Source organism: Diuraphis noxia, unplaced genomic scaffold (genome assembly GCF_037042655.1).
Source record: "Diuraphis noxia isolate RWA-SAM2 unplaced genomic scaffold, SU_Dnox_SAM2 contig0001, whole genome shotgun sequence".
NCBI lineage: Eukaryota > Metazoa > Arthropoda > Insecta > Hemiptera > Aphididae > Diuraphis > Diuraphis noxia.
The window spans coordinates 90,033,977-90,178,155 of NW_028301711.1; the positions used below are offsets into that span (position 1 = coordinate 90,033,977).

General features: G+C 27.1%; 4 protein-coding genes across 4 annotated transcripts in view; 2 read left to right on the top strand and 2 right to left on the bottom strand.

Annotated features, from left to right (window-relative positions):
- Nucleotides 1-16,712: 16,712 nt before the first annotated feature.
- LOC107161922 (uncharacterized) lies at nucleotides 16,713-18,963 on the bottom strand. The gene is made up of 5 exons (XM_015508542.2): nucleotides 18,386-18,963; nucleotides 17,978-18,316; nucleotides 17,690-17,901; nucleotides 17,334-17,616; nucleotides 16,713-17,267 (listed from the first exon to the last, which is right to left on the bottom strand). The coding sequence occupies exons 1-5, from the start codon at nucleotides 18,440-18,442 to the stop codon at nucleotides 17,013-17,015; spliced, it is 1,146 nt and encodes a 381-aa protein (XP_015364028.2). The 5' UTR covers nucleotides 18,443-18,963; the 3' UTR covers nucleotides 16,713-17,012.
- A 13,272-nt stretch (nucleotides 18,964-32,235) lies between these two features.
- LOC149062386 (death-associated inhibitor of apoptosis 2-like) lies at nucleotides 32,236-33,018 on the top strand. The gene is made up of 2 exons (XM_089221797.1): nucleotides 32,236-32,669; nucleotides 32,827-33,018. The coding sequence occupies exons 1-2, from the start codon at nucleotides 32,280-32,282 to the stop codon at nucleotides 33,016-33,018; spliced, it is 582 nt and encodes a 193-aa protein (XP_089077923.1). The 5' UTR covers nucleotides 32,236-32,279.
- A 7,821-nt stretch (nucleotides 33,019-40,839) lies between these two features.
- On the top strand, nucleotides 40,840-80,364 carry LOC107161923 (lysosome-associated membrane glycoprotein 5). The gene is made up of 8 exons (XM_015508544.2): nucleotides 40,840-41,490; nucleotides 47,803-47,906; nucleotides 50,811-50,922; nucleotides 51,270-51,397; nucleotides 51,474-51,590; nucleotides 53,924-54,011; nucleotides 63,347-63,544; nucleotides 76,836-80,364. Exons 1-8 carry the CDS (start codon nucleotides 41,439-41,441, stop codon nucleotides 76,994-76,996), a joined length of 960 nt encoding a protein of 319 aa, XP_015364030.1. The 5' UTR covers nucleotides 40,840-41,438; the 3' UTR covers nucleotides 76,997-80,364.
- Nucleotides 80,365-140,031: 59,667 nt separating this feature from the next.
- The window catches only part of LOC107171350 (uncharacterized), a 5,193-nt gene continuing 1,045 nt past the window's right edge, over nucleotides 140,032-144,179 (bottom strand). Inside the window, exon 1 of the mRNA XM_015521590.2 lies at nucleotides 140,032-144,179. This exon is cut by the window's right edge and continues 1,045 nt beyond it. Within this exon, the coding sequence (XP_015377076.2) occupies nucleotides 140,032-144,179 (4,148 nt within the window).

Sequence of the window (144,179 nt, forward strand, 5' to 3'; positions counted from 1 at the left end):
AAAATCAAATATAAATAAAATTCAAACCTTTCAATCCAAAATGTGCATGATTTTAAAAAATAGGTACTCTATTTTATGTTTCAAATCACACTCTTCGTATCAACTTACGGATGAACACAGTAGCTGAAACTGCAAAAATACTGTACAAACGATTCCATTTACGATTTACTAACCACTCAAATCCTCTAATATCAGCGATAAACTCTAACTTCGTTCTTAGTAATCCTCTTCGAACGTTAAATAGTAAATGGTGCATTACCTAACTACAATTCAAAATAAAAATTCTATTAATTAAACAATTTTTATTAGAAAGTGTCGCTTTATTTGGCTTTTTTTTTCTTGCGCCTCATTTCAAAATGTATACATATACGTACCTATATAAATACATATATATTAGAATATATGCTTAGTTACCTATTGTAAATTAAAATTAAAATTTTTTTGTTTTTAAATGGTTAATAAAAAAATAATATTCTAATAAATTATTTAATCTTTACTTAAAATTATAATAATAATCACTGCTTTCTCTATACTTTTTTTCTAATTTATATATTATCAAATTATTATATTTTGACACGACGTGATGGTGATAGTATTTAACCACATAGTCAAAGTGTGACTAGACGTTTTAGTTTGTAGATTTCTCATTCATTTGGCGCTCTCTATTGGTACTTTTTATAAGCTCTAAACGCTATTCATTGACCAAAAGCAATGTAGTATTTTTTGTTAGTTTTTTCTTAACACAATCACACTATGTAGATTATTTCCATTAAAAAATATTTTTTTATTTGTATTAGACATTATTTAAATCTACAAAACTATGTAGGTACATTATAAAAAAGTATATTTTTAGGATAAAATAATTTAATAATATATTACTTATTTTAAAATATAAAATTACTGTGTTATAAAGTTCTTTAGATATTTTTTTTTATCCGATTTTATAAAATTTGATCTGTATTATTAAAGAGAGGTGGTGGTTTAGTAAATATTGATTACAAATTATATTATTATTATATTATGCAGAATCTAACATGTGATTTGTTCAATTATACTAATATTTCTTATTTCTTATTAAAGAGTAGGCAAATCAAGTAATAAATATGCATATAATATTTACCAAATAGAATTGAATATATGCAGTTAATTTTTATAATAATAATTATGTTCAAAAGCAAAGTTCTACAATTACAGTATACTAATATAGGCAATATTTTAAATATACATCCATGTCCTTTCTAAAAATGAAACAAAGCAATTTTATTCCACTTTTGATATTTTGTAATTAATTAGAAAAATGTATCAACAATAATTTTAATATAAGTAAATAAGAGCTTACATTCAAAGAATAATACTACTAAACAATTCATCATACAAAATAGTATACATTATATGTATTTACTTATATATATATACATAATTATATTTATCATTTATTTTGTTAAAATAGATACAATTAGTTAACAATTTTAAAAATATTTAACTACCTATTTTTGTAGATGAAATACTTAATTATGAAATATAAATAAAAGTTTAGAATAGAGGATGCCAAAGCATATATAAAAAGATTGTATTTTTTCCATTTTTTTTGTTAACAGTTTTTAAAAGGTTTATTCAGGTTTTTATCTTGTATATAATATATTAGTATATTATTTTTATATTTTATGAATCATCATAATCTAATTAATTATAGTTTTTGTACATGGTTTATGATTTTGGTAAGAAGTAACTAATTTAATGCACCAGCATTAAATGCAAGTGGATCAGTGATTATATTGCAACAAATCTATAATAATTGCACTGCTACAAACTATAATATCTAAAATGAAATTCATTTTTATGTATGTTTTCATTCTCGTTGGAAATTTATTTTAAAATAATGCCTTAATTCATTATACGTTATAAAGAGCATTGTATACATCAGATCCTATTTTATTTTAAGCTAAATTTAGCAACGAATAGAAAATCTTACGGATAATTAATTAATTAATATTCAAAGGTAATTGAAATAATTGTGTAGCAGGAATTAATTATACTATCAGAAGCCTAAAAAATAATATTTAATATGACGGACCAATCTAAAATAGGATGAGTTATAAATAGGGGGATCAATTCTCTCAACTCCACACTCCAAATATTATGTCCTTGAATAAATCATCCCTATGAACACCTTCATGTAGTGTTTATGAACTTTAGCAAAAAAAACCCTAACCATAGATATATAGGTTATTTATATCCATTCATAAAAATAAAACGTATGAACATATTGTTAAAATATTATATTTCTATAAAACTAAAAAAAATTATAGTTTTAAAAATAACAGTTAAGAAATATAGAAAATCTTAAAAACGTTAAACTGAATATATAAATCAAAAATAAAATTACCGTATAACACTTATTTTGTTGAATACATAATTTAATTTTTGTGTTTATAGCTGACTCTGGTACTTGTCGTCAATGTCGATATAATTGCGATCATATACATCAGTGGTGGTCAAACTTTTTTTAACTCGGGCCATAAAATTTTTTTTTGCTTTTAAGTCATCAGAATTTTAGGTATAGGTATATAATTTTATATTTAACGACGTTTTTATTGTACTTAATAATTTTAATGATTTTATTTAATACTTAACTTAATAATTACTACAAATGAAAGAAAATTAAATCGGCTTACTTTTCAAAAAATATTTTTAAATAAATTATTAACACATATAAAAATAAATATAAACTATACAAAATATCGTTTTACACTTACAAAACATATTTTAAAATGTATTAATTTGTTAATGACAACTGTGAGCTTGTTTCTGTTGACAGAGTATCTTTCGCGGGCCAGATATTAAATGATGGCGGGCCGGAGTTGGCCCGCTGGTCGTAGTTTGGCCACCACTGATATACATGATATATGAAGAGTTCAACTAAAATATTTAATACAAAAATATGATAATTGTATTTTGTCATCAGCCAAATGCTTAAACTCAAGGTAGGATATAATGAACTTCAAGTGAAGTGGCTAATATGGTATGTGAGTTAAATTATAAAAAGTGGTGACATAAATCGTATTTACCCATGACCTTTTTTTTTAAGACTGATTTACTTTATAGAAATAATACAAAAAAAAAAAAAAACAAATCCTTTATGCTAGTTGTACATAAATACTTCGTACCTAGTTCGTTTTAAATGCAGCCACGCAAGTTTATAAGTATCACTATTGCAATATGTTTTTTGTTTGTTTTGAGTTTGTTTATGCATTGTGTAGTGGTACCTACAAAAATAAACCCCGGGCAGTAAAGTATTATTTTTTATCGTGGATCGACGACGCTCGACGGTTATCAGATTATTTTATCTAGATTAAAGACTATTATCATATCTATTCTATCTTATCCTATCCTACTATTTTTCCGTAGTCCTATTGAATTAAAAATAACTTATCGATTTGTACAATTAATCGAAAGGTGCTTATAAGTTATAATTAAGGCTAGGATTTATATGCAATAAAAAATTGTAAAATATGCATTTTATTTACCAAAATATGCAAAAACAAATTTTTATTATTATTTATTATAATTCATAATTTATTATTAGCTCATATTATTACATTAAATATTAGTTTTATTAGATGTAACTTGGCACTTTCATTTTGAACTTTCGGCATATTGGACACTGTTATTAAAACCATTCAAATAAACGTCCGCACATTTACGCAACACACGACGTACTAATACAATTTTTCTGAGCTATCTCACTGTATAACAATGTGTAAGTAATTCTACCGGTCGTCCGACCAACGATAAGGTAAAAAACGGATATTATCTGACCTAAGATAAAATAGGTAGTATTTATGCTATATATTTACAAAAATTCAACGGATAAACCAAAAACTGTCGGTTTCGTGAAGTACCATTTAAAATTAACAATAACTTATAAAATTAAAAAATGTTAGTTAAAAAATATTGAATTCTAAAAAAAATTACGAATATTCAATTATATGCATTACGTCCAAAATATGCAAAAAAAAATTGGTCCTGTTTAAACGAGAATAAGTCAAATCGTGGACAAATCTGACAACCAATCAATTTGGACTAAAGGAAAAAAACATGCAAATGCATATAAATCCTAGTCCTACTTATAATAAATACTATTGTTTTTTTTATGGGGAGGGGGGTATAAGTAAAATGTTAAAACATTTTATCCCCCCCCCCCCCCCCACAAACATAGCCAAATTACGCCACTGAAATAGTCTACATTATAAACTAAATACAGTGCGATACTGAACCAATATAAATTGAAACAATCATTTCTCCCAACATGTTATAATTGTAGACTGTAGTACAACAATCAAATCGTTTTATTATTCTTATCTTGTTAGTTGTTGTTGACTGCAAGCATTCCCATAGTCGTATTAAATTTTATTAAAAATGATAATAAATTTTAAAAAATTGAAAAAAGTCAAAAATTGCATTAAGTTGCAAATAAAAAAAATGTTCAGATATTAATTTTTACTCGTTTGTAACAATTTTATAACCTACATAGCGACGAATCCAAACAATAGAAAAAAAGTTGCAAATGCAACAACATCCAAGCTCTAATTATAAACATACAAGCGTCTCAGTGAATCTTCAAATAATTACATTTTTAAACGTTTCTGCCCAAATGATCTTGATAATAATATATATTATATTAGATATTATCAGAGCTGCACATTTAATGAGTTTGCATACTATTGGTGAGTTGTATTTTGAATTTAAAATAAGTGAGATAGCTGATACTCATTTGATATAAAACATTATCATTAGACATTTTGTCACTACTTATTCAAAATAATACAATTTACTTAGCATATTTTTGCATATTTTAGACGTTAGGTAGTACTTACATATAACAGTTAAAGTTTTATTTCACGGTTCTAAATATTATAAAATAACTTTTAATTCATTTTCGAGCTTTTTTCTGAATACTTAGAATTGTTTTATGAACATTATTTTGTTTCAATCATGTAAAATGATATTATATAAATCACCTATATATTATACTAGGGTGACCATATTTAAAAAAAAAATACAGGAAAACATTAATAATAATTTTTTTTTTTTTTATTAATACTTAATATATATATATATATCTTTGGCATTATGTATCTAAATAAATAAATCTTTTGAGATAAATAACATTCCCATTTTTTTTCTCTTACTATATTTTTATGATGAAATGGCGCATTGGAAAATTAAAAATATTTATTTTAAAAATGTTTGAGTTTGTGGTATTTATATTACAAATTCAAATATATTTTTCTTTAGTTTTTGGTGTGAATTAATATTTTTTTTTCGTTTTCCTACAGTTAGATTTAGTAAATGAATATTAGATGTTTATGTTTGAGATTTATCTATTTGTGTCTTAATACGTTATGGTTGAGTGTTTTATTTTCGTTCTATTCTAGTGATTTGTTGATTTTGCAACAATGTTTTGATTAGGTATTTTTCTTGCATTCGCTGTTATTTTCTATGCTATCTTCACTCCAAGTAATGATTTTAAAAATATTTAACTGTTACTCAAATTGATTTGATTATAAATTTGGTAACAGTACATTTATTTGTGTATTTGACCTGTCTCTATTGATGTTAGGATTGGACTCCTCTTGGATTGAAATAATATTTGCCATAATGTGGCACATTTTGTACCTATTGAATATAAAATTATTATATTTCCACATAAAGCCAAAGCACTAAGTAGCAAGTACCTAGTACCTATTTATGAAATTATGAGAAGTAAAAAGTGGTAACATAGGTATTTATTTTTATTTTGCTTATTCTTTTGTATATTTGTTAAATTGATTTTTTATCTATTTATTTTGCATAGCTATTAAATTTTCATTCCAATTTAGAAATTGTTATAAAACTGTACTATTAAAATCCAAAGTTCTTACTAGGTATGTTACTTAAATACCGTATTGTTATCTGATATACCAAAATGTCAAAAATATGTAATAATTGATAAATATGTTGACAATCGTATTTTTCATGAAATTAGAAAAATCAAAGACAATATTAAAGAAAAACGTACCCGGCCTAAGTTAGCAAAACTTATCCATTTTAATCATGAGTAATAAACTAATAATAATTGATAAATTAAACAAAATATTATGTATCAAATATTATATTATACAGGGTGATTGATTTATCAAAGAACACTCATTATTTAAAAAAGTATTTACTTTTTTCAAAATATTTTTTTACATAGTTTCAAGTTGTTAAAAAACCAATGTTTTTATTTAAAAAATTATATTTTTAAATATTTTTTGTCCTTATCATTTTCTAAGTTTTTTACTTTTTTGAATAACAACATAGATTTTTAATTTTATATTCCAAAGCAGAATACTTTTCTAATTATTTTGATTTATAAAAATCGAATTTAGGACGAGTAGCTTATGAGTTATAAGTATTTAAAGTATAGACAAGCGGAGTAGTGGACAAACATTTTGCGGGGTAACCAGTATTACCATATACCAGTAAATGTAAAAACATATTCAGTGATACATAATAAACTTTAACGCAGATAATTATTTAAATTTAGCGAAGCGAGAACAATTTTTTTAGTGTAGGTGGGTGGTTCAAATTTATATGCTCCGATAAAATGTGATAGTTAAAATCGCATCTGTGAACAAAGATTAAAGAGAACATAATTACAGAATACGAAAAAACTTAAGACTAACACAAATGCTATAAATTGTTGATTAATGATTATCATTATCTATGACTTTAATTTATAGCAATTTTGATATTTTGATAATTAATAAAACCTCTTGTAACCTCAAAGTAAGATAATGTTCATGTTCACGTAAGGCCTGATGGCTTATCCATTCATTTATTATCTATACGACTGACGAAAATATATTATAGACGATTATTAATAAGTTTTGTAGTATAATAACGAGACTTGTAACATATTACAATTTATAATTGTTATAACAAAAAAAATATAGTATAAAATAAATTATTACCAACCAATCAAGTACAAGTAAGTAAACCTTTTATTTATCTCGTGGTTGTATGAGCTACATCTCGTTCTAAAAGAAAAACTGTCTATATTTTATGAATATAGATATATATTTATATTTATACAGAAAACAATATGTTCTATCATAGACCCCGTAAAAAAAAATATACCAAACATCAATTTCGGTTTTCACATTTTTACCAAATTATAGTCACACCTGATTTTTCAGTAATCTTATTGTAACTTGGTTTTGTGTTCTCTGATTTGGCTTACGATGATTACATTTTTTTCCCATCTTTTTCATAAAAACATTACACGCATACTTAGCAGAACTTCAATAAAATAAAGTTAAGGAAATAAAGTCACCGATACTCGATCGAGAGACTACGCCAAACAATAAAATTATTATTTCCTAAATAACTGAAACAAAATAATTTGAATAATTCAATCAAAATGCCAAAACCAAATTAAATAAATATTATCAATCGTAAGCTATAATTTTATTATAGATGGTAAAGTAAATAATTATAATGAGTGTTAGTAAATGTTATATATTAATACAATACAACTAATTTAAGTTTTTAAGTGTAAGTATACATATTTTTTTTTGTATTTAATAAAATTCAAAATTATTGTCAATAAAAAATCATATTTTTATGTTAGTTTTGAAAAAATTGATTTATTTTGCTATTAGTTAAACAATTTAATTTGTAATAATAATAATTGAGATCATACGAATTTATGAATGTTCTTTTTATAGATCGCATATCATTTGAATTGAATTCCATTCTAAAATATTTCTATTCAACTCAGATAAGTTAAAGGTTTTTTGACTTATTAACCCTATATGTTATATAGAAGAGAAGTTTTTTAATTTTATAGTAACTTTGCAAACAATGCGAGGCACAAAGTACCATTTATAGGGGTTTTAAATCGATAGCCACGCCTTGTCAAACTTTTGGATCTTTGTGAGTGCTTAAAATCGTGTTTTCCTTAAAATTATTATGTTTATAATAAGTACCTTTATTTTTTGTAAAATGTTTTTTTGATAAAACTATAAGTTACTCTAGTTATACAAAATCTTTTCACTGCTCGTCTCCTCAGCACTTTTATATGTACATTCACGGCCCAAACTTTTCTTTTTTTATTTGATACGGAAACAACATGACAACACTTTAAATAGTAGAATATATTAAAATGTATGAAAAGACATTGATAATAAAATTAAAATTAAATAAATGATAAAATAAATGCTTTAAATAATTATTTATAAATATAAATTTCTTTTTGGACATGGTCAAACGTCAACGGTCAACTGACAGCGCGTGGTGTTGATTGATTGTGCGCATAGACGAACGATTTCTGGACAACGTAGCAATAAGGGCTGTTGAGTCTTGATTAAGATTGCGTTTATATCAGATAAAATGCAAAAATCGAACTTTAATACACGTGTTTGAAGACAAAACTGTGGCCCGAGAAGAACCAAAGTTTTTTAGTTATTCCTAAACGTTTGAATCATGTATACACAAATAAAGTTTATGGTGGAGTACTACAGCTTATAGTTTTAATTTGGAAACTGTAATGTCAAGTTTACGTCTCGTAAAAACAGTTTTTCGTTTAATATGTATTTCGCCATCAAAACATATGAATGATTTTTAGAATGTTTATTTGAATATAATTTTGTAAGTATGATATTTCTATTGATTTATTGAATCAGCTTATGAGAAAAATTGAAGAAAACGTTAGTGACTAGAATATATTCACTGAAAAGTTCCTCATTATTCCCTCCAACAGGAAAAAATTATAGTTTGCATTTTTTAGTATTTTTACTTAAAAATAGCCCTAAATTGAGGTGAGCCTATGTTTTTTTACATTTTTAGTATTTGTGCACATTACATTCACCATCAAAAACTATACACTTTCGCTTCTAACAAATAACAATTATAAAATATCATGTTTTTAAATTTATTTCTACCAAGCATTAAGCGAATTAGAGTAGTTTAAATGTTATTCTCGTTTGTATTTATTCTAATGACCAAAATATTCAAGAAATAAAACAAAGCCAAAGAACATATTACTATTTTTTTTCAGGTTCACTCTAATAATTGGTTCCACATAAATTTTCTGCAAATATCGTGAAAATTTAAATTTAACACACTGTCATTTTTTTTAAAGAAATATTCATAAAATTCTTATATTAAGGGTGGGTGAATTGCATAGAATTATTTGTTATGGATTATTGTTTCACATAATCGTGGATACTAAATACCATTTATCTCAAAGCAAATCTCAAAATACCTGAAGAATGATGTCGGTGACCCTGCGTGTATTTTACGTTCGGCGGTTATAATTAAAAATGATTACAAAAAATATTCTCACACGAATGTTTTGACGAAAAAAAAATACATATACAGAACTTTGTTGTAAACATTATCAGTATTGTATATTATTTTATATATTATACACTGGAGTATGCAAATTTGTATGATGACATAGATACCAGGTAAATAAATTCTTGGTACATTTTACTATCGTTCGACTGACGTAACAATATAATTGCGTATATTTAAAAGCTATATATTTTATTTACAGCCAGAACTTTAACCCTATCTTGTCATACTGTCACGATCTATAGAAATAGGCAAATGGCCAAACATTCCATGTATTATAGCCACAGTGACGCAGTCATATGATATTTCAAGCATGCGATTTTAATTATAATAAAATAATATAATTTAACCATGTGATTTATATAAGTATACCAAATACCAATATTATTATGATGGTTAATTATGACTATAGTTATCAATTTTCACACCTACGAGCTACGTTGATATATTATACTTCAACGTTCAACAAAACAAATTGGTTGTACTTTTGTTACACGTTCAAAATTATATTTATAACTTTCCTGTTTTTACTATTATATTACTATATATATATATAACCTATAATAGGCTTATTTATATCAATTTATCATGGCTTATGTTACACAAATATAAATTGACAATTTATTTAATCAAGACTTCCAAGTTATAGAATCCACTTCTGTAGATGGTCGTATTGCTAATTTCCTAAATAGTTTGATTGCCACAATATTGAGTTAATTGATTCTTGAAACAGTAATTTAAATCTTATACACAAAGAATAATACGTGAGAAGTGTCTATAAGAAAAAAATGTTGTAATTTAATATTAATTAAATTTCATCTAAAATTAATACGTCGTTAACACTGCTTTGATTGCCAATATTTGTGTTTAGAATTCTCCTCAGTGATCACATAAAATGTATGATATTTTTATAATATAGTCATTATTATCAATTTATTTGATCTTCGAATTTGATAGAATGTGGCTACCATACTCGTTGTTCGTATTTTTTTTTTTTTTTTTTGAATTTCAAACCATTATAATATAGGTACTACTTCATTAATAATAATTATACTGTTAATTAGTCATAATACTATTATATTATAGTGTATATGTATAACTAAAATGAGAAACAAATATTGTATATGTAATTATTTCTATATTATACCATTCAAATGAAAAGCAATTATTTGCCCAAACATTAACACATTTGATTACCTACTGATTAACACTTAATTTCATTTAAAATCGGTACCTATGTATTAATTTTGCTTGTATGTTCAATTATAAGAATTATAAATGTCAACTCATATTATTTTAAATTTTAATTACCTAAGCTTTAGTATAATAATATGTTCTCATATTATGAAATGTATTGATTTAAATTTCATTTGGTATCACAATTTAATATTAGAAAATTAATTTTTCAGATAGTCAAATACTAATATAGCTACAGATTCGTGTTTTTAAATTGAGCACTAATATAAATTATAAGGGATTAAAGACCCCAAAAAAAGAAGAAACCCAAAAAAATAACTCTGCGTAAAAATAACCCCAATTTGTAAACTAATCTAAATATTTGTAATATGTATTTGCGTAAAATAAATCACAAAATGTATAACATACCTTCGTACAAATATTAAATATTATAAAAGAGACAACGACGCCATGTCTCCTAATTAAGGGCTCGAGTATAGAGCGAATTGTATTGTGAGTGAGGTTTACTATTTATGCTATAAGACGCGTCTCACCATTCGTATATTACCTCATTCATCGATATTAATAACATTGCTGTCGCATCTATTGTTACCCCATCGACCACTGAAAATCTTAATAGGTACGTTTTCCTTAATAATTTTTTTTCAATATCTCCCCAACCTAGAACTCACACCTCGACACTGCCAAACTGGTAATCACTAGTGTAATAAAAGCTTTAATAAAACGTCTGTCTTGTTGTCAATTGTATGAGTATATACTTGCCAACAAAACATTGCTTCAACAAGTAAATGGGTAGTTTAGCCAAGTATCGAACAACTCAGACTTTTGGCTGATGGAAAATAAAAACACATCAAATACAGATTAAACATTTTGTATTTTATTATGTACTCATTAATTTTTTAAGTTTTAAATATTATTGAGTTATCATACGAGAGTAAAATATTATAGGCATTTTATCGTCAAAACATCAATTAAAAAAAAAAAAAAAATATTAAAAAGTTTTACACGGATTTTGCTAAAAAAATATGGTAATCCCAATTATAATTGATAATATTTAAAGGTTAAATAATATATTAATGAATCGTTAACATGAAAATATAATTATTTTAAAAATGCGATTCAAACTTTTATAATTTTTTCTTTAATAATTTCGGTCTTAAAATGTAAATACTTATAGACACATTAAAAATTAAAATTAAGCGTAATGTACCTGTTCGGTAACATAATAGAATTATATTACTTAATTTAAAATAACTATAATTGAAAATAACTTATAATTTACATTAACGCCATGAATATTGCAACTTAACGATGTTAGGTATCAAAAATATATTATTGGTATAGAGTTGAACAACAGTCATATATTTTTTTTTTTACAACAACTAAACAATACGTACCTATTAATAAATGGTCCCTATATAATGATTTATCAATAAATTACTAGCTACTTTATGTAAAAAAGCTTCACAATACTAAAAGTTACAAAAGTTTCATTCTTATTTTCAATAAACAGTTTTTACTTGAATACATTTGTTCTATATATAATATATACTATAATCCATAATCCTGGCCTAATATATGATATATTTAGTTTCTATTCAGATAAATTATATTAAATACATTTAGTTTTGATCATATTTGGAAAATATTTTATTTTTAAAATGAATCTTGACTATTTCTAGAATTATATTCAAATTATTCTTTTCAGATACATCAAACATAAATCAAAATCAGAACACGTGGATAATTTAGAATTTAATGATGGCCATAAATAATATTATAATTGATTAAAATTATTCCAAAAAACACATTCCAATAAGAACTTTTATGTAGAAAATATGAATATTAAAATAAATCTATCAATCATAAAAATTATAATATAAAAGGAATAAACTGAGTACACGCATACATTATATGGGTATTAATAATGTTTTGCTTACTTTGACAGAAAAATATGAAAAATATAATATTTAGTAATATACATTTGGATGAATAATTATGAATATTTTTTGCACTACAAGTTTGAAATACTCGAACATTTGAACTTTTAAAATACACACTATTAAAAACAAATAATTCTAGGCAATGCGTTTAGATAAAGTTATTAAATATTTAATATTTTTAATATCATTTAAATTTTTTTCTTTATCTTGTAACGAGATACCTATCACTCTCTCTTTAACCACTTATCGCCATACACTCATGCGGAGTGTATCACATGTACGACACTGTCCACTCACCGCCCGACAAATACCGTCAACAGATCGCGTTATTCAGAAACAAGTACATCAATAACACTGTGGCCGAGTATAATCAACACCAGTCAAAGGATTAAATGATAATAATCATTAATAAAACTCGTCCATTAACATAGTAATACTATGTTAATCGCCAACGCGTGTGAGAAAAATAACTTTTGAAGCTTGAAACCTACCAAAATGTGTAATCGATTTGTATTAGTCTACACCACCCGTAATACGCCGCAAGTTGGTAAATACAACCAACCGATCGACCATAAGGCATCTACCGTCCGATTACTGAGCTCAAACACTAAATCGTACGAGTTTATCCCTATACAGGTATATTTAACCTCATATATGCAACCGTCGAACAAGTAATTACAGCCAGTACTCGGATTTCCAGTGCCGACTTGTGCATCGCCGTCGCCGCCTGATTGTTCACTGCCACCGTTGGCGACCGACATCTACCAGCACCGTCGATACCATAGACCTATAAACTAATGGACTGCGCTTAGACAGAGAAACGTGGCGTCGATATAGTATGAGAGAGAAGAGAGACTGTAGGGGAAGTACAGTGTGACCATTATTTGAAAAAAAACTATTGTGCCAGATTCTAATTTTTTTAAATATTAAAAAAATGTTGTTGTTTAAACAAATCCCCAACAAATCAGGTTTTGTAGTAAAACAATTTAAAAAAACTATTACTTGTCATATTTGTTGTGATGCTCTTATAGATCAGACAAAAAAACGTGCACTTATTGACATAAAAAATAGAGGAGGACTAATAAAACCACCAACTGACGTCATAACACTTTGTAAGGCAAGTGAACAAGTATTTATTTCCAGAATTAACGAAGTTTCTAAACATTTGGGAAATCCAATAGATTTTTTAATAATAAAAACCATGTCTCAAATTAACATAAAAAATATATTTCCTTCTTTAAATAGTCACATTTTATCATAATCGCCACTTAACAATCATTTATTACAAATTATTTAATTTATCATTAAAAAATACATGAAAATTAGATTACACTTTTATAATAATCAGTTATGTCAACCAAAAAAGAGAGTAAGATCCAAATTAACAAAAATAATTTTGTTTCAACATCAATAAAGAATTAATTACCTCAATGTATTTGTTGTTTTCATTTAAAAATATGTACCTATAAAAATCTTATTTTGAAATATATAAAATATTTATATTATATTATAGAGTAAAGAATATTGACTATTCAATAATACCTGGCTTCTAGGTGAGTACTAATATGCACTTGAAATTGAAACAATATAACTATTTAAGTCAACTTAAAATAGTTAAATAAAGCAGAAAGTAGAAAACTAAAATGTGGAAACAAAGCTATGGGTTTTTTTTAAATTTTATATTGTGGTGATAACTAAATATTTTCATGGAATAAATAACTTTAATGACTAACTCTCCTCCATGATTCCCCCAAGATAGCTCTCTCTCACTCACTCTATATCCACATCTTGTAGGCCGGGTGGTGAGGAACACGCAGTCCATTAGTTGATAGGTCTATGGTCGATACCGTTGCCGAGTGCCGCCGCCGCCGTCTGCTAGTGTCACCACCGCTAACAACGATCCACATTGCTGCTGCCATCAACCAGTATGCCAAATAATCACCAATCACTGTCGTCGTGAGTCACTTGTTTTTTCGATCACAATTTCCCGCAGTGTGCTAGGAATATTACCCGTGGATATTAACGCCAACACACTCGAGAAATACATCGCAATTTTACTGTCCCTGTCATTGACTATAATATAGCGTGCTAGGAATATCACACGTGGATATTAACACCAACACGCTACGTGGTTACACGGGACATTAAATACATACTATTATATGTTCATTTGTATTGTTCAATTGTCACGGACGAGGAACACCGTCAACATTAACATCATAAAATACATGTTAATTTTTAACTATAGATCGAAGATCATGATAATTATACGTTTAAAAGAATATATTGTTAACTTATTTAAATAACGATATTATACAAAATATATCAAATGGTTTTATAACTAAAAAGTAAACAGCGTTATAAATTCAATTACAATCTTGGATTCAAATATTCAATATTTAAACCAAAAGGTACTTGTTAAAAAAAAAATCCGAAATAAAAAACAAATATACATAATACGTTCCCATTTATTTGGTCTTTATAAACATTAGATAGTAAAAATGGCTATAAAAACTGTATTCGTAAAACTACATTTGTAACTTTTAATATATCTAATATATAAAAAAAAGCGGGTAAGTCATGGATGTCACTCTGCTGTACAGTAGGTTACAAGTGGGTTGCTGTAATGGATAGAATTGAATTTGAATCCAATGATATTATACCATTGTATACGAAAAACAATTCTGAGCGGAAACGGTTTATCTGTCTAGGATATATTATAAATTATTAAACATTTTCAAATATTAGATTTAAAAAGGATTGCGTGGATCTCAATCACAAGAGGCACTAGCTGAACAATGTTTGTTTGTGGCTTAGATTTTTGCATACCGTTATTTTCACACGAACAATTTATTGTACGTGGCATGTACTCGTGCAGTGGATAAACCATCCAGTTTGTTTGTGTTGGCTAAAGATGGACATATAATGAGTTGAAATTTGAAAATTATTAGTTAAGATATAAAAATTTAATAAATTCAAAAGAATGAATATTTGATGTTTTGTTATTGTTCCCAGACAAGTGATCCATTCCTCTCAGTCATATACCAGTAAAACACACAATTATAATAATTTAGTTATTTTTTGTTTGACCACCAATATATTCATTAGAAATAATTAATATGGCAAAACAACGTTTGTCAGGTCAGGTAGTATATGTATATATTTCTGGTACAGATACATATTAGACCTATGGACAGAAGATAGGCTAAGTTAAAAATGTGTAGGCACATCCCCTGTAAGTTTTTACATTTTTGTTTATATATGGCTGCTATTATAGTGATGGCTATATTATTTTGTATCATTGTTATTTATTATAATATAACATATATCCCTGAATATACTCGTATGTTATTTATTCTTAACTTTGCACTTTATAGCCCGACAAGAATCCTACCTCTTATGTGTTTTTTTGTATTTTTATTAAAATAACGCCATTTCTAAGTAGTTTTGCGTCCCCCCCCCCAAAAAAAAAAATTGATTGGTAGTTGTACGCCTCAAGTATGAAAGAAAATGTCAACACGAGCTTTAGAGACATTCCAGCAAATATATGCAAGATTGGAAATCATCAGAGAAGGTCACGCTCGAGCGCGTTCATCTGAAACAACTAATCAACCAATATGTAAGATCGGAAATTACCAGAAAAGGTTACGCTCATACAGGAATTTAACACACAGTTAGAGATATATAAGAGGTGCGATTTTTGACGGGCTAAGAATTGCACGGATTCAGAAAGTGGGTTAAAAATATAAAACCACCAATTTTCTCAAGTTGATTCAAAGTATTAGATACTGCGCAATCTGTCAATATTTAAAACTTTCTGTGTTTTAATATAAACAATAGATATGTTAATCATAGGTAAATTAAGCTTATACATTTTTTGAATTTTAATTAAGTAAGCATTTAATTTTTTTTTAGCTTTAAATTATTGGTAATCGAGAGATTTTTATTCAATTGAAAATTTTATTGTATAAAATAATTGTGTCGACTACGCACTAATCTTTAACTGATATATTTTAATGTAAAAAAAAAAAATGCCAATATTATGATGATAAAACTTAACTAAATCAGCAAATTTGTTTTAATCATATCAGAAAAAAACTTTTTGTAAACAATTTCATGACAAATATCTCAAATGAATTGATTAATCATCCAATTTTTAAAATGGCTGGGATAATAATTTTTAAATTATGTACCATATAACCATATTAAATTATTCATAAGTAAATTTAAATATTTTAGCATTTTAATAATTTCAATATACCTACCTAATATTGTTAGGAAATTAAAATCGAATCGAACCGAATCAAAATTTGTTTTCATGCCTAACTAGTTAAATAAATAAAATTTTTAATCAATGTATGAGATCAGATGACATTTTTGAACCATTTTTTCTAACTTAATATAACTAAAATATAACATCGTAAAACTATTACAATACATTACTCTTTTTGCTCAACTTTAATGAACCGAGATTAAATGTAGATATAGCTAATAATCAGCGTCACTAACAGATGATGTACTGCTCGTCATATCACCTTCATCTGGGAAGGAATTGTCTTTCTGCAAGTCATCTTCTCTGGCATTTATTAAATCTTCATAATTGTTTTTTAAGTTGGTCACCGATTGATGCTTCCTTCTTGATTTCATTCCATAAATATTGGACACTGAAAAAGGATTTTCAGCCTCATCGGGTTCAATCTGCCGCATAATGTTTTCATCGAATTCGTCCAATAAATCTTTTTCCTAAAGTAAATATTATGTTGACTATAATATAAAAAATACTTAACAGCTTATTTAAAATAGTATGACCTTCATCAGTTCAGTAATCCCAGAATACAAATCTCTTGATTTACCGCATGAGTTGAATGATTCCGTTTTATCGTTTACCAACATGTTTGGTTTATTAATCACATCCTCATGTACCTGAATAATCAGATTCTTTTGGAGGTCTTTGGTGTGATCACTGATTTCGGACTCGCCGTGAACTAGTTCAGGTCTTGCTGTCTTCCTGGGAATTTTCGGGGAAGCCACTCGATCAACGACAGAGCCAACGACGTCAACTAATAATGAGTTCTTAGACATTACCGTTGACCTATTTAGGCGCATCATAAAGTTCAAATATAATACGATTATAAAATAAATATCAGTTTTTAAAATTATCTGACCTGGATTTTGGTGCAATACTTTGGCTTAGACCATTGTAGCTCCGTCTTCCACCATAACTTTGGTATTTAAGCTTTTCAATTGTCGATAATAGTTGATCATTCGTTTCCTTTAAATGGTTTAGTTCTAATTGCAGAACCTTATTTTTGTTCATCTCTACGTTCATTTGGTTTTTGTGATTTTTATTTAGAGCTTCAATTTGTTTTTTTAAGTTCTAGGATGACATTTAAAAAAAACAAAACTAATACTGAAATACTTACGATTTGTATTATAATTAAAGGTTTATGTACCTGCATTTTTGTCTCCTGCTGTTTAATAATGTTTTCAGCTTCTTCGAGCTGATTGGACAATTTTTCTCTCTTACCAAGCTGCTTGTTCTTGTCTAAGTCCAACAAGTGTTTGTTTTGTTTTTGAACATCCAACAACTTAGTACTAATCAATTGATTTCTGTTATCCAAATGTCTGTATGAGTTTTTCATGTATTTTATACGAGCCTGAAGTGAGCGAATGTCCTCTCTATACGACATCATCACCTGGGGTAGTTTAGCATGCTGACCCTCGTATTTAGATAGTGCGACCCCTTGACGTTTCTCCATCATTTTCAAAATTCGATTTTGTCTCATTAAACTCTATACCAAAATTTCAATTTATTTATAGAGATTTTATTTACAAGGCATTAATGAATCTCTTGGACTTACTTTTACTTGTTCTTGAGTATTAGTCAATTCATTCTGTAATTCTTTTAAGCGTAACATTTTTTAACTGTTTTTCATATACAACTGTAATGGAATTACTAAAACGAAATTACTACGACTGAACAAACAATTGTAGTATACAACCATACTGGTCGTATTTATTATATTATTGGTTACGTTGCTATGGATGGATAAAATCAATGAAAACTGTTTTTCTAGACCATTTTTGTATACATGAACAAAGTAAAACAATGATTTATAATATAATTTAAGGTTCTACGTTTATATGATTCGTAATAATTGAATCATTTAATTTATCTAATAGTTTGGTCCATTTAATTGTATAAAATCAGGCATATAGTGGAGATTTTAGTTTAATAAACTGACATGTCAGGTGATTATTACAATCATAATATAATATATATTAATAAAATACATTTATCTAATATTATGATTGATGTCATTAATATTTATTCACATATTTTTTTTTTCAAATCACTGACTTGTATTAAAATGTCAAACTCAGCGAATTTGTTGAGTTTAATAAAACAAAGGAACTTTTATTACGGGTGAATATAATATTATTCTTTGCACTAGCCGGTTGCCGGATTTCAATCATAAAGCAAATATGTACAAACAACTGTCAAATAGACATTTTAAAATCAATTTATTATATGAAATAACCTACCTTAAATATAAATTAATTTAATCATAAATATTTTTATATAATTTATAAATTCATTTAATTGTTTAACTCGTACTCCACTACTCATCAATATCACCTTCAAAAACAGAGTTAACTACTCAGATAATAGTGTAGATATTGTATTACTATTTCAGATACATAAAATCTGTGTGTAAATTGATAAAATTCTATATCGTATTCAATTACGTTACAATAGGATTGTCCTTTATTTCATCGTTGTGTCCTGTTGTCCTGACAAACTTCATTCAGGACGCTTTTTTTCCTGCTTTTTTGATCAAACAAAATTAATGAATTTGAAAACGAAAATTACGAAAGTAATGAATAATTATTATAATTGTAATCTTGTGATTGTTTGAATTTATCAGTATGGGGTATGCCTACGAGTTATAGGAGCTTATCGGAGTTATCAGATTGACCGTTATCGGACTATATGGTTTCGATTCTATCTATTTATATCACTGAAAATACGTTTTGTGAATACGGTTATCGTTATTATAGCGAATAGCTATTGCTATTAGTTTGGTACCTACAATCGTTGAGTGTTGTCGACTTGTTGATAATCGTAATATATATATATATATATTAAGTATTAATAAAAAAAATTTAAATTATTATTAATTTTGTCCTGTATTTTTTTTTTTTTTAACTATGGTCGCGCTACGTTACAATAATGCAGGTCACATGTTTCCTTCTTTCTAATAATCTGTAAAATATAACTTACTGACCACTTTATTTACATCAGTCCGATAACACGGTTCGTTAGACCAGTTCGGGTAACAAACCAAGCTTTTCTTAACTGGCTTAACTACACAGGATTCGGTAGAAATATGTTATAAATGTAAATAATGTAACATTTTTGTTTCGGGAGAATGAAGAAGATGTGTTGGAACACAAATGTACTCTTTAATTAAATCTATTTAACCAAAAATATCCATAAAATATTTTTTTTTAAATCGTTTATTATGTAGTATAAAATATTGTCATAGTAAAATTAATTATAAAACACAGAGTAATCGAATATATCAATATATCAGATGTATGACGTGAAATGATTCAATATACATATATACTTACGAATTAGCTATGTATATATATATACAGTATACACCCCACACAACACATGGAACACATAAATAATACCAACGACTCTTCATACTCACTAAGTTCGATAGGACGCTCTATATAATGACACAAATTCTCAACTAGTGATGTTCACATTTCACTGAAAATATAAAATCGTAAACACATCGTGATTCGTGACATCTAAAAGTTACGTTTAACCGATACCTATAAACCAAAAGGAATCAATTACACAAACATTATTCTGCGTAAGGAAAAGACAAAATCAAAATGAATCCAGCTCTCAGTAAAAGTCTCAAGACATATCGTCCACAGTATGTACTTTGACAATATTTCCCTCGTTATAACGAATCCATTCACACTAATAATTGTCATTTACATGTATATTGATTTATTCAAGCATCCTATATGTACGTACAATACATTTTCCTGCATTATTAACTGAATTAATACGTTAGTTATTTATTTCTACGTATCTACTTAAATTTTATCCACATATCTCCTTATTTACTTAATCATATACCATATAGAATGTATAGTTAATTGATTATTATAGAAAGATAGTATATAGTCATAGTATTATTATATTAAGTATTATATTGTTATAGTATGATTTAAGCCTTTATAAATAATATGTTATTAATTAACAAAATGAAAAAATAACTATAAGAATAATAGTTATCGTACATGTAATTATCCAAAAAATAAAAAGATAAAAATATAGCCGAATCATATAACTTCAATCACTCATATTATACAAATTTATTGGCATAATCTAAACTTTTCGTTATATACTACGAAAACATCTTATGAGAAAGATTCACCTACTGATAAATGTTTAAAATATACTATGCAAAAGACGACCCACCTATATGCCAAGTATGTGGCACCTCACTGTCCATCAAACACATATTCGAAGAATGTAGAAAATACCAAAAAACCAGAGAAGAATTAAACATAAGCCACGACATTGGAAAAAGTCTTGGTCCAAATCCTGAAAACAAAACAAAAACAATAAATTTCTTCAAACAATCACAAATATTAAAGTTATTATAAGTTAACAACAACAATTTTGACATGTACATAATTATAAGACACAAAATGTCTAAAAATTTACATATTTATTTTGTATATTAAAATTAACAATTTTTTTTTCTCTTTCTTTCTAATTATATAAATTAATCCAACGTTAATGGCCCATAGTTGTCGAAGCGAAAATTCTTTGTAAATTTCAAGACCAATAAAAAAAAAATATACGATGTTAAAATTAAAATTTATGACGAGATACATTTAATACTTGCTGAAAAATAGTTTGGTTTGCTTATCCACTTGATATTTCTCTTATATATATTTATATATTAACAAAATAATTGTCCTTAACTTGAGTTATTAATACGAAATGAAGTAAAGTTATTGAAGGAAACGTGTTATTTGAAAATAATTTTCGTTAAAATTTTGTAACAAACTACATACATATACTGCATAGATAGTACATTTTGTAACACCATAATATTTTTATCAAAATATTATGAAACAATCTAGAACTCTTGGCAATAATAAAATACCTCTTTAAAATATATATACTATTTAATATAATTTATTCAATTTAAGAATTTCATACATGATATTTATAATACGTTTCAGTTCCCAAACATGTATATATGTTTATAACCAAATTATTTTAAATTTATGTAATTATCTCTACCAATTTTAATACGTAGTAGTTACATTTAATCTAAAATTAAACCAAAACCTATAATCCTAAAAAAATGCACATAAATATTTAAAAATAAATTGGTTTATAAATCTCACGTGACTTCGAAATATTTCTAACAAAATTACAAAATCTACATAACATATAATATACATAAATATATATATATATAAAAAAACCATTGATATTCAAAAGACGAAATAAACTTTAAATAATAAACTCAAAAATAAATTGTTCCCATTTCATCATTGCGGAAAGCAATTTTCTACAAAATATTAAATCGACAATATAAGAAAAAAGCTTTTTATATTGATATCTATCTTAAGTAATTCTCTAAAAAAGTTTAAAAAACTATTTAACTAAACTGCTAAGCACAAATGAACACGTACATGAGAAATAAACAGTTTTCATGTGATGTCTGATTAAATCATTTTCTAGAAATGGCATTTGACAAAACATAAAAATATTCAACTTTTTCAATATATTACGACTAATATCATAAGATTTACAAAATATTGAATTTCATTATGTATGTTGTATATTTGACATAATCTAAATACAGTTGAGTAGCGATAACTCGAAGTTGAAGGGGAATAAAAATTCTTTTCAAGATACGTATTATTTGATATACCTAATACAAATTTATCGAAATTAAGTTTTTTGGGAACAAAACGAAAATTTGTACCGTAAAATTTCTTGATATATCAATTTTCAAATTATTGTGGCTATACTGTATAAAATACCTTTAAAATTATAAAATGTATTATATTTTTTAACCATAATTATAATACTAAACCTCCAAACTCATTTAAAATATATATAATATTTACTTGAAACTTAATGAGTCATGGGTACAAAGTTTTATATTACTTATTTACAAGCATATTTTTGTAATTTTTTGGTATAATTTAACAGACCTTTTATAAATAATTTGATTAAATAAATACAAATTATTTTTAATTTATTATAATTAAATGTAAAGTTATTATTTATATTATGTGTCTATACATATAATACAGATTGGTAGTTAACCCAGTTAACGACTTCTGATCAGGTGATTAATACAGGCTATGATCCCAAGAGCCTAAACCTATAATTTAAAATTATGTGAATGTAGTGTTTTGGTTATATAATTGTGTGCTGGGATTGTTTTTTGTTCCGTAGTCGCTTAAACTTGCAGTAATGGTGGACAACGTAGATCTATAAGATGATCAGATATTTCGGATGGGTCGTAGTATGGTGATTCTATAAAAAAACGCGTCTTCAAAGTCCATTGGCCATTGGTTCTGGCATATGTGAGTTGAAGTGAATCAGTCTTTGTTGTAGATCGTGAATTGGTCGTATTCTATAGACGACGATACCCAATACCTTAAGTTGGAGTCTATGCGCCATACACTGACCTAGCTGTTCTCAACGTATCATTATATACTTATGGATATGACGCAATTAGTTAGCAGTCACCAAAGTGTGTTCTGGCACGTTGAGTAGGCAACCATCGTGACACATTCCTTCGGTGTGTGCGTCGATTCTAACGTTAGTCATTGGAAGTGATACTTTGCACCGTACCGTGACTTATAGTTTGACATATTATGACATATATAACTAACGCGATAACACTGTATTTCATCGAGCACTCGAGTAACCGACACTATTTGCTACATAGCATTCTATGTTAATCGTTTAAATGAGTATTATGATTTAAAGTATAAATCTATATTTTTATAATATAAGTTTTATACAGTTAGGTAATATAGTACCTAGTATTTGGCTAGGTATTATTAATATATTATTAATAAGATACATTTTTAGATTCTGAACGAAGTGATGAATGTATTGATTTTACAATGATGTGTGTTTTTTTTTTGTTTTTGTGTCTGTGTACAGCATAACTAGTCGGACGAAATAATGCTTCAATTTCAAACTTTGGGGGTGGTTTCCGATGTAAAAGTGAATATCCTTGTTGCATTATAGAAGTCAAAAGTAAACATTTTCCAACAGTTTCCAAAAAAATCGAAAAATGACAGAAAAACGGGAATTTTTACGCAAAACCAGTTTTTGACCAAATCGATTTTTTTATATGGTTGTAATTCAAAAACTAATCACTGCAAATTCCTGAAATTTTCACCAAATTTTTATGTTAGTGTTCTCTATATACAGTTTAATTTTCACAAAATTTTAGACTTTTTTGAGTTATTTATAGACCACTGAAATTTTCGATATTTTTGAGAATTTTTTTTTTGAAGTGTCGGTAAAAAAATTTTGGATGACCAAAAAAACTTGAAAATTTAATACAAGGTTCCTTATAAGATGTTTTTATTGTAACTAAAAAAATTAAAAAACGTTAGTCACAATTTTTTTATAAGCGTTTATATAATACAACTTTTTACAAAATCTGTCGAAAACGCGAAAATTTGCAAGTAATTTTTAAGTTGAAAAATCATAAAAATTTTTGGGTTTATAACTAAGGATTAAAAATACAACTAAGTTTTCCATAAGTTTTCCTTCAAGTAGCTATAGAGAAAACTCGAAACATCATTATAGAAGTGCTTTTGAATTTTAAATTTTTACGAAATAGCGTAACGATAACGATTTATCCTCAAACGATTTTAAATATTTGTAATTATTCAAAAATTATAAAACGTAGATACTTGAAAGTTTTACCAGTTATTTAGATTGGCATTTTCTTTGCATGATTTAATTTTCGAAATATTTTGACTTTTGAGATATTTATAGACAACAAATTTTCAATTTTTCTGAAAAATTTTTTTTGAAGTGCCGATAAAATTTTTTTGGTCCTATCAAAATACTTGATTAATTTAATACAAAGTTTCACATAAGTGATTCTTATAGTGATTAAAAAATTATAAAAATACATTGGCACAATTTTTTTTTATTAGCATTTGAAGTTAAAATATTGACTTAATACGTAAAAACTACGGTGATTTTCAAATTATCTTAGATAGAAATTCATAAAAGTTTTTCTTATTAGATCTAAGATTTGAAAATTTAATACAAGGCTCTTAACATATTTTTACATTAGCAGTTGAAAAATAAAAGAAATATATATATGAATAATTTTTTTTTTTTAAGTATTCAAAGTTTGAATTTTGACAAAATATCTAAAAATCACGAAAATCCGCAAATTATTTTAAGCTAGAAATTCATAAAAAAATTGTCTTTTTAAATCTATGATTTGAAAATTTTTAATCATCTATAATATATCCTAGACTGATAAATCATCTCCGTTCAGAATCGTTTTTCGTATACAATGATACCTATCATTGCATTCAAATTTAACCTAACCAACAGCGAAGACACTCGAGGGACGAGGCAGCGGTCGATGCAGGCAACGTCATTAGGTACATATTAATTCACTATGCACACACCTGCCAGCGAATCACACGCGGTTGTACGTAAAGTCAACCTACCATCGTGACTGACAAAAAAAGGTTCTTTTCAGAACCATCGGTTCAATTTTCGATTCCACCCCAGTGAGTCTGCTTAGGTTTTCACTGCGAGTGCACAGAACTTTACACGACTTTTACAAGACTGTGGCAGAGTGTGTGTAACTCGCGTTCCATTAACATTGTGTGATTGTCAATATCCTAAATTGTATACTTTTTTGGTCGCGCCTCTACAGGCCTGACACCGTCCGTTGCAATCTGCTTGTTCGAGCCAATTGCACGGTTCGGAAATAATTTATTCCACATTTAATTTACTGTCATAACGTTAGATTTGAACTAATTAACGGATATGGTTATAAGATAACGAAATGAATTTTAATTATTCACGATCCCAGGCCGTCGAAAAATGACGGACCGTATCCGTAACGGTTAAAATATACTAAGGAATAATCTTACAATGATATTCAATTTGTATAAACAGGGTGATTCAAAAGTTTATTGATTTAGAAACATCTGTTAAGCTTTCATAATTTTGTAATAATTTACAATATTTAATGGGGGGTTTAGGGGGTTAACTCTAGAAATTAAAATGGAAACCTATACTTTTTTACAATCATAATAATATAAAGAATTTTTTTAAATACATTTTGTGCATGAATAATATTCATTAATGCGAAACTCTATACTTGCGAGCCATTTAATAATGTTATAAATTGCATTTGACCTCATGCCGACAAGTAGCTAATGATGTCACTTCAGTAGTTCAGTTATCACGTCATAATGTACCGCTTCTTGGCACCCATACAAAATTATAATATGATCGTCGTATGTTATCTACAATGCTAATAATAAATTTTAATATGTGTACCTAGTACCTACATAATTATATTATAATCATAATATCATAGTCTATACCTCTTTCTCATATAATCACTATCAAATTCAAGTCCCAAACCCATGGATAATAAAATAATCACTAATTTTTAATCAGTATTAAGTATTAATTATCAAGCACAAGTGCACAATATTGTCAACTGATGAACTGCTCAAGCTCAAAAGTCAAGACACAAGTGCAGAAAAACTTACTTTGGTAAAACTTTCTGTGCGACGTGTTAAACAGGCAAACAGAAAATTTAAAAACGGAAATTAAATTTGGATTGGGTTGTTGAAAGATTTGAATGTATGTCGAATCGTTTTTATTAATCTAAAATTATTATTGCACATTTAGATTTATATCATACTTATATTATTAATGTAAAAACTAGGTCTTGGATTTGTATGTAAATAGAGATTAAGGTAGAATTAAAATTTGACAGGTGTTGAAAACATTTCAAAAGGTTCTAAACTGTATAAATTACTGAATATTAGTCAAGGTTTATACAAACATTTGTTACAACTTTTTTTATACCAAACTATAAATAGGTACCTACCTGATTGATTTTCATGTAAATACAATCATTTAAACATGGCTGTTTAATTTTTAGTGATTATTCGTCATAGGTACATAATTCACTTCAATCTAAATATGTACATAATAAACATATTAGCCCATTGCAATATTATGGTAAATATAGCATCATAATTATTATCATGATACTTTTTTTTTTTTTTTTTTTTTTTTTATTGGTTAAGCATCAACTACATAGGTTATTAGCTTACATGTGTTAATTTCTACATTAAATGATTATATGCTATTGTACAATTCTATTTTTTTAAAGTATAAAATTATGCTATGAAAGTTTGAAAATGGACCAATTGCTTCGTACAGGTTGTCTGGGATGTTGAAATCTTTTCTAGCTTCGTTGAAGTTTGGGCAGTGGATGATGATATGTTTGATGGAGTAGTTTTTATTGCATGTTGGGCAAAGGGGTGGATCTGTCTTTGCCATAAGATGTCCGTGTGTCAGTTTCGTGTGACCGATTCTATCATGATACTTATTATTGATAATATTAGTGTTTTAAAAACTTCAAATTTTGTACTTTTGAATTTTTGAATTTTTAAAAGTATCAATTATTCAGAAACTTGTAATACTTCTACATATATTTCTATATTTAGGGATATTAAATACCTAAGTAGGTATACACATACAGTCATAGTAATGATAATTTATTGATAACAAATGGAAATATATTTTATTTTTTTGTTTCTTAAGATTTTATTACTTACTATGTTTATAAGTAAGTATATTAAATCCATAGCACATCAATTATTTAAACATAATTTTCATGTTATTGTACGTATTATTTGCAATAAACTAAGATACACATTTGCATTATCAATCCAAAAATATTTGTATTTTATTCATATATTTTAATTATTTACTTAATGAACCTATTGTAATTCTCAACCCCCCTTTGCCGATATGGTTGAATCATCACTTGAAGATCATCTGCTCGACTGCTCAGTTTCACTATTCATATCTTATTCATATCTACAGCTTCGTTGAAATGCTTCACTTAACTAGTGTGGTTCTACTGCTTTAAATCTGACCAATCTACTGCTCTAGTTTGGTTATTTGATGTTTAAGTTCTTTGTCTTCCGTCAACTATTTGTCATGCTTATTTACCATCTGCTAAAATAGTTCAATAATTCTTCATCAAATAAAACCTGAATTTTTTATCGCAGGAGCAATGGTTTACATTAATATTTTCATACCTATTTATTTATGCATTTGAACTACTCTAATGACTATTTAATAACATAGAAGTGATAGAAGTTAATTATTGTATTTTAAAAACTGTATATCGATTAGGCAAGTATATATCAAAACATAAAAAAATGTAATGATAAAAATAAACATTATCCATTACCAATACCTAGTATAAGTATCTAATCAAAAAAAAATAAGATATTAAACATTGAATTATCACTGTTATATATTTTATTATATTTAATATTATAATTATTTTTAATAAAATGAATATTATTGAAATTAGTTACAGAATACAATAAACATAATATAATAATAAATACAATGACCATAGAATTTAAATCCATCAATCAAATAGGAAACCTATCATATTGAAAAAAATAGTGATTTATGATTCACAAAAGGACAATGAACTATCCTGAAGTTTTGAACATTGAGTTCAGAGTGCAAATGTAGTAATATATTAGTATATTACCAACACTAACTTTGCGTTTCTGTATTGTGAATGTTCAATAGCTACAATAATAATATTCAAAACTTCTATTTTTTTACATTTTTATTTAATTAAATTTCATGCGCGACAAGTCTTAGATGTTATCATAAATTTACTAAGCTCAAGTAAATATTCCAAAATTCTTTACTATTATTATAGATCTATTTCATATTTAATAACTTCAGCGTTAAAGAGTTTAATTAACTTAAATGAATGTGTACATATATACCTTTTTTCAGTGGACGCATTTTTGTTATTCCCACATGCAATGTTGTATTAGTTTAATCATAATGGTGACTTGTATATCTTGTATAAATTGTTAATTAAATTAAATGTTTGACTAAAACCTAATTTATCCAGTTTACATTATTCATATTACATCTATTATCAAATCTTTCAAAATACAGTAACAGGCCCATACTGGTAACCTTTAAGGGGCGCGGGAAAAATATATTTATAGAGCGCCAACTATATTTTCATACATCCACTTAATTTACCGAAAGGTTAAAATACATTATATACATAGCACATGTGCTTGTCCACTACAGTTAATTGATAATATTTTTAAATCATTTTTCATTTATTTCGAATTAATACACGGCAAATATAACAAATTTTAATAAAGTGCATTACACATTACTCACTACGTTATTGTGTATGATTTGAATGTCAAATCACCACATTTTAAAAATGTGTTGATCTTAAAAGTAAATTAATTAATTAATAAGGCTTTTAAAATCCAAAGGTGAATAATAATATAGGAAATACCCGGTTTAATTTAAGAGCGTTCTTCCTAAATTAAACTATTGCGATTCAATGAGATAAAACTCCCTCGTACGCAATTGCTGGAAAATAAATAAAAAATTAAATAAAAACATTAAAAAAAAGTATTACAATTTTTAATTTAGTTCACTGACAAGTATTGGACTGAGCTCTAATAAAATCAACTAAATATGTTATTTATGTAAGCCGTGAGGAGTATGGTCAATTAAATATAATAAGTATAAAATAAAATGTACATCCTATCGAGTGAAAATAATTATTTTGGGTTTTGTGATATCCAAAACTGGAGTTTTATTAGTATAAATGCACAAATAGGTAGGTAGTTAGTTTCTTTTATCTTTAACAATATTATGATATTATTATAAAGTTAAAATAGCATAATAATTACAAAATATATATAATTTGTATAATATAATTATACACACCCAAAAAATAGTGAATAATAAATATACATTAAAATTATTTAAAAAAATTGGGAGAGGGGTGCTAATTTCTAAATTGATCATGCGGTGGTGTCCGGGTGGACCTATGTGGAACTGGACAGTAAGTTCAAACATTATTCTCTCGTGATCAGCTAATATATTATAACTGCTAAAACCACACAACTATTATCAGCAAAATAACACTACTCGAGGTTTTTTTTAACAGCAGATGAATTATTTGTAAGCAAATATTCAAGGTTACATGTACTTAAGTCAATTTATACTAATATTATAAAGAGAAAAGATTTGATTGTTCGTATTTAATAGGCTCCGAAGCTACTGAAAATCGTCTTGCAAATCAGAGAAAATCGCGTATAGTACAAGATAGTCAAGTACGAAGTGTTCAAATACATTTGTAAATATATCAATAAAGGATCTGACCAAGCTACTTTTACCGTCAAAAACCCAAACGATGAGGTGGAAAACTATGTAAATGGCCGATACATAAGTACATCTGAAGCTTTTCGGTGAATTTTCCATTCATGAGCAACATCATGAATGGAAAATTCTAAAATCTACAGTCTTAAAGTTAGCCGTCCACTTAGAAAACGGCCATAGGTTGTATTTTACTGCAGAAACGGCTGAACAAGTGGCTCAAAACCCACGTAAAACCACTTTGCTGGCTTTCATTGAGGTTTGATACAAAGATGAATTTGCAAAAACAATTCTATACCACGAAGTACCGCATTACTACACATGGGCCAATAATAAATTCTCGAGAAAGAAGTGTGGTGAGGACAATCCTGGCCATCCAAATATAAAAAAAAATATGACGCTTTAGGTAGAGTCTATGATGTACATCTTTCTCAGTCAGAGTGTTGTTATCTTAGGATGTTGCTACATCACGTACGCGGTCCAACCTCATTCGAGTACTTAAAAACCGTTAGCAGAGTTCTCAAAGAGGCCCATCAAGCAGCTTGCCATGCAATAGGTTTGTTAGAAAACAATGACCATTGGGAAAATACTTTGAGAGAAGCATCACTTTCGCATTGTCCATTTACAACTGAAAGAGCTGTTTGTTGTCGTACTTTTATTTTGTCAGCCATCGGAACCATTAAAATCATGGAACAATTTCAAAGACGATCTTTGTGAAAATTTCAGACATAGAATCAGACAACAAAAAATCAAGACTTCACCTTACCATAGGGTGACCATATTTTAAAAAAAAATGCAGGACAAAATTAATAATAATTTAATTTTTTTTTATTAATACTTAATATATATATATTAACGATTATCAACAAGTCGACAACACTCAACGATTGTTGGTACCAAACTAATAGTAATAGCTATTCGCTATAATAACGATAACCGTATTCATAAAACGTATTTTCAGTGATATAAATAGATAGAATCGAAACCATATAGTCCGATAACGGTCAATCTGATAACTCCGATAAGCTCCTATAACTCGTAGATATACCCCATACTGATAAATTCAAACAATCGCAAGATTACAAATATAATCATTATTCATTACTTTCGTAAGTTTCGTTTTCAAATTCATTAATTTTGTTTGATCAAAAAAACGGGACAAAAATCGTCCTGAATGAAGTTTGTCAGTAAAACAGGACACAACGATGAAATAAAGGACAATCTTGTAAAAAACAGTACATATGGTCACCCTACCTTACCATATAATGTGGACATTTATAACGAAGTTTCAAATCGAAAATAAATAAATTATTGCAATTAAATAATAAAAGCCTAGGTCGTTTTGGATTAACTTCCCCAGTTTTTACAGAAAACAATATGACATAATATACAACGGTACATCATTATTATACAAATGATTTGACCTTTTTTGTCAATGAAAACCTGACAAAATTATTCTCAGATCAAAAACATGCTTTTGAGACTATATTCGATAGCGTGGATACTAACTAGGGAAAAATTTTCTTTTTGAATGCCCTAGGTGGCACTAGAATGACGTTCCTTGCAAATTTAATACTTGCGAAGATTAGACAATCAGGGAAGATATCAATAGCATTTGTTTCGTCAGGAACTGCTGCAACACTCTTAAATGATGGGAAAACTGCGAATTCTACTTTTAAACTTGCATTATCTGTAAATCTTGAGCAACAATATACATGTTTTATCCGCGAAAATGGACCTCTTGGTAAATTACTACAAGACGCCTCATTGATTATGTGGGATAAATATACCATGAGCCATGGAGCACAGTAGTATATATTTGTATGTTCACAGCCAGCTTTTCCACGGTAAAATTTTTTCAAGGGGAAAATTCCCGCTTGGAGCACACTGATTTACCGCGTAACACAATACGGTGATTACACAAGATTGTCCACCTATTTGCCGCTTACACAAAAATATTTACCGTATCAACTATTTTTTCCGTTTTTTTTTAATTTTTTCAATCAAATATCGCTAATTTTTATAAAAATTACAGGGAGATTGTTTTTATGTTTTTAATCATGTTGGTTACACTGTTCTAGTTTTTAAAAATTTATATATTTAATTTCTACTATTTAGTTGCAAGTTAATAATTTTACATTTAGTTACTGCTGATCCGTCGTGTATTCGAGTTGTGTTTTTTCAAGTTATTATTTAAATTAATTAAAGAAATGAATTTACCAAAACTTACAAGCGATTTTCAATCATTAGTTCATCGTATACGAAATAATTCAGTTCCAACCCATCCAGGATATACTTCAATTTATTCAAGATTAAGATCTTTCGAACATTTTCCTTTAAATTGTTTTCAAAATAAATATGCTCTAGCTGAATGTGGGTTAAAATATACAGGAGTAGAAGATATCGTCGAATGCTTTTGCTGTGGACTTATTCTTCATAATTGGAAACGAGAAGATGACGTTTGGATTGAACATTTCAGATATAATCCAAAGTGTATATATGTATTATTAATGAAGGGAAATCAGTTTGTTCAAAAAGTGTTAAGTAAATATTGTAACAATGAATATATTTGTAATTGTGAAACTAGGTCCTACGACACCGTTTGCTAAATCATGTTCTTTCATTATATGTTGTAATAAATAAAAAAAATATTAGAAACAACTTATATGTGTTAGTTTTTAATCTAATATCTCGTGGACGTATAGTTCAGTGGATTAGTGCGTTAAGTTAATTTAATAAGTTAATTTCATGTTTCAGGTAAGTAAGTATAAAGTATTAAGTCCTACGAGTATGTGCAATGGAACAAGACTGCTTATTAAAGAATTAAAGGACAATTTAATTGTAGCAACCATTATCACCGGCCCAGTAGCTGGTCAGCTAGCTCATATTTCGAGGATACCGATAATCCCAACTAATTTTCCAATCCCGTTTAAACGGCTACAATTATGAAATAAATGATAATAAATAATAACAATAAATGAAAATATCTTTCACGTCGACTATTAACAAGTCCCAAGGTCAAAGTTTCGAATTAGTAGGGATCGACCTACGAAAGAAATGTTTTACTTATAGCTAAAGGTCGGATTTATATTCTCTTAAAATCCTTAAAATATTATGATGTTTTTATGTCGCATAAATTAGTCAATATATTCTCTTAATATTCTTTTAAAATACCAGATATATGATGTTTTATGTCCTTAAATATGCAAAATATTATTTTAATATTAAAAAAAATTCAGTTTAAATTTATTTTAGTTAACGAAATGACCTACATACTATCGCATAAACAGAATTATTTAGTGAACATTATACCTATCAAAGTGCTGATATACGTGAAATATATTCATTATATGCCGATATTACAAAAATATTCTCAAATATTCTCTATCCCATAAAATATGCTTTTTTATGCAAAATTAATTTTTTCCTATGAATTCTGTGTTTCATGAATCGTAAAGATTTCTCACTCCCATTTAACTGCATAGACTAGAAACAAATATATAAAATCATAAAAATCCGACCTCTACTTATGGCCAACAGTATGTGGACCTATCACGAATTGGATCTGTAGATAAGCAATTTATTTTGCTGCCACAAAATAAAAACAACATTAAACATCGTTTACAGAGAAGCTCTAACCCAATAAATTTAATGTTTACTTATTTTGAATATGATTTAATGATATATATAATATATAATTCTACGCAAACGAAGTTACTGGTGCATACTATAATGAATATGACAAACAACGTTTGCTGGGTCAGCTATATAGTATACAAAGAAGTTTTGAACGATTGAAATAAGTATAATATCTAGAAAGCCGATCAAACTTTTGAAGTTTTGAACATAATATATACCACATAACTGTTACATAACTGTCAACAGAAAACATCAAAGTGCCTAACGTACAAAAATATAGAAAGTGGTCTTGATATTGTAATATATTAATTGGTAAAATTTAACAATACATTAACTATATAGAAACAGAAAATAAGTACAATAATTAATCACTAACCCCAAATTGTAACTATATACTGCATAGACCATATTGACCATATTATACAATATAGATAAATATTACAGTGTTTTGAACTCATTCATATTATATATTCAAACATATATTGTACTTCAGTAAAACCTAGAAAAAAAAGACGTTATTGTCTATATATATATGTTACGGTTAATGTTAAAATTTGGATAAAGTCGGCATTAGCCATTCGTTTTGGCTAATATGTAATTTTTCGTTTATAAACATTAAATATCAACGTTATCCGGATAATGTTAACTTTAACCAGTCAATATTAGATAATGTTAAAAGTTATATATTAAATAGAGTTGTTACCATTATATACAATAATAAAGCGTTGGACTGCCTGAGTATATAATATAACCTATAACCTAGTAAGTCAATTATCTTACCGATAATGTAAACAATATACAGTGTGATCACAATTTAAGGTAAAACAGATGAGCTTGTTTTGGTTTTAGAGAGGTGATAGGAGTTACCTAAATACATATTTTCAGATAAATTTCTAATTTTAAACACTTTTGGTGTGCGCATGCGCAAAAGAACTTATATTTTTTTTAAATGGAAACACTATTTTTTCTCTCTTAATATTCGGATAAATTATTTTTTTTTTTAAACATTTTTCGTATCAAAAGTTTTTTTTTTCTATTCACAAAGCTAACTAAATTAGACTAAGCCAAAATTTGGATTTATACATAATTCGTGTTTAATGAAACTTTCATTTATAACCACTGGAAATAATAAAATAAGAGTGAAATATGATTAAATATCATTCTTAATGTATGATAATTCGTTAATTGCATCTATTAAATGTATAACAAAATATTGATACTGATAATATTAATATTGATATTACAATAAAAAATAAAATGTATTTACTACATTTATCTTATGAATTGTCATTTTTTACATTTTGTTCTAAACATGATTCAAGTCTCTTCAAAAACTCAGTCAAAGTTTCCGCCTTGCTTTATTCCTCACTTAAAATATCACAAACTACCTGTATTTTGGTTTTAAATCTAAAAGATTAACAGATGGATCTGTATTAACTACAGAATTCAAATATCCAGAAATATTAAGATATCTTAATATATGTTAATTTAGTTAATACATTTTATTTTGTATTATAATATTAATAATGTATACATTTTATGGTAATTTCTAATTGTATTTTAAATATATTCAATATTGTTAATAATTTAAAATGATTTTATACATTTTTATGGTTAGGAAATTATCCAAAAATTCTTGGATGATATCATATTATCTGGTTAATGTTAACATTAACCAATATTTAACAATATTCATGACAGGTAATGTTAACAGTTGGCTAATGTTGCATTATCCAGCTAATTTTGAATTTATCCAAATATTAACTTTACCCTAACATAATAATATATATTATATATATATATATATATATATATATATATATATATATATATATTATACAATAATAATTATACATACCCATTCCATATGTACCTACCTAATGTTCATCTACAGACAATAAATAATATAACAAATAATAATAGAAGAATAAAGGAAACAAGTGTATCACTCACGTGGTATAATAGATGCCATTATAAAATAAAATTGCTCACATTTAAACACCTTAGTTATATTTAAATTACCCATACTATAAAATTGGTTATCCTCGTCCGATATTTTTTTTTGTGGTCGTATCTCAAATTATATTATACATTTATACAGTGCCTAGATAAACTTGTGAACTGGTAAACAATATTATTTTTTATCGTCAGTCTTATAATTATCATTGATTCATGATGGCTGTTAATATTTTTATATGCGTTCATTACATTATCTAATTTTAAATACAATTCTTGATCAAATATTTTCACATCTTCTCATCGTCTCGTCTCGTCCGAAAATGCGTATTATTAATAGTTTTTAATAAACATAATATAGAATTTATAGTCAATATGGTATTATATTTGCGAGCAGTGTCATTTCCGGTCCAATGGGATGCATCCGTTTTCCAAGAATGCAAAATATTACGAGCCAAGGCTGCAGCTGTCAAGGTATATTACTATATTAATCACACATCATACAACTTACCTATAGTTTTCCGTATGCCATGATCGTTATAATATAGGCACAAGGTAAAATAATGAATAAAATATCCAAATTCTTATAATACTTCAAACACTTAAATTGTGTATAGATTATTTAACCATCTCCTGTAAACATTGAGTTTTTGAAAATTAGAACCATCCTTATTTTTTTTTAAATTATTATTTATAGCATATTATAGTGTTTGAGAAGTTTTATGTGTCTAAATTGACGTTCAAATTGGATAATAGTTTTTAGGTATTTAGCTTTGTGTTCTTAGGATGATGTCTTAAATAATAAAAGGTTTGAAAGATATGGACCAGTTTACAATAATTTAAAAATCAAGCAATTTATACTAATCTATTCTAATCGTGTAATTTATAAAAAAAAAAGCGAAAATGTGAATGTCGCTCTGCTGTACATGTACAGTAGTTTACAAGTGAGTTACTGCAATAGATGGAATTAAATTTTGATATTATATCATTGTATACGAAGAACGAAAAACGATGCTGATCAGAGATGGTTTATCTGTCAAGTGTATAGCAAATTAATATATAGTCATTCAGTGAAAATTTCAAGTATCCGTGGTCGTTTGTTTTAGAGTTACACCAAAATAAAAAAAATCACTAAATGAGAAATTCAGTGAATATCCAATGTTTGTAAATTTCAAACGCTCATAAAAATGTAATTTGATTTTCCAGTGAAATTTTTTTGATAAAGGTAGACGAACTTATAAGAAATCTTGAATTAAATTTTAAAATCTTAGATTTAAAAAGAAATTTTTTTATGAATTTCTAGCTCGAAATAATTTGCAAATTTTTGTGATTTGTGCGTATTTTGTCAAAATTCAAATTTTTAATACTTATATAAAAAAATTGTGACTATGAATTTATTTATTTTTCAATTTCTATTGAAAAAATATGTTTAGAACATTCTATTAAATTTTCAAGCTTTTCTACCCCAACAAATAATTTTTTATCGATGATAAATTTAAAAAAATAACTAATAATGATCGAAAATTGCATATGCCTATAAATAGTTCAACTTAAGTCAAAATTTTTTGAAAATTACATGGTTGTTAGATAATACTTTATTAACATTCGGTGAAAATTTAATGTATTTATGATCATTTGTTTTAAGGTTACATCAAAAACCAAAATCAATTTTGTTGGAAATTGATTGTGCGTAAAAATTCTCGTTTTTTCCTTAATTTTTTATTTGTTTATCCCGATTATTAAGAAAAATATTGGGAATTTTTTGCTCTTGACCTTTAAAGTACTGCCTAGATTTACTTTCTAATCAGAGGTACTAAATTCGAAATTTGAAGCATTTTTACCGCTCCAAAACGTGATGACAGGCACAAAAAAAAACACACACACATTGTAAGCCCCGTTCAGAATCTAAAATTGTCTAAATTTAATAAGTATTAAATTAAATACTACTATTATATTTTTGTAAATTATTATAGAACAATAAGTTATCCTCCATCCAACTATGTTGATATTATGTGAAGAATTATAAGTTTTATCAAAAAAGAAATATTTACCAGCTTTTTGATCTTCTAAACTTTAGGTTATGTTAACTGCAGTTTTATTTAGCATTTATCAGGGTGAAAGGTTACTATGAAATATGAAAGATGTCAAACCACTTGTAAATAAAAATAATAATTAGGTTTCATATAATTTATATACTTCTTAATAAGTTTAACAATTGTTAAGCGTATATAATCTACAAAGGATAAGTAGAAAATAATATATTTAATTGAAATCAATATATTACAATTATTACGAAATTTTGAATTTATTTGTATATATTTTTAGTATAATTTGTATTAATTGTATTTGTAGTTTTTTTTTTTTTTTTTTTTTTTTTGAAGCTGTAAAAACACATTAATCTTAACTCACAATTGTCATTTTAATGAGATAAAATCTAAGTATTGATCAAAATAATGTTATTAAAACCAAGTAGATATACATATCACCATTTTTTATTCAAAATCGATTTTGTTATTTTTGTTTAATTCTAAAACAAATAAAAGTTTACATCATTTGACATTTGTATCAAATATTTAAACTAGCATTTATATACCGGGTATGATTTTCATAATATTTCAGCTCTTAATTGATCAATTTAATAGTTATACCATTTCGTTTTTTTTTTTTTAAATTTTTTTTTATTATTGTTTACGCAATTTAGAATTGAATACAAATTTTTTAATTCCCTGTTATTACAGAAATAAAATAAGTAAACTATAGGTACAAAATATGTTGTTAACTGGTTGACTCCTGTAAATGGTTTACAAATAAACAGTAGCTGTGATGAACATTGTACAATGGTTGTACAAACCTCTCAAATTACTTGGCTTGTGGCCGATAGAAATAATTAATAATTAATTAATAAGAATAATATAATACCTATCAAAGGTTAGATTAGGTTTATGTTTGGCATCAGTTTTAAATAAACTCCCATAAATATATTATATGTAAAAAAAAGATGTTATAATATTGTTTTTTGATTATTTTAATATCACAAGTGAAATTTGAAATTATCGTAGTTGAGTAGGTAGTCCACTATATTTTCGATATGTGATATATATATATATATATATATATATATGGGCGCTGTGTGATGTCTTCGTCGAATCGTCGTAATGTAGAATGTAGATATGTGTAGCTTATCTCATGTTAAAAACTTATGTAAATACTTTATAATAAATTTTATGTCCCTACTATAAATGACTGAGTGAGTTGGGTACATAAAAATCTGATTTGATTAATTTGAAATTCATTTTATAGGTATCTACATTTTATTATATTTTTTTGAAATAATTCATTAATAAAAATATAATTAATATAATGTAACATATCATAGACAGACAAACCTAATCATCTCCACTCAGAATCATTTTTCGTATACAATGATATTATATCATTGAATTCAAATTTAATACTACCCATTAAACTAACCCACTTGTAACCTACTGTACAACAGAGCTACATCTCCTTACCCGCTATTTATTGTTTAAATATATATAAACATAATCTTCATTTGCTTTTACAAAATTGAAAAATATATAACTCTAAACCCAAGTTCAAAGTAGCTAAATTGATATCTAGTTTATACATCATGATCACGTTTCAGTTATATGTATATTTTAATAAATTAATTTTCTTATATAGCCTATCACCCTACACCCATACTGGATAATGGTCATTTAAAAATGTAATGTTTATTATACATCGATTATGAAATTTATTTTTATGTTAACGTATACTGTGAGTGACTTTGAATAGTTAAAACTATCATGGACAGATCTCAAAGTTTTAAATTTTTAGAATACATTGTTAACTAAACATAATATATACTTATTATTATAATATAGTTAGATAATAAAAGTTTATAGATTTATAACAAAATCTGATTAACTATCCTAACCCAACCCAAAACGAACTAACCCTACAGCCGGCTCTGGTGTTTTGGGCAAACGTGATCACGTGCAAACCCGTTTGTTTTCTCTAAGTGGAAAAGCAAAATGAATTAAGTGTCGGAAACGGATGAATGGAGGAGGGTAAGATGAAAAAATAAAAATGAAAAAGTTTGCCGACACGAGCGCCTCCAGCATTGTCGTCATCGTCATTGTACACCCACGAAGTGCACACACATATACACACACGCAGTCATGCACATAAACCGCATGCAAATAAATACACGTTATTTGTCCAAATATTATAATAATATGATTTATATGTATAAGTCATGTGGGTGCTTGTGACTTACCCGGTGCGTCATCGCCACCGCCTGTGACAGCGTGGGTGGATGTTGGCGTCGAATGGTGCGGTGGTGCGAAGCGGCGACCGTGGAAGTGGGGTGATGGTTAGCAGTGGGTGGATGGGGTTAAGGGACTTGATCGTATACTGAGGCAAACTACTACACAGTAGTCGTTTGTGATACGCGCGCGCCGTGGCCACCGTTGCCGCCCTCGCCGCCCTAGCCACCCTCGCCGCACTTACTACCCTCGCTGCCATCGCCTTGGTTCGAAGCTTTCGGTGAAGGCGAGGTCGGGTCGGCACACGTTATAATATTGATTTGGCGCCGCGCGCGAGTGTACACATTATAATAACGTGCAATTTACGGGGACTGCGTACAACTGCATTCACGTTGTGACGCATTACCGCCGGAGTGCCGCTCGCACTAGGTTTAGGGCGATATGTTATGCACTTATATATTTTTATATTATAAATAACTGTTATTTGAACATGGTTGTGACTATATACAAATAATCGCCATCTTTGGATTGAAGGAGAGAAAGAGAGAGCGTGTGAGAGAGAGTGGGAGGGAGGGGTGAGAAAGAAGTGAGAGAAATATAGAAAACATAACAAACGCATTTTAATAAAAAGTAAAGAAGAAATGTGCTTTCAACTATGAATTTCAAAATAGACGGATGTTTTAAAATATAGGGTCACTCATGGGTGTTACCCGCATCGAAACACAAAGAGTTGGAATTTTTTCCTCCTAATTTTTCGCCCATCCCTACTCGGTGCGCCGTACGCATTGCACACGCCGCTGCCGCCGCCACCGCCATCGGTTAGGTCGGTCAGGCGGTCTTCTACTCGTTGTTGTACCACCGCACGCGCAGTTTCATCCACGCGCACAGACACCATCGTCTGTCGTTGTCCCCCCCGCGCAATTTGGATAACGATTCTAATTTAGCTCATTTCCACCACAATCCTCCCCCAAAACCGTTTGCTCAACAATAATAATTTTAAAGATAACAATATTATTACTATAATAATAATAATAATATAATCATAAAACATCGTAAATCACATCGTTATATTTTATAACCGTAATAACAGCATTTATACTGCCATCATCGTCACCACTGCCGAGGTCGTCTCCGTCAACGAAAACGACGGTGACGCGGACCAACTCCAGCACCGCCGTTGCCGCAATCGTCGTTCGATCGACGACAGATTCGTGCGGACGGTACATGAACTTACACACGTACATCCGTGCGCGCGCATAAACGCGCATAAACGCGCATACACAAACACACGCACACGCACAAGCACACGCATACACCCACACACGCACCTGACGCCGAGCACCACACGCCACTCGCACACGCACGTTACACATAAGCGGTCGACGGCCGTCGCGCGATATCCGACTCAGTCGACCGACGCAGTTTGCACCGGTACCATCACCGCCGCCGCGACCGTCTATCATCGTCGAAAGTTAACCCCGCCGGAAGACACGCGGCCGCACAATGTCCGTCGTCCACTGGTCTGCCACGTTTAGATGCATTTTGTTTACAGCAGGTAAAAAAATCATTCCGCGTGTCTTGCTGCCCTCTTTCGGGTTCATGTCTATTACAATAATATTAATTATGTTAATACCTAATATTATTATCATTATCTTACGTATTGCCACGAACAACCGTAAATAGTATTATATTTTGTAGTTATTTTTACAACCAATGGTACATATTGTTAATATATACATAGTATTATGTAGATACCGCGATAGCAGTAATACCACTGCATAGTTGTATTGATGGTCGTTTTTACTCGCACGTCTCGTGGAATTTTAATTTTTTATAAAATTGTCCACGATTTCCCATCTCCCTCCTGAAGTACGCTACTTGGTACCATATTATCACACTCAACTTTGACACGACCGACGAACATTTTTATAACTGAAAATGTTGAACTTCTTGGCTGATTCGTTTCATCTTATGATGGCAATCTTCTTATTTATTTCTATCCTTAATGCCATAAACTGAATACTCAAGTACCTCCCAAATTTATACAACACGTTACGATGAATTTTGGATCTAGACGGTTCAAAGCTTCGTTAACATTTTCACTGCATAATAGTTGATGTAGATACATAATTTTAATTAGTATTTTTACGGTGATCAATAATTATAATAATATTGTCTTTTTTTTATCCATTTTACAAGAACTGTCAACTCAATTTTCCGTGAGTATATAATGGTGTATTTTGTTATTACATATTATGTATGTTGTCTACGTATGTCCGTAGATCATGTTATGAAATACATGAACAGAAAAATCCTCTTCATATTGTTTTTAAGTATAGTACTTGACCAACGTACTCAAGTAAAATATCTGTCAGCAACTTATTTTATTTAATTTTAAATTTTAAATTGTACATAGATTATTATTTTGTTCTGTAGAATTTACTTTTTCCGCGGAATAATAATTTTACAATATTATCTTAGTTAATATTACCTGTATATTGATTAAGGTGGAAAATGAATACATTAACATTAAACGTGTAGATTACTTGTTTACTTTGTTATTAACAATTACTATTGGTTACCTATATGGACATTTATAAAACTAAATTATAACATATAATGTAATAAACTTACCTAATTAGTTTGTAATTTGTAATAATCTAATATTTAAACAGGATATGATGTAGTCCATGGGCGTAACTCCCATAATTATTTTTATAGGAGCAAAACACGTATGGATTTATTAAATCTGGGGAATAGCATAATATTCGAGTTAAATATTCAAATACTATAAACTTGTATTAGGTATATTATACAACTAAATAATGTAACTTCATAAAGAATTATCTACATAAATATTATATCTACTAAAATATAAGATGTATGTAACTTAGAATTTAGTATATAAGTAGGTACTAAAAGTACTTGTAATTTATTAAAATAAGATTAGTTTTACTTATTACTTTTTTATTTTATAAATTAAAATTAAAATATTTTCTAAAACAACAACTAAATACCAACATAACCACAAAAAAGTATATGTTATACGATAAATATAATGCATACAGTTTTTTTTTAATTGCACTCAAAATTCATATAGTTGACTTCTGATAAACATAACCACCATTGTAGAGTAGAATCATAGCTAACTCGCTTCGATTAAAATCAAAACTTAGCAAAATATTAAACGCTATCATGTTTATACTACGAGTATAAACATACAAAAGTATCAGTTAGATATTTTTATTTCTTTTTTTGATTTTTTTGAAAAGGCAGTGAGTTTATTAAACTATTATTCTGTATCTACATTGAAATCATATTAATATAAAAATATGTTTGAGTTAAGTGGAGGAGAAGTTAATTATGTGTTTGAATTTGTAAATTGTACTATATGGATGTATTTTTATAAATACATACTTTGACATACTTAAAATGAATAATCGTGTTTTAATATATTTCGATATGTTACACGTTTTTTTAGTAAAATACCACTCGTATCAAAATTTAACATTAAGACGGGGTTAATTATGAGTGGATGAGTAGATCAGTAATTTCTATTATTGACAAATTATTATATTTAAACTTTTAAGACAAAGCAAATAATATGCTTACAACATTTGGACACGCATTTTGTTCATTTAATTTACAATTAATATTATTAAAATGCATAATCAATCGAAAAAAACTAAAAATACTCATAGTGGTTATATTTGTTTTATTTTAATATTTAAAAATTGTTAACTGAGACGTGCTTTGCTGAAAATCGATTTTTAAATTCAAAGTTTTATTATTGGATACAACGTTTAATAATAAAAATATATTGAACCAACTGAAAACCCAATATTAAACGGGTCGACCACGGTCTCAGTACTTTATGTATTTATGTTTTAAAATTATATATAATTCAAAAAATAAACTTGAAAACGTGACGTATACTTAATCGTTTTTATAATAAAATTGTAGGAGGTTTATTTTCAGAACGTTATTTTTTTTTTTTACAGCATCCATTTCTATTCAAAGTGTATTATTTTCTATTAAAAAGTAGATGGATACATAATGTGTTATATTTTAGTAAAAGATAATATTACAGAGTACAAAAATGTTTGTTTAAAATGTTTGAAACTAAGATTTTATAATTAAGAATAACCATATTTTATTGGTGTTCATACAAATTTAACAATATTACGTTTAAATGGCAGACACAGAAATCAAATATTACAGGGTAATTTTAAATCAACTAAATTATGGTTCCTTTCTACCTATATTATTTTAAATGGATTTTTACAATTTATTATAATAATATGTTATGTAAAAATAAAGTGTTATTTCAAAATAGGATGTTTATTGATATGCGATTTCATAAACTATAGTCTATAATATGAATATCATTAATTTACATACACAGACGTACATTTTAATAAAATTTTGTTTTCCTTGAGTTATACAAACATTTTTTTATAACAAAAAAAATGCTGTAACGTATTTCAAATTCCGATCTTCAAAATTTATGATTCTTTTATAGTATTTATTATTGGATGATATGTTATAAAATTGATTTTATATTTGAAATTCCGTAAACAAATCTAACATATCAGACTTATAAATTATTGTTTTAACCATAATAATATACAATTTTATGTAGTTCAAACCCTCTTATTGATTCTAAATATATACTGTTTTTTTTTTTTTTTTTTTGTGAATGAAAGAAAATCTGTATAATAATTTAGAGAAGATGAAACAATTAAAGTTAACTATTTGCACAAATTTTCTAGTTTCAAATATTAAAAACATTTTTTATTCATATTATAATTAAATTGTTCTCATTTGCATACTGTTGATCAATTGAAGTATATTCATTAAAAAAATGCAGTTAATTTTCTGTCAAAAGCAGGCTCTTTAAAACTACACTAATCAATAGTTATTATTTTATTTGTATATGTTTTATAAATATCTAGTGAGCAATGTGCAATGATCATACTTCATTAAACTACTTCAAACAGAATTTCATATTACGTATATTGATACTTAGTCAATATTTTTTTAAATACACTTTTTATATTTTATAATTTTATATTTTAGGTATATTATAGGTTAGTTAAAATAATTCAAACTAAAACAAGGTTATATTATGTTCAATATATTATATTCTTTAGTAGTTTTAATAATAAATAAAAAATAGACGGTTCGGTCATTTTATCTTACACATGCATGCAATTGATGAAACAACCAATTTAAACCGAAATTATACATTTTGATTTTCTAGTCATGAGTTTCACAACTGATTTATTATTTCATTGACGAAACAGGTGAAATAATCCAAACAATATAAGGACTAAATCATAAATTAGCTTTAATTTATTGATACATTATTAACGTCCATGAATAAATAATGTTAACCATGCAAATCCCTTTACAATGTCTGTGTCTAAAATTCTCTAATTAGACTAAAATCTATATCATACATCGTATTATACTAGCAATTTTGCTTAATTTTAGTGTATCATGTTGTAATCGCATGATAAATTCCTTTTTCATAACTTAAAAATATTTGGTAAGTACTCGATTTAATTTACTTCCTGAATACACATCCCATAATTGGATTTTTATTTTATTATTTACAATTATATAAAGCAATAGACACATTTTCATTATGCATTCGTTCAATTAAGTTTATTAATTTGAATGTGTTTCCATTTACTTGTACTCGAGTTCATATAAACAATATAATTATCTTTGGCTATTTATTGTATCATAACGTCAATTTTCATTGATTATCTATGATTTTTACAATAAAATATAGTCGGCTTAAAATGAATGATCTACTTTATTTTAAGGTATTTGAATGACCTCATTCAATAAATATTTTAAAAAAAAATCTTTACTTGTTCTTCAAATGAACAATTTTTATGAATTAAAATGTTTAATATTTTTCCCAAAAACGAAATACAAAATATACCACTAAACACCAGCTTTAATGCATCTATTCATATGTCTTAATAGTTTATTCTCAATATTTTAGAACATTCTTTGTTATTTGATTGAATCTTTTCCTATATTTTTCTAGTCAATGTAAGATATTTTTATTTGTTTTTTTACAATTTTGAACTTTTATCAACAAAAAACAATTCTAAATTGCAATGAATTATTTTTACGATAGACAAAAAATGTAAGAAAACAGTGATGTGTTAAGAATAAAAAAAACATTTTATTAACTCTGTAAATGGTTTGAACATAATTCAAAAATCTAAACCAGAATATATAAAGAACTTTTTTTTAATATTATATGCACTAATTCACACACATAATATTAAAATTTAAATTCAAATTTAAAGTAGGTAGGCAATTATATTTTATTAGATAGGAAAACATTATATAAAATAGTTTAAAGCTTTTAATGTACTCTTTACATCACAAATGAACATTTAGCATTTATAATATTTATGTTCAATAATAAATTTGTCAAATAAAAAAAAAAAAAAAAAATGGTTATGTTTAAAATAATAAAAACATTCGATTTTTATATATAGTTAAATGTATTTATTTTTCATGTTTTTTTATTTTATTTACACTCTAACAGAATTTTTAATAATATGAATAGCACTCAAAACCTTTTTGGAAATTAAATGTCATCAGTGTGATTATCAGAAGTTAACACAAAAAAAAAAAATTCAACATATACCCAATATATTATTAAATCTATTACAGATATAATTGGATTTAGTTAGGTTCTTGTGCATTTAATACATTTTTAAACTAATATACTTAGTTAGATTTGGTTTTGTATTGTTGTGTTATCTACCTATTGCATTTCTTATAAGCTATGAATGATTGAATCAATTACAATTGTATTATCAGACACAGTTTGATTTGTAAATCTCATGAGAACTAAGGTTAAATTATTTTATTGTTAATTTATTTCATACTTTTTTTATTTTTGAAACATTTGAATTGTATTCTTTACCTAGATTTAAATTTAAAAAACTAAAGCTATAAATGTGTCTTGAATACTTCATTGATATGTCATTTCATCTAAAAGTTTCGATGTATAAATACATTAATACAAATACTATGCTATAACTGTTTTTAGAAAGATAATAAAGCATGTATTAACCATACATTACTGGGAAACACTTTTAATACTTATAAATTATTTATATTTTTAATTAGATATAATTAGAAGTGTGAGGTCAATATTAGTTTTGAAAAAATATTTGCTTCACATAAGTATATTCTTTACATTATGGGCTACCTCAAATTTATTTATTCACTAATCTAAATCTTAAGCATAAGATTATTATTTTTTTTTTTTTTGTCGAAACAGTTTAGTATTCAACGCAAAATTAAATGAGGTTTTATAAAGTATACCCAAAAATAGTATTTGTAAGTTATCTAAAATGAAATTGTAATACTAATCGATATTTAGCGTTCTAAAAGGAATTATGTGGGTCTATGTAAAATGTTTTATATTAGTTTATGTTATATTCTAAGGTATTATATATTTTAAAAATGTAGGTCATGTTTATCTAAACATCTGCTGCATAATTTACTTTTAAAAATCTTTTTTATTGCATAATATATTTGAAGAGTACCTAAATGATATTTTTGTCTTCAAATTATTAAATTATTCATAGTTAAATTACTACGATGCATTCATTGTTTAAGGTTTTTAACCTAAAATTTAATTACCTAATATGTCACAAATCTACCCAAGTTACCTAAAAAACATTTTAAAAAATGTATTTTAATATAAATTTATGTAAAAATTTCGTATTTTTATTGCTAGTAATAAAAGATTTAATAATTGAGCATTTATGAAAAAGTATAATATTATAAAAATGATTGAAAATGTTTATTTATTTTGTTTTAGCAATCATGGTATTTGATCATATTCTTGTCTCTCCGATAGATGCCCTACAAATTAATGAACAAAATTACACAAAACGCTCCCCTATTACAACATTTCAAAAAGTGGTAAGTAATTAGTTTTTCTTATAAATGTATGTGTTTTATTGTGGTGCGTCGTAACATAGAAATTGGATCTCTGATGATTTTTATGGTTTTGGTTCTAGCTCAGTTCATAAAAAAAAAACGAAAACTTTGTTTCCTATTATGGTTATATATTTAGGTGTACAAGAAAAAATTGATTTGGTTTCGATTCTTAAAAAATTATCATATTAAATTAATATTGTCAATAGGCCTTAATAAATTGTGGCTGGTCTATCTCATATCATACCATATCATACCATAGCATACCAATATTGCTTAAAACTACCTAACGAAAAACTTAATAATTAAACAATGTACTTAATGCTGTCACTTAATACACGACCTCGTTTCAAATAAGAAACTGCAATATTAATCTTATAAAAAAAATTTTACATGAGAGTAGAAGTATTGGTAAAAGTAAAATTCCGTTTTTAAATTAATTAAATGAAGGGTTTGGTTTTCAATATAATACGATTTTGGCGAGGTTATTAACCTAACCTTGATTTATTAAAATATTAAAGTGTGTTTAAAATTATCACATTAGTAAAAAATTTTTTTCGTTAAAGTATAATAAAAGCTTACAGTTGTATATAATTTATAATTTATATTCTTTGATTAGAAATGAGTTAACTCATTTATCAAGTAAACAAGTAAAGATAAAAATGCTCAGTGTGCAAAAAATTACATAAATATTACATTTCTCATAATTGATTTATTTATTTTACAACACGAAATCACGTTTCATAATCCACATAAGAAAACACCCTAACAATTTTTGGATTTATCATTTACGATTTTAAAGAAAATAAAGTAATTCTCACCTCTGGATGAAAATAAAAAAAAAAGTTAAAGAGTTAAAAAAGTATCAATAAAACGTTAACAAAAATTTATAAGTTTTCCGATTTCTTATTGCATTACTATTTTTATTTTTTTAGTTTGATGCACAGAAACTATTATATACTAATTTATTGAAAAATATTATTAATCAAATACAGATTAGTGACACGTATCTCTGCTATATTTTTTACATTACAGCCACACATCACATCATACTAATGATCACTTCCTATGCACACAAAAAGCAAACAAGTACATTTAACAAATGTTTTTATATGAAATATGTATATTATACAATAAAAAAAAAGGATGAAAAGCATTGATAATAAATAACAAAAAATAACAACCTTAGTGTTTTAATCCACAGGACTTATAAGTGTCAGGCATTTTTGTTGTTTTATATTCATTGTTTACTAGACACAAAAATTTTAATTAATGAAATGTCAAAAATAAAGTTGATCCATAGAAGTTTTTGTATTAAACTTTGATGTACTTTTCAATTTCCTACACTTTGTAAAACCTTAAATATAAAATAAATACCTACAGCCATTATTTTTTTAATACACACTTTTATTAGAGTTGGTATCATTCAACTAAATAAAAAAAATAATTAAATTAGCGAACCTATTAGTGCTATGAAATGTATTGAACATTATTTTTGCCTGTACATTTGTACATTTAACTTGATAAGCTTTTTAAATATTTTTTCACATTCACTGTTGTAAAAATGTAAAATAAATTGATTTATTAACTGATTTGCATTTTTCTATTTCGAGGCAGTTGTATTGGGATTTATTAAATATTGTGATGTATGATATTATAACATGCCTGCCATGTTTTCCGAATTCTAATGTCCATTTGTAATTATACGCACCAAAATCGCGATATTCTCCACATTTATCTAACTATAGCTAATTAGATGTACTTATTAACATTTATAGATCTAAAATTGTCGAATCTAATTTAAAATTCAAATGTTTATAATTTAATTTATAATACAAAAGATTTTTTTAATAATAATAATAATAATAATAATGGAGTTTCTGCTGTGATTGATAAATATTAAAAATTGTCTAATCATTGTTCTATATTTATTATAGTATCTCTCTATAATAAAAGCGTAATGGCTATATTAGTATGCTATGACCACTTTTGAAAATTCTATGTGTATATTAAAGAAATTTGAACCATGTACCTGTAACAGCTCTTTAAAGCTTAATAATGTTATGATTTGTATCTTAAACAAACATGTATATTTTTTTACATTGAGTTTACCAACTTTGAAAAGTTTAAATCTATATTCAAAGCATCCAAAGGAAAAAGTCTTTGGTTTAATGGTATAACAGTATTACATCTTAAAAAAAAAATTAATAATTTTTTATATATTTCAATATTTTGTTCATTTTTAAATTATATTATATAGTATTATACATTATATTACAAATACCACTAGTTTTCAAAATATTTTCAAATATTTTATATTAATTTAAGTAGTGTGTTTACCAAATTTCAATTGAGATTTGTCCGAGTGTCTTATACATGAAAATATATGTTAATGTTAATCGTACTTTAAAACTGACACATAGTCATTCCAAGTGTAATTCAAAATAAAAAGTAAATTACAAAATTAGGCAAGTATATTCTGTAATCGAAATGTATTCATTTTTTTTTTAATAAATTAAAAAATATATGTATGAAAGTAAATATAATTAAAACGTATTAAATATCAAATTGATATGTATATTTTTAGTTATAATTAAAACGAAAAATTACCTATCCTTGAATTTATTTAAAACACCCTAAAGGAAGCAACCTATAAAAAAAGTGACTTCATAAATCCCTTGGGATTAAAAATTTCTAAAGTGTTGGAATGTACATAATGAGAGTACGGTCTAGAACAGGGATCATAAATTTTGAGCCTAAACCTCTTTGTGGCGATGGTAGAGAGATCTCAAATTGTTTGATAGGCTTGTCAGGATTATGTTTGCCAAATGTTGAATTATAACAAACCATGTTAAAAGCATTAATCAATTTATTATTATGTATATTTAGAAACGTTTACCGGACGAAAGCTCACTAGATCCCATGTCGAATGCAAACGATGAAACTCAGAGGTCGGTCCGAAAAAGCGCTGTTTTGTACAATAAAGTTGACACAAAAACAAGTAAAGCTAAAGCTATTTAAATTATTGGATACCTTATTATCATAGTTTACACTAATTATTTATTTATCCTCAAATTAATGTTTTTATTATATTTTATAATATTGTATAAGTAAAAAAATAATAATAATTATTGAAAATTGATAACAATTGTTGTTTTAACGTTATGGATGAAAATCATTATATATAGAACAAATATTTAAAATACAAAGTCAATTTAGTAGTATAGGTACCGAACAACTGTACAAATTAAGTGTAATATTTTTTAATTTTATATTAAGGTTTATTTTTAACAGTAGGTTTTAATGTCTAATATAAAAATATATGACTATATGATTTTTTTTCCTCAGCGACTCAACCCAGTAATATTGTTGCTTCACTTTTCCGATTAAACGAGGAAGAAGGTAACACGTGTATTTTGTTGAGAGTAGATGCTGTTATAGAAGTTAAGTTCAAAACTAAACTTGGTTCTGAAGACGTAAGTGCCAGAAATAATAAATATAAATTTGTGTTAATTTCAATATTATTCTATGGATATCATTTGAACTATATAGCAAACTGATCTATATGTTCCTGACGATGCAGAAGTAACTGGTGATTGCAGTAATGAAGATGATGCGACATTAATACTCAAATGGAAAAATTTTGTTTTTACTTGGTACTTCACAAAGGTAAAAATAAAAATAATAATTTTTTTTTTAATTCATGGTGAAAATAGCGTTTTAATTGAAAAGTACGGATAGAGGGTTAACATATGATGACACTTAAAAATATTTTCAACATCTAACAAATTTTTTTTTTAGTACAAATTCCTAAAACATTTACTATTTTCTATAAAATTTAATCAATTATTTCGTTTAAGCAAATATATTCAAATATAATACAAAAATAATCTGATAACAATTTACATTCGTCAATAATTACATTACACTAGTTGTATTTTTGAATTTAAGACGTATTAAAAAATTAGTTATTATTCTATAAAGTATTTATAGTTAAATAAAAATAATTAAAAAACTGTATCATTGTACATTATATTATAATACATATACATTATACATATTTCGGGAAGAAATACTATCTAACTAAATAATCAGGGCTAGCTACCACTGATAATAAATTGATTCTATTTGCACCACTGTTTACACTTCATCTAGTGATGACTTAACTGTGATTTAACTTGGTTTTTTTACAACGACTAGGTATTATATTGTATTGTTATACATATTTTCAAATTTTTGAAAATTTAAATGTTATAAAAACTATTGTGAAAGCATAGATAATGTTCTTAAATTTATGTCTGATAATAGGTTCATCCACTCTATTATTAAAGATTACTATAAACAATTTAAACGGTTGAACATAAACTTCCTCGTTACTTATATAAAATATTGTAATAGACATTTTTTTAATAACTTAATCTATAATTAACCAAAGTGTGGAACATTAACAGTAGTGTATTAAAATAATATTTATGAAAACATAATAATTGTAATTGACTTCGTTTATGTATGGATTAACGTTATATAGGTAGGCTATAATGGCATTATTAATAAACCATGAGCTATAATCAAAGAACATATTGTATTATTATTTATTATGAATCCATCATTATTACACAAGTTAAGACATTTCATACTTAAACAAAACAAATAACAATCAGCAAAATTAAAATTAAATAAATAATATTATATTTACTTATATTTCTATTATTGTAATGATTCTTTAACTCTACTTTGTGGTGGATGTACTATTATATTTTCATTTTATAGATCCTTTGTTTTATAGAAGTTTTAGTGTGGCATATTATAAAATTTGAATTATATTTTGTTGGAAAAATACTCAGAAATATTCGATTGGTACTTAGTAATTTCACAAATTTTCTGATTCAAAAACAATATTAGTGTATAGTATATCATTTTATTCCGACTCAAGATAAACATGTTTATATTACACGCTTCAAAACTTTTTTATCACGTCTGTCGAGTAATGTTCATATACACGTCCAAAACCACTTATTAAAATTAGGTACTCAAATTGTAATATAGTAAACTAATTACTTTGTACACATAAACTGAAGGGTTTTTTATACAAATAAATGTCAACAATTTGCTGATTGTTTCTATTTTAAGTCAAAACTGAGTTGAAGAAATTTATTAAATTTTTTAGTTATGATTTTTGGCCAATATTTAGCTTAAAGTAAAGCATAATTTAAATATTTTATGCGCTTTGTTGAAAAAACTTTAAACCCTTAAATAAGATGCAATATATTTCACTTTAAACGAACAATTAGTTATTACTATTGAACCTAAAATGATTATCAATAATTGCTTGTGTTTTATTTCGGTATTAAAAATTAATATTTTATAACGTAATGTTAATACAATTAAAAAAGTGCTTGTAAATATATATACATACTAGTAAATATATATAGTAGTGATTGATTGAAATTATTTGTTTAATATTATATCATTAGCAACCAATGCATATTGTATTGTAAATATGAACTTACATATTGAATTAAATTAAAAATCTTTGATAAGATATTCTTAGTAATTAATGTCTATCATAAATAGAAACCAAATTAAATTATTTCACAGAAAAATGTATAAAATTAAAAATATCCAACCTTCATCGGTGGCTATCCCTTTTTCATATTTATTTTATTAATACAGCAATATAATATTTAAAAATATTATGTTTCTTGAAAAGCATATAATTAATTTTTTTTTAAACAGAATTTCCATTTCTTTAATGTTTAAAATTAAATATAGATTTTATGAACAATTTTAAAGTTAAATAATTCCAATAATCCGAAAATCCGAAAATCCTTGAAATTTGTCTCAACATAAAAATATATATTACGATCTTTCAAAATATATTTTTTTATTTTTGAAATAGGTTTTTAATATATGCATTTAGTGTATGTTAAAATTAAAATGTTTGTTTAAGAAAATTTGAATTACAAATTAAAAATAAAAAAATAATTTGTTTGGTGTTTAAGACTCTTGGAGGAGAAAGATGGTTTGTCAAGGCATTGGAACTTGAGATAAACACAGCTGATAAACATTTCGACCATATTAAAACCAAAGGTAAGAATTCAATTAAACAAATACTTTTATTAAGGCGTTTTGATTTAAATACAAAATGCTTGAATGCAATAAATATTATTATACACAGCTATATTTTTAGGAATCCTTCAATTTTAGTATTTATTTTATTTTTCTAGCTTATTTTAGAAGTTTTTTCTTTAATAAATTTATTATTATAAGTACTTCATTTATCAATAAATAATTTAAAATAATATACTTATTTCTGAAAATATTATTGTCATCGAAGTATAATTATTGTCAATTTAGTATATTAATACGTTTTGCTAATAATGGTAATAACAGTAAAATAATAATAATATTTAAAATAAAATAAAAATTGGTATTTCAAAAATCAATAATTACTTAACCATTAGCCATAATATCAAAGTTTATAATTGTATTACAGTATTGTGTAATCCTAGTTATAATATTTTAATTACACGGCGTGTTGTATAGGCAATTTAACGGCATGCATGCATTGAAACTGGAAAACAGCATAACAATTTTTATTATTCAATTGTTTAAAAATATTTATAAAAAAGCGGGTAAGTGGATGTCGATCTGCTGTACATTAGATGGTGGGGGTGGACCTCTGACTAGGGAAGGTTAGATTTGAATGTAATTATAAGTATCATTGTATACGAAAAACGGGGCGTAGCACGTTTGGGTACATAACATTATTTTTACCTGTAAATGTAGAACACGTTTGGGTACACAAACACATAGCACGTTTAGGTACATACGCTAATTGCCAATATAGGTTATCGTGAAAAAAAAGTTTAAAAATCTTTATAAGATATGGTTTATGAAAATAACTAAATGTTTCAATAATTTTTGTCAATATTTGAACTTCAAATACTAATTAAAAAAAAATTGTGTCTATGTATTATAATTTTTTAATCACTATAAGAATAACTTACGAGAAACTTTGTATTCAATTTTCAAGTATTTTTATATGGCCAAAAAACTTGTATCGACACTTCAAAAACAATTTTCAGAAAAATTTCAGTTGTCTGAAAATATCTCAAAAAAAGTCAAAATATTTTGAAAATTAAATAATGTAAAGAAAATGCCAATCTAAATAACTCGTAAAATTTTCAAGTATCTACAACTTGTACTTTTTGAATAATAACAAATATTTAAAATCGTTTCAGGATAAATCGTTATCGTTACGCTATTTCGTAAAAATTTAAAATTCAAGCGCACTTAAAATTTTTCCTATGATGATGCTTCGAGTTTTCTCTATAGCTACTTGAAAGAAAACTAATAGAAAACTTAGTTGTATTTTTAATCCTTAGTTATAAACACAAAAAATTTTATGATTTTTCAACTTCAATATTACTTGCAAATTTTCGCGTTTTCGACAGATTTCGTAAAATTTTGAACTGTAAACGCTTATTAAAAAAAATTGTGACTTACGATTTTTAATTTTTTTTAGCTACAATAAGAACAATTCATAAGGAACCTTGTATTAAATTTTCAAGTTTTTTTGGTCGTCCAACATTTTTTTACCGACACTTCAAAAAAAATTCTCAAAAAAATCGAAAATTTCAGTGGTCTATAAATAACTCAAAAAAGTCCAAAATTTTTTGAAAATTAAACTGTATATAGATATCACTAACATAAACATTTGGTGAAAATTTCAAGTATTTACAGTGATTAGTTTTTGAATTACAACCATATAAAAAAATAGATGTTAACTCCTACACAAACAACCTTTCTAACTGAAAATAAAAGACGGTATAAACTCCCAAACTGACTATTTTAAATTAATTAATTTAAAAAGATAGCAAGTTTTTAGGGGATGACATTTTTGTTCGACGTCACAAGTTTGGAATGTCTCAAAATACTTGACATAATGTGGAAGAAAAATTAATTTTTTTTAAATTTTTACTTTAGAAGAAATGGTAAAACATTTATTTGAAAATTTTTAAATAATATTAAATAGAGTAAACATATTAATAATTTAAATTGTTGTTTAAATTAATATACTGTAAACTCGTATGAAACATTTTGTGATTATTTGATTTGTTAAATATTGAGATCTATTCAAAAATACAACAACTCTTCTAGTTTATATTCCTGATTTATTGAGTTATCACATAACTCAGATAAGGTATATCATTGAGAAAACAATAAAACAAATTGTCATCTATATAATGATACAATACATTTTATAAGTATTTTAAAATACGTTTTTTAGCAAGACTTTTAAACATTAATATTTAATTTAAGTTTTAGGCCTAGAATTATTATTAGTTGATTTCCAAGAATTATATACGGGTAGTGATACTACTGATACTCTTATAAATATATTTTCATATTTAGTTAAATATAATAACTGAAATTCAGATGTTGGATGATTGTAAAACAAGTAAATTTTCATTTTTAAATCATAGTTTAAAAAAAAAATTATATTCAAAAAGGTTGATATTTTTAGACATATAATATAGGTTTCTATTTCTTATTCTCAATGATAATTGGATTTCTCGGAGTTATCCAATGTTATTGAATACGTAATTTATGTAGTTATTGTAATTTTGTTTAGATATTTTTAATATCACTGTTCAACAATATTATATTTCCTATTATTTCAGTATTAATTTTTTTCAGTGTTAGGTTATAAGAGATTTTAGAATATTGAATATCGGAATAATTTGGATTTCAAAAAAAAAAAAAAATAATGATGAAATAAAATATTACTAAAATAATGAAACATAAAAATATAGTTTTATCGTTACATTTATAACAACAATGAATTATCTGGTTTCACATTAATAAATAAGTTTAATATAATTTGGTGTTTATGGTATAATAGTTATATACATAAAAATAAAAAAACATATCTTATATTTTAACCTTACCTTGAGTTAGAGTTTTGTTTAAATTAGAAGATCTGAATCACAATACAATTATTGGTATTTTTTTTATTAAAGAAGTGCTTAAAACTTGCTTTAACATGGCTGTAAACTTAGGTAAATTTTCTCTAAGCCCACATAAAATTGCAACAATTATATTTAAACCTAACTATTTATGAGACTATTTGTTAATTAACGCTAAAAAACGTTTTTTGAAATTCATAATATATTTGTTTCTAATTTGTGAAAGTAAAATTAACCTGGAAATGATATAGTAGGCTCGTATAACTCATATGTTCAAATACACTAAAAAATAATCAAATTATAAAAATTAATTATTTATGGAATTTTAATTAAGCCGAGACTTGAAATATGAATTAAATCTTAGGTATTTAACTATTACAATTCAGAAATACTCGAAATCAAAATGAGATTCCAAGCAAGTGATAAAATTGATTTAATGAAAAAAAAAGTAATTGTTAAATCAATTAATTCTTCTACTCTTCATCTATTTAACTTTAATTTAAAAACAATTATATTTTAAGTGGTGATTTTCTGTTTTAATCTAACTCATATAGAACATAGGAATTTAAGCGCGTTTTCATTCTAATATTACCGATTGATCAATAGAGTGAATCAATAGAAATCCTGAAAATAAATTAGAATTTGTTGTTTAGCCTCCTTGAGATCTATTTCTTCTCATTGATTGATTATTTTCTATAAAAATAAAAATAAAAATAAAATTTTTTTTATTTAATTATTTTAACTTCTGAGCGGAGCGATGAATGTATTGATTTTACAATGATGGGTGTTTTGTGTGTGTCTGTATGTGTACAGTGTACACGATAAGATGTCAAAATAATGTTTCGATTTTCAACTGCAGTAGTTTTTCTGGTTGAAAAGTGAATCTAATTGTGGCATCGGAAAGATCAAAATTTAAAATTTCCAATAGTTTTCAAAAGCACCGAGAAAAAAAAAAGAAAAAAAAATTTTAAGAAATTTGATTTTAAATATTGGTGTAACACTAAAACGAATTGACGTATATTATACATGAAATTTTCATTGAATTTTTATATTAGTATTTTCTATATTTGATAAAATTATAAAAATATTTCAATTGTTTTTAAGTTATTAATAAACATTTCATTTTCAATTTTTTTGTTTTTTGTTTTTTGTTTTTTTTTTTTAATAAATGTTAATCACATAATTTTATTTTTTGGGTATAAATAGCTTCAAAATTAATAAAAGGCTACTAATTTATTGTTACAATGGTAGTTAAAAAATATTTAAAAAACATAGTCACAATTTTTTTTAATAAACAATTTAAGTTTGAATTTTGACAAAATACGTAAAAATCACGAAAATTTGCTAATTATTTTGAATTAAAAATTCATAGAATTTTATCTTTTTGAATCTAAGATTTAAAAATTCAATACAAGATTATTCATGAGTTTGTCTACTTTTATCAAATAAAAATTGTCTACCGGAATTTCAAATTAAATTTTAATGAATATTTGAATTAAAACGTTGGATATTCACTCAATTTCTCTTTAACTGATATTCTTATTTTGGTATTATTTAAAAACGAATAACTGTAAGCACCTTTATATAGTAAATAACTAAATATATTTGTGTCATTCTATATTCTGTCCTTTCTTCTTTAGTATTTTGCTTTCTACATAAATTTCCAAGATTACAAAACCATAAAGTTTTATTTACCTTCATATTTGTTTTCAATTAGTACCACTAAAACATACTAATGATAAATTTGCTATATTTTTTGATTCTCACATATCATCACTCCATACAATCATTGTAATCTCATCTCAGTTACTTTCGCCTTCTGACTTCTGTTCTGATTTTTTTTCACTGTCCACAGTTTTGATATATTATGGATGGATTATAAAATCTAGCTATTAACTTATGTAGTATTCATTTCACTTAAAAAAAAGACATTTTATAAATATTAAGGGGATTTTATACCATTATTTTCTATTTGTCTAACACATTCACGACATAAGATTTTAGACGTGTGCAATACCAAACTTACCGATTGATCTAATAAAGAGATAAGAATTCTGAAAACAGATTTGGATTTTTCATCAAATCTACTTGAAATCGACTTTTCACATGATTGATAATAATATCCACAAATTCCTAAGAAGTATTATATTAAAAAGAATGATTAAAAAATGGTCATATTTCAATCTTTCGAAAATTCAAAATATGAGAAATTCAATCTCAAGTATACTAGACGACAAATTTAAATTTATTTTTTCAGAATTTCTATCACTACATCATATTAATTGGTTTTAGACATATTCAGAAAATCATAGTTTTGGATCCTCTTATACATATAAAATAGTTTACCAGTATGGCGCCATCTCTCAGTACTTGTATTTTTATATATTATACAATTTATCTGTTTTTTAAATCTATAGGTAGTTTGAAATATTATTCGAAATATTGCTATTCAAATTCATCTCTATTAACATTTTATTTGATTAATTCATTGATATTATGTCTAATTATATAAAATAGTCATGGTAATAATATATATAATAATATATCAGATGATATTTAAACATAATTTATAATATCAGTTATATTTTCAAATATTATTAATTATTTTTTCCCCCAAGCTTAGGATTATTTCACGTGCTCACTTACATTTAGCTACATACTAATTAGATACTTATAAGCGTGGTAATTTAGATTTATGATTCCCATTGCTACCAAAAAAGAATTATATATATGCCTGTAAAAAATAAAATAAATCTATTAATTTCTCTAAACCTAATAAAATTGATTCCTAACACTTTATCCCGATGTTAGCTTATAGTTAAGGATTGTTAACTGTTCTAAATTTAAGATAAAGTATTTTCCTAAAAGGAAATATTTTTAATTCAAATCCCTTTTTGTTTTATTTGTATGAATATTCTTCTTAACAGTTAGCTGTCACTACCTTCCTTCGTTCCATAATTTATATCTTTTTTTTTCCTTTTCACTCTGTATAAGGAAATTCAATTACGGTGTATCGTTTTCCTTTTGATATAACCATTAGTGCTTCATTCACCTGATCATTTCAAATAGATAGTTTATTTATATTTTATTTTTATAATATTAGGAAAGCTGTCAGAAAATGTATATCGAACTAAACCGTTTATATTTTTTTTTCTAACAGCTAATTTTTTTATGATTTTTTGTTATTCATTCAACTGACTTTTATAATCCATATGATTCAAAGGTTTGACACGGATGACGTTAAATTAATTTGGGTTCAGAATAACCATGGAACGAAACCACGACTGTGGTTATTTCATGAATGTGTTTAATGAAGAATAGTGAGACGTATATTTTTTTGAAATTGTCGAGCTCACGTCAGCTTACAATGTTTTTCCAAAGCCTTTTAGCGTGTTGATTAATTTTCACAGTAATTTTTTATTTTTTACTTTTGTATTGTTCCCTAACCTACAAATATTTACGCAACAGTTTCTTTGCTCTTAGCACTTAACGGCAATGTTTAGTATCTATCTAACAATCAACAAACCTTTTTTTTATATTGTTTTTTTCCCTCTTGATTAAGTTTATTCCATCAAAAATTACTTTATTCATGAATTTAAAACAAAATTGTATAAAGTACTAAATATTTTATGTCAGTGTTATTATTTACAACTATTATTTTTTGAATACAATATTGTTCACTTACATTTTAAATTGTAAATAAATATAAAACATGATGCATTTTAAGAAAATGAGTAATTTTTATAACATTTTAATGAAAGAGATTATAGCTCAGTATACGTATATACCGTATCAACTATTATTAATATATTTTGTTGTAATTGTTTGATTTATAATTGTTTTGGATGAATAAATAAATAAAAGTACATTTTTATATTAATTATTAGACATTTAATTATTTTTTATTTATATATTTATAAAACTTAAAATACAAATAGTTATTGAAATTAAAATATAACCATGTGATAACTAACTTTCTGAAATTTGATTTGTATTCTTAAATTAATGTAAAGCTAAAAAAAAAATATTTAATGCTGCCAAAATTATTACTGTGCTTAGTGCTATTTAATTAAATATATATAAAAGAAAATTGGAAATATAATTTTTATTTCATCAATGCATTTGTATATACGCTATGTACGTATATTAACATAAATTTAAAAATTGCTATTGAAATTTTTAGACGTCTGAACCAAATTACATTTAATATACAACTATTGCTTATTTTCTATAGTATCTATAAAATAAAAAGGAAAATAAATTTAAAAAAAAAATATTTTTATTGTATTAATTTATTGAATCTTATTTGATTTTCATCATGTTCATGATTCTTTTTAATATTGTATTAAAAGTTCATATTTTATAAAATTATAATAATAAATATTGGTAACATTGCCACACCTTTACTAATATTATTTAATAAATCTCTCCAGCAAGGTATTTTTCCAGATATTTGGAAAATAAACATTGTCACTACAAATTTTAAATCAGGAGACACAAATGATATTACTAATTATCGTCTAATTTCAGGGTTACCTCTCTTATTGGTAAAGTACTTGGATTCTTAGTTCTAAAGACATTCAAAAAACAATTTAATGAAGTACTGTCCAATTATCAGCACAGTTTTATAATAGGTCGATCTATGGTCACTAATACATATGGTTGATTTTTATACATATATCTTAAATGCGTTTGAACTCCACCAATAAGTTGATGTTATATATATATATGGATTTTTGAAAGCATTTGACACAGTTGATCATAACACATTAATATTTATGTTGGATAAGTTGAGTACGGGAAATCCATTATTATCATAGATTCAATCATACACTGCAGCGATAGATTTAAATTTGTTGATTTACATTATAATAAATTGGAGAACGTTAAGACAACTTCTAGTTTATCCCAAAATGAACACTCTCACCACTATTATTCAATATTTTTATCAATACTATATTAAAGATTATATCACCTTATAGGATACTTTTATTTACAGATGATGCAAAAATATTTTATAAAATAAAAACTTCAGAAGACTGTATTGCATCGTAAAATTCTATATTCAAACTGGTTGATATGTGTAATTTGATTGGAATTTCCTTAAAATTCAATAAATGCAAAGTAATGACATTTTTCATAACACACAGTTGTAATATTTTTTATTGCTTAATGTATATTAAATTCTTGCCCCGAGTAGAACAAGTAGAAGAATTTATTAGGATTCACATTTGTACCATATTTATCATTTAGTATTCCTGTTGAGCGCATCACATGCAAATCACTACGTAGGTACACTGTGTTTTATTCGACGAAATACGTCGAAGTTTGATCAAGAAAATTACCTATCAATCATTAGTACGGTCAATTTTGGAATATGGCTCTGTTTTATAGTCTCCCTATATTCAAAAAGACATCCAAAGAATTTAAAGGGTCAAAATTGTTTTCTTGCTTTCACTGGGTATGTTTTAAAAATTACTCACTCTCCTCATAACTATTCATCGGTATCGAACTTCTTAAAATTACCTTTCATTGAATTTAGAAGAAATATGTTAGATATAAGATTCTTAAATTTTAGGGAAGACATATGCTAGCCATTTACTCAAAAGAATTAAATCTCGTATACCTAGATATGAGTCTTGCAGTAAATACATTTTTGAAATCAGCACTCGTAGAACAAATTATCTATACAATTGTCCTATCCAAAGAACTATGCTTAAAATTAACTAAGACCCGAAACTTTTGAATTTCGAGTCAAAAGTGAAGAGTAGAATAAATCTTAGACACGGACCACACAATGTTTTGTTGTAACTTAATAATAATAATAATAATATGTATATTAATTATATTTTATTAATTTTTTATCTTTAATACTTATCAATATTTATGTATTTATCTTTGTTAATTGTCGTTTGGCGTAGAAATATATAAATAAATAAATATAAAACGCTTATTAGTTATAATTAGCTATATTATACTGTTAATATTTGAGACATATTTTAAGTCAAGTGCTTAAGGTATAATTAAAAAAAAAAATATATATATATATCTTAATAAAATAAGTAAATTATACAGATGGAAAATATTTTAAATTTAGCAATATTTATTTTTAATTTATTTTAAGTGAATACCTTAGTCCATAATACAAAAGTAAACATAAAAAGTACATTTTAACTTAATTGAAAATATTTATTTTCCTACATTTTAATAATAATTTATGAGTATAAAATATAAAAATACACTTTTAGTTAAAAAAAACTTTTATTTGCTCAAGTAGGTATTATTTTTTTAATAACATTACAAGTTATAAAAACTACAAGTTATCAATTAATATAGGTTTGATACTAAGACAGCTTTAAAAAAAAAAAAAAAATGATTCTTTGTAAAATGATTTTAGTATTTTATTAAGATTTAGTTAGTTTTTAAGATACAATAATTTATTTTTATTTTCAGATAAAATAGTGCGTTTGTCAACAGTATCCAGTTATGGTACACTGCTATTTATGACACCAGTGGGACAGTCATATTCTTGTCAAAAAGAAATTAGTGTGGTATTGAGTGACCAAAACGTACCTACGATGAAAGGATACGTATTGCTCCGAGCATTTACTGTGCAGCCGTTCATATTTAAAAATAATGAATTTGGACCAGGTAAGACTCATTAAAAAAATTCTCATTGAAATTAATATTCCCTTCAAATATGATAAATTGACTTTAACTATAGTATAAATGTTCCATATTTTTTTAAAAAGATATTCGTTATTCACTTTTTATAATTTAAAATAATAGTATTCACTAAATTATTATTGAAATGAAACTCGTAGGTATAATGATGCTAAATAAAATATAAATCACATCAAACAAGTTTATTTTTTGTATTACTGTTATTATTTTGATTAATCAAAAACTCTTGTATATTTCAAATGATATTATAAAAGTCTTTCAATAATTCCAAAATTATCACTTCTTGTATGCAATGTTAAATAATCATGTTCATGATGAAAAAAACTATTAGAAATCTAAGATAATTTTTCACTAGATAAGTCACGTAGGTTAGTGGAACGCTGGAAATCTATTATAGGTACATCTATAATCGTTGTATGATCATTATGTATCACTAAGATAATATTATAGTATCAAATTTTAATGAATAATATAAAATTAATGATATATGTTAATTAAGTTATATATGATAATATATATTATTTAAATTTTACATAAATAGGAAAAAAAAATTGATACTTATTAGTTAGTAAAGTTAGTTATTAGTATACTCAATTACTGCAATATCGTTAATATAAGATTAAAAATCAATGTTACAATAACGTAAATAACAGTATAATAATTTTATTTTAAATTTTAACCTTATAATTTTTAGATTCTGAGCGGAGTGAGGAATATATTGATTTTACCATGATGTGTGTTTTTTTTTTTTTTTGTGTATGTCTGTCATCAGGTTTTGGGGCAGTAAAAGTGCTTCGATTTTCAGCTTCAGAAACACTTCGTTCGATCAGAAAGAGAATCTAGTTGGTACTTTGCGGGTGGGGGGAGTCAAAAGTAATAAACTCTCAATATTTTTCTAAATAATCGTAATAAACAAACTAAAATTAAGGGAAAAATGGGAAATTTTACGTACAATCAGTCAAAATCGATTTTGGTTTTTGATGTAACTTTAAAACAAATGACCATACATGAAATTTTCACTGAATGTTTATATAACTATAATCTATTTACCATACACTTTTCAAAAAATGTCAACTTAGGTTAAACTATTTATAGGCATATGCAATTTTCGATCAGTATTAGTTTTTTTAAATTGATATCGATAAAAATGTATTTGTTTGGTAGAAAAGCTTCAAAATTTAATACAATGTTTCTAGAATATTATTATAATAGCAGTTTAAAAATAAAAGAAATTAATTGTCACATTTTTTTTTTATAAGCATTCTAAATTCGAGTTTTGACAAAATACGTAAAAATCACAAAAATTCGCAAATGATTTTAAGCTAGAAATGCATAAAAAATGTTCTTTTTAAATCTAAAATTTAAAAATTTAATACAAGATTCCTTACAAGTTTGTCAATCTTTATCAAAAAAAATCAAATCAAATTCTTATGAGCGTTTGAAATTTAAAGTTTTACAACATTGGATTTTCACTAGATTTCTCATATACCGATTTTCTAATTTTTGTGTACCGAACTCTAAAACAAATGACCCCAGATACTTGAAATTTTCACTGAAATGTTTATATAGGCATTTTCTATATTTTATAAATATTTTGATTAGTTTTGAGCTGTTTACTGGCATTTTAATTTTTCAAATTTTTTAGTTTTTTTTTTCCTATAAATATCGATAAAAATATCGAATAACCAATACGTTGCGTAGAAAAGCTTGAAAATTTAATTCAAGACACACATTGTTATAAAAGCAGTTGAAAATATTAAAAATGCATAGTCACAATTTTTTTTTAGCAAGGTTAAGGTTTACAAGGTTCACAAGCATTCAAATTTTGAATTTTGACAACATACGTAAAAATCACGAAAATATGCAAATTATTGCATATTTTGCAATATTGTATATGCAAAATTTCTTTTTATATTTAAGATTTGAAAATTTTTAATAATCTATAATTTATCCTAGATAGATAAACTGTCTCTGTTTGGAATCGTTTTTCGTATACAATGATATAAGAGCGACACGCGACATTCATGACTTATCAGCTTTTTTATTGTTGGTTTGTATTTATTATATTATGATTTACTCTATCTGGCTAATGTTCTGATATTTATTTTAGACCGCAATTTCTGTTATATTTTAACACTTTGGATGGAGTCTACAATTATTACGGTACATTTTATAAAATGATGCAGATAATAAATGAAATATATATATAGGCTTATTCTGGGCCTTGTAGGTCCATCGTCGCTTCCACTACTCATCATGTATCTCTGTTTTTAGCAAGTTGTTCTCTATATCTATTCCCCAGGTGCTTGAGATTTCCCCTAATTAGGTCAATCTACCATCGTCTTGGGCATCATTTTAGTCGATTTTTGTCTGGTTCCAAATCGTGGTCTCATACACTATTTGTTCATCCATTATCTATACTTGGCCAGCCCAGCTTATCTATCTGCTTTTAAGAATTTCAACTATTTTTAGCTCACTGAATATTTCTTTTAGTTCTGAGTTTGTTCTTAGTTCATATATCTTATTCTCTTTCTTGTTTATTTTAGGTCCGTAGATTGTACTTATAATTTTTCATTTAGGTACTAACAGTCTTTTTTATTCGACTCTGTTGATGCCCACGCTACACACATATATAAAACTGTATGTCTAATCACTATATAAATTGTAAGTTTCGTATTTTTGTTTAATAACTTTAACTTAAATAATGGTACAAGTACAAAATATCACTAATTTCCTGTCATTATTCTCCTATCAATTTCTCGGTGGCTATTTGCTTTTTGGTTGATATCTACTCCTAAATATTTAAAATTTGATACCCTTACAAATGTTAAGCATCCAACTACTACCGAATCTTGACTATGTTTTCTTCAAGATATTATTAAGCAACTCAATTTTTGATCATTAACTTGTAGTCCAATGGCTTTCTGACGTCCATGCCTTCTTCAGTTCCTCCTATAATTATTATATAATCTGCGTATGATGGTAATGTTATTTGACGGTCTTCTGCTATGTTTAGACCCTTGACATTATCAAGTACCTCTCTCGCTACTGACTACCACTACTATAGATAACCCTCCAATTTCCAGTTTCTGAGATTCCTTCCTTCAGCCACCTTCCTTCTTGAATCGCTATAATGAGAAATCGATATCGCTATTATCGAATATTTGGACCTATATAACATTCCCACATTCCGAGTTACAGTAGTAAAATCTTCAAGCTCCACATATTTCATCCTAAGTGTATTATTTGGTTGCTTCGTAATCATATTTTTTTTATACGCCGTAGAGTGTTCAGTACTACGGAACTCTCATTAATGGAGAGCCCAACGGTAACTTGGGAGGATCTATGGGTTTGTTAAGCCTGTTACTTTATTCAGAATACACCTGTAGGGTTATACTATATTAAAATAATCAATAATTATTAAAGTAATCTCTAAATCAAAATCACATTCATAATAATAAAGATATACTTAAATGGTATATTAAAGTTGATATTAATAAAACTTTTGGTTTTTTCGACGTTCATTTTGAGTATGTATTGCTTGGAATCAAAATTTTGGAATTTATAACATAATATATGTATAAAAAAAAAACATTTAATATACACATAAAGTTTTAATTATTATATTTTTTAGTTAACCCACGACAACATAGGCTAGGGATGGCGTCGGGGCTAAGCAATGTGAAAACAGTACGGCCTCCATGTAGTGATTTAACATTTAAAAAAAAAAATGGCTAGGGATGGCGAACCTTTTGATAACTGCATTTCAAATCAAAGTGTTATTATTTCCAATTTCTGATACTTTTTTTTTAAAAACCAAGTGATATATTATAAATTCTCTTTTGTTTTTTTTAAACTTAATTCCGCTTGTTTACATCACGTAAATATATTATATAAATGTATAAACATGTGCTAGATATCGAGAATAAAATACGTTTTAGAAATAAACATATATTAAACCACTACCTCAATATCATACAGTTAACTAAACATTGGACTGTATTTTAATCGTGTTATATAATATAATATTCATTATAATGCATGAATACATTGAATACATCTTATGCATGACAGCCACTAATTTTGATTTTTTCCCACACAGTTTACCGTCTGTACAACTTAGTAAAAATTACGTGAAAAATTGAAATACACTATATAGTGGTATATTACCAATAATCAATGTAATTAATTGCATGTGGACAATTTATTATGAATATTATTATTTTATTTAATAAATTAGGATGCATATGAATAATATTTTCCTCAAATCGATCACGTTACGTATTTAATCTTAAATGTGATATAAGTCGTTCATCTATAATATTACTTATACAAATTTAATTCTTTGTGTATAGGAAATGTATTTAATTATTTCCATTTTTTGTATAATTATTTTGATCCAAATATTTTATTCAGTGGAAGCAAACAAGTACTTCATGTTATTCAATTGGACTGCATTGAAGATTGGATAGGTAGATATGCTTAGTGGGTAAAATAATAGAGTATACTTTTTAGACTTTCTGCTTTAATTTTATTTAACTCAGAAATTTCATTAAAATATATTTTATATATAAGTAGTTAAGCCTGTTTGACAGTATTTCGAAAGGGAGATGTAGATGTTTAATCAAACTGAATTGTCAGTTTTAATTTTATTCGCCACTGTTATGTGTAAGCGTTTCATACATTTATATTAGACCATATTTTTTTCAAATAAGATATGTAGATTAGCGTACTTGACAACGAGACCGAATCCTCGGACGGAAATTTGTTGATCCAGAAATTCTCACTTTGGCCGTTGAACAAAGAATCCTCTTAGCCACGGATGTAGAGCAGTTGCTTATATTGATGCATTCAGGCAGAAACTTTTTTTTTTTTTACAAAAAATCTATGTAATAACATAATAACAGTATTTGATAAATTATAGTAATCTGTAGTTAGGTTAGCCTAGTAAATCCACGTATCGTTTAACCATATAAAAAGCTTTTTTGCATATAATACTTAAAAGCATGTCCTGATTCTATTAACCAAGGATAACAATACGCTTGTACACATCACCTCCACTAATTTAATTTAAGCTCACATGGTGGTTTATAAAACATAATAAATAAAAGTTTAATGATGAACCTACATATATTCTGATTAAAACAAATTCAAAATCATATTTTAAAAACTCAAATATATAAGAAATACGTATAAACGTATGTATAAAAATCTTAGGAATTAAATTTAAAAATATTTGTTTTCCGAATTTATTGTACATAGTACCTAAAACATTTTCAAGAAATAATATGGTATAATTTTCAAATATCCACGTATACATTTGAATATAAAGTATATATTACGATAGTTTAACTTTATTTAACTAGCCCATTATCCAAAACCGAGTACACTGCATGCTCTACTTTAATGGGAATTTTTTTATTTTTCGATTTGCTAGATCATTAAAATGTCATTAAAAATTGTTTTTACAAACATGAATTTCATAAATGGATTATTTTTAAGCATTTGAGTGATATACAGTGTAAGAAAGTGACTTTTTCCTGATGTGTACATTTTTGTGTAGCAATATATATGTGCAGAATTTTTTTAAATTTTAAATAATACAATAATAGGTATTATTAGTATGTATATTATCTTCTTTCAAAAAAAAAAATTGTATTTTTATTTGTTATATTTTAATTTTTTTATCATCATAAACTCAATATGTTTTGATTAAATCTAATGAGAATTTTATAAAACAAATATAACATCAAGTCAATTTTAATTTGGCAAACGTTTTAATTTCAAGAATATAAGTAAAATTATTTAAAAAAATAAATGGATATTAACTGTTGTAGTTAACTCCATAATGCACAATTTATTATTTTTTTACTAAACAATTCTAATTACTTAAGTAATAATTAGTAAAATATTGTTAATTTGTGTTATACTTATCTTATATTTTATCCATAAGTACGTATAATTATAATACCTTGATTTTGGTTCTAATTTAATCACTGAAGAGCTTTACTTTTCAGAAATGGAAAGCAATAATATATGTATTTTCATGTATTAAAACAATATAAAGGAATGTGAATTAAAAATATACTGTTTGTCGTTGATGCCATCGCCACGGGTATTAATAGAATACCTGGAAAAAAAGGCATGATCAATATTTGAACTTTCTTATAATTAATGCATTCCAATTTTAAAAATAGATATAATTCACCATAATATTAAAATTGTAATGAAATATCAAAACAACATGAGTAATTTCCGACTTGTATATTAATGAACAATAATATTTTTCTTGGTATTAATACATCATATTTTTTTTCAAAATGTTAATTATTTACAAATTATGATACATGACGAATAATATTAATTTTGTAATAAAAATTTAAATAGTAAATTATGGATTTTCACATCTCAGCAACGAAATTCCAAGTTGGGATAATGCTCAAATTTAAATGGGTCGCCAAGTACATACCTATATAACATGTGTGGTGTGTCTCAAGAAACAGGATACACTTGATTACTTACTACTACCCTGTAAATATCTTTAAATTCTGTTTACGGGACATTACACTAGACTAATCAATTATAAATTCCGATGACCAACATTTTTTTTACTCGTGAATTTGACGCATGTGCAACACCACTTCAATTTTTAAATGGCGACACATTGGTATGTCCATTTAGAATGGGATACGTGGATTTCATTTGGTTAAAAGGAAGTGAGATAATTATTCACAAATAAACTTAGAGTTAGGAATTTATTTGTACCAACATTACTATGGTAGAGGAGGAAAACTTTGATAGACTCAAAACATACAACCGAAATGAAGAATAGATAATTTAAAAAAAAAAATTAATTTTGATAATTTTGGCACATCGACTTATGCATAGTATTATCATAGTCTTCATAGAGGCATTTTTTGTTCATTTTTTCCACGAGTACTTTTTTTATTATTTGACCATTCACATTTCAAATGTGTTTAAACCACTCTATTCTTTTATTCCTGATAAATTCTATAATGTTTGGTCTGCATATTTCTGTAGTTCTTCATTTTTTCTTCTATTATATGTATTTGTTACTTGGTTTAATCGTGACTCGTGTTTGAAATATATTCCTTGGATAAAATGTGTCCAACACTTTTCCCGCCTTACACATATACAGCGCGGCGTCCGTTAAAAGTAAAAGTACATTATTGCGTATTATACCTTTCGGCCACAAAACACCCATTGCATTATTAAATAATTTACATATAGTTTTGTGGTTACATTGATCTAATTTTTCACAATATAACAAGTAACAACAATGGTTCAGATGGTTCAGTGCTCAATTTTCCTACAACAACATTTGCGATATATCGACCTTCGGCGTCTGTGGTTTCATCTATTCCAACCCAATAGGCTCATCTCCAATGATATTTTAAATTTTCGAGATTTTCTTCATAAACCACACTAACATAATTTTTTCGAAGTGTACTCTCGTTGGGAATTTTATGACCAGTATATTTTTTCATAAAATTTTTAAATGCAACATTTTTCAATTTAAAAAGAGGAATTTCTGAACGTATTAGTACACGACACAAATCATCATTAAACACTGACTTACTATTAGTAGATGCGGATGATGTAGAAATAACATTTTGTTGAAATATAAGCTTTCTGTCTCTATTGCCTCTATGTTTACTGGTATTGACGTGCTGAATAACTTGACCACGTTGGTCGATAGATACTGATTTATCACAAGACTGACAGTATAAAACTTGCCCATCACTTCTAAAAGTTTCATTCGGAAATTCTTCCAAATAAATACTAACTTTTGTCTTTTTTGTGCGAGTGACTTTGGGAATATTTAAAATTTAAATAGTTAACACTATTATATCATACAAACTGACACAATACGAAAATAACGTGATCGAATAACGCTCATATGAATACTGATCAAAAAGTGAACGCATATACTCGTATACTGAAATTACTACCTACCTACTACTTAGATAAGATATCGAATCGTTGTCATTTGATTCCAAAGGCGTGTAGTACAGAGACCTAATCGTATCGCATATCGTATTGTAAATACTAAAATAAAAACGGTTAAATATTCTTCAATAATACATTTAAATACAGAATTCGTATATTTATTTGTAAAATAGTTAAAATATACATGAAAATTCTACTATATTACATAATATATTTATTTATTTCTAAAAATATTTAATTATTCTAAAATATTTAAAATAAAATTAGCATCAGATTACTTGAAATTAAATGAAACGTATACATATATCGAAAACTTTCCGATGCTATTACTACATAAAAATATTTATTTAAATTAAAATCCGTTCCCTATTAATGACCATGTCTCACTCGAGTTCGCCACTAATGGTAGCAAATAGGTATGGTATAAGCGTATCTTTGATGTCCATGATATTAATTTTAATTTAAGAGCTTCATTATACTATAGTAACATCTTTTACCACTCATGATTCTTTCATTTATCTCTTGGTGTATCGTTGAAGTTGTACCACTACTCCGAATTTTCAACTATCTACCGATAGATCATTTATCTTTAAATTGGTTATTTAAATCACCATGTACTTAGTTTTATTTTCATTTAAATTTAAGCCCATTAACAGGCTTGCCTTAAACAGTCTCTTAGATTTCTGGACAACTCCCGCTCTAGTCTCTCCCATCACTACAATATCATCAGCGTAAGCCAACATCGCTGATTCTCCAATTATCTCCATTTTTCGTTGTTCATGAATATATCTTACTATTTTTCCAAGAGCTAGGTTGAATAATGTAGGAGACAGTGTGTCCCCCTGGAACAAGCCGGATTTTAACTCAAATAGCTCAGAATCATTCTCCAAATTATCTTCTCACCGCACATTTTTGTTAAATACACATTCATTCCCGATACTTCAAGTGTTTTTAATCCTTTACATAACTCGCCCCTATAAATATTACCATATGCCTGTTTGTAATCTATAAATTCTAAAAGCAGATCTACACCAAATTCATGATACTTTCCATGGCTTAAGAGAACGCCACATTCGCATGTTTTGTCTTCGTCTTACTATTATGTAGTTGTTAATATTAATACCCAACGTCCGGTAGGAAATACCTCTATATTTTTATTCTTTTACTGGACTTCATTTTGAAATATAAGACAAATAATAGCAGTGGTTCATTCGTCTAGTATCATTTTTTTTTTCACATTTCTCTAATTAATTCTGTTAATTTTCTCTTTAACGTTGTCCTTCCTTTCTCAAACAGTTCTGCTACTATACTATCTTTACCTAGCACCTTATTATTTTTAAGGCCTTTCACTGCTAAATCAATTTCTTCATGAGAGAATTCCTTAATTTATAGTTATACTATGTAGAATTATATTTCTTAATTTACCGTGTTGTGAAATGGTCTGTTTAGTAGCTTTTCGAAAAAATCGTGGTTTGTAGCTCGCTTTGATGTTACCAGCTATTTTGAAGAATGTTTTTGTATCGCAACTATTGATCTCTAATTTTATGATCACTTCCTTTTAAAATATCAACATTTATCTTCTTAAAATCTTGTTAGTAGTCTTTATTTGTTCCATGTATTTATCTGTAGCATCAATTGATAGATTCTGAAGAGCTGTCTTTCTAAGATCATTTATTTTATATATTGCTTCTTTATTGAACCAGCTTTTCTGCCCCATTTTTTTTACTATACCAAAATTTATGGTTCGTGCTTCATTTTCTCTTCCTGGTTCCTTGATCACCTTGAATATTTCCATGAACTTTTTCAACAATTCTCTCTAGAACTTTGGGGTAGGCTAAACTCTGTAAGTTGGGTTTTTCTCTAGGTATTTTTTACATGTTATGTACTCTACCATTTGGCGATACCCATGTGGATTTATATATATATAATATATATTATATATCCTTTTTCGGGAGGAACGTACTACTTATTGTAAATTTTTTTGACGTAGCAAAGCGTATAAGCCTAGTAAATTATTATTACTTGTCTCATGTAGACAGTCTGGCCCAATTATGGGTTTGTAAATAGCATCTCTGCCCACTTTAGCATTCATATAACCTACAACAGTTTTTATAGAGTGTGTTGGTAGGCTGTTCACCACTCTATCTAGGTCATCATAGAATTTTTCCTTAGTTTCGTCATCTTTGTTCTCCGTAGAAACCTAACAATTGATTATAACCAGATAAAATAACCTCTCGGCGATCTTAATGTATAATATCCAATCATCCACAGATATGAAAGTCTGTATGTTATGAATCACTTTATCATTAAGCAAAAATTCCACCCCATTATTGTGTTTTCTACCGTCAGTTTCACTGTAAAATAGTTCCGTATTTTTTTTCTTCATGTTTTCAGTGTTAGGTCATCATGTCTCCTGCAGTGCTAGAACGTCCAGTTTATACGAATTTTTCTAGTCCATTAAATATTTAAAAGCTCTTGGTTTTTTCAGTGTTTCTAATTTCCCAAGTTCCTAAACTAAATTCAGTTTCAAATTCAGTTGTTTGACGTTATTAATCCAGTTAGTTCCAAGGCCAATTTGAAGGTTTCTTAACAAGTGTTTTTCCCAAGGTTGGGTCATTGGCCCAACGCTCAACCCCAATTCTAGAGGGCCAATCCACTCCAACTAATTAAAGTAAGTGTAGAACTATTGCAATATACCTTGCAGTATATTTAACGGTGGGATCGCCACGTTACCGACGCTATGACTGGGGTCCACAGGTTTGTCACACATGTTACCAATTAAGGCACCCTACGCGGGGCTACCTACTATAATGACAAATAATAATAATAATAATAATAATAAAGAAAACCTAAGGTTCCTGGTGTAAACACCCACTAAGAAAGAATTTGTTTAGATTGTTTGTTTTATCGATTTTATCTCTGGAGCTATTTAACTGATTTTAAAATGTTTACCATCAGAAAGCTAGACAATCCCATGAATCTATAGGTTATCTTGATAAGTTACCCTTAATTTTTTTACTGCAAATTTGATATTTTCTATAGATATAATATTTTTGTGTATTTTATGGTTACAATTGTTTATACAATTTAGTATGGAACAATAAAAAATTAGCAATTTGTTATTAGATACCAATTTTAAAAACTGTTTCACTTTTAAAAAGCTAAAAATGCGATAAAATATTATGATTGTATAATATACTTTTAGTCCTGTATTTTAAATGACTGTGTTAAAAAATCTATTATGGAGATTAAGATAGCAGGTTAAATCCATGGAAATATGTCATAGAAAGTTTTGATCATAACTAGGAGGGTATAGTATAAACGATGAATTAACCAAACATTTTGAATCACTTAAAATGGGTATTTTTAACGGGTAACGAAGTGCACGGGGATCAGCTGGGAACTAATGAATTAAGAAGTACATTTTTACACTTTTTTTTTTTCCATAGAGAAGTGTTTCATTTAAATTATTCAACTGAATAAACGTTCTTGTATGAACTTAACATTGATAATTTCAGCCAATAATTGGAGCACTAGGGTATAGGCGAAGTGAAGATTTGAGCGAGGTGGAGACTACGTATCAAAAAACTGTGATGATACCTATCTAATTTGTCACAGTTGTATTTTATTTCTGTTCAGGTGAATAATCCAATTTAAACCTAAACAATTTTAATGACGAAGATAAAAGAATTGGTATCTTTAAGTAATAATACGTAATTAAGTATAAGGTCAACGGTTGATCTAAATTTGACCACTATTACATTGGCTCTCAATTTTGGGTAAATTTGAAGTCGACCCTTGAATTGGCTCCCGAAACTGTAAAATACTATTATATAAGCAGGAGTTCTCATATTATACGCGATTATTTTTAAAACTTCAACCTAGTCTAGCCTGGCAGTTTGCACTTAAATATAATCTAAATCTAGATCTATACTATTATTTATATAAATAATTATTGAATTTAATCTATAATATGATCTATGTATATATTAGCCAATAAGTATAAACCTAAAAAAATAGTTGAATATAATATTTTTATTTAAATTATCAATGAAAAATAAAAACGAAGCATAAAGTTTATATAGTCTGTGTTTTAATGTTTTTTTATCTAATTTTAATTCATATGATATACATGTTTTTTTTATAAAAACGTGCTCAGATATTATAATAAATGTTGTGATTAAATTTTTTAATTATTGTTAAGATTTTATAATTTCTCTTTTCTTGTGAAATCTTTATATTATATTTACTAAATAATCTAAAATAATTAACTAAAATATACGAATGTGATATCATAAACCATGCATTAAAATTAAAAATCGTTTTATTTGGTTATCTTGAGTGTAGATGTTTAATACACGTTTAATCGACGTCTACTATTCCAAACAATAACGTCTAACTGCAAATTATTAACAACATTTTGGTAACCGATATATTTTTGAAAAAAAAAAAAAAAACTTTAGAGCCAATTCAAAGATAATAATTGAGAGTAAAATATTGACTAACTGTATTCGGCAGCCAACTCAATTGCGCCACAAAATGTAATCATCTTTGTCGTCATAGTTATTATTTGAATATTTATAAAATATACATAATATATAATATGTACGTAAATACGCATAAGCGCATATTACATAATTGATAAAACGAATATTTAATTCTGTCATATTATCTGAATAAACGATTCCTTGGTATCGAATTTTAAATTTTAATATGAGAGTAAATTTAGTCTTAATAGTATTATTAAATTATTTATTTTATGAATAAACGCCTAATGGCTTTTACAAAGGTAGAAACAAATGATAATATAAATGTGTATGGTAATTAATAATTAAAACGGTAAATAACATAAATAAATAGTTTTTAAATATAAACAAGAGGAACTTAAGTACTGTATTAAGGCCAAAGATCAATATCATTATTACTTAAAGAGCGCATGGCTCTGACATAAGGATCATTCATTAAAAAATTGGATCTTAAAGTTGGAAGGAAGAATAGCTCTTGAGATCTAGTGTGAATACTTGGTATACGTATACTTATGCGTTCAAGAAGATGGGATGGTCAACCTTTCTCTGAAGTAGGTTAAACACAAAAAGTTGGTCCGTCTTTTCCCGCTTACTTTCTATAGTTTTCTAGTAAGCGGAGATTTAGTATTCACATGACTGGTGTGTAATTATGTTGATTATAAATAGTATGCCATATACATGTTTACATTTAGTGTAACTACAAAATGTGTTATATCTGTTGAAAAAAAAAAAATATTTCTATGTATGATTTGATGTTACAGCTTACCAGTGTTCGTCGATCGGTGCTGGTGCCATGCGAAACGAAACAGTACCGTTCATATTCGGAATCACTTTAGCCGCCGTCGCCGTACTAACGGTTGGAGGGTATGCGGTTTTCAGACACTTTAAAATCAAGAAAGTTCAGTACGATACGATGGAATAAATAATTGAAATCATGAGAATATTATATTATGTGCTAACCAACTGGGGTTTTTGTTTAAATTATAAATCATATCGTTTTTTAATATTTTGATCGACACAGCAATAATCGCATAGACGACATTTTTATTTTATGATATAGTTTATATAATATAATTAGGCTATTACTCGATCGATACTTCAACAACACATTTTGTGTATATTTTTTTCTTTGTAGAATTTCTGATACGGCTGATTTTTAAAAGAATATCTAACTTACATCTTTATTTTATGGGTAAATTATAGACACATATTTGATAGCTGTAAGTATGTATCGGTATTACAAACTTGAATAATTTGCATAAATTACTATTGTTATTTTTTTTTTTCATTTTATTGGTACCTAATCAATTTATAATAGAAATTTACCAGATTTAGATTTTTTTTTGAAAATCTTTAATTTTGTCTTATAACATCAGGACAAAAATTTAACCTGAGTCTAGATGATTCAATATCTGGTCAAGTTCAAACATTAATCTATACATATAAAACTAAAAATAATACACTTAAGAAGTAGTTCATGACTGAATTATTGTTTCATATTTATTAAAAAATTGTATTTCTATCATTGTGTTTTACACATAATATATTTAATCTTAATATTAAATAGTTAGCTATACTCGTACACAATAATTATTTAATGTTTAAACACATACAAATGTCTCATAAGTATCATATAATCTTATTACAGAGTTAATTTTTTACTATTCTACTTTGAACTTAATTTAAATTGATATTAAACATTTTTTTTTAAATTTATATATTACAATACCTACTGTATTATGTTCAATAATATGTCTTATTACAGTTGATGAAGTATATCCATGCTATATAAATAACTACCAATAGTGTAAAATGTGAATTAATAAGCAATTTTTAATTATTATAAATATGATTTAGTTTTTATTTTGTTTGTCGTGTTAATTTTACTTTGGGCTTACATTTTTAATGACTTTGTGCATAACTTGCAACTGAAACTACTGTTATTCGGAATGTCAATTATCTTCATAATATGCTTTTGTTTCAATGATTTATATTGCATTGATTTCATAAAATATCTTAAGATTCACATAATGTTGCTGTAAAAGAAAAAATTATTCATAATTTAACACCTAATATTACTTTACCCTTAATTGGCTGTTCATTACAATATTAATTACATTAGATTAGAAATATTATCATAGGTAGTTTCCAAAATGCATTTTATGTATACTACATTTATACTAATTTAATTCTAGTTTACCAGATTTCATTGTTGTAAGCAATATTGATAAATTTCTATAAATTGTCTATTTTTGATAGTTATCAAGTTAAATGCTTAATTTTGCATTTCAAGTTCTATTTCATATTAGATTTATCGTCCCTTTTGCTTATTATACCTTAGTTTTGCCTTATTCGAATGTCACAATTAATTGTCTTTTAGTATTTAACATTTATTTATTGGTATGAAAATGTAAACTTATTTGTAGAATTCCATTACTACCTAGTACTCATTGAATATTATTTGGATATTTTCAAATTTAGAACTATCGTTAAAACATACTGTCATTGTATTGAAAACAATATTGGAAATGCAATATTTTAATTAGTCTATTTGATACAATTATCATTAATTTTATTATTAAGTATTGTGTACAGTCTAAGGATAACGCCCATTATTAACTTGTTTAACTATTAAAATTGCGTACCTAAATCATAGTGTATTTAGTAAAATCCGTAGTCATATAGTGAACTCTAAGGGGCTATAAGTAAATAAAAAATTACTCAACTCACGATTCTTTTGAAAAAAAAAAAAAAAAAAACATAAGATTTGCGTTTGTTATAAGGACCATCATTAGCATATTATTAGTTCAATGTAAGGAATACGTTACTGTGTTCATAATAATCAAATCAAATTAGAAATTTCTTATCTGTTTTGAATCTTCATGTTACATATTTTACTTCATATCATCGTTTCATTATCCTTGTTATTAATTTATAAAATGCATACACATCACTTTATGACTTTATAACTTTATTACTTTATCAACTTTATAACTTTATAACTTTATTTATTACTTTACATAACTTTTATATTTTTTTTTATTTTTTAATGTACTTTTTTGACGGTTAATACGAGAATTAAATTCAACATGAGAAAACTATCAAATAAATAAGGTAGGTAGCATATTAATATAATATTATGAAGCCGATATGTATACTATTTTTTAATATCACAATATTAAAAAATTAAAAAATATAAAACTTTAGAATACTTACCTTTCTATCTGATATTATTGGTTAGGTTAGGTTAGGTTATATTAGGTATTATACGTTTTTTTTCTTTAGTTATAATCTATTCAATTTTTTTAATGATTATCATAATATTTAATTACCTAATATGTCGTAATTATTACATTTTTGCTAACATATTATAATTAAATCCATAAAATTGCGTAAATTGTTCGTTTGTGTGATCCAACGCTTACTATTTCAACATAATATATATTATTATAATCTTTATTGTAACATTATTCCTATATTAAACTGTGCAACAGGCACATAATAATTGTAATTGACACTATTTTTGATCATTTATAGAATACATATAAGATATAATTGTTTCGGTTTGGCCACCGTTTACATAAATATTAACTAACAATAAAAATAAAAAGTCAATACAATAATGGTTTTATATTGTCAACGAAATGCATATCGACGTCCTCGTCTTCCAACACAAATTTTAAGCATTTTAATATTTTACGTTTTTTATATACATATATATATGTATATATATATATATATTATATAATGTGATTTATTATATTCGAGTGTCTTTTTCTCTCATATTTACGGCGATGATTACCGTTTAATATAATATTTATTATACTATTAGTTTTAAAGATTGTTATCGTAGTAGTTAAATAGTTATAATGTATGTGTGTAGTCTATTTATTTAGCTGAGTCATAATATAGAGTTATGAATTATTATAATTAATAATTATTATTATTAAAACTATCACTATCATTATTGTTATTACTAATATTATTATTATTATTATTATTTCAATTATTATTATTATTATTATTATTATTATTATTATTATTATTTCTATTATTATTATTATTTTTATTATTATTATTATTATCATTATTATTTCTAATATTATTATTACTGTTATTATTATTATTATTACTGTTAGTGTTAGTATAATCTATTATATATTTATTATGAATTATTATTTTTATTATTATTATTATTATTATAATTCTAAATTACTATTTTTACTAATATTACTATTATTATTGTTCACACAAATTAAAACTGCAATAATAAATTGCACATCATTTAAATGCGTTTTTATCATTGTAAATTTTTAAAATTTTATGATAAATTAATATTAAGAGTCATAGAAGTTTAAATTTAAAAAAAATATCTTTATAAATACAACAAGTAGAAATCACATTAATTTTATAATATTGAACTTAAGGTGTAACTACACTAATTTTATTGAAATGTCACATCCAAGGTGTTCATTTTTATTTTCAATGCATGGCAATAAATATTAATGTATAAAAAATGGGACATGTACCAGTTGCCCTCAAAATTACTTTTTATACCAATCCCCCAAAACTACCTTGAACAAAATCCCCTCCACTAAATAAACTAGTTGCCCCCAACCGAATGTACCACAATCCCTCATATGTTAATATATACACAATTACAATATTATAAACCATGTAAAATATCGGGGTTAATAATAAATAAATAATAAATAAAATATGCATAAGCAGTGTAAGCAGTGTAAACGGAATCAAATATATAACTAATCACACACATTTTTAATTAAAAGAGCCAGAATCGAAATTTTATAGATAAATAGAAGAACAAGAATACCAGTAGATTAGATTTTGTAAAATCTGTTTGAAATTATTATCATAACTTATATCAAAGTTTTTACTATTTTTTTTTTTTTTTTTACAAGTTCCATAAAATCCCACATAATTGTAACGCTTATTATTTTATTGACTATTGTTTAATTTACCATTTTAAATGCAATATCTTCTATACATATATATATATAAATGGAATTCTGTCCGCCTGTTCTTTATGCATTCCTAAGCGGCTGGAACAATTGCGACGAAATTTGGTATACAGAGAAATATTAGACCTGTGAGCAGAAGATAGAGCAAGTTAAAAAGTGATAGGCCCAATCCCGAGAGGTGCTCAAACAGACATTTTGAGATTTACGATGGACATTTCTGTTTATAAATGGTTGCTATTAATGATAGTTGCTTATTTTTGTATTACTATTTATTATTTTATACCAAACCGAAAGCAGTGAACGGTAAAGTTTGTGTCACATATCGTGAAGCTTGCCAAGAATTAAATCTTCTGGAATACGATGCACATTAAGACACCTCACTCGCTAATTTATCAAATCTGCTAGACCACAGAAAGTAGGCATTTTATTTGCGATTATATTGACAACATGATTCCCATAAAATCCAAACGATCTTTGGGAAAAATACAAAGACAATGCGTACTGCGTTATGATAGATGTTAAAAGGTATATTTACAATAACGGTATTCTTGATATAAACATGAGGGTTTGTTGAGAATATACTGCGCTCAAGGTAGATGCTCTGAATAGTTCTGGAAGTGTTAATTGGAGTTATTGAAACAATATTTTGAATATTGATTTTTAAATTTATGAACTCTTTATGTACTTCATCCAAAATATCACGAGCAGTTGTATTAATAGAAATTGTTATTCATTTTATTAATTCTTCTTTCATAATAATATTAAAACTAATAAACTAAACAAAAATACTAAACGAGCCTGAGAAGTTACATCAGTATTTTCATCAAGACAAATTGAAAATAAATCTGCTGAAGCTAAATCAGTTTGAAGCTGATTTGATATATCACCACTCGTATATAAAATTCGTTCTTTAACAGTATTTCTATTAATAGGGAAATCTTGAATACGTTTTATTATTTCATTTTTATTCAAAAAATCATGAAATAAAGTATATTTTGATGTCATTAAATAAACTTGTTTTATGTATTATCTATCGGAAACTGGTTTACCATGCTGCGCAACGAACGTTTCCCCAGTCCATCACATCCAGATTTTTTGAAATTTTTTTTCATTACTATTTAGTATGGAATTTGTATGAATTTGTACGACAAAAATCAGAATTTGTACAAGTTTATTTATTTATTATTTTAAAAAGAGAAATACACGCCTTGAAATAAAATAAAAATTACCTAACACTATTACGATCCATCTTGAACATTAAACGGCAGTGATGGGTTACATAACCATTAGCGGTCATTTTATTTACCTGGTTATCTAAATTTGTTCATACATCATGGTTTATCATTTATACTATTAATTTTATAGGACGCCTTATAAAAATGTTATTTTTAGTTTCTGGGAGAGCTGGGAAACGTCTGATGTGGAAAAGCCGTTTTTTTCGGTTGGAGGTAATTTTGGGAAAAAATCGCGAATGGTCGTACGAATGCATACAAATTCCATACTAAATAGCAATAAAAAAAATTTTCAAAAAATCTGAATGTGATAGGCTGGGGAAACGTTCGTTGCTGCGTAATATATTGGGGTACCGAAAAACTGGCAGCTGTTAAATTATTATTTGGTTTAAACACAGCTTTAAAATTATTTGGTCGAGTTTTAAAACGTTTCAATTTTTGAGAAATTAATTTCAACTTTTCTTCAGTTGATAAAGAAAATATGTCCGTATGGAATTGTTTCAAAAAGTCTTTTTACATTATAACAGCGACTAACTACTGTTTCATTACATAAACAGCATAACACTTTATAATTTTTTTGAACTACGCCATAATTATATAAATTGCCGTGCTAGTTCCCACGAGTAGGTACTTGTATGCATATAATATATATAATAATAATAAGAAGAAGAAATGCTTATTCACTACTTCTAAGTTAAATGGTTCAGAACAATACATAAAACTATTGGACCCAAATAAGTTTACCTTTACTAATAGAAAAAAAATCAGACCATCGTAAGAATACTATGGTCTATATCATACAAAACTTAAGTAGTATTTATGATTAATTAGTAAATTAAGGACTCATAAATGTCAATATATAACACCAGATGTCTGTCCAGAAAACATTTTCAGTATAATTATCCCTTTTTTAACTTTTAAAATATACGTATCTTTTTAAAAATATTTAAAACTGGTTGATACGTTATATCAAAATATGTAATTTTATTTTTAAAATATAATATTTTTCTGAGCACTGTTTAAGTTGAAAAATGTATCCACATTTCCTGCATATCTTTTTGATTTTATAGGACAAAACTACTGCGGCCCATTGGATAAAGAAACTAGAACAAAAATATATTTTAATTTTGAACTAGATGGCGCTCTTAGTACCTATCGTGCGTATTTTATAATAATATTTAAAAAATATTATATTGTTTTAAATAGTTTTAATTAATAATTGTTAAACTGAATTACTTATTCTGTTGTAATATTTCATTAAAAGTTCATTGAAGTATGCATAATGACTAACTAACTGAAAGAAATATTGTGTGTATAAAAATCGTATTTACGCAAAATATAAAGTTGGTTTAAATACTTTTCTATTTTTTAACTATTTTCCGATGCATATTATACATTAAAATTTTAAAGATTAATAATCCATTCCATATAATATTCAAAAAATTTATAGAGCGTCTCCTTTACTAGATAGACAACTCCAAGAAAAGTGGTGGAGATCGTGTCAAAATCCAAAAAATATTTTTATGACTTTTTGATAGATATTAAAATACTTTTCATAACAACATGACACTCGAATATTGAACCATAAATAAACGTGTAACCATGTAGGTAAAATATTAGACCGTTACACAAATAGTTAACACATATGAGGAATTAACAAAATATTCCACAAAACATACGACTATACGAGTCTGGCATGCCACACACACAGCAGCACGACTTAATAAAGATCAAACTATGAAATAAACCAAATTATCAAAATCTCAAGTGACAACAACATTTATAAATCTAAAACTCAATTAAAATTGTAAGATTTTATATTTTATTATATTTTTTTTTTAATGATAATACCTAATAATTAATAAATACGTTTACAACCATTTCAATATCAGACCTAAATAATACATAACAAACTAAATAATATCATTCTGTTACTAAATATTATCAAAATAGCTTACAATAAATTAAAATAAATTAAAATTATAATTAATGTATTGTTAAAAAAATGAATTGTTATTCTCGTTTCAGTTTTTGTCCACGTTTGAACTTCAAACGTATATAAAAGAAACTGTGTTAAGGACCTAAAGTAGGTACCTACCTACTTGTATATTTCTAGAATTTTTGGTTACAATATGAACGAAAACCCTAGTTCTAAATATTTACAATCCTATAAGCTATAAAAATTTATCATTTTATACATTTTGACACAAAAATTATTTTCAAATTTTCGAGATTTTGATGAATTTTTCAAAATTTAAAATTTAAATTCTTATTAAAAAAATCCATACTTATGAGTCTTGAATAATTTTTAACATATATTATTATAAAAACTAACGAGAAAATCATGTTAAATATTCAAGTTTTTTGACCAAATTAAAAATTTGTTATCAATATTTATGGGAAAAAGACACTAATTATAGTATCATGTACCTATAGAAATTTTTTAAATGAACAATAGGTGAAAATTTGAAGAATTTACGATTATTATTATTGATTAAAACTAAATAACAATATTGGTTTTGCCAAAAATATGTTATGCATAAAAATTGACGATTCATCCAACTATTTAAAAAAGTTCTAAGAACTCTCAATTTTCGGCTCACAAAGTATAATCTAGATTCAATTTTTATTAAAAACTATCATCAATGTTTAAACTCGTATAAAATAGTAAAATCTGTGTACCGAAACAGATACAAAAAAAATATCATATCATTCGAAATCAAAAAGCTCTAACCATCCCCATCGACACACACACACACATAAATACACATACATGCACAATATAATATTTTAAATGATTCTGAATTAATATATTAATATTATTTAAAGTATTAAATTAAAAAAATTAAGCAGTATTGTAGCTCTGGTGTCTATTATGGACTCCAAATAGCCTACACATTATACCCATTATGACCATTTCGGCATTGTGTACACATTGTTACCTCTGAAATCCATAATAGGTAATATTGTAATGACATCTCTAACATTTCTAGAATACCTACAAAAATATATAAATATTAAGTATTAATATTATGCAAATTTTATAGACTAATAATTATTTTATTTTATTTTCTTAAAAATAACATTATGTTACTTGAGACTAAGTCACATCATTTGTGACTTCCGGAAACGGAGGGTTCAGTGTCATTATTTATATTAAACATATAATCTTGTACCACGGCATAGAGAATATTAAGTGAAAAATGTAATGTAATTTGAATACTCCAATAACGGAGGACACAACGACTACCTACACTCCAATCTCAAAATGTACAGGGTAAACATTGTGTACGTACTTGATAATAACATTTCCAAAGATTCCATTGATTTCATAAGAGTCCCGTGTATATTTATTTGTGATTTACCGAGAAATGTTATACTGTTTTTTCAATTATATCCAGTCTGGCGGTCTCTTATTTTTCTTTCATCTGTTTTCATGAACGTTCTAGTCAACAAAGTTTGTCGAACGATATCATAACCAATGTTGTTTCAGTTTCCCCAGGTATTGGACATTGATCTCGTTCAAAAACATTAATATTATGTCACCGAATTGCAATATTCTTCAATTATTCAATCTATATGTTATACAATATATAATATACATATTATGTGTTATAAAAAGATGTTATGGATAGAATAAAATACAATAAGTATTGTAAGATCTAGAAAATTGTGATTATAATGTAGGATGACGAAGTGACGACGATCCATACATGGCATACTTATAGATATATCATACAAATAAAAAGAAAATTATTCTTAAAAATATGTGAACGACAACTTATTTCATCAAATTTTAATAATAATACAATTTGCCAACTTAATACTACAATACCGAGTGTTTTATCACTAAAAAATTATATTCTGTATTCGTTTAACCGTGGGGCCGCTATTAATAGGTGTATCTAATAAAAATTTTGTGAGCTTACTTCACTCATCTAAACATTAGATAATATTTATTATCTATTTAATTAGGTTTGATATTCGAGTTTCTATAAGTTCAAGTGCTGATATAAATAGTAAATTAATTAATATTCAGCTATTAAAAATGGAAATAATTAAAAAATTAATTTGATTATTTAAAATATAATCTTTTTTTTTTTATTATTTTTTTTTTAGTAGGTAAAATAATTTAAATATTATATTTCTTCAAATACACATAAAGTAGATACTTATCGACCTAATGACTGTTTAATTGTGATATCTAATTCAAACTTTGTTCGTGTTTATAAAACATTTTTTATATATAATATATTAAATAAACGCAGTCGGATAAAACATCGTCATCTGCTGCAATCTATTCTTTGGCTTTCATGAACGGATCGTATTTATAGATAAACTATACATATTATATACTACGATATTTTTGCCGATCTATGTTCGCAGTAGGAGCTGTCATAATGTCGTTTGCATGGTCACAAAACAAGCCCGACGATAGTAGTTGGTCAGAAACTTTTTTCGTGCGCGATGGCGCGTGAATACATAAACGTAGCATCAGCATGCAGGTGTACCTATATATTATCATGGGCGCATGTAAACAATAATAACGACGAGCCTACAGTCGGATTTTGATTATCGTAGGTATTATAGGCGAGGCATAAGGCTAAGATTTCCATCCAAGGTGCTGTTTTCTAAGTCCTTATGGTTCCGAAAACGTGGTGTTTTATATATTATAGTTACAAACGCCGTTAAGCGTTAGCCAACAAATAAGAAAACTATTAATTTAATGTTTTGTCTGCTGAAATTTGTTCGTGTTATACATAAACTCGTATTTTTTCCATCTACCTGTAACGATCAGACAAGTTTCACTGGTATACAGGGCGATTTTTTTATCATGAACCACTCATTATTTCAAAAAGTATCAATGTTTTTGAAAAAATTTTTTTACAAAGTTTCATTTTGTTAAAAAAACAACGTTTTTAGGAAAAAATTATATTTTTTAATATTTTTTATCCTTATAATTTTTTAAGTTTTTTACTTTTTTGAATGGCAACTTAGAGTTTTAATTCCATATTCCAAAGCAGAATATTTTTCTAAGTATTTTGATACGTAAAAGTCGAATTTTGGACGAGTAGTTTATGAGTTATAAGTATTTAAAGTTTTGATTGGCGGAGTGGAGTGGTACGGGGTTACCCCGCAAAATGTTTGTCCACTACTCCGCTTGTCTAAACTTTAAATAATTATAACTCATAAACTACTCGTCCAAAATTCGATTTTTACGTATCAAAATACTTAGAAAAATATTCTGCTTTGGAATATGAAATTAAAACTCTAGGCTGTCATTCAAAAAAGTAAAAAACTTAAAAAATTATAAGGATAAAAAATATTAAAAAATATAATTTTTTCATAAAAACGTTGTTTTTTTAACAACATGAAACTTTGTAAAAAAATATTTTCAAAAACATTGATACTTTTTGAAATAATGAGTGGTTCATGATAAAAAAATCACCCTGTAGAGTACCTATATGATGGTATTTAAATGGCCCTCACCCCAATTTTTTTGTTGAATTACTTTTTTTTTTTACAGTCAAGAAAAAATTTAAGTATCCCGTCATTAGGTACAATGCTATTATTTGATTTAATTTGGCCCTGACCATAGAATATCTGTATACACTTTCCTATATGAATATAACGCGACGGTCGATTTCCTTGGTATGACTCTTTGATGGTACATACAGCAGTTGGCAGTATAATATGTGGAAATTAAATCCCTTATACGGTTGACGGTGGAAGTTTATTTAAATCCATTTGGGAAATCTGTGCACCACTCACGGATCGTGTGGTACAATAATATTACATATATTATTAATGGATATGCGTTATGTAATCGACCACAGGTGATGTGCATAGGCGCCCGCAGGGGGGGCAAGCTGGGGCATTTGCCCCCCGGCTTTTTCAAAATATTTTTTTAATTGAATGTTTTAAGATAAATTACTATATACTATACAACAAATTTAAAGTATATAAAATAAGTTGTAGTATAATAATAAAATATAATATATTGTATACGAGTATAATAAAAAAGGTAATTATTTTGTAACACCTAGTAAAATTATAATATTTATCCTCAAATCCTAACATTTCCCCCTCCTAGAAAAATTTCTGCGGGCGCCTATGGCGATGTGCTCGCATGGCCTACGGCAAGGGCCATGAAGTCAATGAGGATAATAAAAGAATAATCGCGGATTCGTTTACCGTGGAGGCAGGAACGTGTAACAACATGGAAAGCACTAATCTCGAGTGGCGACCACGTTGGTGGCATTATACACATTACACATACAATATTAATACGCATTTTTTTTCTCCAGTTTCATTCGTCTCGAATAATAATATATAACAACGGGTTAATGAAGGCAGATGGAACCGCCACCGACATCATCACAGTCCACTGACGTGTCAATAAAATACAATATTATTTCCTATTGACTCTCGACATTCCTATTCCGTGTTTACTCGACCTCCGCCTCCTCGCCGTCATCCAACTACACTCATCTTGACACCATTATTTCTCCTACTCAGACATCACACGAACCTGCCATACTGTATTTAAAACTGCAAATGATGGAATATTATATTATTGTATTGTGTTCGTACCAAGATTTTCGTTCGATAATGTTTATTTTTATAATTATCGTTGAGAACTCGGGTATTCTTTTACACTTAACATATTATATTATGTTATTTAATTTTTTTTTTTTTTTTTTTTTGTCCACGTGCATATTTCTCTTTTACAGTCGTGCCGAAACACACGCCCATCTCCTCCGCTATCGCATTTTACTATATTATTGCTGCCGGTCGGTTGTCAATCCAGTTTTACAGCCGCCGCCGGGTGCTGGACCATGAATGAAAGGAATAACTGACATCTACCTTTTGTTGTTGGGAACGACAGTGGTGGAGGTAGGCAAGCCTCTTCCATTTTGTATGTGGCGTAGTCGCGTGGTATAATATAGGTAGCCCCTCGCATGGTAACCCCACCGTCAATACTCACCCGCTGCAAACCACCGACCATCGATTCCATCGCGCGCGCGCACACACACACACATACACGTGTGTGTGTTTGTGGTGTGTGTATAATGTTAATAAATTAAGCCAATTTTTCCAAAGCACACCATTTATAACAAAGCTGTTTTAATGTACATCGGCGGTGGAGTGAAGTGCAATAGTGGTTAATGCAACTTGGTGTCACAAGATTCTGCTTATATGTCATATATAATGTATAATAATATATACTATGCACAATATTGACGATATTTTCCCCTACCGATCCGTGAATTTTTTCCAAAGCACTTATCCGGACATTAAATATTTATATAAATTCCTCGGACATGCGCACTCACACAAATATAAGCATAATACAATGCAATGTATGGAAATCGTAGTAGGTACATTACATATATATATAATATGTAGACAAACACTCACTGCACACATAGGTAGGTATACAATTTTTGTCCTTCGTAAAAGGTACGCATCTATACTTAAAGCGAATCATAAGCGTTTTCTTATCATACCAGCATGGTATAGGTAGGTATAGCGATGGTATTTACAATCACTAGTACAATAATGTACACTGATGTCGCAGTATTATCAAAAGTATTCCAACAAATAACAATACAATGCAATATATTATAATGCTTATATATTAATAATATTAGGTATACATGCAAGTGTACACTATACATAAGTCCAGATAACACATATTTGAAAATGTTATACAAGTCACATACAAAAAACAGCTTTTTTGTAACACCTATCCTCGATATCAGTTTTTTGATTTGCACAAAGCGTACAATATAAATTTCTTTTCAATCATTATTGTCCTTAGTTCACCCTCAGACACAGGCATACACATCTCAAGTTATGTTCTAAAAATATATGTATTAATTTTATAACTAATGTAATCAGTAATTTGTTTTGTTTGTTAATATTGTTCTTTCTGTTACGTTGATTACATTTTAAAATTTGTTTTATCTTTAATATTATATTTCTATTATTACTTATGTGTTTATACATGCTATACAATTATTTTAAAATATAATACATTATGTATAAAATTATGGTTGATATTTGATTAAATTGATTTAGTTAAGTAAGTACCTAGTTAGTTTGGATAATATTTAATCTAATTTTCGAGCGGAGCAAAAATCTGTCTATATTACTGTGCGAGTATAAATTATTATTACAGTAGTACAAAGATATTGAATAAAATTGCAAATATACACACAAGTCATTTTAATTATACATGCAAGCTTTGAAGTAAAGAATCTGTACAGGTGTTTGTATGTAAGACAAATTAGTGAATATTTCGACATAAAAAAAGTTTGCTTGACGACAAAATGGTGGTATTTATAATATGCTTGCTAATATGGAAAGCATTGGCGATTTAGTGTTGTTTTAAATTCATCTCCATTTAACTATAAGATATTTCAATTTAAGTTATTTATCTGTTTTTGCAAACAGTTATGATGTTATGATAAAAGAAATATCCTACAATGTAGTGTGGCCACCCACAACGCCACAGACATTTTACTGTAATAGTATTTAGATAGATTATCAATTAAACCCCACTTAAAAAAATATATTATTATACAAACCATAGAATTGATAAAAATGTGTATTTCTAAGGGAAAATATTTCATCATAGACATTACTCATTTCATAATGTTCATTTTATCAATAATTCCTACATTATTTCATATTCTCTCAATACTTTTTATATAAGAACAACTATAGATATTAACATGGATATAAATAGGAAAATATTAAATTTTTTAACACGAATTTTATATTGTAATTTGTTTAATATCTCAAGATTTGTATGTTTGTAACTATAAGTTTCATCTAAATATTTATCGATTATAACTTAAAAGTATACTATTCAGTACTAAAATTATTTACAGGTGAATATACTATTTTATAATTCTTTGATTTGAGCACCATGGAGTTAACAATTGTTGATCGAAGAACTGCACACGGTGACCGTTTTGATCGTAGCGCCCGAAGTTTTGAGCAATATGCAATTTAAGATACGTCGGATCTGATACCCCTTGAAAAGGAATGGGTAGGCAATTTAACACCCATGCGTCTGATCACGAGTCCGTGGTGTGCGCTGTATCGACGATGACGGCGGACACACGGAAATAGACGCATATGTCAGTACATCATCAAAAATGTTAACGGGTACCAATAAGTGATTGCAATAATATGTCTCTCATTCTTCATAATAGGTATAGCATATTTGTACATATAGCATGGTTGTAAAATATTGAGTAAAATTAATTTTTATTACCTATGAGATTCCCTATGTAGAAATCGTAGTATAACATTGAGTAAAATAAGTTTTACTCAAAGGTCGATCCCTAGTCTTTTAATGTTGGCCACCCCTGTTATACATGATGGCTTTTATAACGGTGTTAATGAGGTTTTGGAGATCCGTTATCGGTAATTAATAAGAAAACGATTAACTTAAAAAAAGATTTTATCATCTGAATTTTTAAATGTTAGTATATTATATTATTTCCATTAAAATGATTAAAATTGGTCAAGATTGAAGGGGTTTAATCCTAATTCAAAATTTTTCCATGCAAAAAATCCTAACTAGTTTTAACTCTTCATAATCTCAATAAACAATTATTTAGTTGAATTTGACAACAGATAAAAAAAATCTTAACTATTTTATTAAAAAATATAAATTTAAAAAAAAATATAATTTAACTAAAAATATATTTTGAATAAAAAAGGACAAGGAAAATAATTGTAGTATGAATAAATTAGATTTTAGATTTTTTATTCAACTTTGATTTTTCAATCAATTTATATTTTTTACATCAACTTCGATTTTTATTCAAAATAATTTTTTGATCAGTTTATTTTATTTTTATTTTTATTTTTTTTTTTTTTTTTGAAGGGGTGGATGTTTGTGCAAATTTCCAAATTAGACGTCGAATTCGTGCTAAATATCTGCATAATTTGTTTATGGATTTTCCTTTGGGTGGGAGGGAGGCTGGCCAAATGTTCATTCTTTTTCTCTCACTATGTTGTTCTGTCTACCTATTCTTAGTTTCTAAAGAAAGCTGGTATTCCTCCTTTATAACCGGCCAAATTTATCCAAATTCAGCCAATTTCTTTCACTTAATAGGATCAGTGTTCATTATTTTTTTCAATTATTGTTCCTTCATGCCAATTTGTTGTGAACTTGTTTTGAATATAAACTTTTTCACCCTCCTCAAAACAACTAATATTTTTATTTGTAATTTTGTTATAATTAAGAAGACGTTGTATCTTATATGCTATTATAATAATTGTTACATGGAATGTAGGGACACTACTTACTACACCTGTTGAAGAGGCTCAGTACATTAAACACAAAGTGCGTCTGTATTCAATCGAATGCACAGTTTTGGGACACTAGTAATACATATGATTATATTGTACATATCAGTCTATACTTTTATTAATGTTATATATATTTTTTTTAACAGAATACATATCATAGGATCCGTTATTAGAAGGTAGCTCGCTAACAAAGCTAATGGATTATCCAACACGTACAACGTATATTGATTGATAAATAATAAAAGAGATTTACTCCAAGTGATTTCCTGGCACATTATTACACTGTTGTTCGTTAAAAATCTTCACGTGCGTAACGTATAGACGATTCTTGTACAACAATAATTTAATTATTTTTCACTAGAAAACTTTGTTCATCAGAATCTAAAGGTTTTTCTTAATTTTTGTTTTTTATCGCAATTTTTTTGGTTTCTTGTGATATTTTTTTACAAAATGATTTTATCTCCATTAAACTAAATTATTTTCTTTTTATCGTCTGGGAAATAGCTATATTATGCGTTAGTTCATGTGTATTTCATGTGTGAATTATATATGTCACATCCACTTGGTGAAATTGTGCATTTAGTGAAAATGGATATAATGGGTATATGGTATTTTATTTATGGTAGGTTTTATTTTGTATTATCATAGTATAATTATGGATAAATACTATTATATTTAGGTAGTTATACATTTATTTTTACCGTTAAACAATAATATGTTGTCTAAATAAATAGTACCAGTAATATTATTACCAACAGATATCCGTAATAAGATGTGATTACAACGCTTTTTTATGTTAAGCTTCTTAGCAATTCAAATTCCATTACAATAAAAAAAAAATAAAATATTTATCATGATGGTAAAATAACAATGATTCGACGAGATTACAATTAATGATTAATATGTGACCATTTTTCTCTAAATATTTTAATCAAAACATTTCAACCCGGTTACCCATACAATGGGACTCTTAATTTAATGGATCAAAGTATGTTTGTACCAACAATTCGTTGTATATGCTACGGACTATGGAGTATGATTAATGTGAATAACATAATATGACCGAATGCCAGGTATAATTGAATTGTTCAAAAGAGAAAGGCATGTGCGTTTTAAGTCAATAGGCACAAAAGAAGAAAAACATATTACGATTACCTATGGTCACGGTAATTGGCGTTTGAAGACAGTACACAAACCAATAATGTGAGAAATATTGGTTTAAAAAATAAGACATCACTTTTATTGAATTATGTAGGTATCTGCATTATGCATAACCATATAATATTATTATATACATTGATTATTAGTATAACATTGATAACTGACATTTTTAAAAATCACCAATTTTTATTTTAAGCACATTGTAATAAGTGCTTGGTGTAATGGTGTCGTATTAAACAAACAATAAATATATTTTTAGAATTTTTTGCTGTGTTAAATATTAACTTGTTAATATTTTTTACAATTTATGAATCAATTATTTTCAAGTTTTTTGAACGTATAAGTATAATTTACTTTTATTTATTGTAAGCTCAATTTATTACAATGAAAACTTCTTTTGTTTTATTATTATTAGCCTTCAGTCATCGACTATTATGGATCAACAATTACAATGAATGAAAACTTTATAGTATTGACATTATCGTTGTAAAAACTGAGTTTTTATTAAATTTTATAGGAATGATGATTTTTACAGCCTTGACTCATCCTTATCTTAATCGACTCTTGCTGAACATTATTATTTTGATTATATATTCTTAATATAATACAAAATAAAAACAAAACTAAAAAAAAAAATAGTGAACCTTTTTATTGCGATCAAATTGTAATGCTGTATAATTAAAACTGGTTTTAAATTGATGGTAAATATCATTATATTACACCATGTTCAAAATACATAATTTATATTTTAATTTCACATGACGTATTTAAATTATCTTCGTTATCTCAAGCTCGTACAACATTTAAATTTTGAACATTTAAAAAAATGTATAATGTTAGAATTTTTTGACGTCTCAGTGGTTACACTTTATACAGAAAATATAACTCATTGTTAGCATCAAAACAATGTACTAGCATATATAATTAATAATGAATAAAGAATAATGATAAAATATGTATGATACATATATAAAATTCTATATTTCTTAAATTATACAAAACACATATTTGTGAATGAATGATCAAAATATAGATTAAATAAAATCCATTTAATCATAATCTATACAATAATCTTTGACTAGTTGTTGGTATTAGGTATGACCACTGTTATTTTTCCAATTTATTTTGAAATATCATCAAAATGTTATATATTAAATTAAATGAAACTTGTTGATAAAAATATTTTAACTGAATATGTCTGAGTGATTTCACGTGTGTACTAAACATTTATAAAATATTTTCTTATTACCATATATTTTAATTTGATAAATAAAATTGTAATAAAAAGTAAGTATATTAACCATACAATAAGTATGGTTTGGATCTTTATTTTTTAACCTACTTTTGGCATTAAAATCTGTCTATACGAGTAATATAAACATTTATACAGTATGTTGATCTTACTAAATTTTGTTACACGTTTAGTTTAAAAATAATATTTTCATGTAGATTTTCAATGCATACATTATATATAGGTATTACCGTAAAATTTATATTTCTGAGAAAACAATTTATTATATTTTCATTTGAAAGTATTCCAAGGTGCTCACAAAAAAAAATAACTTTGACGGAAAGTTACGAGGAAATATAGTTAAATATTATTATGAAATATGTTTTTTTTTTTTTTAATAGAAATTATATTTGTTGCATATATAAAAACAAAATAACCCTAGATAATTCAAATCATCGTTAGTGAAATTATTGCATATGTTTTGTTTTGATATAATTTTCAAAAAATATTGACCTTATCCTAAATAAATAATGTTAGAATACTTCATTTTAATCATAAAAATGCAATAATCACTGATTCATTTAAAAAAAAAAAAAAAAAAAAAAAAAAATGGAAAAGTGAAAAGTGGGTACTGTTCTGCTATAGTTACAGTGGTTGTAATGTATGTGTTAGATTTTAATTCAATGATAAATGATTATGTATGCAAATTAATTCTTAGTGGTGACGATATGTAAGTCTAATATAGGTACTTTTATAAATAACCAAGTTTAATAATTAAAAATTAAAAATTTGAAAATATTTCATGGCTATAAATAGTGTTACATTCCAGAAAACTTTATTTTATTTTAGGTAGAATAATTTATGAGGTATTTTCTATTAAAATTTCCAAAGTTAAGTAATGAAAAAAAAATTAAATGACATTCTAACTAAAAAATAGTTTACACATTTTTGAGATTTTGATGAATTTTGTCAAAATTTTATTCAGTTTAAATGTGTATAAAATAATTGTGGCTATTTATCTTTGTTGTTTTTGAACTGTAATCAAAAGAAACTTATTAGAATTATTGCATTTCATTTTCAAGCTTATTTACCTAGTGAAAAAATGTTTTATTGACATTAATATTTTATTTATTTATTTATTTATTTATTTATTTATTAAGTATTATACGAGCAAGGCCCTGTTACAATTAACAACATTACAATCATTATGATAATGCATAATAAAGTAAGAATATAAAATTAATACTGATTATTACAATAATATTATTAATAATTATTATATATCAATAGTTACATATTATAAGTAAACATGTCTATTGAAATTGGTAGAAATAATAAACAATGTACAATAATTATTGAAATAAATATAGTGTGTTTAAGGGCTAAAAATTAAATAATTACAATAGGTACCATTTGAATGAGTCTAATTTGGTGAGCTGAACATATCAATTTTAAATGTATTAACAGTTTGCATTAATCTATTGCAGGGAGTGTTATTTTCATAGTTATAGTAACTTGTATGCTTAAACGAAAAGTGTTTGTCGATAACGTGTTAAAAGTGGGAGTATAGAAGATTAAACGGCTTAAGAAATCTGAACAATCAACGTTACCATAATACCATCCAAATCTTATACAGGAAACATAAGTCAACACGTATTTGTCTATATTGCAATGCCTGGAGGTTTAATATAATATATAGGAGTGGATTTTATGTACCTAAGTTGTTCCAGGTTCTCTAGGTATGTAACATTTAAATGAGATATAGTGTAAAAATATGTGTTGTACTTTTTCCAATCTTGTTTTTTGCCTATCTGTTAGGGACACCATACAATAGAACCGTATTCACAGATGGATCATTATAGGTTTTTTTTGTAAATTATTAATGTAAAGTTGATGATCTGCTTTTGAGTAGAACTTACATTTGGCTCGAAGTTCTGAAAAAGATAGTAGTCACTCACCAAACTGGTACTCTTATATACTTTATGGGAAATTTTTTCTTAAAAATTAGAGCTTTTCATTTTTAGATTCTGAACGAAGTGATTTCAGTTTTACAATGATGTATGTTATTTTTGTGTGTGTCTGTGTACAGCATAACTAGTCGAAATAATGCTTCAATTTCAAACTTTGGGGGTGGTTTCCGATGTAAAAGTCAATATCCTTGGTGCATTATAGAGGTCAAAAGTAAACATTTTTTTGAAGTGTCGATAAAATTTTTTGGCCCAATCAAAATACTTGAAAATTTAATACAAAGTTTCTCATAAGTTATTCTTATAGTGATAAAAAAAAATTATAAGAAAACATAGGCACATTTTTTTTTTTATTAGCATTTGAAGTTCAAATATTGACAAAAATTCGTCAAAACCATGAATGTTTGCAAATTATTTTGTAATTCAAATTCATAAAATTGTTTGCATTTATATCTAAGGTTGAAAAATTCAACACTAAGTTTTACATAAGTTTTCCTTCAAATAGCTATAGAGAAAATTTGAAGCGTGATTATAGGGAAAATGTTTTAAGCGTTTGAGTTTTAAATTTTTATGAAATCAGGTATATGTATATCTATGATAATATAAGGTATTATGAATTATGATAACTATATGCAATGTTTTTGGAAAAATTGATTAACCATGCCTCATTCAAAATGCGTCCTAATTGAAAAATAGTTTTCAAAATAGAATGTATGACAATATTTAAATATAATCTATCCTAGACTGACAAATCATCTCCGTTCAGAATCGTTTTTCGTATACAATGATACCTATCATTGCATTCAAATCTAACCTACCCTAGTCAGAGGTCCACCCCACCACCTAATGTACAGCAGAGCGACATCCACTTACCCGCTTTTTTGTAAATCAAATCGGGTAATTTGAATGACGTTTAATAATTTTAGGAACAAATAATATCAATCATTTCATAAGGAATACAATAAAACATATTTATAGCCTTATTTATAGTTAAGTTTCTAAGCAGATTGCACCAATTCATTGAGGCTAATATCAGATAAAATTAAATCTAAAATTGAAAAATATTGAAAAAAGATAATTTTGACGAAAATTTCAACTCTGTTCAAGTTAAGTTGAATAAACTTGGGAAAAAGCCTATAGAGCTAGGGAGCCACAGTAACTTTGGAATATTGTAGTTCCCAACCATTATTATATTTTTTACATATGGTAACTAGACAGTAGGTTATACTAATGATATTAAAATGAATATTGTAATCATTCACGTCAGAATGAGGTGGAAAATAAACATTACCTACTAGTATATATGTAGATAGCATTAATTTGAATTAGTACAAATAAATACTAAACAGGACTGGCGGGTACAGATAACATACGAGGACAATATTTATTTTTTACAGATAATAGAACACCACCACCTCTAGAGCTGTTGCTTGTATTTAAGTTACGATCATAGCAATAAGTAGTATAGTTATTAAAACTGTCGTATATATACATAAGAATTCATAAAATATTAAAATAATGACCGCATACGAAGCAGAAGTCAATCAAGCCGAGTCATCAAAATTGCTACGACTACATAAGGCGACGTCTGCGACGGGAGCGAGATCGTTTTGATTTCATTTCAATAATGTCGAGTCTAACGAGCAGTATTTTTACGTTTCTTTTTATTATTTGTTTTTCGATATTTTTTACTATATTTAAATCACTCCTTTAAATCAAGTGTTACTGCTTTTCTTTACTCCTATTTTTTAATAGTATTTTATCACACTTGTGCATACGAAGACGTTGTGGTGAATAACACTTTAGAAAAAGGTAGTAAGAAACTGTAGTACTTGCTTTCTCGTCCAGTATGTACTCGTTATCGTGGTCAGACAAGATAGGTTAAAGATATCTCATCCTCGAACATCCAGTATTCGTTATCATAGGCGTGCGCACGGGTGCAGCAAATGCTGCTTCCGCTGCACCTGACAATTTATTTGGATAGTGAACTGGTAAAAAAATGTATGGAATGATTTTAAACATATTATTGAGTTAATAATTTTAAAATATAAAATATGTTCAGTGTTGATAATATATAATAATATTATTTTATCAATACAAGTCTAAAAATAGATGGGTAATATTGGAGAAATTCGACGTACACTAGATTACAGACACAACAACAGTCAACAATGACAATAGCGCATTAACCATCCAACTAGTGCAGCAAATTCGGGGGGGGGGGGAGGGGGGTTATATTAAGGAAATAAGGGGCTGCTTATTGTTTATTTGGGCCGGTTAAAAATGTATGCTGCACCCGACACAAAATCCTGCGCACGCCTATGTTCGTTATACCTAACCTTAGAGTCGTACATTATAAATCCTGTTTAGACCTAGTTTAATTATCCTTTTGCACAGCACTCGTTATCGTGGTCACCAAAAGGAGAATTTAAATAAAGCTCATACAGCAGGTATCTATAATATCACTCGTTTAACGGTTTGGGAATCGGAAAACCGAAGTACCTATATCTGTTATAATATTATACATCATATTATTATACGTCAAGCCTTAGCGTGGCATATACGACAAACCTAATTCCGACGTAATGACATTTGGCGATAGCCAAGTTTCAGAAAGACTAATAATATCATATTCAAGTAAATATACATTTCACATTAGGACATTTATTTTAGTATTAATCTCGTGGATATTTTGATAGTATATATTTAAGCGATCAGAAACAGGGCCGCTTACGAGTTTTTTTTAAATAAGTTGGGATACCTTTAAGAAACTTGGCAATTAAATCTCATCGCCTGCTTTTCGTTCTTCAAGCTTGGCATAGGCGTTTCGCAGTTGATCACGTTGAATTTGGGTGTGATCCGGATAAATACGAATGGAGCTGTTGCTTATATATAGTCGAACGCAATTTGTGTTTGTTTTTTAACATGACGAAAACATCAGATGCATCTTGCACAGTAATTTTTAACGGACGAGGTTTTGTAGATTTTCTACCTAATCTGTTGATGGCTGTAGCAGGACTCATAACAATAGCTAAGCTATCGAAAATTTATTATAAATATTATTATAGATTTAATTCCAGAAGAATCATTTGCCAAGATATTATCATCAGATTCCGGGACAATGAATATTACGTGATCTCAACTGTCTGTCAGAAACTCCAGATATTATGTTATTATTTCTTAAGGTATTCATGGACTCCGACTTAGATAAACGGATTTCTATTAACGTTACTTTATCTTCTAGTATGGTGGTACAAACACCTAGGTCACGAAATATATTTGAAACATCGTACATTTTTCTATTAATCTTACCGAAAAACTGTTCGTGCTTAAAAAGCGTAGTTTTAATTTCATTAAGTGCAGCAAGAATGTTATCAATTTTAGATACGTAGTCAATATCTGAAGGAGTGGACAATAGAGTTTTCTTGATTCCAAGTTATACAGCTTCGTAGGTGGTGCATAGATATGAACTAACTCGCTTTTTAAGAGTCATCAGAAAGCTTGAAAGAAATGTACAAGCAAGATGCCAGCCACTTAGACACTTAGTGCATTTTACAAGGTCGGAATTGTTTAGTTTACTAATACAGTAATACGCTTTGTACCTACATTGTATGTTATAAAAGTTAGATAAGGGAGCAAATAAACGAAATACGTCTAAATCAAACAAAGATCGAACTCAGACTGGAATATTTAAAATAAACTTAAAAGATTAACAGTGCAAAAAATACCTCAAAATGTTTTGAAAATTTGTCATGTATAGAAAATGGTAATATTAATATCTGGTAAGAATTACAAGCTATGATCATTAATTTGTCAAAATTCCAATTTTTTTTCTGAATTTTATTTTTTCTTTCATGGCATTTTCGAAAAGTACTGTAAATTTTAATTTTATATTAATTTTAATTTCGCAATAGCACAAACTTGATTTACATTCTTTCCAGAAAATATAGTGTAGTAAAAAATCGGTGCATTTTTACTAAATACCAATCACAAACATTGATGACGGACAGAAAATAAACATACATATTTATAATTAATAAAATAATTTTTTTCGATCAGAATCTAAAACCATATCCAGCATTTTATTGATTTGTTATTTTATTTATTTACAATAAAATTTAGAAATTTCAAAAAAAATAATTACCATATTTATATCCTGTAAGTATAGCTAGTTTTTATATGGAGAATTTAATAAAAAAAAATATTAAAAACGCATACATTTAACGAAAATGATATATTTATGTCAATAGCAGTTACTATTATACTAGAAACATTACTTATACCCAACCTCACTAACTCAGCAAGTCTACTTGTCCCTTGTCCGTATATTATATATATTATGTTTAAATTATGTATTTTAATGTTGATTATCCTATAATATTATTTCTAAATAAAAACGATTAAAATTAGCTTGTATTATTATACATATAGAATGCTCAAATAGTTTAACTTATTGATGAATAGCTGAAGTAATGATGCATTGTTATCTGCTGCGTATATATTATACTTTTCATTACGTTGTTTTCAATATTATTATATTATTTGATCGAAAATAATGTAATTCAATTTAAATGTTAAAATATTTATGGCATTGTTTTGAATTGGGTACTGAACAAATTACCAAAATGTATAAGCCGCTTGATGTATAAAAACAAAACAAAATTGATTGTAAGCGCTGTCTGGTTTGTGTGTGTAAATGGAACATGAAATTCATTTCAGTATTATCAATTGACACATTTAATTATTACAGTGAAACCCCTAAATACCAGACACTCTCGGTCGCTTAAACGTCGTCCGCTATTTGGAGGTGTCCACTATAAAGAGGTGAAATACAATGAGTACACATTTCACCGTTCCCAAAATTCCGTCCGTTATTTGGAGGTGTCCGCTATTGAGAGGTGTCCGTTAAAAGAGGTTTCATTGTATTTTAGTTAAACAGGAGATGCCATTATTCTATCCAGTCATACACGTGTATCTGCAATACGTAAATAATAAATGAATACTAATTTGCATAGAAATATAATATCATAATATTCAAGTATTGAGACCAATCCAAAGTGGAGTTATCTTTATTCGTTTTTTTCTGCCTACAACTTTCAGAATAACGTTCTGACTTAGTTATGAAACGTCAGAGAAAAAAAAAACACAATATTCACAATACAAAGAAAACAAAGGATCTTTAAACTATTGTTTTTTTCCAACGATGACGACAGTGACAATGATTTATCATGTATGTACGGATATTATACCTACTAATTGGCATATAACTATGACTCTCAAAAGAATGGTGATATGAGGAATTATTTTCAAATGCATCATCCACGTTCTTAAAATAATTATAATACATTCTATGACTTTAATTACAGAAATAGTATAATTTTGAATCAAGCGTTGTGGTTTACTATTTAATAATTACTGTACAATTTCTGTTTGAATAAGTATCATTTTAATTATGTAATATCGGATTTTTTTTTTAATACGTGTATGTTCTTAATGCATAGTATTTTTCCCCAGCATTGTTATACATTTAAAATATTTTATTTTTCATCGTGTAAACGAAGTAGTGAATATGTGAGTAGAAACATGTAAAGGGTAATATTTTATTCCTAATCAAAATTCAAATATACAGAACATCATGAGTACCTAAATCATATGAGATTACAGCCCAATCGCTTTAATAAATTGATTATAACAGTATATTTACAGAAAACGTCTTTTCCTTCTATAGAGATTACTATCAAAAAATTGGTTTAAGTGATTTTTTCGGAAATGAAAAAGTTGCATTATACATTACGAGTAAGTATTTATTAAAGTTTCCAGAAACAAAATAACTAATTGATTTGGTTGTTATAATAAGTTTTTTTTTAGATCATTTTCATTGAATGCATCAGACAAAATATTTATTTGCTATACGTCCGTGAAGTTGGCACCCTCCATTTAGCTATCGACTTCAAACCAGCGCCAATAATTTGCGACTGATTTGTAACAATTTGCAACACCAATTCTGGAATTTGCAACTTCACTCGTTCTTCGGAAAATCTGATTTTCCAGTCGGGGCAACATCTACTATCAATGGATTTTTTTTTTAAATTAATTGATATTATTAACTATTTTTGATTTATTCATGATTTATAAATACTGCAGTTAATAAAAATATAAACTTGTGAAACTATTTTTTTTTTAATGTGTTTATTATGTAATAATATTGGAAATTTTAGTAGTGATAACACCAATAATAATATCATACGATTTTTTTTCAAATATCAATATTATCGTTATAATTAAATTACGATCGTTTATGCTAAAAACATTATAATTTTAAAAATATATATTTTTTTGTAATTAATTATTTTATATGGACATTTTTAAATACCATATGCACCTAGGTAAATTTATATTTTTTTAAATTTTAATGTTTCTAACATTAACTAGATTGGAATTTACTTAACGAGGATAATGATATTTAAAAAGATCAGCCGTTTAACTTAAATAAATTTTTTTTACCATATAAATTTTTCTCAAAATAAGATTTACAAATTGGTTATATTGAATGTTTCAGAAATGTTTTTATCAATTTTTAAGTTTTTTATTTTCAGTTTTAAAAAATAAAAAATAAAAATTGATAAAAAAAGTTTAGCGCAAGTGCAGTCTATGCATTATATTTAAAAAAAAAAATTTTAATATTGATAAGAACAACATTTATTTCATTTGTCAGAATGCCAGATCTCCATGGGACACCTATTGTACACCTAACTAATAACATTTTCTGCCATGTGTATGTAATTTCCGTTGGTCTCCATTATCATACGGCATGATATTAATATAATGGTGTATCCGAATTGGTTCCCGGGTTGTTACGAAGTGGTTCCCGGGTTGTTCTGAATTGGTTTTCGGGGAAAAAAGCATTTTCAATTATCCTTCTCATTTTATTAGTTATTGGTCCACGACGCAGTTCTAATCGAAATCATTTTTTGGTACATTTATACTTATAATGTTTGGAAATATGTTATAATAATATTATTAGATCGTAATTCGTCTTTTTTGTATGTCTCTATAAACCTATATAGCTGTCCATCTAACTATCTACCTATATGTGCGCGTATCGTTATGATGCGAGTAGTATATAAAGTTCATATTACGGTCGTACAGTGTTACATGCAGCTATATAGCATCCAATTAGGATGTGTTCCACTTACCTAGAATATTGGGAACCAATTCGGATGTGTGTTTCGTGGAATGTGGGGAACTAATTCGGATGTCAATTTTCAGGTAGGTATGGGAACCAATTCGGATGCACCCTATAATATAAGTACCAATGTAGTATTACGGCCATTATCCTGTATTATAGGTACACCGATTAGAAGATTACCATTTCATTAAAGCGATTAATAACTCGTGGGTAGGTATAAATGTTAAAATGTATGATGTAATAGGTTAGCCACGCGCGTACAATTTTATTATGATTATAATTAAAGCATAATATATTAATTGAGATGTAAAACGTGCCATGGTCTAGCAAACGATAGTGTAAGTACATTATTTTTTGTAATTCAATTCACACAATTTATTATAACACACTAATATGCTCATACAATAGTACCTATATATCCTATGCATGTAAAAATTTAAATATTATTATTATTATACTCGTTTGAATTTATTTCAGGTCAAATACATTATTTCATTCGATGATTAAAACTGAACGTAGGACATTAAAATATAATTTATAGGTAACATTAAAAAAATTGCAACAAATTGACAAGGTACTAAAATATAACATAATGCATATAATTTAATTATTTTTATAGATAGTATTTCCATGTTTAGTGTATCATATTATAGTAATTATTTATTATTTAAAAAATTAAAGCATAAAAATTATTTTTAGTGTATTCGATTTGAGTGTAAATATAATCATATTTATCCACCAAGAACAGGTAAGTATAAGGTTAAATAAGGTATTAATACAGGTTTGTAATATGTTGATTTCTGCTAAGTTGAGTGTGAATTTAAAAAGAAATTTTTAGGAACTTATTCTGACCAACTATATTTCTAGTGCAATAAATTATTATAAAAAGTATTAAATTGTGATAATTCATTCGTCCGCATCATTATAACGGCAAACGACGTCAGCGATATCGAATGATGACTATGTTCCGTTTGTATGGAAAATACAATTTATTTTAATTATATTTTAATTACATGGATATACGATCTACAAGTGTTTGAACCTCGAATATTAATGGTAAATTATTGAAGTATTTAATCACGATGATGTGTATCATAAGTCGTAATTACATATTTTCCCCCATTAATGTTATTAAATTTCTCGTTTTCATCACATATATTATAAGGTACCTGTAGTGCATTACAGGTAGATATATATATATTTAAACCACGCTATTTATTATTATTGCTTAGTTTCAGTCCCGCGATGCTGCTCTTAATATCTATAGGTAGGAGTGGAACATCGAGAAACCTCGTCGAAAACGTGAGACACAAAAAATAAATGATTAGAGGATATGATTTCTAGTTATGCGTTTGAAAACTAAAATAGGTACAGGTGGTTAATTAAAAAAATTAAAATTTGCCAAATGATTCGATAAACGTTGTAATAATAATGTATGAAATGTTTACGGTAACGGTTTGTTTGACCTACAAATGTGAGTGTAAACAAATGCGAAAAAAATAGAATCTACTGTAAGTTATAGCCTGTAATAATATAATTATATCGATTTATTTTGTGCGTTTTTTGTGTTAAACGAACAATGATCTTCAATGTTTTTAAATCTGTGTAATCAAAAATAAAACCAATTATGTTTCACATTAATGTGGAATATTCTAAATTCAAATCATTAGGTTTGTATCGTTTATTATCATTATTATTGTTTTATTATATTATAATTATCACATTCGTGGTAGTGGTAGGTCGGTTTCAATTAGTAATATAATATTATGCTTTATTTAAAATTTTTCTTCTTAAACTTTTGGTAAAATTTCAATTTGATTTTTAACGATCTAGGCATCTGCAGGCTCTCAAGTGCTAGAGTCTGTAGTTTATTTTATCTTTAATGCTTATCTATTAGTGTTTATTTTGTTTGTATTTCACTGTTTGTTCGTGTCATATGCGAGCGTGCGTATATGTCGCGTGAAATAAGACATATTATTCAGCTCCGGGCTTATGAAATTATGCTCATAGTGAAGTTCGGGTTTAGTGGATTTAACGAGATTTGTTTTTATATGACAGTCTCGGCGGTTTACAACACAGCTGTTGACGATGGCTTACATCACACCGGGTAAAAGTAAAAATAAGTTTTTTGGGGAACAAAGCAGAAACAAATGTAAAATGGACGTGGGCCAACGATACAAGCTTTGACTCACGGGTGACGGACGTCTTTACAAAAAAAAAAAAACTTCAAATTCTTTGAACGTGTAATATCTATTGTTTTGTTGCGTGTGCAATTTGCGCGAAACTTCAGTTAAACACGTTGTATAATATGAGATAATTTTTTAATACTGAGTTTGAAAAAATTTTGAGTTAAAAAAATTATATAATATAGTACGTAATATATAATACAGAGAATACAATTTGTAATTTCATTAGAATTAAATAAAGAAAATAATAAACCGATGCAAGAATATCGTTCCTTTTAATACTTACTTTAATTGAAATGAAATACAGTATAATATTAAATATCCTAACATAATATAAAATATTTTCATTTTTGTCATAGAAGATTTAAATGCATAAAAATTTTGTTTAAAAAGACATAAATTGTCCACATACATCTAAAATTCTCTGAAAAGGTAGAAATAAAAATATTATAATAACTTATAGTAGTACTATTAAAGATTTATCATTCAAATCTGAAGGGATTTAAAACACTTTCTATTATACATAATATACGCAACACAAAGGTAGAAGTTATAATAAAATCTGTGGTAAGAAATACATTGTAGTGTGATGTATTAACATTTTTTTTTTTTTTTTTTAATAGGGTAGGTATAACATAAGTTCTGTACCATTTCAAAATTTAATGTAAAATGAAAAAGTAACTTTGCCAATATTTTATAATGTCCTCTTTTATATTATTTACGAAAATTTAACCTATATTGTTGAATCTAACCATATTATATTATGTAAAATCGTGGAAAGTAACTGAATAGTATTATCTTAAAGATATTTTGAAGAAAGAAAGAAAAATAAAGAAACAGTTATCTCATTATTACGTTCCATTTTACAATGAAATATTACCGCTTCTTTTTTATGAACTCCTGTCGGGAAATTTAAAATTTTTGATATTTGTGATTGTATATTTTACAATACTAAACATTTTATTTTAACTACCAACAAAAAACATAATAAATTCCAGACAATTTTTTGAACTTGTTTTTTTTTTATTATTATTATTAAATAGGTTAGGTTACCTTCCGAATCAGCTTTGAAAATTTTAGGTTTTCATATGTATATTATACGATAGGTATCCAGCTATTGCTCAACTTGATATTCACCTAGAAAATGGACAACGTTTTTACTTTACAGCAGATAATGTCACAGAAAAAATAGAAAATCCACCTACAACTACTCTTCAGTTTTCTTTCTGATATGTCAAACCGATGATTTTGCAAGGATATTGGTTTATCCATAAATTGCTTCATATTATATGTGGATAAATAAGAAATTTGTTAAACGTAAATATAGCCAGAATATCTTAGGTTGGTCAGGAATTAAGAAAGATACAGGGTAGAGTTTATACAATCCACCCAGAGAATGTTGAATGTTACTATCTTCGTATTATTCTTCATCACGTAAACGCCCTAACATCGTATTCATTTTTGAAGACTGTGAACAACACCGAATATCCAACATTTTAAGCAACATGTAGAGCTCTTAGGTTATTATAAAATGACAATCAGTGGAATTTAGCTTTAGAAGATGCCATAGTATGTCGTTCACCTATAAAAATGAGAGAACTATTTGGTGTAATATTAATATTTTGCAATCCACCAGACGCTTCAAGACTTTGGAATAAGTATAAGAACGATTTTTCGGATGATATCCAGTGCCAATACTATGGAAAACACGAGGAAAATTATATAACAGATGATGAACTTTATAATAAATGTTTGGTATTAATTGAATATTTTGTTTTGAATCTAGGTGAAATGAGATTAAAATAATATGGTTTGCCAACTCCTTAAAGATCTTGTGGACTGTTAGAAAATAGAGAATATTTAAAAGAATTGCTTATACGAGATTTTTTAACTAATTTTTTTACTAAAAAATATTAAATAGCATCAAATTAAATTTAGGAAAATGTATATTTTTGAACTATAACTAAAAATGATTTACTACAACATAAAATATAAATGTACTAACTACATAAAATAAAGTTATTGAATTTGCCAAGCGTAATTAATATAAAAAAAATATATGTATAATAATATACACTAAATAATAGTTAATCTAGAAATTTAGTGTACTTACGGCACGTTGTAATAATATTGATATAAGTTTACATTATAAAATGAAAAAGTTGCATTAATAGTAATATATTAACGTGTATTTTGGAATTACATTTGAATACAATATTTAATCTTTACTGCCAAAATGTAGTTTTATGAATTTAGTATTTATTATTTAAAATTATATAATTTGTTATGTACTAAAATACCAACGTTCTATAATTCTATTCTTAAAACAAACATTAGCTTAATATTATCATAAAAATATTTATTTTTAGTGATTAACAAAAGATACATAAGTCTATTGACATATTTATATTTTTTAGATTAATATAATAATCTGTATTATATATATAAAATAAAACAATAAAAGTGTAGTCATTTATAACTAAGTATAAATATTGCGAAAAATCCTATCTTTAATGTTAGGTATTGAACACATTCTATCAATTTATTTGGTTTGTGTATAACCAAAATTATTAAAGCAATAAATTAAAATTATTTATAATATAAGTAATTTATACTATATAAGTATATACAATCAAAGTTTTACTGTTGGGGTATATACCTATGCAGTGGCGGCTTGAACTTTTTTCCCTCGAATCACGTTTAATATTTTTACACCACCCACCCTAAAATATAGTTATTAGTTATTACTTATTACTGTAGGTACATTATCTGCTTAGTACACATTACGGCTATATATTATTTATTATTTATAATTTAATATTTAAATTACCAACCTGCAAAAATAGTCCAGTCTACGAAACCGTGACTTTTTCTTCTTCGAGTTTTTGAAAATTTAAATCTTGTCTTTAATCAGTGCGCCAGTGTTATTACAGTTGGATTTTGATTTAACACCATCTTCTTTCAATCTTTGATTAAAAAGTTAACAAAAAGTCACATATTATTTCTGTTTTATTAAATTTATGTTGTAATATTCTGTTGCAAATAATTTCCCAGGAAATCAAATCACATTAATTAAATATAGTGATTTAAAAAAATTTCTGGTTCAGTTTAACTTTAGGTAGATAATTATATTTATGTTGAGTGTTTACTAAATATTCATATTTAAAACCTGCAGGGGTTTAAGTATACCACTGCACATAGTATTTAGTATAATTTATTAGATGTATGGGAAAAATAGTAATTTTTTATAATAAGTTCATATTTTATTATTACTCAGTTTTTTTTTTAGAAGAAGAAGAAAATATACAATCTATTATATAAAAACCTAATAAGTATAATAATATGTGCGTTAAGAAAGGAAACATGAATTACAATTATTCATTTTATGTAGGTATCTTAGAAAGTTATTAAGTCATTGAAATTTAGATTAATTATAATCAAAGTTGGCTTAGTTGTGTAATCAAATATTGATTACTTTCGTTTACTCTATCCTAGATTATCCCATTATCATCATCTCATCCTATGTGTATGGAGATCTTTTGTTCGGTAACCGATTATTGAACATCCGGTGGGTCGCTAATATCCCAAAACGTCAGCTTTGCATTATATAATATATGTATACATATAATTTCAATTATATTAAGTTGGTAATGACACTTATACTAATTACAATTATTTAATTTGATATAAACATACTCTATTGTAATAATTAATAATAAATATTAATACATAATATTATAAATGCAATATTTTCAGCAAAAATAATTGATTAACCTATCGAATCACTTACAGAAAAATACATAACTAAAATAGAAATTAAAATGTATATAGGCGAAGACAAAATATATATTATATTTGTAAAAAGTTTAAATGTAGGCTGACAGAACATCTCCTCATAAAATAGATTTTAAACTTAGTTTCTTTACAGAAGTTAATATTATTTAAAATTATGCATCAACTAAGTCTCTTATATTTAAATTTGAATGCCAACCAACTTATTTCAAAAAAATGCATGTATAATGATAGTTATAATTAATAGTTAAATAGGAAATTATATAATAGATACAAATATATAATAATTTATTATACGTTATAATATACAAACCTAGTATAATTATACTTAAATTCACTTACCTATTATATTAATATTACACTCTGAAATAACGTGACGATAGTAAAAAATAATATTTCTACGAATGATTAATTTACAAAATGCATAGATTGTTTAGTTAACTAATTATTATTTAAAATTGTTTTATGTTAAGTATAGTACACACGTGCGTTTATTTTTTAAGTATAGGTTTACATAATGTGTTATAGTTACCTAATAAGTTGTTTGTATGAAAATGAAAGCTGTGTTATGAAAAAAAAATAGTCTCAACCGATTGTATGTTTATGAAGTCTGATCAAAGTTGGTGACTCGCAATGAAATAAATACAACCTTTATTTAGATAAAATAATCTTTTTATATTTGAGTAAAAGTGATTAACCTAATATGCTTACGTGTATTTTATTTCTATTCATATCTAAAAACTGGATATGCATAAATTACAAACATTGACAATTTGAAATTTAGAAATCAATGATCATAAGTTATCATGAAAAGTTAGTTTATATGGGTCAGGGATGTGATTATTATCTTAAGCATTATTCACAAACATGATAAAAATCTCTGTCGTTGGAAAACACTTTAAAGATTTCTTTCTCTAGTACCTACCTACTTCAAGTGAAGAAATACAATATTGAGAAACGACAAAGAACATTTTCGACGACCCACTAAACGTAACTATACTAATGGTGTGAATATTACAATGAATGAGTCATGTACGGCAAATAGTTGAGAAGACGGGTTTTAAGAGGATCATAATCAAAAACGCATACTTGCAGAGAATAAAATCCTTTAAAATTCTGAAAATAATGAAACGTTATTACGGAGCTACTGAATGACAATTATACTTACACTTTCTGAATTTGAAAACACATTTAATGGATATAATATATGGTTGGAGTAATTTCAAAATTTAAAACGATCAAAATCAAATAATTATTTAAGGTAGCATTTTCCAGTAGTTATATTGTAATATAATGAAATAATAGTTGATTATTACTCTACTCATATCTTAATTATATTATGTATAAAAATTAATTAACTTAATTGAATAAACAAATATGAATGAAATAAAATATTTGTATGTTTTATGCTGTTGAAATAAAAATATTAATAATCACTATTCAATAATAAATTGAATAGATACTGTAAATATATAGATAGGTATCTATAATAATATATATCTATAAATATAAATTAAATGTTTGTCCGTGTAAAAATAAATGATTGAAGCATGAAAACGTGTATCTACCTAATAACATCTGTATATAGATATAAACATCATGAATAATATCTCTTAAAAAAAAAATAAAAAATGTCAATAGGTACCGTCATCGCGGAAAAGTTGTAAACTTATCGATTAAAGAATGTTTGAATAAATTATTAATGACACGTCCAATGCTCATGATCAATTATTATCAATTTATTATTAACAGTAAATAATGGTAGTATCTAACCATTACAGCTGTTTTATACACATTGAGTTATTCGAGTAGAAGTTAAGAATTAATTAATAAAATTATTGACGTTTCGGTGACATTTTTTATTACCTATGTATATTTTATCAAAAGGTTATGACTAATGAACGACGGTGATTGATGTCTTGTGGTAGAAAATTAGGAATCGTAATAAGCAATAGTTACGCGATTATTCAGTGTGCAATATCCAAAATAGGTTATCATTCCATGCACATCAGCTTATATTAATCGTAAAACATTTTAAATTAAAAAATTCAACGCAAACATTGTTAGCGAATTTAAATTGAAACAAATGCAAACAGTTTAAACTCATTTCATTTAAGCGGCTTTTAACTTGAACGAATTTAATTTCAATGACTTAACTTTCTTGTGGTTTTGTCTGAAAAGCGAGGTTCTATTTTATTTTTTTTCTAACTCCGTCGTTATATAAACAAATATTTTATTGAATGACATGGATTTAATTCAATCAGATCACTTGTAATACCTAATGCGGTATATAAAAATGTATTATACATTGATAAACGTCAAACGCAATACTATTAAATGTAATATGATCGTTCAATAATAATTTTTATTATTACATTAAATCGAGTTTATCGAGTGAAAAATAACACTAAAGCGATTATAATATACCCACGGTGGGTAACCGACCTCAAAAAAAAAAGCAAAGATCATTTTCAAAATATTTTTCTATTCCTAAAAAAATCAATTATAATCGTATCCAGAAGTATAATTTACATAATGTATTTAACTATAAATTTCAAGTTACAAATAGCTAGTAAAATTAATTACAAATTGGAATGATTTGTATTGATATTATAATAATTGTATTACATTTTAAAAATTTTATTTTTTTCAAACGGTTCCCTCGAACTAACTTAATTTTATTTTGTACCAAAGAGATACACACTATTTTATTATCAAATATAATTAGGTCCTAAAGGGTTAAGTTAAGTAATACAATTTCTAACCACAATACTTATAAATTGTAATGCAATTAAAACCTTGTTAAAATATGTAACCAACGAATTCTATCAAAAATATGTGTTTTTATAATATTTTTAATCTTATATTATTCATAAGTTTTAATCCTGAGATGCCGTTAGTGAACCTTTTATTTCATCATGTACCAAAATTTGGTACATTTAATGTACTTATTATTTTAAATACATTAATTAATTAATAAAATGTTGACAAGTGGGTACCAATCTGTTTGACAGTACCTATATAGTAGCTAGTAGCTACAATGAAAAACAAAAAAACTGAATAGCTAGGAAATGTCTTACGCACAAAAATAAAATGATAAATAAAATACCCTTGTTGATACTATATAGGGTCACTTCCACCCTTGGTACGACCGAGATAACGATAGCGTGACCGTGTATACATCGGGACCTGACTACTTGAGTTTGATAAGAGTACATAATTCAGGAGATATTGTAAAACATAGACAACAGTGAAAATAAATGGCAGTTGTTGCAAGGGACTTGTATTAAACCAAAATTAAAAACAAAAAAATTACGAAATTGACTAAACATGAATAGAGGCAAAATAAATTGTAACTAATAGTTATGTACTCTTTAAGGACATTAAGTGAAACATCCAATGATTTCAAGGTTTTTCAATGCAATATATTTTAAGTATTCCATGGATATAAAACTGTAGACTCCATACAAACACAAAGTCTCAGCTAAATCTAAAAGTATCTAACTGTAATGACTTCGGATTAAAATATATAATATCATTATGAGATGCAGACATATGGTAACCATGGTCTCGTCGCTTATATACTTACTTGATAAATCGTGGTAAAAACTTCTATTGCGTAGTTATGCGACCGGATGTTTGGCTCATCTATCCTGGACAGGGCTCAATTATAACACCATCACCGTATTTATAGTATTGTTAAAGTCAACGCTTCGTTTAAAATAAAATAATAATAATTGGTCAGCAACCATTTATTTCTGTTGCTGCTAGAAGTATATGTTCTATGTGACCGCTCCGGTTGGAAGGAGTTGGTCGATGTAGAATAAAAATGCTGAATAAAGTGGACTCTTTGGTAATCTTTTACCTACCTGTTTTGATTTATATGTTATGCAACCATATCTACAATGTATAGTTAAATATTTTTATGGACGTTTAACGCAGTTTATAGTTCAATTACCGATTTTTCGTTTTTTTTTCGACCTACTTAGTGTTCCTTCCTATGCAAGAAATATAAAAATTATTTCCAACTATAATATACTTACATTATACAGTTATTATTATAAAAGTTAAAAATATTACTCGTTTAATATATATTTTTTAATAACCCGCGTACTTCCGTTAACGATTTGTGAGTGTATGTGTATTGTGTGTGTACACGCTCATAAGTCATAACACAATACCTATAATATTATAAGCTATGAAGGTATATAGCCATATAGTTATGTAAAGGTATACAATAACTATTTTAACTGACCTTTTGATTGATGGAGTTACGCATCGTTTCGACTCGATATTTATCACACTATTGCTATATATGATCATAAATTCATAACCATTGTTGTTATTATTGGATGGATATTATTATTCCATGTACCTATTTGACGAGTCCAGAAACGATTTTCTGTTTGAAAAATACATCGTACAAAACGTATTGGCGATTTCGATGATGACATGTTTCTCATATTTTACACGAGCTGACATCATGACTCGCCGAACAGAACATGTTTCGAAAATTATACTCTTTAATTATTACCTATAATAATGATTGGTTATTATTACAATTTTTTTATATTCGTATATTATAGATTATACAAGACGTATACCGGATGATTCACCATGTTCGTTTGAGGTTCACATTTTTTTTCAATAGCTATATTCATATAATTAAGTACTGATTTTTAGAATTATTAAGTATCTATATTATAGTTGAGCTTCTTAAAGACTATATTTTCAAATATTTACTGCAATTTCCCTATTTCAATTTAGGAGACTCTCCTGTGGCAATCCAAACTTTTTTTTCCAAACGATAAACATCCTTTTTACTATTAATGCTGATTTAGCTACAAATGTCTATGAATATGTTGATAGACATAATACAACGAAATTAAAATAAAAAGTTAATTTCGAATTAATGACTTACTAAATGAACCCACGAATCTCGGTTTGGTAGGTATTCCAATATTAATGATATTTTTATACAAAATTTCCATTCATTCAATAAAAATGTTTTTTATAAATTACCTATATACTATAGCGCGTTAAAAGTTAAATGTATCAATTTATTGTATCAAAATTACTCATTATAGTTATATCATTATTTATAAACGATAGAATTACAAATATAATTATATCGCTCTATTACAGTGGCGTAGCCAGGATTTCTATGAGGGGGAGAGGGCAAAAAAAAATTAAATAAATAACATTCAAATAATAGTGTTTTTAATTTTACAAATATTTGGAAAACATTGATGTTAATGACACGCTTATCAATCTACGGTGTTTTGATAAGTAATAAGCAATAAACATTAAATTTTTTTTAAATTTTAACTCCCAACCGGGACGTGGCCAAAATTAATAAATTTACGATTTTTTTTATATATTATATGATATCATTATATGATACGGCCCATGGGGGGCATGGCCCTTGTGGCCCCCTTGGTTACGCCACTGCTGTTTTATTAGAGCTATCCAAAAAATGTTTAACAATTTAAATATCTCAATCATCTATAATTAAATAATAATACTACTATTAAATATGTTATTTTTATTTGATTTCCGTTAAAAAAAAAAAAGAATACGAATTATACTTCAATAAAATATAAATTAAGTATATTACTTATAATTGCGTCATATATCTATAGAACAATATTATATAATATATTAAGTACATACTGAACACAATGGAAACACACATTTATTGTTCAATTATATTTAAAGTAAATACCTACGAAATAATTATATTATTTTTTTAATATTGCATGATTACAAATTTCCGTTAAGTAAAAATAAAGTATAATATACCTCATCCGTAGACATAATTATTTGTTAAAACATGCCTTTTTTTTAACAATTATTAAATATTGGAATGCGTTGCTGTAATAATCGGAATTGTGAGAAAATTTACCGGTCGTATTGATACTAAGATCGAGAAAGTCTATAATATAATGACCAGAGTTTGCAACCGAGTCTTAGCTTAGGGCTTGATTGGTATTGTTATAACATCAATACGACATTAAGCCGTCATTAAACAGCTACAGTTATCACCAATTATTATTGCTGTGCAGAATACGTACACATATCAGACGATACACACACACACACACACACACATATATATATATATAATGGATAGGTATAGTATGGATAGGTACCTCCGAGAGCTTACTTTGGTAATATAACTGCTTTAGCAGTCGAATAAGTGGTCTATACTGTATAGTCAGTAGTCACTATGTATATTGTATAGTCATATAGACATGTGCAATAATGACGTAAAGGTGGGTACAAAAGCTTTGAACTGTCAAGGAAAAGTTAACATACACACACACACACACATACGGGCTTATAATACTCTACGAGATCCACTTGGAAAAGTCGACGTTGTGAGATCCATGACTTTAAATAAGTATTTTTAAACGGGATCAGAATATAAAATTTTAAAAATATATTTGGATATAATATACTCATTATATACACCAACATACTCGTGTTAAAATTATAGTATAGTAGACGTTGTGAGATCCAGTGTGTATTAAGCTTAGTCACTATATCTACACCACCATACGAGATCCTAAATTGTATATAATTTTAAAGTATCAACTTTATGAGATCCATGCGATGTTGCCGTCTTATGAATTCATACTTGTATACGGTACTAGTACCCTGACCTATGTACTGTTTTAACTGTTCTAAGCCGAATCCACGGCCACCGATCGTCGCCGTAACAATAACGTTGAATCGGTTTTCCGTGACCGTATTGACAGAAATATTATTTTCTACTTACCTGTACTGTAATTTGCTCTTATAGCTCAATCTTTGATAACGTCTTTTAGGTTTAATATCGAGATAACAATTTAAAGCAATTTACTACATCATGTAGTAATGCGACGTACGACATATAACTATTTTGACCTTTCGTGATTTTTAGTGTTGGAACATACCTATCTAACACTTCAGTATAAAACTACTTACCTTCAAATTCATTTCTCAGCTAAGATAAATATGATTCTTTATATTAATAAATAAATTAAGAATTTTTATTTTTAATGTATTTAGGCGTTTTCTTGTTTAATTTAATATATTTTATAAGAACTTTAGGTAATATTCAAACGAAAATAAGATAAGATAAAATAATGATATATTAGGGACTTACATATTAATTAATATTGCAATTTATACTTATACATAAAAAGTCATAAAATAAGTTGATTGATATTAGTTAAATAAATGAGTGTAATTGATTTTTTATCTGAGGAGTGAACTGCTGGCTAAAATTACAATTGACAGATTTTTATGTTTATTTTTGTATCATGATAATTTAACAATTAATAATGTATTAATATTATTAATTGTATAATGTATTAACTAATTATATAATTAATAATGTATATCGTTTTATTAACAATATATTCAGTAAAACAAAAAACAAAAAATAGCTTTAAACATAAAAATAAAAATAATATAAAAAACACTTTTTATAATATTTTTGTTTCTCTTTAAAATAATTAGTAAAAAATTAAAAACAATACAAGTAGGTATAATTACTGTCGGTTTATTACTTTTCAACTTAAGTTGAACTATTCATGGGTATTTGCAATTTTCGATCATTATTAGTTTTTTTTTTAATTAATATCGATAAAAATTTATTTGTTAGGTAGAAATGCTTGAAAATTTAATACAAGGATCTTAACATATTCTTACAATAGCAGTTGAAAAATAAAAGAAATGCATAGTCAACATTTTTTTTACAAGCATTCAAATTTTAATGTTGACAACATACGTAAAAATCACGAAAATTCGCAAATTATTTTAAGCTAGAAATTCATAAAATATTTTCTTTTTAAATCTAAGATTTGAAAATTATTAATAATCTATAATATATCCTAATATATCCTAGGCAGATAAACTGTCTTCGCTCAGAATCGTTTTTCGTATACAATGATATAATATCATTGGATTCAAATTTAATTCCATCCATTACAATAACCCACTTGTAACCTACTGTACAGCAGAGCAACATCCACGACTTACCCGCTTTTTTTTTTATTGATCAAAAGACATCGGCGACAATGGCCAGTAGTCGTAAACGTTACATTGATTACATTATTTTTTTGTTTTTTAGTATCTTAAATATAATATTTTAAATTTAATTGTACTATTCATATTTTCTTAAAAAAATAATAATTTTTGTAGAGATTATTATGGAACAGGGTAAAATACGTAAATTCGCACATAATATAATTTCTGTACCACTACATATATCAAATCTTAACTTTTTGTTACGATTTATGCTGCGCATATTTTATAGTTTAAGCTGTGTATCGTTATATGTACCATGTTAGTTTAATTTTCCATGTTACTATATAGGTAATACAAGTTAAAACAATTAAAAGTTCAATAATGAACAAATACAGTATCAAGTCTCAAGTAGGTAGCGTAATTAGTTATGATTTCTTTTTCTTAGGATAGAGGGATGAGAATAGTTCTAGGAAACAGTATCCTTTTAAACTTAATAAAAAAAATATAGTCGGCTTGTACCATTTGGTATATAATACAATGCATATGTTAAAATCTTCTACTAAAAAATATTTCGATACCTAAATAGTAAACGATCAGATAATAAAAATGAAAATATGTATTAAAAAATAAAATAATAATGAGCATAACTAAAAATTCGTAGAACTGATAGAAATAATATCTATATTATCAATTCTAATTGACAAATAATAGTTTATACAGAGAAGCCTTATAAGTAGTAAGTAGTAAATTATCTTCTTCAATAAATATAAAAATGGATTTCTGTCCATCTGTCTTTTATGCATTCCTAAACGGCTGGACCGATTGTGATAACATTTGGTACAGAGATATATTAGACCATTGATTATAAATATTTATGTATTTATAATCAATGATTAGACCTATGGGCAGAAGATACGCTAAGTTAAAAAGTGGTAGGTCCAACGCCTGGAGGTGCTCCAACGGAAATTTTGAAATTTACGATGAACATTTTTGTTTATAGACAACTGCTTTTAGTTACTGTAATCACAATTAGTTGCTATTGGTTTCAATAATAATAATAATTAGTGCAAAAGTAATTATTAGGTAATTAATATCCCTGAATTTGTTATTATTATTTACAGCATAACTAATCGAAATAATACTTCAATTTCAAACTTTGTGGGTGGTTTCCGAAGGAAAAGTGAATATCCTTGGTGCATTATAGAGGTCAAAAGTAAACATTTTCCAACAGTTATGAAAAAAATCGAGAAATACAAAAAAAAGTGACAGAAAAACGGGAATTTTTACGCAAAACCAGTTTTCGACAAAATCGATTTTGGTTTTTGATGTAACTTTAAAACAAATGACCATAGATACATGAAATTTTCACCTAATGTTTATATAAGTATATTCTATCCACAATGCAATTTTCAAAAAATTTTGACTTAAGTTGAACTATTCATAGGCATTTCAAATTTTCGATCATTATTAGTTTTTTTAAAATTAATATCGATTAAAATTTATTTGTTACGCAGAAAAGCTTGAAAATTTAATACAAGGCTCTTAACATATTGTTACAATAGCAGTTGAAAAATAAAAGAAATTCATAGTCACATTTTTTTTATAAGCATTCAAAGTTTGAATTTTGACAAAATACGTAAAAATCACGAAAATTCACAAATTATTTTAAGCTAGAAATTCATAAAAAATTTTCTTTTTAAATCTAAGATTTAAAAATTTAATACAAGATTCCTTACAAGTTTTTCAATCTTTATCACAAATAAAAATTCCACCGGAAATTCAAATTAAATTTTTATGAGCATTTGAAATTTAAATTTTTACAACATTGGATTTTCACTTTTAGCGATTTCCTTATTTTGGTGTAACTCTAAAACAAATTACCGCAGATACTTGAAATTTTGACTGAATGTTTATCTAGGCGTTTTATATATTTGATAATATTTAGATTTGTTTTGAGCTGTTTACTGACATTTTAATTTTTCAACTTTTTTAGTTTTTTTTTCTATAAATATCGATAAAAATTTATTTGTTCGGTAGAAAAGCTTGAAAATTTAATACAAGGCTTCTAACACATTGTAACAATAGAAGTTAAAAAATATTAAAAATTCGTAGGCACGATTTTTTTTATAAGCATTTAAAGTTCAAATTTTGACTAAATACGTAAAAATTACGGCAATGTTCAAATTATCTTAGATAGAAATTCATAAAAGTTTTTCTTTTTAATTCTAAGATTTGAAAATTTAATACAAGGCTCCTAACATATTTTTACAATAGAAGTTGAAAAATAAAAGAAAAACATAGTCACAATTTTTTTTTATAAGCATTCAAAGTTTGAATTTTTACAACATATTATGTAAAAATCACGAAAATTCGTAAATTATTTTATGCTAGAAATTCATAAAAAAATTTCCTTTTATATCTAAGATTTGAAAATTTAATACAAGGCTCATTATATATTTTTACAATAGTAATTGAAAAATAAAAGAAATATATAGTCACAATTTTTTTTTATAAGCATTTAAAGTTCAAATTTTGACTAAATACGTAAAAATTACGGCAATGTTAAAATTATCTTAGATAGAAATTCATAAAAGTTTTTCTTTTTAATTCTAAGATTTGAAAATTTAATACATGGCTCCTAACATATTTTTACAATAGCAGTTCCAAAATAAAAGGAATACATAGTCACAATTTTTTTTTTAAGCATTCAAAGTTTGAGTTTTGACAACATATTATGTAAAAATCACGAAAATACAGAAATTATTTTAAGCTAGAAATTCATAAAAAATTTTCTTTTTATATCTAAGATTTGAAAATTTAATACAAGGCTCATAATATATTTTTACAATAAAAATTGAAAAATAAAAGAAATGCGTAGTCACAATTTTTTTTTTACAAGCATTCAAAGTTTGAATTTTGACAACATATGTAAAAATCACGAAAATTCGCAAATTATTTCAAACTAGAAATTCATAAAGATTTTTCTTTTTAAATCTAAGATTTGAAAATTTTTAATAATCTATAATATATCCTAGACAGATAAACCGTCTTCGCTCAGAATCGTTTTTTGTATACAATGATATAATATCATTGATTCAAATTTAATTCCATCCATTACAGTAACCCACTTGTAACCTACTGTACAGCAGAGCGACATACACGACTTACCCGCTTTTTTGTGTTTATAACTAAGTATTAAAAATACAACACTAAGTTTTCCGTAAGTTTTCTTTCAAGTAGCTATAGAGAAATCTCGAAGCGTCATTATAGGAAAAATTTGAGGTGCGTTTGAATTTTAAATTTTTACGAAATAGCGTAACGATAACGATTTATCCTGAAAAGATTTTAAATATTTAATATTATTCAAAAAGTATAAGTCGTAGATAATTGAAAATTTTACCAGTTATTTAGATTGGAATTTTCTTGACATGATTTAATTTTCGAAATATTTTCACTTTTTTTTAGATATTTATAGACAACTGAAATTTTCAATTTTTCTGAAAATTTTTTTTTGAAGTGTCGATAAAATTTTTTCGGCCTTATCAAAATACTTGAAAATTTAATACGAAATTCCTTATAAGTTATTCTTATAGTGATGAATATTGATGAATATTTGCAAATTATTTTGTAGTTCAAAATTCAAAAAATTGTTTGTATTTATATCTAAGGTTAAAAAATTCAACACTAAGTTTTCCATAAGTTTTGCTTCAAATAGCTATACAGAAAATTTGAAGCGTCATTATAGGAAAAATGTTTTGAGCGTTTGAGTTTTAAATTTTTATGAAATCGCGTAACAATAACGATTTATCCTCAAATCAGGTATATGTATATTGTATATCTATCACAATATAAGGTATTATGAATTAAGATAACTACATGCAATGTTTTTGGAAAAATTGATTACCAAATTAAATTTTTATTATTTTTATTTTTTATTTATTTATTATTTTTAATTAAATTACATTTTTAATAAAATAAAAAATGTCTTATTTTAAAATGCGTCCTAATTGAAAAATAAAATATTTGTTTCAAAATAGAATAAGTATATGACAATATTTAAATATAATATATCCTACACTGACAAATCATCTCCGTTCAGATTCGCTTTTCGTATACAATGATACCTATCATTGCTTTCAAATTTAACCTACCCTAGTCAGAGGTTCATCCCACCCCCTAATGTACAGCAGAGCGACATCCACTTACCCGCTTTTTTTATTATTTGTTTCCAATCGACGACCAATGAGTTAATTGACACAAATCTACCACAAACGATAACTACAGTAATCGTCAGTGACTCAATGCATGGGCCATATTGGCAGCCAAAAACTATGATTTAAAATGTAAATTCAATCAATATTACCATTTTAAACGAAATTCTAGGCGAAACGACAACATACCAGTCCATCGATATCGTAATGAATCAAGACCGTTATCATCTATAAGTATAAAAACATACTGCTACATAGGTAGCATAATCATACTAATCATAGGTAACGAATTTAACACATAGTTTGAGTAATAGGTAGGATTTTCAACGGGCTACAAAATGCATGGGTTCAGCTAGTACTTATAATATAAATACATAAGTATATTCTACTATGCATAATAACAAGTGTAACTATAGTTTATATTATACAATACATTTGTCAATATATTATAGGTAGGTAGGTATACTATAATATAAATGATAAGTAATAAGTTATAACTTATAACTACTGATAAATGCACAATACAAATTATTGCAAATTACAAGCACAATAATGTATAACTATTATGTCCACTTATAATATTATTGTTATTTTATTTATTATTCTAAAATAATTCCAGAAAAATCATAACAAGTAATGATTATTATTATGTTGCTATTTATATATTATACTCGTAACGTAAATAGACACGGCCCGTCACGCGTAGCAAGTTATCGAATGTGCAGTGACAAACATTGCACTCTGACACTGCTGCTCGCAGATCATACATAAAATAATTATCTAAACTATACAAATTATAAAATATATTAAATGGGATCTCGTAAAGTGCATATACTGCACTATGGACACACAGTGCAATGTTGCCGTTCTCATTAAACGTTACGGAGCTCACAACATCTACTACATGAAACGCGAACATAGACAAAATACAATTGTACATAATAAAATATACACGGGAGAACACACAACATTTATAAAAATAGGTCTTTGCGAGATCCTGTTGTTTTTCGCTGGAAATCGTTCAAGGACACATATTATACCAATATATGGTACAAACGTTGCGAGATCCACCCATTCGGATCTCACAACGAAAACGGATCTCGTAACGCTGCTCGTTTTCCATACGTCGGATCTCCTAACGTACTATAAGTACGGCCACACACACACACACACACACACACACACACACACACACACACACACACACACACACACACACACACACACACACACACACACACACACACACACACACACACACACACACACACACACACACACACACACACACACACACACACACACACACACACACACACACACACACACACACACACACACACACACACACACACACACATTAAATATAAACATTACTCCCCAGTGTTTGGGTAAAACTCGATACCTGCCACTGGTGTATATCGTAGGTTAAGTATGATTGGCTGGCGGGATTACGAGTTCAAATAATTGGACACCGTCTATTATACGCGACGCCGTTAGGTCTTTAGTGGTTGATGTTATTTTAATTAAAATTTATCTCCGTTTTGTGATTCAATTTTCAAACGTTGGATTACAAACAAAAATTATAGAGAATAATTAATGAATCTCCATGATGTCAAGTGTAAGTCTTTGAAGTGGAACGCCAATTGCACGACATTATATTATTTACGTATTATATGTATTACAATACGTTGAATTCAATGATAAAAATTATGTGCTACGTAATAATTGTAGTATGGCAATTTCGTACGGTGTCTGTTTGTTGGTAGTAATATTATGTTATTGCGAAATGCCATCGGATCTGTAGATACTAGATTACCTGCAGCATTAAAGCATAATATATAATTAAATATATGCCGTAGGTAATAATACGTGTATATGCTTCATTACTTGTTTAAATGTTCAGTTTAGTATCAAGCCATAATAAATTCAATTTTTGTTTGTGACGCGATCTCTTTTTCATTTGAATTTGTAATACAATTCTCAAACAACAACAAAGTGTAGCCATTGTCCATTGGTAATATTAATCGAAAGTTTAAATCGCAATTAAAATAAAACGATGTTCAACAATAAGTATTTATGTATTAACCATTGTGTTGTTATGTTTTATACCTATAAATCTTTTAAAAATTATGTACTTAGGAATTAATATAACATATTTATATGCCTATTACCTATATATTATAATAGCACGTTTGACATGTTTCTTATAAATATAATAATTATATGAAAAATAAATAACTATTATTATAACAATTGATGAAAAAATCGATCTTATTTAGACACACAATGAACTACTTATCTGGTTACTTAATATTGAACTAATAATCTTCATCAATAATATTTATTCTTTTATTTTTTTGTGAATGTTTTTTACTCTTACTTTTTATTTAACAAATTTAAATTAAAAATAAATCTGTCGTTAGATTTTGCGTTGTTCACTTTAAGTTTCGCCAAAGTTGATATTTGATATTTAATTATTTTGTTAATTTAATTATTTTGCTGTTAACCTATCTCACTGTGTTTGAAATACGAAACTAAGTTTTTCCACATTGTTCCATGGCGTCACGGAGACGGTAAAAAAATTATGCTGTTATTAAATATAGCATTATTCGTAGTTATTCGTTTTCACTCTACTGCACGAATTAATTAATTGTTTTAGTTTGGAGTTTTAATATAATTGTTTCATGCATTATAATATTGATATAGGTTCATGAATGCAATTGACGGTGGTAGTGAAAACTGCAATGTAAAAATTACTAAGAACACTATAAATTATAATTATTAGTGGAACCCACCTATAATACTTTATCATGTGGCTTGGTGAGATGCGGTCGTACACTTAATCTGCAGAAACACAGTTCTGGGAGCCACAGTTAGCTCCCTGATGGGTGACCACCCGGAATTTTTAGCAACATATTCTTGCCACACGTACGTCATTTAATATGATATTACGCTGATTATTCGATTATTGACTAATGAGCAGTGCATTTATGTAAAGTTTAGCTATACAAGTAATGCCAACTTTAAGTATCTCGATTTAATGAAATGTTTTTATTAGGCTGTATACATAACAGAGATCTATATACTGTATTTTCTCTTTGATTCAATATGTACCAAAAAAGTTGCAGGGACCCTGCAGAGTACACTAAATAAGAGTGTATATAGGATACACAAACTTTGAGTTAATCAGTCTAGTTTAGGTATCCGGTCTTAGACCTTGAGGCCTGGAATATCGCTTAAAATTCAGCCCCTTTTAAATGACCTACATTTATCATTGTTATCATTACTTATAATATTAATAAGAAGAATACTTGTAAATTTGACGGGTCAAAAAACGTGTTGGGTGGTGTTGGAGGAGGGGGGTGTTTTGATATATTTGAAAGCAATATTATAATGTGTACCGATTTCGGATTTTGAGCAAAATATTATCAATATTTGTAAATGCCAAAGAACATTATTTATGTTTTGTCAAAAGTTTTTTTTTACGATAATTCAGTTTTTAAGTGAGTTATCCGTGTAAAATAAATTGTAAAGTAAAAATGCTCCAACTCACTTAAAAACTGAATTATCATGAAAAAACTTCCAACAAAACACAGATAATGTTCTTACCATCAAGTTATCATAATTGGTCTATTCACTCTCATTTTTAAACTAACGGAATAAGACGTGAACTGCTAAGCGTAAATTTGCGTTCGTCTTACCAACGCGTAACATAGCAAATTTGCGCTCAGAAGTTCGGCTGCATACTAGTTGCGGTCATGACGATTTTTGAGATAAACAGATATAACAGTTGCGGTCACGCCAATTTAGGTAATATCTTAGTTGCGGGCATAGCATTATTATACTCCAATTCCAGGCGAAATTTATATTATACGATAAACATATTTTTCGATATAATGTGCACAGCGTTTATAAATAAAATAAATTAAATTGTATACTCCGATCATAGTTTCGAATATTCGAATAATTTAAACTTAAGTATCAACATTTTTAACCATACCTACACAATAAATAATAGTGTAGACAGTATTTAGTCTGTTATCTTTTGGATTTAAATGGGAAGGAAAATGTTGATTGATGCATTTTTCTAAATTAAATAAATAAATATTAATTTCATATTCAATTATTATATAAACTATATTATATTATATTATTTAGTATACTTAGTTATTATTATTTGAGTGACCGCAACTAGTATGTAACCTTTTTGAGGGGTGACCGCAACTAGTACGTAATTTTTTTGATTATGACCGCAGTACACACCGGGTAAGAGTAAGATAACAATTAATACGGGTTGTGACGGCATCTTAACGTCCACATTATTAGGAAATTGGTATTTAGTTTACCACGAATAATAATAACCCGTGGTTCAGGTAATAGTGATACACATCGTCCAATGTTAAATAAAAACATAATTTTCTGAAAATTTGAATTTTGAATGGAATTGTCCATAGATTTAAACCATTTACATGCAGTTAATTTTTTCAAATTTTTTTCATTTCTATAGGTAACATCATATTTATACATAGTAAACACCTTTAATTCTACTATATTATAAACAAAAATCATGTAATTTTAGTTACAATCGATTTCATATTTATTTTTATGCAATCAATCTGACCCCCACTACTTGACACATAGTTTCCTCTTTAATAGATTATTCTAGAATAATGAAACTCAGTTGAATTTATTTGTGCACCCGTTGATAGTTTTTATACCATACTATCGAATTTCCATTAAGTTTTGATTTTTATCAGACTTTACGGAAAAAATATGTTATCTAATCATTAAACACATCATGTAGTGTTATCATTCTATCATCATAAGGATGTGAAATATAATATTTTTCTTAAATTAAAAATTGGAGTATGGTAACCCGAGTGACAATGTAGGAAATAGTGGTGGCTTAAAATTCCCAAATAAATAATTTCACGGAGGTAAAATGTTTTTTTTTTTTTTTTTTATCGAGTGATCAAAGCCACATTTTAAAATCAAACTAACCCCACCTAACGTTATTAACAATCATAACAAAATAATATTCAAAACTTACCCAACGGCTTTAATATATTATGTTATACATTTAAAAACAAAACGAGAAACGTTATGCAGACATAAAATATGTATTTTAATGTTATAACATTATCGTAAACATTTTAATTATCTCGAAATGAATAAATTATGTTTTATTTAATTTTCACCATCGATTTCATTAGCATACCTAACCAAAAATTACAACGAACAACTAGGTACCTATATGCGATGTGATTTGCATACGTTTAACTAATATGTATATATAATGACTCATTGGTAATTAATCGTAACGTATTATACACATTATTATATGTCATTGTATTAATATCATAACTTGAATGAATACCGTATATTCATGAAAATACCATAATGATATTAAAATTTTTGAATTGTCCAGAGTGACAAGAATTATAAAAACGAAAACAATAGACTGCTGAAATCCGTCGACGTTTGACTCGTTTAAGTAAAATAAATAGAAATATTAAATTGAATTTGCAAATTTGCTTTATTTCATCGCTTGCTTACCTGTTAAGCGTTTATTAAAAACTTTTTTAAAGTGAACATAATAGGTAGATAACACTAATGGCCTTTGCGGGGTAAATATATTTAAGTAGATAATTATTTTACAATAAAGTATACATTTATCTTGGTATATAGTATTTAGTATATATTATTATATTACATTATATTATAATAAGAGCAGTGCAGCATGAGAAAATCAACGGACAACATAATTGAGGCAAGTTAATAATTGAGTTATACGATATTTTTAATAAAACAACTTCACTGAAATATAATGCTTTTTGTCAAGCATACCTTTCATTAAATTTTGTAATTGTATTTTAAAATTAATTCTGGTAAAGATAGATTATTATTTTTGTTTTTAAATCGTTATAACTAAAACATGAAAATGAAACTTACTCACACGAGAAAAAAAATCACAAGAGACATTTGTTATTATTTAAAATAAACAATCTAAGTATAAAATACACAATAAGCTTATATATTAAGCGAAGTATAGTCATGAAAGGATTGATTAAGGATTCTGCAACCATTAGCAACACTTAACTTGATTAATTTTTTTTCTTTGTTTTGAATTTTTTATTTTACAATTTTTAACTTATTTTGATATTATACATAGGATTAAATATTATTATATTTGTGATAGATCGTGAAACCCCTTTCATTTTTTTTTAACCAGCGACTAGTTTTAACCTTTTTTTTATAGTAGCATTAAAATCGAAAAATTCATTATAATGGGATTGGTTTGAGTTAGAATGCGCATATACGTGCTTCTTCATCAATAGTTTTCATATTAAAATATTAAAATCATAATACAGAGTTATAGGTTGGACTGGGTTGAGATATAATACGATGGAGCATTTTGGCTATCGAAGTAGTGATTTTTTCACCTCTCCTCAAAGTTGAAGACTAACTGTTCTTATGGTGTACAAGACCTACAGCTTTTGTGTACCGATGTACTATACAAGGCTTTAGAAGAGTTTTGTATATTATTTCTTTGATTTTTAGTGCTGCTATTTTAACACACGTCGTACAGCTAGGCATTACGAATAAGTATTTTAATAAAAGGCATATCGAATTTAAATTTTATTTATTTATTCGAATCGGAAATATATATTTTATTATTCTTATTACATGCCAGTTAAAATATTTGTATCTTCCACGGTATAACTGCCACGAAATCGATATAAACATCATATTATTTGTGACTGAACTGTATTTCAAGAGTCAGACATTGAAGTTTTTAATTTAATTTTCTACTTTTGCCAGCTTACAAAATAATAATAATACAATGTGATTGATGAATTTGAGTTGGTTTCCTTCACTCCAGTAAATAGAACAACACAAATTTATGTACAATTTACCTAGTGATCAAAATATATCACAGGTGGATATGTAAATATATTTTTAGTGAGGCAACTTATTGATCTCCTTCCCAAGTTATAAAAATTAAATCAAATATATTATTGTAAATGTATTTTATTTTTTGTACGACACAAAAAGTTGTCTTGATATATACTGTAATCAGTTTACGACCCAAAAGAAATATTTTCTTTTCTCTCAGACAGAAATAAAGATTTATACCAAACGGGTTTAGTTTCGATTTAGTAGCTTCTATAGGACAAAATGGTAGTGGTTTGGGGATATGGTGAATTCCTTCTTACTCAATTTTGGTTTTTGTTAAATCATACATTCTTTATATTAAAAGATTTTAAATATAAATAATGTAAATATATTTTAATGTGCCTACCTACCTTCTATAATATTGTACTGCCTATTATTACAATAATGTCAATTGCGTATCCACGTTATGCTGATTGTTTTCTACTGCCCAATAATTGCATACTAATCAATTTCTTATAATTAAAACATAAATGGTATGGTGTTACTTGACATATTACTGTGTCAGTGTTGTATAATATGTCAAACTCTCAGACAAACTTAATTTTTTCTGCTTTAATCTAATCACCACGTCAACAAGTCTAACACACAATGTTTACTTGACTATGATATTGCTAAGTCGTATACATATTATAATAGTATGTTTCCAATATACGAGTCCTTAACATCAAAATATTTTGTAATACACGCTGGTTCCCGTTGGTCCGGTTGAAAAACATATTATACACAACGCGCCTGGTGGGATTACTGTCGTGGAGATTTTATATTATTTTATATCAGTGGACGAAAAACGATTGGATTTTATATGTCACCGTTCGATATGGGTTACATTAAAAAGCGTGCTAATGGGACCTACGATGTAGGAGTGTACATTATAAAATATATCATAGTATGTATGCCGCGGTGTACAACTACTCCCCCCCTCCCTGAAGCCGATAAACGAACACCATTATTATAACCATGTACATCTTAATGGACGACGACGATGATAATAATATTATTACGTGCATTCTTCGTTGAAAGTATACGGCACACACAAACATACACACACATTATATACGTATCATAAGACATCTTCTGACCACAACGGCGAGTCCCGCGGTCAGTGATTTTTCTCCCACGTTAATTTATCCGGACGGTTTTCAACTTTTGTGAAAAAAAATAAAAATGATGAACGTCGCCTGTTCTTCGGCTATATTTTTCCGAGCGTCTATTATAATAGTGGATGCATGAAATATGTTCGCTGAGCGCGACGTGAACGATTTGAAAGCAGAAATTCCTCGGGTAACAATATAACGATATGGGCTCTTTTAAAAACGACATCAATACAAAATATATTATGTTTCATTTGTTTATTACTGCTATAGACGTAGTACTCTTATACGCGCCAGAAATTGGTTGGATGTATAATTTGAAACATGGTATATAAAATCAACGTTTATTAATCATTTTAAGTGCGTGTTTTTTTCTACGTTTCAGACGTTTATAATAGCTAATAGTGATTATTTATTTCGTAATAAAACGTTATTTTGAATCACATTGGATACACGTCATTATGTTATGTACCATACTTGTTAACCACCCACTATATTATTTTACTTTATAATCGTATATATATCAAATACTCGCAAGTTAAAGTTATAATACACTTACAAACATTATCGTATATAATACAAACAGTATGATGTTTTGATCATGCACAACCATATTGATTGTTATGATAATTGATAATCATATAATAATAATATTATAAATAATGAATAAAATAATAATAAATTCAAATACATTTTTATATTTTTCTCATCAGAATTTTTTTACCTGTTTAAAATATTGATAAAACTATGACAAGCACTATAAATACTCACGATTCAGTTAACATTTCTGTATAATATACTCTTTTAAAGTTCTTAATAACGTTTATACAAGTAATCAAAATAAGAACAATTACTTCTGGTTAGAGAATCATTGTTATATTTTATAAGATCATCTAAATATAGACTAAAGTACCTAATATTTATTAATGAATGATGTTAACAATATTTTAGACTATTTTATTCGTATACATGTTTCTATAAATTTTGGTACTTACAAGGCTACAAAATATCTAATGGTAGGTACTGACGGAACTATTATTATTTATGAGTTTTTTATATGTGTATTGACCACACCAATTAATGGTTATAGACATTCTTTACAGTGGAAATCTAACTTTTAAGTGTTCAAATAAATCTCACATTCCTGTATCTAATATAACCTGGCAATATAATTTTTTTAATAAAAAAAATATAAATATATGTATATACTCGTATTAGATCTAAGCCATTATATGATAATTTTTTATGACCCACAGAAGTTTTATTAACATTGTCCACTTACATTTGCAGTTTATCCATAAGTAGGAATAAAAAAAGGTTTTCCAAAACAAAACAAATATGATTTAAAAGTCAATATAACCGTCTCTGCTTTTGTTTAAGACTTAAAACAAATGGACCATCACTCGATGGTAAAGATTGTTGAAAGTTTATTCAAAATATGCCCATTCGTATGACATATTTTACAAGTCAAAATAATGTTAATTAATAACTGAAAAAAAAACACCATATCGTTATTCCAATCAGAACAAAATATATTAGAATTTCAATATACTAATAAACACACACACATACATATATATATATATATATATATATATATATATCATTTAATTTATTTTTAGACGTTACTATTATGTTCGATTATAAAATTTTGTGTTCTCTATACGACTGTGTTGTTTTATGAATCCACGAGAATGAAATACGTATTACATGCAAGTAACACAATTTCAGAATTATATAAGATAATTTATTTTTTAATACCTTAAATTTTGCACAAAATGTATAATATATTAAATACATATTCAGTTAATCAATTAATTTTTTAAATATCTATTTATATTATATTTTACAATCACCCGCGACGGCTAAAATATATTAGATGGATGATACCCTTATTCAACATAATATTCAATAATAGCCAATATGCCATTATCATTATTTAGGTATACCTTTATATAAGTACAGGTAAGTTGCAGAGACGGATAAAATCAATTTAGTAATTATTCGTATTCTGTAGGTAACCAGAAACCACAATATTATTTCACTATATAAAAGATATTTTCAATTTTATTTTTTATTTATTTTAGGTTTTAATTCAAATATTACAGTAGGGATTTTTTTCGCTAGAAAAATTGTGAGCTTTTGCTTAAGCTACTACTTTTTTAGACTTTAAATAATACTAATTTGTTAATAGTTTGAAAAATTTTTAAAACTATTAAATACTACAACCGTATTCAATATGGAAGTAATGAATTGCTAAAATTGCAAATATTATCTGGAATATTGTCTCAATATAAAACACTTAATTACAACATAATACTTTACTTGTAATCAAAAATTAATAATAAGTAAAAGTTTTAAGTATTTATAAATATAAACGCGGCAAAAAAAAATAAAAACAATAGTTTTCAAAATAAGAAAGACAAAACTAAAAATACAAAACTACAAAAGTAGATCGAAGAGACGCGATATTGTATAAATGATAATATTAGATCATATTTTAATGGATTATGGAAAACTCCATTCATAATACTTTTTGATATTGACATATTATGAAATCAATACAAAGATTATGTAAAATAATACTCTAAAATGCATTTTATTTGAAAATAATATTAAACAAGCAAAACAATTTCTCAGCAAAACTTGGAAATAATTGATTTTACAATAAAATTATGTGTAGTGTGCATTTTGGTGTACACATATACCTACACATTAACACGTTAGGTTAAAATATTTAATAGAAATAAATGATAAACCACTAAGGTTGCAAGAGTAGCAAATTTAATAGATAGTTATGTTTTATCTCAAGATTTGGCAAGATTGCAAAATTCACACTATTTTGTAGATATTTAATCGTTATGAATTTTAAATTAAATTTAAAATGAAAACTCATAATAAAATAAGCTCTATCTAGAATTGATATTGGAATTTACAATTTAATGATAAATAGTGTTTAGGTTTGAAATTTAATACGTAATACGCATAACCTGAAATAAGATTTTCTTGATAAAATATACTAACTAGGATGATTGAATCAATTCAATAGTCTGATAGTCGTTCTGATATTTACTGGTTTTTTTTTTATTTATTGAAAAGCATTTTTTAAGCCAAACTAAATCTCAAGTGATGAAAAATTTAAACTTCATTTTTATAATAATTTATTGAAAATGGAACACGTGTAAACAGTTATATATAGGTTCTAAAAAAATATAAATTAGATGTAATATTTGATCTAGTATTTATTATAATACGGTTATTTTTACAATTATTAATGTTGATAGATTAATTATACTACTACTCGTAAGAATTTTGATTCTTATGCGTCAATATTTCAGAAAAATCATTCACATAATAATTTAAGTAGAATAGAGAGGTTTTCAATTGAAAAATTGAAGTTTGTCTCCAATACATATCTTAATTAGTACAATACACCACAAGAATTTTAAAATAATTTGGACTGCGTGTAGATTAATATATATGTAAAAAAAAATGTTTACAAATTGTATCTCAATCTATTTTTGGACAATTCAAACAAAGCATTCCAGTCTTTACACTTCAGATTATATTTATATAGTTAATAGGTGAGTGAAAAAATGCTATTTATTTAAAAAATTAAAGGAACGGTTTTTTCCATTTTAATATTTGTAAATAATTCCAAAAGAATCTAACACTAATAGTGTTACACTATCACTTTTTCGATTAATTTTGGCGCTTGTAATTAATAATTGCGCCAGTACGCTAATTTGCCTTCAATATTTCAAGATTTTTATTTAAAAAATTAAAATTAATAAATTGAAATATGATATTACTGCATTTAAAAAAATATATAATCCTATTTACGAATGAATACAATATTTAATTTTAGATTCATGTACAAAATACACGCAAAGTTGGCATAAACATTTTATATTTAAAAATTGTAGTATAGAAATTGCCATGATACCATTATTTGTTACCTTGTGGATATACACCCGTAATACGTATGTTATTGGTATATGTACACAATTTTTAAACTCATCAAATTCTAATTACTGTTATATAAATATGTATAGATAAGAATGTTTTTAAATTTTATACGATGGCACCAGTCCAAAAACTCCATGAAGAGCAAAAACTTTTGGATTATAATTTTGTAGTACATAAATGTTATTTAATAGTACAATATTTTTTATTTTTTACTTTAGTTCTATCGATGAAAAATATTGTAGGTTTTAAATTCTATGCCCAACAATGAATTTATTGATTCATTGATTTTACAATGTGTTTTTTCTGTTTCCCATCCACTATTGTCACTGTAAAAATATTTCAATTTTAACTTAAAGATTTTTTATTAGATTTTAAAAAAATTTATCACAATCTCAAAAATTTGCAAATAATTTGTGTAATCAAAAAGTTATAAAATGTTAATTTTTTATACCAAAGGATTAGAAATTAAAAAAAAAAAAATTATAAGTACCTAATTAATATTTTATCAAAATAAATTGAAGAGCTCAAACTTTTATAACATTGGATATTCACATAGAACGCGCGTTTTTCCTATTTTGCTGTATTTCAAAAACAAATAACTCTAAACACTTGAAATTTAAACTTAATTTAATCTTTCTCCAGTCATAGTTGCTCTTAAATAAGTTTTAAGTCGCTTTAAGACTGAAAATGTACGCTCAGATGTAGCTGACGTTACAGGCAGTGTAGCAAACTATTATGGAACAGTCTTTACGTTTGGCAAGAGATCTGTACAATGTTGAAGTGCTTCAACAGCAGATTTTGAAAGATTGGATTCTGACTCCCACTATTTTTTTCCAAATAAATATTTCTGTTTTTAAAAATGACATCATACTAACTGGAAAATTATTTTCATAAACAGAAGCAGCCCCTTATATAGATTCATCGTTATAGTGTTCAAAATTAGTTGGTATTAAACCTTCTAGTTGCATAATTTATTGAAATCTTTAATTTAATGTATAATGTAACTGACTTATTAAGTTGTCAAGAAATGGTATAAAAATTAATATTTTACAATTTTCTTCAGTGTCCTTAGCTTTAACATTAATGTTGTTTGTTTGTCACCGAAATTTTATAGGCATGGTTATTTGTGCACCAACATTCAAAGCTAATTCAGTGACGCTATCCATTATTTCTTTGAAAGACTGATCTAAATTTATGGGTTTGGTTTCCAAAGCTTGTCTTACTGCTGTAATATTTAACAATGCAGTAGTCAAATATTGTTGTTTACTATGTAAGACTTGGCTTGATTTAATGCATAAGAAAAGTAAGTTACAGCCACATTACAAGGAAACAAAAAAGTTACTTTTTGTCATTACACTTACATATAATGTTGTTCTATATTTTTAAGAGTAGCAACAATGCAAATATAGAGTTTTTTAAACGATATAAGTGAATCATGCTGATCAACCAGCAAGCTTAACAAATTTTTTTAGTTGAGTTTTTTTATTAGTTGTATACTTTCACTAGATAAACCAGTATCAATAAAACAATTCAATTTATCTGTATACTTAGCTGAGCATGAAAAACATAAAGATATTGTACCAACTATACTAGTCATATTTTTGATTGAAGCAACTTCATATGCTTTAGAAAGACAAAGATTAAACAAGTGACTAAAACAATGGCTAATGGATGTTCTCATAAAATAAGCGATTGAACGCCATTATTTTTTCCTGACATGTTTGAGCCTCAATAATATCCCTGAAAACTAAGGAAATCAAAACTTTGACCAACTTTTTCTATCTCAGTTTTTATTGCATCTTTCATTGCGATTCCTGTAGTTGATGCCATTTCTTCAAACTCTAAGAAGTCTTCTCTAATAGTAAAAGTGGATGTATCTACATAACGAATACAAATTGTCATTTGTTCAATAGTACCTATTTGTATCAGTTTTATCATCACATAATTTTGAGAAATATATAAGTGCTCGAATCTTTTAATTTATTTATTTTTATTAGATCACCAATTATTGATACAACAATCCCATTTTGAACTTATTACTGTGCAACTTTTAACGGGATTTTCAAAATGCGACTCAAGTGTTTTATTGCCAGATTCAATACAGAAAGATAGTAATGCACATAAAAGACCCTGTTTACCTGATAAAAATTCTTTTCGTATATATGCACATTTTAAATTCCCTGTTTCTCTATGTTCTCATAGTGATAAATTTATTGTTTTAAGCACAAAATAATATTAACTTAATTATGTGTATAAGTCTCTTATGATTATACTCAATCACTTAGTTTAAGTGATCGTCGAGGAGTACATTTACATATTTTTTCCTTCCAGAATTTTAATTATTCAAAAAAATCTATAATTCTTTGGCCATCTAGAATATGATAGTCTTTTGTAATGTAACAATTATAATATGTTACATGATACCTAAATATATATATATGTACTACACGTCTACACACTTAACATTATGTACGATGAACTGCTGACCAATACAATAATATTAACACACACTCATAACTGTAAGACCTATGGTCAATACACACCATGTATGAAGTAAGGGAGTTCACTGTGTACCTTAGACCTCAACACTCAACAAACATCGAACTCCGTATAACTACGATACAGTCAGATAGTTGGATAGAATATAATTTATATAGCTTGTGAGTATTATTATTTGTAAGTGTTTAATCTATAATAAAACTTAATGATAACTGAAACGGAATCCTAGTTATTTAAATATATTTAAGATCCTGTTATATATATATATATCTACCCCTGGCTACGGTAATTATATCTATAGAGTCCTACGACTCTCACTGGATATCTTATATTTAACTGGTCGTTCCCCCGACCACGTTACAGTAACATGCTCTTGAAAATCATGCATGGCATCTTTATATTTTGTGTGACTAATTTACACTATTTCTAAAAAAATAATGTTTTATTGGTACCTTATAAAATAAATTATCTCACTTGACATTAGCAGTCAGAAACTATTTCTTCTAAATAAAAATATAGTTTTATTTCTTATTCGAAATTGATTTATTTTAATATTTTAATTAATCATCAGCATTAATATAACAACACAAAATATTCTTGTAAGTTTAAACATAGCTTGTTGTAAATACCTAATTATATAACACTAGTTGATTAGGTTTATGTAAAAAGTTTCCATGAGTGTTTAAATATAAGTATTATTTAATGAAAGTTACCTGTCAGCCTGCTATACCTTCACCCTGAAAAAGCAAACACGACACACCATTTAAAAAATGCACACATTTTTGTTTTACTGGAAGCCAGCCAAGGAAGGAGTTCTAAATATTTGTATATACATTTTTTGTTACGTTGGTTTTTTCTGTTCCCCAAGCAAAGTTTAAGCTGTCTGAATTTCAGAATGCTTTGAAGGATGGCCGACTACAAAATTAGAAATATAATGCAAATGCTGTTGTTATGAAACTTTTAATTAATCATCATATAAGTAGAACAATTAAAAAATAAATGACAAAACATGCAATAGTTAAGAAGGATAGTTAATTTCTAAATTGCTTAAACAAGCTGCAAGGCGTAAGTGAAAAGCATATTATTACAATTTGCTATCGTATAGCAAGAATCTTTGCCAAATATAATAACTAAAAGTAGCTAGATGATCAATAAATATACATACCATAATGTGTGTATCCTTTGCAATCAAGAAATGAGTGGTATCCTTGGCCTCTTTGGCCCACGCTGACTATGCCACTGCTAAAAACTTTTAAAGTATATATACAAATTGTATAGGTAATATAAAATATCTTAATCTGACGAACTGTCTTTGCTATAAGAATCATTTTTCGTTTACAATTATATTATTTAATTAAATTCAAATTTAACTCCGTCGATAACATTGACCCAACTTTAAATTACTGATCAGCAGAGCGTCACCCACATACCCGATTTTTTATTGGTTCTCTTAAAAATTATTAAACCATGTTTAAAAATATTTAATAGTTGTTTTAAAAAATATTTTATATATTATTTCGACATATTCCCCCAAAAAAAAATCGATACAATACTTTGAATACCTCAAAGAATTTACTTGTAAATGTATTATACCTATGATAAATATTACAAAATATTAAACAAATAGTATAAACGAAATTCATTATAAATATTTAAGTTGGTTGTGTATGAAGACATTGTAAAAGGGGTTCAAATATTGTGTATATGTTCGTCAATTTAATATTTGATTGAAAAACATATACACAACGTTCATTATTTTGACGATTTGGGTCAAGTGACCTGTATAATATGTACACATACCTAGTAGTAAATGTACATTTAACACATTCGTAAAGTGTTACAATTCCATAACAAACGAACAAAAAATATTGTCTAAATTTGACCTGTACAAAACGATTCACTCGAGATGCATTTACTTTACAAACCCGCAGGGTAGTAAAAGGAACTGTTTGGCGCATAAGGTGACCACAATAATAATGGAAGAGCCTTGTCGCTATATAAAGAAAAGATTTAGTGGACTGTATGAAGAAAAATATAATTAAATAAATAAGAATAAAAAATGATAAAATAAACTGCCTGGTTGGCAATATAATCAACAATAATTAAAACATTCAATAATAAGAAAATAAGTATATATATATAAATATGAATAAAATATCACAAATGACCACTTGGTCCAATACAAAACAATATAATATTATAATAATAATAAATCACAGCCAAGTTGACTCCAAAAAGGGGAAATAAATAAAACAATTGACAATAATAATAGTAAGTTATACAAATAATAGTTATAATCAATCTTGCCTTAAACGGCCCTTATAACAATATAATAATATCAATGGCGCCTCAGGTGGCCTTTGTACAAATAATATAACAACAATGAGGTAACTAAATTACTAATATTAAATATTGAGCTGCAGCTCACACAAATACAAAAAAAATATAATTCACTTACGTGGCCACATAGAACAAATGGTACCGACACAAGACAGCTAGCAAAAAAACAAAGGAACCAGGTGCAATTCACAAATGCTGGACCAACAGACACAACAATGTCAAAGTTGCTCTATTTCTGGTAAAGTGACAACCCTAGGCTAACAACACAAAATTAATAAAATATTCAAATTAGAGTTGCCGAACCATAATTACCAGACAATAGGAACAAGAACCCAGCGTTGATCACAGCAAAAAAAACCAATATAAAAAAATCACCATACACGAGTTTTTCCTCACAAAAAAAAGGGGCTGTTACATAATATAATTTCTGGGTAATTACCACTAAGACAGGAAAAACTTGTCGACTTGTCCTAATGACGGACGAAAAAGAAGAGAAAAAGAATAATTTAAAAAGAAAAACATATCAAAAAATAACGAATATGGATGTAAGCACTATCGCCGCCGCCACCGATAACAACTAAGTGCTGCCAACACTAGTGCAATGCAACGGCAAAAGACACTCACAAATTGTTGGCACCAACATACAGGCATAAAACCAAAAAAAAAAACAAATAAATACACGAAACATTCTCCCCCCCTGAAAGGAGCAAGCCTTTCAAGAATATAAACTTGAGTAGATTAACAAAAAAAAAAAAAATTAATAAATAAATAAAATAAAATAAAACAATATAACAATTTACGTAGAATCCAGGTCTCCTTCAGCTTCTTCTTCAGGCCCAGGAAGGAGTGCAATTTTGACCACTGGTCGCTTGGTGACTGAACCATTAGAACCTTGGACTGACACAACACGAACAATACCATCAGCACCAGGATGAAGGTCTACCACTCGAACCATGTTCCATTTCATGGAGGCTAGATTTTCTGTTTTTAGGATAGCCAGGTCCCCAATTTTGATATTTCGACTAGGCTTGGTCCACTTTCCGCGTACCTGTAGCTGGGGCAAATATTCCTTACTCCAGCGCCTCCAGAAGCCTTGAGCCATTCCGCAAACTAATTTCCAACGTTGCAACTTGTTGCGAGGAACCTCTGGATAGTCAGGTTCAGGAGGTAACAATAGATTTCCACCCACTAGGAAATGCGCTGGTGTTAGTGCAGTATAGTCTGACGGACAGTTAGAGGCTGGAGTCAATGGACGACTGTTGAGTACTGCTTCAATTCTACATAAAAGTGTAGCCATTTCTTCAAAGTTGAGAAGCGCACTACCTGACATTTTTATTAAGTGTGCCTTAGTAGATTTTACCGCTGCCTCCCATAATCCGCCAAAGTGGGGTGCTGCTGGAGGTATGAAATGCCACTGTATGCCATGATCTGCTACGGTTTCTTGGATTGAACGCTTACCAGATACAATCTTAAAATATGAGGTTAGCTCCTTTTCTGCACCAACAAAGTTGGTGCCATTATCACTGTAAATATGGGCGCATTGCCCGCGTCTAGACATGAACCGGAAGAGGGCAGCCATGAAAGCACTTGTTGTTAAGTCACTAACGAGTTCTAAATGTATTGCCCTGGTAACAAAACAAACAAATACCGCAATATAACTTTTAATGGATTGGACCTTGCGTATGCCACTTCGTATGTGTATGGGGCCACAAAAATCTACACCTATTCGTGCAAAAGGCCGTTCCATCGTTACTCTAGCTCGGGGTAGGGGCGCCATCAATGGTACTTGTAGAGTAGGCTTGGTTTTGTAACATATGAGGCACTTATGTACTACACTTTTTGCAATTATTCGTCCCCTTATTGGCCAGAAGGTGCCTTGAATATGAGCTAGCAATCCTTGTGGTCCAATGTGTAACAAACGTTTGTGTTCGTATTCAAACAATAATCGAGTTAGTCTGGACTTTGATGGCAGTACTATTGGAAACTTCATGCTGTCTGACAAGTTTGACTGAGACAAACGACCGCCCACACGTATTAACCCGGAGCTGTCAATGAAAGGATGTAACCTTTTTAACTGACTTTGTTTGGATAGTTGCTGATTTTTACTCAACTTGCCTAAATCATTATGAAAGGCATACTTTTGAGTAAGAAGTAGCCAAGTGGTTTTTGCGCTAGATAACTCAACCACAGTCAATGGTCCTTTCTTCCTGAGATGACATCTTGCTGAGGGAATACTACTGTTTGATTTAAATCTTAATATCCATGCTGTGATGCGGATTAAACGCATGAAATCAGAATATTCATCAAGCAGGGTGGTAGTAGGCAGAACAGTAGCAAGAACTAGTTTGACTTGTCGGATTTCAGGAACTTCATCAGTCAACAGAGGACACTCCGGCCAGTATTTTTTATCTTGGCTTAACCATGAGGGACCGTTCCACCACAACTCGTGGGTACTGAGCGATTGAACATCGATGCCTCTAGTTATTATGTCAGCAGGATTACTGCTGGTGGGAACATGCGTCCATTGCATTGGACTGGTGAGGTCAATTATTTGTGCTACCCTGTTAGCAACAAATACCTTGAGTGGTTTAGAAGTGTTAATCCAAGACAGCACGATTGTTGAATCTGACCAAAGTATTATGTTTGAAGAATTTATAATAACGTTCACTTTGGCTAATTCAAGTACAACATTATGAACAAGCTCAGCCATTAGAAGCGCCCCAGAAAGTTCAAGCCTTGGAATTGTAGTTGGCTTCAGTGGAGCAACCCTAGATTTTGATACAATCAGTGACACTGATATGTCACCACTTGGGGCCAAAGATCTTAAATAAACGCAGGCTCCATAAGCGTCTTGCGATGCATCAGCAAATCCATGAAGCTCAATTATTGAAGCGTCGATATTAAGAACAGTTCTAGGCACTCTAATGTGTTCAAGCTCCTTAAATTGATGATAAAAGTGCTTCCAACGTAACACGAAATCAGTTGATAATGGAGAGTCCCATCCAAGTTTCAGAGTCCATAATTGTTGCAAAAATATCTTGCCTTTTATAAGCACAGGCGTTAATAGCCCAAGGGGGTCAAATATTTTGCTTATGTCCGATAATAAAGTACGCTTGGACATTACTACAGGAGGATCCCAGTCCTTGAATGTGAATCTAAAACAATCAATGCTAGGCTGCCATGTTAGCCCTAAAGTACTTATGGTGTCTTCATCATTGAGTCTCAATAAGTAAGATGGATCTTCTTCAGTATGTGGAATTTGATTGAGTAGTAATGGAGAATTTGAACACCATTTTCTCAATGGCATGCCTGCTGCATTCAATACTCGACATAGTTCAGTATAAATAGAATAGCATTCGTCTATAGAAGAGGCTCCAGTGATTAAGTCATCGACATAAAAATCCTCACTTATTGCACGGCTAACAGACGGAACAGTGGTGTCATTTGCTAGTTGAGAAAGACATTTTGTAGCTAAAAACGATGCGGACTTTGTTCCATACGTTACGGTGAGCAATCTATAATCAATAACAGGGTCTTCGGGAGAATTTCTGTACACAATGCGTTGCAGATTACAATCTGAAGCGGATACCTTGACTTGTCTATACATTTTTTCTATATCTCCAGTAAGGACGTATCTATGCACACGAAAGCGCAACAATATTGAGAAAAGTTCAGGCTGGGTGGCTGGCCCGCGTGACAATATATCATTAAGGGAAACACCGGACTTGCTTTGCGCTGAACCATCGAAAACAACACGCACCTTAGTAGTGAGACTATTTGATTTTATAACTGCATGGTGAGGCAGATAGTAGGATTTAATTTCTATTTCATTCGCTGGTACTACTTCCATGTGGCCGAGAGCTAGATATTCTGCCATGAACTTGCGATATTCGGTGGCTAAATATGGATCTTTAGCTAAACGTTTTTCCACATTAAAAAGTCTTTGAACAGCCATGCAACGAGAGTCGCCAAGATCATCAATTGGTTGGTGAAGTGGTAATCGCACAACAAATCTACCATGTTGATCACGACTAACAGTTTCCAAGAATTGTCTTTCAACTTCAGCCTCCTCTTGCCTGAGTGATTCAGATTTAGTACTTAGCAAAGCTAAAGCTGAATTACAATTGGGATGGTATGTCGATATTTCATTATTTATTTGAATTGACGATAGAAAAGCCCTACCCGCCAATACCCATCCAAGAGCTGTATGATGTAAAATGGCACTATCTGCTAAAGGATACCTTTGTCCACTAAAAATGCTATAGGACACCTCAGCTCCAAGCAATATATCAATTGGTCCGGGAATATTGAAGTCTGGATCTGCCAATTGAGCCTTAATTGATTCAGGAATTTTCAGTGTACCAGCATCAAAATATTGATGAGGCATTTTGTTGGTTATGTTGGTAAGCACGTGGAATTCTAGTTTAGTGCAGAAATGACTATTGATGCGCGATGACAGCTTGGCATGGATGACAGAAGAAGCAGTTGAATTGGTCATTCCTATGCCAGAGATAGGACATGGTGATGATTCAAACGGTAGTTGCAGTCGCTTAGCGCAGGCTGTAGTTATTAAGCTGATCTCAGCACCAGAGTCAATTACTGCTCTGCATAGTTGAGGTGCACCATTTATGTCACTAATGGCCACAACAGCAGTAGCTAATATGATCACATTGCTAATTGATTTGGAACCAGCATTGATATTGTTTTGTGATGTAAGAACTTTAGCGAGACAAACAATTTTTTCTGACTCTGATGACGATTGATCCAACGGTGCGCTATTAACATGTAGTTTTTCATGATGACGCTTGCCACATTTAGGGCATGACGAATGTCTACATTTGCTTACTCCGTGTCCATAGTATAAACAATTGAAGCATAATCTGTTCCTTTCAACAAGGTCACGGCGCTCATTCACATTCATTGCATCAAACTGCATACAACTGG

Excerpts from the sequence above, each read along its gene's own strand:
- LOC107161922 (XM_015508542.2), bottom strand. The coding sequence starts at position 18,442 with ATGTTACGCTTAAAAGAATTACAGAATGAATTGACTAATACTCAAGAA. Across the intron at positions 18,317-18,385 it reads ATACTCAAGAACAAGTAAAA|AGTTTAATGAGACAAAATCG; the intron begins GTAAGTCCAAGA and ends ATTTTGGTATAG. Across the intron at positions 17,268-17,333 it reads GGATTACTGAACTGATGAAG|GAAAAAGATTTATTGGACGA; the intron begins GTCATACTATTT and ends TATTTACTTTAG.
- LOC149062386 (XM_089221797.1), top strand. The coding sequence starts at position 32,280 with ATGAATTTACCAAAACTTACAAGCGATTTTCAATCATTAGTTCATCGT. Across the intron at positions 32,670-32,826 it reads AAACTAGGTCCTACGACACC|GTAAGTAAGTATAAAGTATT; the intron begins GTTTGCTAAATC and ends TTCATGTTTCAG.
- LOC107161923 (XM_015508544.2), top strand. The coding sequence starts at position 41,439 with ATGTCCGTCGTCCACTGGTCTGCCACGTTTAGATGCATTTTGTTTACA. Across the intron at positions 47,907-50,810 it reads TTACAACATTTCAAAAAGTG|AAACGTTTACCGGACGAAAG; the intron begins GTAAGTAATTAG and ends ATGTATATTTAG. Across the intron at positions 51,398-51,473 it reads CTAAACTTGGTTCTGAAGAC|CAAACTGATCTATATGTTCC; the intron begins GTAAGTGCCAGA and ends TGAACTATATAG.